Source organism: Salvelinus fontinalis, chromosome 7, assembly GCF_029448725.1.
Source record: "Salvelinus fontinalis isolate EN_2023a chromosome 7, ASM2944872v1, whole genome shotgun sequence".
In the NCBI taxonomy this organism is placed as follows: domain Eukaryota; kingdom Metazoa; phylum Chordata; class Actinopteri; order Salmoniformes; family Salmonidae; genus Salvelinus; species Salvelinus fontinalis.
Genome location: NC_074671.1, coordinates 42439861 through 42584039, shown reverse-complemented (window position 1 = coordinate 42584039; position 144179 = coordinate 42439861). Strand labels below are relative to the sequence as shown.

At 42.9% G+C, this 144179-nt stretch overlaps 3 protein-coding genes across 5 annotated transcripts; all 3 read left to right on the top strand.

Moving 5' to 3' along the window:
- The first annotated feature begins 38561 nt into the window (after nucleotides 1–38561).
- LOC129859495 (ATP-binding cassette sub-family B member 6-like) lies at nucleotides 38562–72233 on the top strand. The gene is made up of 20 exons (XM_055929346.1): nucleotides 38562–38775; nucleotides 40639–41166; nucleotides 42988–43131; nucleotides 45294–45483; nucleotides 45732–45824; nucleotides 47322–47514; nucleotides 48920–49041; nucleotides 52359–52468; nucleotides 52725–52790; nucleotides 56910–57035; nucleotides 57729–57805; nucleotides 58076–58139; nucleotides 58779–58864; nucleotides 66314–66371; nucleotides 66532–66636; nucleotides 66907–67081; nucleotides 67451–67563; nucleotides 68066–68160; nucleotides 68484–68552; nucleotides 68827–72233. Exons 2-20 carry the CDS (start codon nucleotides 40651–40653, stop codon nucleotides 68984–68986), a joined length of 2562 nt encoding a protein of 853 aa, XP_055785321.1. The 5' UTR covers nucleotides 38562–38775; nucleotides 40639–40650; the 3' UTR covers nucleotides 68987–72233.
- A 6983-nt stretch (nucleotides 72234–79216) lies between these two features.
- On the top strand, nucleotides 79217–129545 carry LOC129859493 (ATP-binding cassette sub-family B member 6-like). Of its 3 annotated transcripts, none has more exons than XM_055929341.1 (20): nucleotides 79217–79430; nucleotides 80444–80971; nucleotides 85275–85418; nucleotides 85580–85769; nucleotides 85988–86080; nucleotides 86247–86439; nucleotides 91176–91297; nucleotides 105914–106023; nucleotides 106876–106941; nucleotides 107784–107909; nucleotides 114095–114171; nucleotides 114411–114474; nucleotides 114911–114996; nucleotides 116612–116669; nucleotides 117375–117479; nucleotides 117646–117820; nucleotides 125981–126093; nucleotides 126587–126681; nucleotides 127005–127073; nucleotides 127343–129545. In XM_055929341.1, the coding sequence occupies exons 2-20, from the start codon at nucleotides 80456–80458 to the stop codon at nucleotides 127500–127502; spliced, it is 2562 nt and encodes an 853-aa protein (XP_055785316.1). In that variant the 5' UTR covers nucleotides 79217–79430; nucleotides 80444–80455; the 3' UTR covers nucleotides 127503–129545. The 3 variants fall into 3 exon arrangements, with proteins under 3 accessions (XP_055785316.1, XP_055785317.1, XP_055785318.1); XM_055929343.1 differs by lacking the exon at nucleotides 79217–79430 and adding an exon at nucleotides 83779–83852 and having other exon boundaries at nucleotides 80884–80971; XM_055929342.1 differs by lacking the exon at nucleotides 107784–107909.
- Nucleotides 129546–129619: 74 nt separating this feature from the next.
- On the top strand, nucleotides 129620–140805 carry LOC129859494 (protein CNPPD1-like). Its single transcript, XM_055929344.1, has 8 exons — nucleotides 129620–129830; nucleotides 130378–130480; nucleotides 130575–130656; nucleotides 130744–130864; nucleotides 131648–131776; nucleotides 136355–136416; nucleotides 137122–137239; nucleotides 138094–140805. The coding sequence occupies exons 1-8, from the start codon at nucleotides 129768–129770 to the stop codon at nucleotides 138748–138750; spliced, it is 1335 nt and encodes a 444-aa protein (XP_055785319.1). The 5' UTR covers nucleotides 129620–129767; the 3' UTR covers nucleotides 138751–140805.
- The last annotated feature ends 3374 nt before the right edge of the window (nucleotides 140806–144179 follow it).

The following is a 144179-nucleotide window of genomic DNA, read 5'->3' as shown; positions in this document are numbered from 1 at the left end:
TGGGGGAAGACGTTTTGTTTATGAGAGACCTTTACATTTTTATTTATTTATTTCACCTTTATTTAACCATGTAGGCTAGTTGAGAACAAGATCTCATTTACAACTGCGACCAGGCCAAGATGAAGCTAAGCAGTGCAACACAAACAACAACACGGAGTTACACATGGAATAAACAAGCATGCAGTCAATAATACAATAGAAAAAGTATATATAGTGTGTGCAAATGAGGTAGGATAAGGGAGGTAAGGCAATAAATAGGCCATAGTGGCGAAATAATTACAATATAGATATTAAACACTGGAGTGATAGATGTGCAGAAGATGAGTGTGCAAGTAGAGATACTGGGGTGCAAAGGAGCAAAATTTATAAAATAAATAACAGTATGGGGGATGAGGTAGTTGGATGGGCTATTTACAGATGGGTTATGTACAGGACAGGTGCAGTTATCTGTGAGCTGCTCTGATTGCTGGTGCTTAAAGTTAGTGAGGGAGATATGAGTCTCCAGCTTCAGTGATTTTTGCAGTTCGTTCCAGTCTTTGGCTGCAGAGAACTGAAAGAAAAGGCAGCCAAAGGAGACATTGGTTTTGGGGGTGAGATATACCTGCTGGAGCGCGTGCTATTGGTGTGTGCTGCTATGGTGACCAGTGAGCTGAGATAAGGCGGGGCTTTACCTAGCAAAGACTTATAGATGACCTGGATCCAGTGGGTTTGGCGACGAATATGAAGCGAGGGCCAGCCAACGAGAGCATACAGGCCGCAGTGGTGGGTAGTATATGGGGCTTTGGTGACAAAACGGATGGCACTGTGATAGACTGCATCCAATTTGCTGAGTAGAGTGTTGGAGGCTATTTTGTAAATGACGAAGTCAAGGGTTTAGAAAATATGCACATTTATTCATACAGTTTTGTTGAATAGAAAATAAAAAATATAAAAATATGATATATTTTATAGGATGTATCATATTTGCACTGTGTCGTTGAGCTTGTGTCCTCAAAGGTGATTACACCTCAGCAATGTATGACTATTTTTACCAGAAAGCTGAGATTTGAACCTCTATTGAAGTATGCAGCATTACTAGAAATTGTCAATACCCCTCATGATAAATAACTTTTTGGGATTACATAGACTTGAGATCACCTTTTGTCGCTACTTTCACTGTCTGTTTGTGACAGAAAATCGGTCCTCAGTTGTCTGCACAAAGTCACCAGCTTAATGTGCTCCTCTTCTCTCTTCTCAATGCAACATGTCAACTGCCACCACAGACAATATTTCACTCTGGCCCCATACACACTCATGTTGTACAACTGATGTACAAACCATTTGATACACTGGTTGTGATTAGGGTTGTTACAGTGACCATATTACCGTCACACCAGCGGTCACGAGTCATAACAGCAGTCAAATTCCACGTGACCATTTAGTCATGGTAATTAAGCTTCTCCAAGCTCTGATGCTGCTGATGGTAATTAGTAGCCTACCAAACTTGCTAACTGCCTGGTACTCGGCACTCTATTGTTCCTCTAATCTAATCAAACACTTTATGAGAGCCCATGATGTAACGGCTGTCGCTCTCCTCATCCTCGGACGAGGTGAGGAGAGAAGGATCTTCAGACCAAAACGCAGCTTGCGGGAAATAAGCCATCTTTTTTATTTATAACAACGATGAAGATGGCAACACGAAAACAAACACTTTAACAAACTTACAAAATAAGAAAACGACGTAGAACGAAACCTGAACATAAACTTACATAACTAAACATAAACTCACGTACAGGAAACAGACGACATCGAAACGAAACGAAACAAACAAACGCTACAGTCCCGTGTGGCACGAACATACATACTGACACGGAAGACAATCACCCACAACGAACACTGTGACAACGCCTACCTAAATATGACTCTTAATTAGAGGAACGCCAAACACCTGCCTCTAATTAAGAGCCATACCAGGTAACCCAAAACCAACACAGAAACAGAAAACATAGAATGCCCACCCAACGTCACGTCCTGACCAACTAACACACATAACAACTAACATAAATAGGTCAGGAACGTGACATTACCCCCCCCACAAGGTGCGAACTCCGGACGCACCAGCACAAAGTCTAGGGGAGGGTCTGGGTGGGCATCTAACCACGGTGGTGGCTCAGGCTCCGGGCGCGGTTCCCACCCCACCATAATCCATCCTAGCTTCCTCCCTCCAAGAATGTCCACCCTCTTTTTTCCCCCACAAAATCCTCTTAATAACATACCTAATAAGGACAACACCGGGACAGAGAGATAAATCAAGACAGAGGGATAGATAAGAATATAGAGGTAGATGAAGATAGAGAGGGAGATCAGGATAGAGGGGCAACTCCGGACTGAAAGGCAGCTCCAGACAGAGAGACAGTTCTGGGTATCTAGCCTTTTCAGGCTGAAGGGCAGCTCATGGCTGACTGACGAATCTCGACGCTCATGGCTGGCTGACGGCTCTCGACGCTCATGGCAGGCTGACGGCTCTCGACGCTCATGGCCGGCTGACGGCTCTCGACGCTCATGGCAGGCTGACGGCTCTCGACGCTCATGGCAGGCTGACGGCTCTCGACGCTCATGGCAGGCTGACGGCTCTCGACGCTCATGGCAGGCTGACGGCTCTCGACGCTCATGGCAGGCTGACGGCTCTCGACGCTCATGGCAGGCTGACGGCTCTCGACGCTCATGGCGCTCTGACGGCTCTGGCTGCTCATGGCGCTCTGACGGCTCTGGCTGCTCATGGCGCTCTGACGGCTCTGGCTGCTCATGGCGCTCTGACGGCTCTGGCTGCTCATGGCTCACTGACGGCTCTGGCTGCTCATGGATCTCTGACGGCTCTGGCTGCTCATGGCTCGCTGGCGGCTCTGGCAGATCCTGTCTGGTTGGCGGCTCTGGCAGATCCTGTCTGGTTGGCGGCTCTGGCAGATCCTGTCTGGTTGGCGGCTCTGGCAGATCCTGTCTGGTTGGCGGCTCTGGCCGATCCTGTCTGGTTGGCGGCTCTGGCAGATCCTGTCTGGCTGACGGCTCTAGCGGCTCCTGTCTGGCTGACGGCTCTAGCGGCTCCTGTCTGGCTTACGCATGGTTTCTCCGGTTCGCCTACATAGCCCGGTGCGGGTTATTCCACCTCCCCGCACTGGTCGGGCAACCGGGAGTATTCAACCAGGTAAGGTTGGGCAGGCTCAATGCTCAAGAGTGCCAGTACGCCTCCACGGTCCGGTATTTCCGGCACCACCTCCCCGCCCCAGCCTAGTACCTACAGTGTCTACACTACGCACTAGGCTACCAGTGCGTATCCTGAGCCCTGTTCCTCCTCCACGCACTCTCCCTGTAGTGCGTGTATCTAGCCCGGTGCCTCCAGTTCCGGCCCCACGCACTAAGCTACCAGTGCGTCTCCAGAGCCCTGTACAAACTGTATCTTCTCCCCCTACTAATCCTGATGTGCTTGTCCTCAGCCCGGTGTCACCAGTGCCGGTACCACGCATCAGTTATCGAGTGGGCTTTGAGAATACAGTGTGCCCTGTCCCTGCTCCCCGCACTAGTAGGAAGGTGCTTATCCTTAGCCCGGTGCCTCCAGTTCCGGCACCACGCACCAGGTCTACAGTGCACCGTATCCGGCCAGAGCCATCCGTCTCCCCAGCGCCATCTGAGCCATCCGTCTCCCCAGCGCCATCTGAGCCATCCGTCTCCCCAGCGCCATCTGAGCCATCCGTCTCCCCAGCGCCATCTGAGCCATCCGTCTCCCCAGCGCCGTCTGAGCCATCCGTCTGCCAGGAGCCTGCAAAGCCGCCCGTCTGCCATGAGCCTGCAAAGCCGCCCGTCTGCCATGAGCCTACAGAGCCATCCGCCAGACAGGAGCCGCTAGAGCCGTCAGCCAGACAGGAGCCGCTAGAGCCGTCAGCCAGACAGGATCTGCCAGAGCCGCCAACCAGACAGGATCTGCCAGAGCCGCCAACCAGACAGGATCTGCCAGAGCCGCCAACCAGACAGGATCTGCCAGAGCCGCCAACCAGACAGGATCTGCCAGAGCCGCCAGCTAGCCATGAGCAGCCAGCTCCGTCAGCTAGCCTTGAGCAGCCAGATCCGTCAGCTAGCCATGAGCAGCCAGATCCGTCAGCTAGCCATGAGCAGCCAGATCCGTCAGCTAGCCATGAGCAGCCAGATCCGTCAGCTAGCCATGAGCAGCCAGATCCGTCAGCTAGCCATGAGCAGCCAGATCCGTCAGCTAGCCATGAGCAGCCAGATCCGTCAGCTAGCCATGAGCAGCCAGATCCGTCAGCTAGCCATGAGCAGCCAGATCCGTCAGCTAGCCATGAGCAGCCAGATCCGTCAGCCAGCCATGAGCAGCCAGATCCGTCAGCCAGCCATGAGCAGCCAGATCCGTCAGCCAGCCATGAGCAGCCAGATCCGTCAGGGCGCCATGAGCGTCGAGAGCCGTCAGCCTGCCACGAGCGTCGAGAGCCGTCAGCCTGCCATGAGCGTCGAGAGCCGTCAGCCTGCCATGAGCGTCGAGAGCCGTCAGCCTGCCATGAGCGTCGAGAGCCGTCAGCCTGCCATGAGCGTCGAGAGCCGTCAGCCTGCCATGAGCGTCGAGAGCCGTCAGCCAGCCATGAGCGTCGAGAGTCGTCAGTCAGCCATGAGCTGCCCTTCAGCCTGAAACGGCTAGATACCCAGAACTGCCCATCAGTCCAGAGCTGTCTCTCTGTCCGGAGCTGCCTTTCAGTCCGGAGTTGCCCCTCTATCCTGATCTCCCTCTCTATCTTAATCTACCTCTATATTCTTATCTATCCCTCTGTCTTGATTTATCTCTCTGTCCCGGTGTTGTCCTTATTAGTGAGGTTATTAAGAGGATTTTGTGGGGATAAAAAGAGGGTGGACATTCTTAGAGGGAGGAAGCTAGGATGGATTATGGTGGGGTGGGGACCTCGCCCGGAGCCTGAGCCACCACCGTGGTTAGATGCCCACCCAGACCCTCCCCTAGACTTTGTGCTGGTGCGTCCGGAGTTCGCACCTTGTGGGGGGGGGTAATGTCACGTTCCTGACCTATTTATGTTAGTTGTTATGTGTGTTAGTTGGTCAGGACGTGAGGTTGGGTGGGCATTCTATGTTTTCTGTTTCTGTGTTGGTTTTGGGTCGCCTGGTATGGCTCTTAATTAGAGGCAGGTGTTTGGCGTTCCTCTAATTAAGAGTCATATTTAGGTAGGCGTTGTCACAGTGTTCGTTGTGGGTGATTGTCTTCCGTGTTTGTGTTATGTCTGCACCATACGGAACTGTATTCGGTTTGCTCGGTTTATGTAGTCTGTTTTCCATTCGTGCGTTCTTCGTGTTTATGTAAGTTCTCATGTTTAGGTCAGTCTACGTCGTTTGTTATTTTGTATCATTTCAAGTGTAGTTCGTGTTCGTTTTTCCGTCTTGTCATTAAATTCATTATGTGTTCAAACTTCGCTGCGCCTTGGTTCAATCCCTGCTCCTCTTCGGATGAAGAAGAGGAGGACAGCCGTTACACATGAGCTCATGTTGCACAACATTTCTATAGGCTGTGCAATTGCGTGAGAAAACAGAGTGATGGCCTCTATTAAAAAGAGGAGGATGCCATCAGCTTTCTATAGGCTAGGCCTACTATACTTACTTCTCAACTTTGCTAATATTAAGCACATTGCTTATCTTTACAACAGGAGTATAGCCTACCTGGCTGGCATGAAAATAAACCACAGGGAAAAGCGTTCTCCATTCGCAATTTAAGTGCACAGATGACATGTATTTTTTCTGCTGCCTGTTTCGAGACAGTTACATGATAATTGTCCATTCTTTAAAAAAAATATGTCTAGGCACACAGAGTGGACATTCTGAACCGTGTTTGAAGTCACCAGGTCACATGACTAAGGAGCTATTGAAATTCAAATGTAATTTCTTTTAATGTAAAACCATATGAGATGAACATTGACAAACTAAAAGGTGTGCAATATAGAAGGGTAGTCAGTGGACATACTGAACCTTGTTTGAAGTCATTAGGTTACATGACCAAGGAGCTATTGACATTTGAATGTAAAAAAAGTTTGTACTTTAATTTAACTAGGAATAGAAAATGCTGCTCACATTTCCACATGTTTATTAGCTTTGGAAAGCGAATTAATGTCCAAATCGTGAAATTAAGACTTGTGCAATGTTGTGCGCATTTTCTCCAACATCATGACACTTGTTTGGAGTCTGTGGCTCAAGTGGTTTGAAAGCTATTGAGGTTTGAAAGCACAAATATCCGTTGAATATCCAACTTGAAACTGTCTTTACCTCGGTCATTTACCGGGTGGGGAGAGAGAGAGAGTGGAGGAGGAAGCTTGACTTGAAGCGCTGGGCAACTTGTTGTTATGACATGGATTATCTTAAAACTTTTTAAGGCTAGGGGGCAGAATTCGGAAGTTTGGATGACTGAGGTGCACAAAATAAACTGTCTGTTACTCAGGCCCAGAAGCTAGGATATTCATATGTATGGTAGTATTGGATAGAAAACACTCAATTGTTTTTGAGGTCATTGGACTTTACAATGCTTTTCTATGGGAAAGTCTAATAATTATGACCCAGATTGCAGTTACTATGGCTTCCACTAGATGTCATCAGTCTTTAGAAATTGTTTCATGCTTGTTTTTTGAAAAATGAAGAAGTATTCTTTCGAATTATCCCTCAGAAGGACTCTGGTCTTTTGGCGCGCGTGAATGAGTACGCGCTCCTCGTTCCTTTTCTCCCGTATTTAACACAGTTTATTCCATCTTAAATTCTATTGAATATTTACATATTAGGGTACCTGAGGTTGGATTAGGAATGTTGTTTTAATTGTTTTTACGAAGTTTACAGGTAACTTTTTAGATTCCTTTGTAGGCATGTTGGGCGAGTTGGAACCGGCGTATTTCTGAATCAAACGCGGCAAATAAACTGACATTTTTGGGATATAAAGAAGGACTTTATCGAACAAAACAACCATTCATTGTGTAACTGGGACCCTCTGGATTGCAAAAAGATGAAGATCTTCAGAGGTAAGTGATTTATTTTATCGCTATTTCTGACTTTTGTTATGCCTCTGCTTGGTTGGAAAATGTTTGTGGCGCACTCCAGTGAGGGTGCGCACTTGGTTATTTATCTCCGGGAATGAACATACTATTTTCCGTCTACAATTGGTTTGTTTATTTACATATTAGGGTACCTGAGGATTGATTATGAACGTTGTTTGACTTGTTTGGACGAAGTATATTGATAATGTTTGGGATTCATTGTTTATGCATTTTGAACGAGGGGAAAGCAATGGATTATTGAATGAAGCGCACCAACTAAACTGAATATTTGGGGATATAAAGAAGGACTTTATTGAACAAAACAACCATTCATTGTGTAATTGGGACCCTTTGGATTGCAAAAAGATGAAGATCTTCAACGGTAAGTGATTTATTTTATCGCTATTTCTGAGTTTTGTGACACCTGTGCAGGTTATGAATTCATGTTAATGCAGGAAGTGGGTGAGGCGCTGTCCTCAGACGATCAAATGCTATGCTTTCGCCGTAAAGCCTATTGTAAATCGAACAAAGCAGTTCGATTACCAAGATTCTAAGCTAAAGAATGGTGTATAACACTTGTATTTTTATGAATGTTTAATATTACTACTTTTGTTTTTTGAATTTCGCGCTCTGCAATTTCACCGGATGTTGTCGAGGTGGGGCGCTAGCGTCCCAATGATCCGATTTGGCCCACAGAATCATACCTATGGAGGAGCGGCTTCTATGAAAGAATTTAGAGTTGACTTAATTTTGGACTACCAAGCTAGCTAACAAGCTTGTATGTGCAGAGTGGCACCAGAATTAAGATACATTTTTTCCAGTTTTCGGTTCTGTTCCTTGAACCGGTTCCAACCCCTGATTTGAATACTGATCTCAGAAAGTAACTTTTGAGAAACTATTGGATTCGCTGCATTCAACTAATGGCAGGGCTGTATCTGGAAGCGCATGTTGAAGATCGAAATAGATAGAATAGAGTACACACAATCTCCTATATTATTCCAATCTATCTGAAAGTCATATTTGGTCGACACAATACATTTCTATCGAAACATTCTGAATGTCCATTGTCCCAGGTGTACGTTATAAAGTCAAACCAATTATATTTTGTACAGATAAGTAGAATGTCACGGCCGTTGTAAGAAGCGGACCAAAGCGCAGCATGGTGAGCGTACATATTCCTTTTTATTAGGATGACGCCGACAAAAACAATAAACAATACAAAAACAACCGTGACGCTTAAGGCTATAGTGCCACAAACAAAGACAACTTCCCACACTGAAAGTAGGGAAAAGGGCTACCTAAGTATGGTTCCCAATCAGAGACAACGATAGACAGCTGTACCTGATTGAGAACCATACCCAGCCAAAACATAGAAATACAAAATCATAGAAAACAGAAACATAGAATGCCCACCCCAAATCACACCCTGACCAAACCAAATAGAGACATAAAAGGGCTCTCTAAGGTCAGGGCGTGACATAGAAATACGTTTTATGCTCAAATACTGTATGACTCTCAACATGCCACTGAAAAGGTTGAAAGCTGCAATAACTGTATTGTAGCTGAAATACTGCAGACTAATTCAAAGCCATTTGCAAACTTTGCAAATAGAAAGTTGAATGCTTAGCAAAATCAACTTTGAGCATCTTTTTCCATCTGAGGGTAAGTGTTCTTGTTTCAAACACACACTATACTATATTTAAATGGGATAATTTACCCAGAACACAAACTAACATGGTTTTCCACCTACCTTGGCTGTAGTTGATTCAAGAATGCAGTTTTTGGATATCGAGTTTTGTTTACACTTAATAGCCATATTTTGTTACTGTTAGTATTCTCAGTAACACTTAACATTAAACTGTTCTTGTGCCTGTGTAATAAAATTGCAATTACTTTTGGAGCATGTTTTATTAGCATATTGTTACATAATACTTTTCTAATTACATTTAATTGCATACGTAATGAGCTAAGAGTTGTTGTAACTACTGTACACAAGAGGAATGTTCTTTATTCCATTTATGTATTAACTCCATTAATAACATGCAAATATAAAGCAATTTCCAAAGTCCTATGTAACAACAATGTTGCTACTGTAATAATCGCAAAGTTACTACACATGTGTAAGAACTTGATGTCAAGTGTTACTGTATTACTTCATGTCTTACTCATTAAGAAAATATACTTGATAGTAATGTTGATGCTGCAAAAGTGGTTGAGGTGTGTTGCAGTGATTCCATGTCCTTCATGTATTTAATTCTAATATTATTAAGATTCATATCTAAGGGCCCTACAAACCATGTGCTTATGATAATATATTTAGACAAATTCAACTAACTGTTGTAGTTTTTGGTTCTTCATCAAACATTTGGCAGTCATCAAATAGTTTTTCATATATTCAAATACCTTCAAATATTTTTTGGTTTTCTGAGAGGTATTCAAAATACTTTCAAGTATTATTTGTTTTTCTGAGACCTGTATTTGAATATCGAATAAGATAGTTGCCTTTTAGTTGAAACTCTATTTAAACTACAGTATGTACAGTCGTGGCCAAAAGATTTGAGAATGACACAAATATGAATTTTCACAAAGTTTGCTGCTTCAGTGTCTTTAGATATTTTTGTCAGATGTTACTATGGAGTATATAATTACAAGCATTTCATAAGTGTCAAAGGCTTTTATTGACAATTACATGAAGTTGATGCAAAGAGTCAATATTTGCAGTGTTGTGTCACGACTTACGCCGAAGTCGGTCCCTCTCCTTGTTCAGGCGACGTTCGGCGGCACCGGCCTTCTAGCCATCGCCGATCCACTTTTCATTTTCCTTTTTTTTTTCTTTGTTTTACACACCTGGTTTCAATTCCCCAATTACTTGTTTATTATTAAACCCTCTGCTCTCCCATGTTTTTTTGTGAGTGATTGTTTGTATGTATACGGTCCGTTATTGTGGGCTAGTTTATTGTGTTGTATTTATTGATTCCTTGAGTAAATTACATTCCTTACTAATTTCTGCTGTCCTGCGCCTGGCTCCTCCACACCAGCTACACACTGGCCGATTACATGTTGACCCTTCTTTTTCAAGACCTCTGCGATCTGCTCTGGCATGCTGTCAATTAACTTCTGGTCCACATCCTGACTGATGGCAGCCCATTCTTGCATAATCAATGCTTGGAGTTTGTCAGAATTTGTGGGTTTTTGTTTGTCCAACCGCCTCTTGAGGATTGACCACAAGTTCTCAATAGGATTAAGGTCTGGGGAGTTTCCTGGCCATGGACCCAAAATATCGATGTTTTGTTCCTCGAGCCACTTATCACTTTTGCCTTATGGCAAGGTGCTCCATCATGCTGGAAAAAGCATTGTTCGTCACCAAACTGTCCTGGATGGTTGGGAGAAGTTGCTCTCAGAGGATGTGTTGGTACCATTCTTTATTCATGGCTGTGTTCTTAGGCAAAATTGTGAGTGAGCCCACTCCCTTGGCTGAGAAGCAACCCCACACATGAATGGTCTCGGGATGCTTTACTGTTGGCATGACACAGGACTGATGGTAGCGCTCACCTTGTCTTCTCCAGACAAGCTTTTTTACGAATGCCCCAAACAATCAGAAAGGGGATTCAATGACTTTACCCCAGTCCTCAGCAGTCCAATCCCTGTACCTTTTGCAGAATATCAGTCTGTCCCTGATGTTTTTCCTGGAGAGAAGTGGCTTTTTTGCTGCCCTCCTTGACACCAGGCCATCCTCCAAAAGTCTTTGCCTCACTGTGCGTGTAGATGCACTCACACCTGCCTGCTGCCATTCCTGAGCAAGCTCTGTACTGGGGGTGCCCTGATCCCACAGCTGAATCAACTTTAGGAGACGGTCCTGGCGCTTGCTGGACTTTCTTGGGCGCTCTGAAGCCTTCTTCACAACATTTGAACCGCTCTCCTTGAAGTTCTTGATGATCCGATAAATGGTTGATTTAGGTGCAATCTTACTGGCAGCAATATCTTTGCCTGTGAAGCCCTTTTTGTGCAAAGCAATGATGACGGCAGGTGTTTCCTTGCAGGTAACCATGTTTGATAGAGGAAGATCAATGATTCCAAGCACCACCCTCCTTTTGAAGCTTCCAGTCTGTTATTCGAACTCAATCAGTATGACAGAGTGATCTCCAGCCTTGTCCTCATCAACACTCACACCTGTGTTAACGAGAGAGTCACTGACATGATGTCAGCTGGTCCTTTTGTGGCAGGGCTGAAATGCAGTGGAAATGTTTTTTGGGGATTCAGTTCCTTTGCATGACAAAGAGGGACTTTACAATTAATTGCAATTCATCTGATCACTCTTCATAACATTCTGGCGTAAATGCAAATTGCCATCATACAAACTGAGGCAGTAGACTTTGTGAATTAATATTTGTGTCATTCTCAAAACTTTTGGCTACGACTGTATAGTACCAACTCATTCAAGGGTTTTTCTTTATTTATACTGTTTTCTACTTTGTAGAATAATAGTGAAGACATCAAAACTATGAAATAACACATATGGAATCATGTAGTAACCAAAAAAGTGTTAAACAAATCAAAATATATTTTATCTTTCCTAACTGACCTAAGACAGTGCATTTTTACTAGGATTAAATGTCAGGAATTGTGAAAAACTCAGTTCAAATGTATTTGGCTAAGGTGTATGTAAACTTCTGGGATACAACATGATGGCACAGCATTCCAGGGGGAAAATTATGTTTGAACTTGCTCTGAAACGCCGACATCCAGACACTAGTAAGAACTAGCTAGCTAAGTAGATTTTTTTTCTTCTTCTTTTTTAGCTTGCTAAGTAAATCTGAGATCAAAATTAATTAGCTAGCAAGCTATCTAACTAGCTAGCGAGCATAGACCAATGCTACCTGCTCTCATAAGAGAGATCTGCAATTGATACTAACTTCAATCTATTAGCCATATAATGAATTACATTCAGAAATTTCATCTGATGGTTTCTTTGAATCAGTACACCATACACACGATTTCTAGCCCGTAACAGCCACCTAGCTAAAACTGACGCGCCCCTACCAAAACGTCAAAACCTACCTAGCTAGCATTAGCTTGAAGCAATAGATTTGTGCTACATGCTCCCATAAGAGGCGATCAGCAGTTTATACTAGCTTCAATCTATTATACCTAGAATTAATATAATCCCTATAGTTGTATTGTGACATTTAATGAGTTATTTGAATCAGTAACGTTACACCACACACACGATCTCTAGCCAGCTGATGGTCAGTTGGACTTGCACACCATACTGAATTGTCAAAAGCCATGCACACTCGTTTCTCGGTTGAGCACACACACAGCATTGCTAGCTCATTAATAATATAGCTACTCACATGTTCAGGGTTTCTGGTTTTCTTGAAAGTTAAAATCCCAAATTGTAATCATCATCTTTGTTGGTGGCATATGTAATTAGTACAACAAGCTTTGACATGCCAAATGTGTGCTCAATGTGTCTGCTTCAGTGCCATCATTACACGAATGTGGGGAAAACAGTTTTGCCAAAATGACTTCAACCAATCCCTGTGGTCTAGATGATTGGCATCTATGCGGATCAAAGTTGCCATGTGAGGGTGTATTAGGACAGTACAACCACGTCAATACTAGGTTTTATTCCTGGCAATGTCCATCCATGCAATTTTTTTGTATTTGTAAATAAAGATGCAAATTTAAGAGCCTTTTTGGGAGCAGGTATGAAATTAATAGATGAACTGAGTTATGACAGTGAAAATGATTATGATAATGTTTGCACAAGATAAAATCAACGTTGATTATATCCTATATTATAGAAGAACTGAAAAGGACTATGATCATATGTTTGCACACCACATGTCAGTATCAATTATTATCATCCATGACAGAATAGAATCATTAGGATGAACGTCCCTGGTTATTTGCTCTATTTATTTCAGTTGAGTTTGAGGGCCACATTCCAACAAAGATTGATAACATATCCCCTTTATCTGAAGTCAGTGTCAACACTATTTGAAGAAATAGAGAACCAGTTGGTGGTGTCTGACTCCTTAGCCATCAGTCTATCAGATGAGAAATCAACTGCCAATGATGATGAAGATTGTCATCCACCTTCAGAGTTGGATGTTCCAGCACAAGTGGCAGCTAAGCCCGTGGACACAACTCCAGACAACCCATTAAACAAGAAATCCAAGATTCCACCAATGGGTAATCCATGTGGTCCCAAATGCAAGAGGCAATGTACTCAGAATATTTCAGAGGGTAGACAAAGGGAAATATGGGAAAAGTATTGGGAGATGAAGTATAAGGAGAAGAGGAGATGGATCTTCCACATGGTGGCACAGCAATCTAAGAAAAATATCACTGTTGGCGCTGACAGTCGACGCTGCAGGTCGTTTCTGTACCGTCTTCCAAACCAGAGCGGTTCTGCACAACAGGTGTGCGAAGTGTTTTTTCTGACAACATTGGGCTACCACCCCAAAAATGCAAGTCAATCACAAAGCTTCAGCGAGCAAATTGAACATGAATCCAATCCTGTGTCGTGTCTTTGGCTATGCCGGATTAAGTGATATGACATGCTATTCTATAAAATCCTTTTTCTGTAATTAATATTACCTGATTGAGCTAATCATGTAAATGTAATTAACTAGAAAGTCGGGGCACCAGAAAATAATATTTATAGAGCAGTTATCTTCCGAATAAACTCTTAAAGACCTAGTAATATTTTACATCAATAGCAGTCAATATTAATCGTCACCTTATTTCAGTCTCATCTGAAAGTTGAACCCTTGGCTAACAAGTTGAATCAGCAATACAAAATTGGGTTTAATTATGTATTTACTAAATACCTAACTAATCACACAGAATTACATATACACAGAATGAATCATACATTGATTACAAATTACGTCATAAAGGAAAACGTCCCTAGCGGACGGAACAGATATGACAGCTGGTTACCCAAAGAAAAGGGGGTTGGGTTTGAGTGAAAGAGCAGGAAGACTGAAGAACAAAGTGAGAAGCGATGTCTCTATCGGGCCGTAGGCAGCTACTCTATCATAAATACAGAATCTTATGCATTCTAAATTACCGCCCATTTGGAAAAGGAAAATGCAATAAATATTTACTCTGAGCTGCGCTTCAATAGGTTGGTAGTAGATGGAAGGCCATGTTGCCCAACAGAGTCCTTTGAAGACTCTGTCCGTCCTTTCCTAGCCCACGTTTACAGCGGCCGCTGCTAATTCAACGGCTAGGAGGTATCACTTCTGTAGCGAATAAGAGTTAAAAGTTCATACCATTCGCAAACAAAGCTCCCGCTGAGGTTGGCTTCGTTCTGTAGTTATTATCTGAATCCTTCTGACATCGGATCATCATCCTAATGTACCCGGAACAGAAGGTTACATTTTCATCAAGGGCTTATATAGTGGAGGAAGAAGGGTGTGTTTCAAAGTTTTATAACCCATGTCTCTTCACAGTGGCGGGCCACTGATTGAGCAGAGCCCTAACCTTATGAAAACCCAAATCTCTCATTTGGAAGCTAAAATTACATTTAATCTTTTCACCAATAATTTATATTTAAACGTTTTGAATTGCACAACATTTCCATGTGAATCTGATAATGTGTAGACTTTCCCAGATACAGTTTAGGTCATCCTGTCATCAGTCATAATGTCTCAGATGAAAACCTTACGGACATCATATTCATTAAGTACCAATGCATATTTTCAACTGGTTCTATTACAGAAATATGGTTCCTTTCCCTCCACTTGTTTGATGTTCCAAGACTCTCTGTTTAACAAAGGCTATTCAAGAGTCCCTCTGTAGAGTCAAGAGAGAGGGAAGGGAGAAAGATATTTATGGGGGGGGGGGTCATAAACCTTACCCACAGGCCAACATCATGACACATGCAACACATTGAGTCCTTCCATCCCCAAATCAGCCACAACAGACGAGAGCATGCCCCACATCGCCTCTACCTCCCGAGTGACGTCAATATTCGGTTCAAGCATAATGACTGCAAGGAGAAGAAGAAAGATGCCAACTGCGGTTACGAGACCTATCGCAAGGCGGTAAATGGAAGGAACATCAGCTTTGTGAAGCTTGGAGAGGAGGAGTGCGAGCTCTCCTCTGTTTGGTGCATGGTCATCATCATGGAGATGATGGGAGAATGAGGGGAGAATGAGAATGAGGGAGAACAGGGAGAATGAGGCCATGGAAACCAAAGCCTGCCAAGACAACAGCCATGCAGCACCTGAATTCACCATCCCCAACCCCGACCCCAACCCCGACTGCAAGCAATGTAGGAAATATGAGGAACATAAGAAGTCTGCAAGGCAGAGCAGAAGCCATTACCAGGCTGATGCACAGAAAGATTGGCCTGAGGACTGATCTGTGAGTGTTGATATGCAAAAGGTAATCATGCGCCCTCGCATGCCAGGTGTGAAAACAGCATTGTTCACAAGAAGAATTGTTGCCTATCACGAGACATTTGCCACCATTGGAAAGAAGTCTCAAAAGAAGAAGAAAACAATCTGAAGATTGAAGATGAAGGGGGAGAGAGATGTCAAGCATGCAGTGTATTGGGTGTATAACTGCACTTCTCAAAACAAAAACTGGTGCCTCCTAACATCACTGGTGAGTGTTGTCAATGCTGACCTTGGAGGACATCACCCTCAAGGTCTTCAAGCCGGGACACACCTTCATGAGTGCAGTCAGTTTCCACCATGGCGTTGGAACAGGAAATGAAAGCTCGACCTGGAGGTGTGGTGTACGACTTCAGGGACCTCCTCCATGTGGTCGCCACTTCCAACGCAGGCAAGGTGGAGGTGGTCGAAATGAAAAAGGAAAACATCATGGCATGGAAAGCTGGCCATTCCATCGTCAAGCTGAAGAAGGCAGCAGCACCAAAGCTGGCAGAGATGACTGAGATCCAGTTGAGGCGTGGATCCAGGAGCCTCTTCTACAAAGTCTGCCATGAAGAAAAGGGCTTCACAGAGCTTGACTTTATCAGAAGAAAGTCACTCTAGAGACACCCTCGGCACTACGTACACAGGATAGAGGGATAGAAGAGTCCAAGAAGATGGACATAATCACCAAGCGGTGTCCTCTGATGCCTGTGAATCGAAGGCAGTTCTGGAATGCCTTGGCTGTGAACAGCATTGCTGAGGATGAGGAGTGATATGGAAGAGCACTGAAGAAGTGTTACTTAAAAATGAAATGTTACTGAAAAATGAAATGTAACTATTCAGCATTTTATCAATTGTAGCTAAATGTCATTTGTGTCCTCTTATGAATATGAACATGTAAATATGTTTAAAATGTATTCTTAAAGCTGTTATTTATTTATTCATTCAAAAGTGCCCTTTGAAAAATACAAATACAATGTTTTTATTAGCAATCTCATGGTAATTTAAAAAAAATAGTATTACCCTACGTCATACTTCTATCATCTTCCATCATTATATATTACAAGACAGGTACTTGTTTCATGTAATTCAAACAATTGCATTGCTGCTTTTCATATTTATTCTTATAACAAGACATGGGCTACTTGTCAAACACAGTATGTAATGTGACTGACGCAGAACCTACATTTCTGTGTAAATGCAACTGGTATCTTAGTGGAAGACACACAAAGGATGCAGCTTCAACTCTGTTACGCTGTCAGTAATTACACTGCTCTTGTATTAATAGCATAAATGAGAAGTATAGTAAACTAACAAATGAAAATGGCAGATATTGCTCTTTCCTTTGATATTACCCTGCAATTTATAACATGTCATGCCAAGGAAGAAGGCAGTAACTGCCGTTTAAGGGTCAAAGTTCATGTTAGAGGTCAGGGTCAACATTAATAAAGCATTCACTCATAGTAAGGCAACAGATCATTACATCTCCAATGATCTCCCTAGAATTAATTTGGCTGGACAATTAAAAAACTTTGAAGCCATTTTTCTCAGTTCCACGCTATGAGCAGTTACTGCTTTTTTGCTTCCATATGTGTTATTTCATAGTTTTAATCAAATCAAATCCACGTTTATTTATCACGTGCACCGAATACAACAGGTGTAGTAGACCTTACAGTGAAATGCTTACTTACAGGCTCTAACCAATAGTGCAAAAAAGGTATTAGGTGAACAATAGGTAGGTAAAGAAATAAAACAACAATAAAAAGACAGGCTATATACAGTAGCGAGGCTACATACAGACACCGGATAGTCAGGCTGATTGAGGTAGTATGTACATGTAGATATGGTTTAAGTGACTATGAATATATGATGAACAGAGAGTAGCAGTAGCGTAAAAGAGGGGTTGGCAGGTGGTGGGTGGGTTTTGATGTCTTCACTATTATTCTACAATGTAGAAAATAGTACAAATAGAGGAAAACCCTTGAATAAGTCGGTGTGTCTAAACTTTTGACTGGTACTGTATATTTGACTACTTTGAGTATTTGAAAAGTTCTTTTTTTTTTTTTTTTTAACAACAAAATATAAATATTTTCTGTCCAGGTCTGGTTGCCATATAATTACCCAATTATTTAAAAGGGAGTGAGTCAATATGAATCTGGGTGAAAAACAAAGTGACATACTCTATTTCATATTGAAAACCAGCAATCAAGTATGTAAAATCGAAAATCCTTTACTTTCAATAGAAATGAGTCAGCCCTAACAACGGAATGCTCTGAACACAACTTGAGGCCCATCATTCAGCCAATTGTTCTCCAGATCTATCTTTTGTTTTTATTATGTGGCAGGCAGATTTTTGTCTTTTGTTTTGTGAATAATAATTCAAAATGGCCTTCTCATAATTTCCCTCAAATGACTTCTCTTTCATTACAGACTCCATTGAAGCGATAATCAAATTCAATAGCACTTCAATATGTTTCAGAATAATTGACAATGTTGTTACAAAAAAAAAACTTTGAGCCTATAAAGTTTGCCCATAAATAATCTCCATCTGAATTCACTCTTCTTCAACAAATGATTCAACAATCTTCAATATTTAGCCAATCTAGTCATATTCCAACTGTTTAATCATTTTTAGAGTGAGAAGCTTGGGTGACTAGGTTTCTGCAGTATGAAGGGGCTGGTATGGGTACGTTTACTTTATGCACTCTTTTAATGTTGACTGATGGTTTATTCTGTTCATTTTCGCTCACTGAGTGAGCAGGGGTTTTGTTGACGGACATTCCCATGCCTTGTAGGAGATACGTTCACAGACCTTGACAGTGTGTGTCTGCGTGCCTGCATGCGTGCGAGCACATAAACACACACACTTTTGTCCACGTGGGCAAGTGCCCGCGTGTGTGTTTGCCAGTGTGTGAGTGTACTTTATGTAATGACTGTGATGATACCCCTCTCGGCTCTTTCCCCTTTCCCTCTGACTGATAGTTCTGTGCTGCTCTAAGTAACAGCACCCATGGGAGAGAGGATTTACAACCCGTCATCTGTTCAAATACTAAGCTTAGCATCATTCAAACCACTGCCTCCGACGTGCACACACGTGCACTGAAACACACTCAGGTACGCACACACACACATGAAAGCATGCACACACACGTGCACTCACGCAGGTAAGCAGACGCACACATACGTGCACCCAAATCAGAACCTCTTTCAATCACTTATGAATGATGATATGGAAGTGTTCTTTAGGAATTTATGGAAGACATATGGAATGTAGAATTTATCTTTGCAAATCCTAGGAATGTTGCTGCATGGTATTGTTTTAGCTAGAAGATGATAATGCCCAGTACAGGAGATAGGAATCTCTAGGCACAGTGTGGTAAGACTCCGCACACACACACACACACACAAATACGTAGAAGGGCACACACACTGAGAGAGGAGGGGGTTGAAGATAGCTAGAAGACGGTGCAAGGATGAAAGAAATAGCTGGGGATGAAAGTAACGGAGAGCGAAGACAGAGGAAAGGTCCTAAAGTCTTGTTTAATTTTTGTTATACCGTAAAATATAATTGATGGGAAATAGGGCCCAACGCTGTTATCAGTCTCTCTCAAGATTTTATTTTGCAGGGCCTCTGAGACAAAGTTTTTATCCCAAATGTCACCCTATTCAATATTGGCACTGGTAAAAAAAAATAATAATAGAACCTGAACGTGTTCTTCGGCTGTCACCATAGGAGAGCCCTTTGAAGAACCCTTTTCTGTTCCAGGTAGAACCCTATTAGGTTCAATGTAGAAGCATTTCCACAGAGGGTTCTACATGGAACCAAAAAAGGGTTTTCCTATGGGTACAGCCAAAGAACCCTTTTGGAACCCTTTTTTTCTAAGAGTGTAGGGAATAGGGTGCCATTTGGGACAAAGACAAAACAGCACTGGGACAGTGGGACACTAGCTGTAAACAGTTCTCTGTAGGATAAGCAAGCCTCACAAAAGGCCTTCCTCTCATGAATAGACCGCACACAAAGAGGCAGCACTGCACCTTCCATAAATACACTACACAAAACAACAAACACCCCAGAGTCGCCGTGCAAGATATATCTCCCCAAATACCACGTAATGCCTCAATATCCGGTCTTTATTTTTGAAACTGTTTAAAAAGGCGTCACCCTAGGCTTATTTGTGTGAATGCCCAGTGAAGGGACCCTTGGACTCGCCACCAACTGCCTGACCTGTCCTGCAAACAAATTTGGGGAGGAAACACAGACTTCACACGTGTGTGTTTGAGTGGGGGTTGTATGTGGGGGGACCTGTATGTGTGTGCACGTGTATATGCGCACACACATGTGTGTACATTCGTGTATATTCAGTGATATCCTGAGCTCTGTATTGTGAGTGGGAGCCGTCCTACCTGTACTTGTAGAAACAACAATGGCTGTTATAATGAATGCAGTTGTACAGAAGGCAAAAAAAGGGACGCAACGTGATTTCCTATGAGCAAAATAACATAAGAACAGAGGTCAGTGGTGAGTCAAGCTTAACCATCACTATCACATTTAAAGAATAAATATGTGCCCAGAAATGGCCCATCTGGCATGCAACATTAGCACACCAAAAAATATTTATTTTTTCCAGATGTTCCTACTCTTTGAATACACAAATTGTAACTGCTGAGTTAAATATGTGCATATTTGTGTAAAACATCAATGGCCCTTTGAGCTATTCAAGGTGATTTTCACATAGTAGTGGAAACAACAGATCATTCCCCAACAGACTAGGAAAGAAACTCAGCTTCCCTCTACTCCAGACACTGGCTCCCTGCTGGGCTTAGTCCGGGCGAGGGTGTCGAAAACTCTGAGACGTACCATAGAAAATGTATCCCTACGAATACGACTCATGAAATCTGCTGCATTCACTGTTTGCAAGAAAGAGTACGGGCAGATAAGATCAGTGTGTGTGCATTCTTGTCCGTGTGACATCATCTATGTACTGCGTGATTGTGTGTATGTGTACATGTACTTGGGTGATTCCATGTATGTTTGTGTGGTACCGTAACATGAAACATACTGGCAGGGGAGCATGCCAGCCGGACACACCGTTATTCATCAAAAAGTAGATGTTTCCCAGATTCCCACGCCCCCAACCAAATAAATAATCGGCCCTGTTTGACAGAGTGAGAGCCCCTTGTCTCCAGATGCTCTGACCTGGCGTGTCACACACACACACACACACACACACACACACACACACACACACACACACACACACACACACACACACACACACACACACACACACATTGACACACACCTAACCCCCTGACACTCACACACATATCCCTGCCTGTGTGTCTTGTATCCATCTGCGCTACCCAAGGCCTCCCCATCCCCACCAACCCCACAGACAGACACCCAGAGGGGGATCGCATTGCCTGCAAATGATCACACACCAACATGATGGATGGCTATCCCCTCTCTGTAATGCATGAATGTAATATCTGTCACGGTCTGTCCCGAGGCAGAGGTAGTAGCTCTTTTTAAAATTGACGCTTACGTGGCCTGGGGTGGCCTAGCGGACTGCCAGCATGGGTTTAAATCCAGCGCACTGCACTTTCAGCAATCTCTCTATCTCTCTTTCACCTCTGTCTTTATCCAAAAACATACAGAGACAAACAATATATGTGACTAAATGTTTTACGCTTACTCTCAGGCATTTTCTCCAGCCACCTGCCAGACCGGGAGTAGGACCCACTCTTGCGGAAAGAACATACCCCTCCTCCGAGTGCTCCCCGGGTGCCAGATCACAACCCTTATACTTAATTGAACACTTCCTACAGTTCTTATAGTTCATTATTCATAGTTGCTATGATTGGAACTATATATGCTCACTTTGGGGACCCTGAACTGTGTGGCTCTGTTGGTAAAGCATGACTCTTCAATGTCATGATTGTGTGTTAAAATCCCTCAAATGAAAATGTATGCACGAGCCATTGTAAATTGCTTTGGATAAAAGCATCCGCAAAATGGCATATATTATTATATTCTGAACTATTACTAGATGAAGGCTGTATCTGTAAAATCGCATAATGATAGAAATTAGAGTAATGTTCAAAGGCAACCCAGTACATCAAGGCAAAGTCAGACTGTAGCGATGTGCTATGCTAGCTCACATGTTAGCCTTCTGAGGGGTAGGAGAGGCCACCAATGTAATCATCAAGATGCTATAGCCTATACATCTACACTGAAGAAAAATATAAACGCAACAAGCAACAATTTCAAAGATTTTACAGTTACAGCTCACTGAGCCAAGACCTCAGAAATACATTTGTAGACCTCCACAAGTCTGGTTCATCCTTGGGAGCAATTTCCAAACGCCTGAAGGTACCACGTTCATCTGTACAAACAATAGTATGCAAGTATAAACACCATGGGACCACGCAGCCGTCATACCGCTCAGGAAGGAGACGCGTTCTGTCTCCTGGAGATGAACGTACGATGGTGCGAAAAGTGCAAATCAATCTCAGAACAACAGCAAAGGACCTTGTGAAGATGCTGGAGGAAACAGGTACAAAAGTATCTATATCCACAGTAAAACGAGTCCTATATCGACATAACCTGAAAGGCCGCCAGCAAGGAAGAAGCCACTGCTCTAAAGTCGCCATAAAAAAGCAAGAATACGGTTTGCAACTGCACATGGGGACAAAGATCGTACTTTTTGGGAGAAATGTCCTCTGGTCTGATGAAACAAAAATAGAACTGTTTGGCCATAATGACCATCATTATGTTAGGAGGAAAAATGGGGAGGCTTGCAAGCCGAAGAACACCATCCCAACCGTGAAGCACGGGGGTGGCAGCATCATGTTGTGGGGGTGCTTTGCTGCAGGAGGGACTGGTGCACTTCACAAAATAGATGGCATCATGAGGGGGGGAAATGATGTGGATATATTGAAGCAACATCTCAAGACATCAGTCAGGAAGTTAAAGCTTGTTCGCAAATGGGTCTTTCCAAATGGACAATGACCCCAAGCATACTTCCAAAGTTGTGGCAAAATGACTTAAGGACAACAAGGTATTGGAGTGGCCATCACAAAGCCCTGACCTCAATCCTATAGAAAATGTGTGGGCAGAACTGAAAAAAATGTGTGCGAGCAAGGAGGCCTGACTCAGTTACACCAGCTCTGTCAGGAGGAATGGGCCAAAATTCACCCAACCTATTGTGGGAAGCTTGTGGAAGGCTACCCAAAACGTTTTACCCAAGTAAGGCTATATAAAGGCAATGCTACCAAATACTAATTGAGTGTATGTAAACTTCTGACCCAATGGGAATGTGATGAAAGAAATAAAAACTGAAATAAATCCTATTCTCTACTATTATTCTGACATTTCATATTCTTAAAATAAAGTGGTGATCCTAACTGACCTAAAACAGGGAATTTTTTCTAGAATTAAATGTCAGGAATTGTGAAAAACTGAGTTTGAATGTATTTGGCTAAGGTGTATGTAAACTTCCGACTTCAACTGAAGGTTTTCAAGCAGATGTAAGCCAAAGCTGTAACTCAGCCACTCAGGAACATTCACTGACTTCTTGGTAAGCATCTCCAGTGGAGATTTAGCCTTGTATTTTAGGTTATTGTCCTGCTGAAAGGTGAATTCATCTCCCACTGTCTGGTGGAAAGCAAACTGAACCAGGTTTTCCTCTAGGATTTTGCCTGTGTTTAGCTCCATTCAGTTTCTTTTTTTATCCTGAAAAACTCCCCAGTCCTTAACGATTACAAGCATACCCATAACATGATATAGCCACCAGTATGCTTGAAAATATGGATATTGGTACTTCCTAATGTGTTGTACTGGATTTGCCCCAAACATAACAATTTGTATTCAGGGAAAAAAGTGAATTGCTGTGCCACATTTCTTGCAGTATTACTTTAGTGCTTTGTTGCCAACATGATGCATCTTGTAGAATATTTTTTATTCGGTATAGGCTTCCTTCTTTTCATTCTGTCAGTTAGGTTATTATTATGGAGTAACTAGAAAGTTGTTTATCCATCCTCAGTTCTCCCATCCCAGCCATTACATTTTGTGACTGTTTTACTTAAAGTCACGATTGGCCTCATGGTGAGCGGTTTCTTTCCTTTCCAGCAATTTGTCCAGCCAGTGACAAATCTCAATTTAATCAGTTTTTAATTCAGGCTGTAACACAACAAAATGTGGACAAATGTAAGGGGTTCAGAATACTTTCTGAAGACACTGTATTCTGTTGGCAGAAAATCTGTGATACTCCTACACTGTAACTAATGGAACATAAATGTTTTGAATACAATGTCGTATGACAACACCCAAGATGACAGTCAACAAAACAGTATAGTTACCACTGCTGCTTGTCATAAGAGTGATTGTTTTTCAATATTTCACCAAAACTATAGGCCCATAGCAGGTCAATGGCAGTCAGACAGAAAGGTTGTCATTCTGACAGAGGAGTCCTGCAAATTTATTCTTTCCCTTGCCAGCTGCCAGTGCTTTCAGACCTTTGGTTACAGAAAGCCTCGGAGTCACTCTAGCTATGATACGAGACTGCCCCTGGTGACCAAAACGCACTGTTGCATGGTAGACATGGTACTCAAATGAGTGAAGATGTACGAAAGCTGCTGCTTGTCAAGAAGAAGTCCATGGCATACTACCTTACTGTGCTACCCACCCACTCATATACAGTGGAGTTAATGCATCGCTCGTTCAAGCTACCTCTATTTCTTGTCTCTCTCACAGCCACGCTCACTGACGTGTTCATTAAGCTTCTCTTAACTGTGGCACTATCTCTCACTCTTCCCTTCTTCTCTCTCTTCATATCTCCCTTTCTGGCTCTTTGTCTATGTGAGTCTCTCTCTCCAACTCCCCCTTCTATCTCTCTCTTCCTCTCCCCCTCTCTTACTCTCTCTTGAGAATGTACTAAACCTTTATTTAACTAAGCAAGTCAGCTATGAACAAATTCTTATTTACAAGAAGTGTGGTAAAGGTTTAGTGTTTGCAGAAAGTGTCTGTGTTTGTCAGCGACAGCCTGACTGACTGAGAGAGATCTTCTCCCACTTCCCTCTTCTCCTTTCCCTTCCTCTTCTCCACTCTTCACCCCATCCTTTCCTCTTCTCCTCCCCTCCCATCTCCTCTTTTCACCCCTCCTCTTTCTTCCTCTCCTCTCTCCTCCTTTCCCTACCTCTCACACTCCTCATTAAGAGGACAGTGCTTACAGGGACCAACGACGTGTCCTTCTGAACCATTTCACCTGGGTGTAAAGTGTATTGAATACCTAAAGGATGTGGTATAGTGGTAAGTGCCATACCTACACCACTCATGTACCAGTGTCTACGATTCACGTTACGACCCACTTCCTATGAAACACTCTATTCCTATTATTCCCTTTCTCTCCTGTCCAATAAAAATATTAACAAAAACTTTAAGAATTTTAGACAGGATATTGTGTTTAAAACAAGATAGTAGATTACCCTCACAGTGGAAACCCGACATTATCAAAGTTGGTTTGTCAAGGCAGTGATGTTTATTATGATCTTACAGAGAGTTGATACTGGCAGACTGGCTTGTCTCTTCGGATGAGTTCTAGTGAATATTAAGAAAGACATTTGGAGTGCTCTCCTACTGTATTTATTCAAAGATAGAAGTAGAAAATGATTTTTCCATATTTTCTGGGTAGATTTATAAAAGCCTGTGGCATTGGTGGTGCTAAACATGATGTCCTGCTCTTTCTGAGATTCTGAAATTTGACGTCGCCATTTTTGGGACGGAACATCTACGCAAACTGTGTACAATGAGAACAACCAAAGGGGTTAATATCACAATCTCAACTGATTCAACTGAGGACATGATCTGAAAACAAAACAACCCTCCCATCCAAAGAAAGATATACCACAAAGTTGAATGGGTTTATAAACTGGTATCACTTTGGTCTCTGTTGAGATCTGAATGTAACATTTCTCCATGCTCCAAAGTGCAAGAATACAGGCCTACCATTTTACCGCTGTGCCAAAGCTTTCGATTGATACACCCCCTATCCTTCTCTCACTCTGCCCATCAAACTGTCAGTCAGTCAACCCACTTCAGTTCAGACGGAAAGCAACAACATGGAGAGGGGAAAAGAAAAGGGAGAAGAATGAAATAAATAAAATATGGACCTAAAAGAAGCCTTACGGTCCTGCTGTGCTGCACAGTGAGGTTGAGCCAGGCCCCACAATGAACAGGAGATACGAGCACTATGAGTGTTTGTCCCAAATAGCACCTTTTTCTCTATGTAGTGCACTACTTTTGACCAGAGCCCATAGGTTGACATTTGGGACGCACATTGTGACAGACAGCCCATGGCAGCCATCGAATTCATTGGGGACAAAGGAGACATGTGAGAGGCAGCTGATTGACAGAGGGCCCATTTCCACTCGCACAAAAGACTGGAGAGATGAAGCAGATAAGCCACTCTCTAGACCTTTTGTGAGCGGGCCAAATGATAAGATTTCCCTTTTCGATTCCTACTTATGTGCGTATGCTGCACGGCGATGGACATAAGTTTTTTTAAAGGTTCTTTTATTCCCCTTCTTTTTAAGCAGCTCAGATGTGACAGCTGCCTTTTCATTTCATCTCTGGTCTCCTTTGTCCCTTAGCTGAATTGAAAGCAGGATACTGGTGATAGGCTATAGGGCTTAAAGTGTGGCCCTCATCATGAAAAAGTCGATATACTCCGATATCCTCTCCAGGATTAGGTGCATTCTGCTGCATTCTGTAGAATATAAAGCATACTTACACATCAGAAATATCTAATTGCAGGTATCTTCTTAAAAAGCATAAAACTGCCAATAAATGTAATATCATGTGTTGTTCTTGTGCCACATTGAATTTACTTATTTTCCAATCCTCAACACCACTAACAGTAAATTGTTGACACCTTATGGACCTGACCCACTGCTCTGCAAAAGTACCCATTGATTCTTGGAGAATATAACTACTACTAAATGCCTCATGAGTTTATTACATCTGTCTTATCCTATCATAACCCAAAATATAAGGTTATTTTTCTCTATTGTAAATGATTACAATTATTCTATAAAATTGTATAACTTCACTCCTGGGCTACTGGGTGTGCAGGCTTTAGGTCCAGACCTACAGTAACACACCTGGTTTTGTTTTATGGTCCAGAGAAGACTTTGCTCAGTACAATACCTGAATCAGGTGTGTTAGTGATGGGCAAGAACCTAAGCCTGCACACCCACTTATAGTAAATTGGTCTGGATGAGAGCATCTGCTAAATAATGCTCTTAGGTAATGTGAATGCACAGAAACACATATTGGTACAATGATGTCTCTGTGACAGGGATGGAGGGGATAAAGAAGCACCTAGTCAGGTTAGAAGTAAGAAAGAGCATTTTCACATTAGAACATCAAAAAATGTATGTGGAAACCTTCTGTTGCCAAGAAGCAAGAAACAGGCCCATGATGCAATCATGGTTCACATCAGTATTTTCAATCTGTTATGTTTTAATCAGTGACCTTTACCACTGCACTCTGCTCTCTCATCACAAGCACTCAGCATTTCGGAGAAATGATTTAAATTTAAATAACAAAAGGAACACAAAACGTACTCTGTTCGAGAAACGGCCCAAAAGCAGATATGAAAAGTGCTACTGGCTGTTTAAGATATGTAAATGAAACGTGCTACTGGAGCAGGAAAGTTCACATCAGCATTTTCAATCTCTGATCTTTGAACCTATCCGTGGCCTTTCCACTGCACTCTGTACTCTCCTCTCATACGATAACTGAGCAAAAGCAGACATAAAGCTAGTGGTTTGTCACAGCACATCAGCAGAGGCAGAATGTGTACAATGGCTTCTGTCACAAAGCTGAACATTCGACTGGCTGTTCTGATGGGAAACGTCCATGATGTCTAAGAAACCTATTAGATTAAAGCAGAAGGAGAAAATGATGCTTCTTACAACAATCTTGCTTTTTACAACTGTTTGATCTTTAAATCCGAAGCTGAATAGAGCCTGCTTTTGTGGAACTCTTCTAACGCTTCACCTGAAAATTCTACACCGAATGCCGAATTAAGGGATCGACTGAAATTGATTCATAACATTTCAACTGTCCTGATCCAGAACATCGCTGTCAGACACTGGACTATATAGGGCGGAGTGCTTGACAGCTGGCAAGGTGAAACTCCAGAAAAGCATCAACCTCAGTGTCTGCAGTACTGAAGCTGTATAATCAGTTTATACGTATGTATGCTCATTTGGGAGTGAAATTGGACCTGCAGTGTGGGGATTCTTGGAGGGATGGTAACTTTACAGTCAGATGGTTCCGCAAGCACATTTGGGACATGAACAAATCCGCAAAGCCCTTCATGGAGGAAGTAAGGGGCCGGGTGCTGCTGCCTGACAACGGATCCTCTCTCCATATGACCAACTTCACATTTAATGCCTGGTAGTGGAGAGACAGCGTTGTGTTTACAGTCAGACCATCTTCACGATCTACTGTATAAGGCAGTGTTAAGTCACCATTATGTTGGAAAGAAGGCTGTGCTTCCCCGTTTCAGCCCTGACCCCAATGGGACAAAGACATGGTGGGGGAGAATCCTCAGTCATCAAGGGAAGCAGACATCGTACGTCGTGAATGAAAGATTGTAAGGAGATTACTCCCTAGTCATCCCATCACCTATGCTCAACATCTCGGGGTTTTATGATTGCCAGAAGAAGCCGCCATCAAGAGTCATCGTATCATATTGTCTAATGGTGTACCCTAAGTCTGAGCCCCTCAAAGAGTTCTTCTCAGAGGGAGGGGAGGTTGCCCTCACATGCAGCTGATGTCCCACAGTATGACCGGGTGGAGTGGTAGAGGAAGACTACAAAGGTGGGCAATGTTATTCTGGACACAAGATGTATGGATAAGTATAAACAATTCCCTGAAGTTTTGGAGGGCAGAATGAATGTATTTCGCCCTTAGGTCTCTCTGGTCCTCTCTAACTTCTCACCAGAGGACAGTCGGATACTGGTGTGCTCTCATCTCTGACCAGAAGAACATGGTCTGTTTATCAATAACTACAACCTTCTTCATTGAAGGTTAGAGAGACCCGTTTGGCATCGACTCCACATTCTATGCTGTGGACTCTTTACTGCTGGGCTGTGCTATGGGGATGGACTTTGCTGTGATCACTGTGAACCTTAAGACCAGGAGAAGAGACCAGGCTTCCATGGGCACCAGGAGAAGTTACCAGGCTTCCCCTGAAGATCACGAAGTCTGCAGCCAAGACGCTGAGCAGCAGAACAGCAGAGTGGAAGAGGAGAGTGAATAAAGGGAAGAGAGAGAGGATGGTGAAGAGAAAAGAAAGTGAAGAATAAAGAGAGGACTTTAACATTGTATCTGTTTTTTCACTTGCTCTATTGATCCAGATAGGTTTAAAGTGCACATTCTGCTTCTTTTTTAAAATTGTTACTTTTAGTAGCTTCTGGCCAGTATTTTTGTGCATGTAACAAAACTAATGTAATTGTGTAGGGCAGCTATACCTTAGCGCAAAAAAAATATATAATAATCCTTTTAAGTATTTCCTAAATAACCTGTACAGTGACTTTGTCTTAGGAGTTTGCACATATGAATGTACACCGTTAGTTTTTTTTTAGACATTAAGCATTGAGTTTTGATAGGTCCACTCATTCAAAATAGCTCCACAAAAATGTTGCTTTACCTTAATAATGTGTTACTTCTTTGTAAAATTGCGTTCAAGGATTTTGTTAATAGTTCTATGTTAAGTTTAATTTAAGGAATTTTGCTACAGCCACAATCTAGAAGATGTCCTGCACTTCATTTGATTCGTCATTTCAATGAATGATATATACCCAGCTAATTGAATATAATGCCTCATAAGCTTAATACAACTTTCTTACCCTATCATCATAACCCAAACTATAAGGTTATTAAAGACAAACAAACTACCTAATTCACAGTAATGGGATTTGTACCGCACACAAATGGTTTCTTCACACACCACACTAAGACATTCTATATTTGTACAAGGCAAGACCCAAATGCAGACACAGGAGGCAGAAGGTTGGTGTCTTGCAATATTTATTAATCCAATAGGGTAAGGCAAGAGAATGGTCGTGGACAGGCAAAAGGGTCAAAACCAGTTCAGAGTCCAAAAGGTACCGAAGGGCAGGCAGAATCAATGTCAGGGCAGGCAGGATGATCAGGCGGGCGGGAAAGTAGTCCAGAGTCAGGCAGGGGTCAAAACCGGAAACCGGACTATCAAAAAGAGAATAGCAAAAGGAGTACGGAGAAACATACCAGACGAACTGGCACAGAGAGACAGGAAACACATGGATAAATACACTGGGGAAAATAAGCGACACCTGGAGAGGGTGGAGACAATCACCGGAACAGGTGAAACAGATCAGCGCATGACAGGTATTGGAAACCCCTGCCCCGTGGTCAAACCTTCAGGAGGCGTCTCACTGTATACGCTGGCTGGCCACCGACGACCCGGGGGGAGGGATGGGCCTGGAGACAGAAGACAAAGGACAGTAAGACACAGGCTTAATCCTAGACACATGGAAGGTAGGGTGAATACGGAGGGTAGGGGTAACACAAGACGGACAGCAGTGGAACTCAGGACTCTGGAGATGGGAAAAAGACCAATGAACCGGGGAGACAGCTTGCGGGACTCTACCCGAAGGGGCAGATCCCGAGTGGAAAGCCATACCCTCTGCCCAATGCGGTAGCGGGGAGCTGGGATTCGGCGACGGTCCGCTTGTCGACGATACCTGGAGTTGGTCTTGAGAATAGAGGGTGGAGACAATCACAGGAACAGGTGAAACAGATCAAGGCGTGACACATTATCCCATTGCACTACCTTTTCAAGATTATTTTTTATACATGGAAGTAGTCCATCAGGTTTGTTTAAATGAGCTTCATTCACATTCTCAGTTGGAGTGCTGATGTAGTTTGGCTTTTTAGATCCTAGTCAAGAACGCTACGTTATGTTACGAAAGAGCGACGTCATCAGAGCGCGCAACAGGACACTGTACTGTCTACACTCGGTTTGTTGTTTACATTCAAACTTTTCATTAAATCGATTTTAATCTGAACTAATGTTTTGTTATTCCACAACGCGGTTAGCCTTTATGGCTGGGACTGCAAGTTTGTGTTCCTTTTTTTTGCGTGGATTCCGCGAGTGCTAGCTGGCTGTACTACAGACACCTGTCGTCGTGGGAAAGACTCATTATTATTTTTTCGCAAAACAACTGGTTGCAGTAAAGAGCCAATCTGGATACCAAGCCGATCCTGAGGGAAATCGACGAGTACCAACAGCTTTACGCTATGGAGGAACAACATACTCCTTCTTGGAAAGATCTGACCACCTCACAAAATAACTTTAACCCGACAAAAAAAAAAAAAACAGATTCATCTACAGACACGGACGATTTACTTACCATTGAGGTAGAGGCTAGTGCTCTGGCTGGAATCCATGCAACACTGGAAAAGTTGTGTGAGGAGGTAGCAGGGCTGGGGGGGAGTTTGGAGTTCAGCCAGAGTTAAATTCTCAAGCTCCAAAGAGAAAACAAGACACTCACAGCCAAGGTAAAAATACACGATTCCAACATGGATTGTCTACTCAGGGAAAACAGGGTGATGAAGGAGACGCTACTAGACATACAAAGTCGTAGCATGCGTGAAAATCTATTTTTTTCAGATATTTCTGATATTCCAATAATCTAGAGGGCGCGATCAGAGAATTCATGAAATCCGCATTGAAACTTCCTATAGAGACTGTAAACAAGGTGTCTTTCCACCGAGTACACAGACTTGGAGCGACAAGACCAAGGGTCCCCGAACCGATCATCGCAAAATTTGAACACTACCAACAAAAGGAGCTGATCAAAAGCAGAGGAAGGGAGCTTAAAGGGACCAAATTCGGTCTCAATGACCAATTTCCAAAGGAGATAAACGAACGTCTTAAGAAACTGTATCCGGTACACAGACAACAAAGGATGGATGGTAGGCGTGCCTTTCTCATTGTGGACAAACTCTTTATAGATGGACAGCTATTCCGAGACAGCTCCATAACACTGTGGCTGTACTAAATTCTACAGGGACTTCAGGTTACGAAAAAAAAGAAGCTATGGGAACTGTTTCAAATATCTGAACATTATGAAGTGGATATGAACACACACGTACTCAACTACATGCTTGCTTACACATACAGACTTATACATACACACACACACCTGATCTCGCTCTATTCTCTCACTCTCTCTTTCTCTCTTTTCTCTTCTCTTCTCTCCCTCTCTCTCTATTGTTGACAACTGTTCTATAAATAAATGTGTTTATTGTTTGTCTATCTTTTTTTATGTATTTGTCTACAAGTTTATATATGTTTACAACAAGCAAGGGGAAGACATCAGAATAGGGGCATTGGGGAATAATAACATATTGTACGGAATACATTTGTACTGTAGTGAAGCCGTCTCTAGAGTAATGCAAGGTCTCTTTCATGATCATGTGAAACGTCAATTGCTATGGAAATGCTGGGATGTATTTTTCAATTATGTTAAAGGTAATTATGATGCACTTATGATGGTGATACGATATGGATTACAATTGTGAATATTAAGGCTACACGCACTACATGTTACACACATAGACACTCAAACATGCAAATTGGCAGAGTTATTTATTTGGACATCACACATTATAGTCTTACTCTTATACAGACATCATACACACTCTCATCATATCATATCCAATATCATACACATCAATCTACTCAGATTTGTTACACATAATTTGTCTACATTTTCTAACATCTGTGGCATTGGCTCACAGGCAAACAGGCAAGGGAATAAAACAAATATTGCTAGAACCTATTTTTTAAATTCTAAATATCAGACATTTGAAAGCTCTAGTTTTGAACTTCATAATACCTCTGATGGCAGTAACTTTACAAGCACTAATTATGGTCAATTTAGCCTGAGAATAGTGTCTAGTTATGGTAAGGGGTGAAATAAGTATAGCTAGTTATAATTGTAACGGTTTGGCAGATTATAAAAAAAGAACATCAGTCTTTACTTGGCTAAAAGTAAAGGAATATAACATATATACTGTTTACAGGAAACACACTACATCCTTAGATGAAGTTAGGTGGAAAAAGGAATGGGGTGGTGAAGTAATTTTCTGTCATGGACAAAGGAACTCAAAGGGTGTGATGATATTAATTAACAAAAATGTTGATCTGAAAGTGCAAATAATCAGGAATGATTCGCAAGGAAGGTGGATCCTTTTGAATATGAAAGTGGACGAAAAAGAGATTTGGCTCATTAATCTATATGGTCCAAATCAGGATGATCCACACTTCTTCGAAAACATTTCTACCAATTTATTGAATTTACAGGCAACAAATGATTTATCATTATGGTAAGAGACTATAACACAGTGTTAAGTACCTCAATGGACCGTAAAGGTAATTACTCTACAAACTATCATCATCGTGACCTTAAGAAAATCACAAATATTATGGACACATTAGAAATAGTGGATATTTGGAGACTAAAAAACCCCGACCTAGTGAGATATACATGGAGGAGACTTAATCAAGCAAGTCGTCTTGACTACTTTCTTGTCTCTTTCTCTCTTGCATCAAAGGTTAAAAATGTTTTAATAGGAGACAGAATGCGATCCGATCATCATCTAATTGGCATTCACATAACTCTTATAGATATTCCACGTGGACGGGGAGATTGGAAATTTAATCTAAGTTTACTGGAGGACAACTTATTTTTAACTAAGACAAAATAATTTAGAACTGAATTTTTTCAGTATAATATAGGTTCAGCAAATCCCCTTATTGTTTGGGATACCTTTAAATGTACCTTCAGGGGTCATTCAATTCAATATTCATCAATAATAAAAAAGCCGTTTCTGGCTAAAGAAACAAGACGAACAAGGGAAATCCATGAACTAATAGTACAGGTAGATAGCAAAAAAAACGATACTACAGAGATACAAAATAAGTTAGAGGAAAAACAAAAAGAACTCGAGGAACTTATTCAAGGACGATCTAATGTAATCTATTACAAAAATAAAGCAAACTGGATGGAATATGGAGAAAAATGCACAAAATTCTTCCTGGATCTCCAATACAGGAACGCTAACAAAAAGAATTTGCGGAAATTAATTAGTGAAAACAGAGTCGTCTATGATTCTCCGAATGATATTTTAAAAGAGGACGCTAATTATTTTAGGCAGATACTCCTATACAAATGGTAGTCTGTCAGGTACTCAGCAGGAAGGTCTGATTTCTCTATTATTAAAACAAGACCCAGATGGCAAATATAAAGACCCGGTCTATCTAAAAAACTGGAGGCCCCTTACACTTCAATGTTGTGATGCAGAAATACTAGCAAAATGCATAGCACTCAGAATTAAAAGGGTTTTACCAGGTACTGTTCATCCTGATCAGACAGGTTTTTTACATGGACAATACATTGGAGATAATATACGACAACTACTAGAAAAAATAGAACATCATGAAATATATAAGAAGCCAGGAATGGTATTTATAGCTGATTTTGAAAAGGCATTTGATAAAGTAAGACTGGATTTTATTTATAAATGCCTGGATTTTTTAAATTTCTCTTATAAAATGTGTAAAAATAATGTATAGCAACCCCATGTGTAAAATAGTAAATAACAGCTACTTCTCAGAGAGTTTTGAATTGTCAAGAGGAGTTAAACAAGGGTGTCCGCTGTCACCATATCTATTCATTATGGCCATCGAAATGATAGCTATTAAAATCAGATCCAATAACAACATTAGAGGATTAGAAATCCAAGGCTTAAAAACAAAGGTGTCCATGTATGCCGATGACTCAAGTTTTATGTTAAGTCCGCAAGCTAGATCCCTGCAATGTCTCATTAAAGATCTCGATAACTTTTCTGTACTCTCTGGACTAAAACCTAATTATGATAAGTGTACAATATTACGTATTGGATCCTTACAAAATACAACTTTTACATTACCTTGCAGCTTACCTATAAAATGGGCTGATGGTGAAGTAGACATACTCGGTATTCCTGTCATAAAATATATAAATAAGCTCTCCACAATGAATTTCAATAGAAAACTTGTAAAAATAGACAAGATCCTGCAATGGACAGGTAATATCCCAGTTTACTCACTTAATTATTATGGCGCTGCCTACTCCTGATGATTCGTTTTTCAAATCATATGAGCAAAAAATATTTCACTTTATCTGGGATGCTAAACCAGACAAAATAAAATGAACCTATCTATATAATGAATATGAATTGGGTGGGTTGAGATTATTAAATATAAACACACTAAACCTCTCTCTAAAAGCTTCACTCATTCCAAAGTTTTATTTGAACCCTAAATGGTTCTCAAGTAGATTATGAAGAAAAGCTCATCCATTGTTTAAAAATTTACTTTTTGCTTTTATGCAGATTGCCATGTCTCATTTTCGATTAATCGAAAATGATACTTTTTTCAAAGTATCTGTCTTTTTTAAACAAGCATTGCAGAGCTGGCTACAATTTCAATTTCATCCCCCTGAAAAGATAGAACAAACATTACAACAAATATTATGGCTGAACTCAAATGTGCTGGTTAATAAAATTGTAATGGTAGAGTTATGTCCTTCATGGAGTTATCAGAACTGTACGGGAAGGTCTGCTCAATCCAAGAGTACAACCAATTGATTACAGCATTACCCCAAAAATGGAGGAGGCGGGTGGCAGCGGGAGGAGGTAGGGAATTGGTCTGCCGGCCCAACATAAAGGATCAAATCTGGCGGAGGAATAAAAATAGCATAAATAGGAAAGTATACCAGTTTCATTTGAGGACCAGGATGTTGACAACTGTGCCATACAGATTGCAAAATAGTTAGGAAGAGATTTTTGATGTACCGATTCCATGGTACGAGTATGAGTATGAGTATGAGTTGATATATAAAACAACGCAAGATTCAAGACTTTGTGCTTTTCAGCTAAAATGTTGAATGTTTGGGGCATAAAATCATCGAAGCTCTGCAGATTTTGTTGTGAGGATACAGAATCAATAGACCATTTATTTTGGTATTGCCCTCAGGTAGCCTGTTTCTGGTCTCAGGTTCAGGACGGGTTGAAAATGCATAGCATTGATCTAAAATTGACCCTAGAAATAGCACTGTTAGGAGATCTGGAGAGACAGGGTCAGTCAATTACTAATATACTAATACTCTTAGTAAAAGTATTTATATTCAACACGCAATCTGTAGATTCTATTCGATTAGATAGATTGAAATTGTACGTTAAACATCATAGCATAGTTCAAAGATATGTGTTGCGTAGAAACACGAAGTGGGTGGCCAGCAGAGATAGATGGGATGGGCTGAGGGAAGCTGAGGGTTGGTATGTGGAATTGGAGACAAGTTGTAATGGAGTTGTTGTGTGAGAAGGAGAATGATGGTCAAAAGATAAAGGGAAAAAAAGTCAAAATAAAACAATAAAAGTCTTTAGTTCATTCTCTTGGTTGTTGGTGCATTGGGGGGTTCTTGGGGGTGGGGAATGGAATAATTCCATTTTTTATTTTTTTTATTCCGGGAGGGACTGTGGGAGGGGTCTCGAATGGTTGAGGGACAGCTATTGGGGAACTGTGGGGGGATCTTGGAGGGTTCAGGTTTCACAAGATTGTGATCATGACAAAGGAAACTATGACATATATTTTATATCACTATCATGCACACGCACCTTCACACATAAGGATGGCTCTGTTGCGGAAAGACTGATACATGTTTGATAGTGTCTTGATGCTGTATTGTTTGTCCTTCATGTTCTAATACTTTAATGTCACCCCTTCCTTGTGTTTTTTGTAATAAATAATTATTTAAAAAAAAATAAAAAAATAAAAAGACGATGATCCAAACACACAATCAAGTCTATATGGAAATAGCTAAAAAGTAACACATTTGAAGTTTTGGAACGGCCTAGTCAAAGTCCAGACATAATCCCAATTGAGATGTTGTGGCAGGACTTGAAACGAGCAGTTCATGCTTAAAAACCCCAAAATGTCGATGAGTTAAAGTATTTCTGCATGAAAGAGTGGGCTAAAATTCCTCCACTGAAATGTGAGCGACTGATCAACAACTACAGGAAGTGTTTGTTTTGAGTCCTTGCAGCTAAAGGTGGCACAACCAATTACTGAGTGTAAAGGGCCAATTACTTTTTTCACACAAGGGCATCGGGTGTTGCATAACTTTGTTTATGAAATATGTATGTAATTGCTGTGTTATTTGTTCACTCAGGTTCCCTTTATCTAATACTAGGTTTTGGTTGAAGATCTGACAACATTCAATATCAAAAATATGTGAAGGTAGAAAAAATTTGAAAGTGGGCAAATACTTTTCACAGCACCGTAACTAGTACTCACATCTGTATTCATAAAAAGGCTTTGAAAGGCTGGTCAGGGCTCACATCAACACCACCATCCTAGATACTATGGACCCCACTCCAATTCGCATACCGCCCAAACAGATCCACACATGATGCTATCTCTATTACACTCCACACTGCCCTCTCTCACCTGCACAAGAGGAACACCTATGTGAGAATTCTGTTCATTCACAGCTCAGCGGTCAATACCACAGTGCCATCCAAGCTCTTCACTAAGGTAAGGACCCTGGGACTGAACACAGCCTTCTGCAACTAGATCCTGGACTTCCTGATGGGCTGCCCCCAGGTGGTGAGGGTAGGCAACAACACATCCACTATGCAGAACCTCAACACTGGTGCCCCTTAGGGTTGTGGTTTAGTCTCTTCCTGTACTCCCCGTTCACCCACGTCTGCGTGGCTGCGCATGACTCCAACACCATCATTAAGAGTGCTGATGACACGACAGCGGCAGGCCTGATGACCGCTTATAAGGAGGAAGTCAGAAACCTGGCAGTGTGGTGCCAGGACAACAACCTCCTCAACATCAGCAAGACAAAGGAGCTGATCGTGGACTACAGGACACGGAGGGCCGATGACGCCCCATTCACATCGAAGGGGCTGTAGTGGAGTGGGTCGAGAGCTTAAAGTTCCTCGGTGTCCACATCACTAAGGATCTATTATGGTCCATACACACCAACACAGTCGTGAAGAAGGCACGACGACGCCTCTTCCCCCTCGGGAGGCTGAAAATATTTGGCATGGGCCTTCAGATCCTCAAAAAGTTCTACAGCTGCACCATTGAGAGCATCTTGAATGGCTGCATCACCGCTGTGATGGCAACCGCAAGGCGCTACAGAGGGTAGTGAATACGGCCCATCCATGTCCTCTGTACCAGGCTGTGTCAGAGGAAGGCCCTGAAAATTTCGTAAGCGGTACTGATGTGCCAAGTCTAGAACCAACAAGACCCTGGACCCTACCCCCAAGCCATAAGACTGCTAAAGAGTTAGTCAAATAGTTAACCAAATAGCCATGCGGACGATCAGCATGGACCCTTTTTGCACTAACTTTTTTGTCTCATCACATATGCTGCTGCTATTGTTTATTGTCCATCCTGTTGACTTAGAAATCACTTTATTTCTAGTTATATATGTATATCTCAAATAACTCGTACACCTGCACATCAACTTGGTACTAGTACCCTGTGCATATAGCCAAATTATCACCACTCATTGTCTATTTATTATTACTTGTTATTACTTTTCTATTATTTCTCTATTTATTTCTCAATTAATTGTTGGCAGGGGCCGTAATGAAATATTTCACTGTTTGTCTGCACCTGTTGTTTACAAAGCATATGACAAATACAATTTGATTTGATTTGTAATGCATTTAAATTGCTACTCCTCATTTTGATAGGAACGAACAAATGTATTTTCTTATCCACTTTAATCTTCTGTAGCTAAGATATTGATATACTGTCAGCCTATTCTTCTCTGTAAGCTATGATGTGACCCAGCGTTCAGATGGCATTTTGATGTGAGTTATGATGTCTTTGTATGTACTGTCATCTACTGGCCATATATGAGATTGCGTAACATTATATTTGAACATGCTTGTTGTGCAGTGGGCGCTAAGACCCGGTTCAGACAGTAGTGTTTTGTAAGAAAGTGTCGATTGCCGAGTCATGGAATACTTTGCTCCATGCATGCTGCAAGAAGAATAAGGACAATTTACAAGTGGATACAACAAGATTACAATTATTGTTGTTTTTGACTTTTAATATCTCTTCCCGTAAAACGGGTTATTTGTTTGGAGCTTCAATTCACTAAATCGCTTTCCAGCACCAGCTTGTCTTGAGAAGGTGAGTGTTGTTATAACAGCAACAGATCTAAGCTAGCTAATGTAGCTAGCTAGCTTGATAGGTCAAACAGATAACGCCACAAATGTATTTATTTTATTTTTTATTTAACTAGGCCAGTCTCACAAATGATAGCTAGAGAAAAACTCTACTGCTAAGGTTATTCTGAAGCTCTGTCGTTGTTGTCACATTGTCTAAATATGCTCTGTCTGTCAAAGAGCGGGCCACCAAGAAAAACAATGGCACTGGGACAAATGCATCATGATTCCCATTTACATTTAAGTCATTTAGCAGACGCTCTTATCCAGAGCGACTTACAAGTTGGAAAGTTCATACATATTCATCCTGGTCCCCCCGTGGGAATTGAACCCTGGTCCCCCCGTGGGAATTGAACCCTGGTCCCCCCGTGGGAATTGAACCCACAACCCTGGCGTTGCAATCGCCATGATCTACCAACTGAGCCACACGGGACGGTGTGGATAATATGATAATATCTGTAGTGCTCGAGAAATGATTACATGAGAGCAACAACACCTGAAGCATTTGTTTAGAAAGTTCCATATCATATGACAACAAAAACATAAACAATGGAGTAATAGGGGTTAATAGTTTTTTTTGGGGGGGGGGGGGGGTTATGATAGTAAGGTACAGTTATTCTTTCATTAAGAACATTTATGTACATCCAAATTAATCATTTTATTAGTTGAAATTACAATGTGCACTCTGACCTCTCTGAACTAGAGTTTGTGAGGGCTTCGTTCCTACATACCAAGCTACTCCATGGTACATTAGTCGTATGTCGGCACACCACTGTAACCTAATTCTATGATATTTTGAATGAATATCAGTTGATGAAATGTGATGTGTTTCAGGTGTCTTAAGTGCCTTGACTGAATCAGAATTGGTCCACTGCCCACCCCAGATGACTGGCTGGGGTGCTTTTAGGAGCCATGACTGAAGCACTAACCATATCTTAAAGTTCACAGCCCAATATAGCAGGGTTGGCCTGGATCTCTTAGGCCTATTACGTCTGTTGAATGATTATAGACTAGGAAGAGATGCTTGCTGTGTTTTGCTTCATAGTACCTCTGCTTCATCCACCTCTGGCCTGCTCGCCTCCCTACCACTGAGGAAGTACAGTTCCCGCTCAGCCCAGTCAAAACTGTTCGCTGCTCTGGCACCCCAATGGTGGAACAAACTCCCTCACGACGCCAGGACAGCGGAGTCAATCACCACCTTCCGGAGACACCTGAAACCCCACCTCTTCAAGGAATACCTAGGATAGGATAAAGCAATCCTTCTGCCCCCCCCCCCCCCCCCCCCCCCCCCCCCTTAAAAGATCTAGATGCACTATTGTAAAGTGGCTGACCCACTGGATGTCATAAGGTGAATGCACCAATTTGTAAGTCGCTCTGGATAAGAGCGTCTGCTAAATGACTTAAATGTAAATGTAAATAGTACACACACACCTCAAGGAGATTCAGTCTGCTCTTGACCCTGACACATTAAGTAGGGTATAGCATGATTGTCCTGCAAAATAATGAACAGGTGTTCATTGTGTTGACTAACTTCACATTTGATTGCTGCTGGGGGAGTTATGAATGGAAGACTAGTTGAATTTCATCATGAATAGCAGTTTAGAATAGGATACAAATAGGTTCCGGTGAAAATACTGCAGAGAATGTATTTTTGAAAACTAATTTCATGCAATCAACTGTATGATTTCCTTTGCCTGTCCTGCCTTTTTAAAATCTCTTAACATACATGCGGACCAGGTTTATGATATTGAGCCCTATGTGTAGGCTTAATGTGGTAATAATATGTATGTTATAGTGAATACTCTCTTTCCCCTCCCTGTCTCCCCAGCTCCCAGCCACCATGGTGCTAGTGCAAAGCTACTGTGAGGCCAGCGCTTCCATTTCCGAAGCCTGGCTGGAGGGCGGCATCTCGCCCTGCTTCTACTTCACCCTGGTGCCCACGGTCCTGCTTACCCTCTCCTTCTTCTTTGGCGCCTTCCACTGCGTCTGCTACCGCCGCTACGGCACCGAGATGGAGCCCAAGTTCGTGCCACGCTCACGCCTCTATGGCCTCCAACTGGGAGTCTCCCTGCTCCTCCTGCTACAGTTCCTAGGGGGGCTGGTGTGGAGGGCTGCCGGGGGAGGGGAGCTCCCCGGCTATGTGGTGCTGTATGGCTGCCTGTCAATGCTGGGCTGGGCCTGGGCCGTGGCCCTGCTAAAACTGGAGAGGAGGTGGGTGCTGGTGAGGGACCGGACAAGGGGCCACAGCACGGTGCTGCTGCTCTTCTGGGCTGTGGCATTCTCAGCAGAGAACCTGGCCTTCGTCTCCTGGGCCAGCCCCTACTGGTGGTGGGGCCTGGAGAACACACAGCAGCAGGTGAGAGAGGACCAGCGGTATTGTTGAGGGTTTAACATTATAGAATGTCCCCAATAGAGCTGACGTGACTCCTCACTCTATATATCACTCAAAGAGACACGTCTATTCTGTATAATGTATTTATATCTGAATGTTTCACAACCTTGCCTACTGAACGTGGCACTGGGGTCTGTTCAGGAGTGTGTAGCGTTAGAGGACCTTCAGATAGAAATGTATTTGTGTAGAATAAACATGTTTAACTGTCAGGTTAAGTTGGAAATGGTGTTAGATCTGTTCCTTGCATTTCTGTCTGCATCGTTTGAAACGTTCCACCTCTTTGAATGAACCCCACAGCTCATTCCACAGTGAGGATGAACTGCCATCCCACTCCCTAGTTTCATTGATGTTGTTAAAACATTGTCATATAATGTTACTGGCTATTAGTATTAAACTTAACATTGAGTTTTTACATTCCATCCCACAAGTCTAGTAATTGGCTTCCTAAAAAGTAGGTTAGTCTACTTATAGGGTGTGATAGGTTTTATGTTTCTTAAATCCCATTTCATAATGACTGTTGTGATTGTAAAAAAATATTACAAAGCAGTTTCTCGCAAGAAGACTGCTAATATAGAAACTGACATTCCAACCATGGCACAGCAGTGAAAGGGGGCGGAACCATTATCATTAGTCAGCTATGAGTAACTCCAGAAGTGCTGAGTCATTGCCCTATCTTGTCATTCTACATCCCTCTCCATTGGCCACGCCCCCAAATATACATTTTGTAACCAATCAGATCACGCCTTTTCTTAGTCCCACCCTGTTGCTGTCATTGGTCATCCCACTCAGCATGACTTTAGGTTGTACAAGTCATGTCTGGAAGTATGGCTGTTTAATATGTCTCCGAGTTGTGTTCAACTGATGCATTCTGAATGCATCTTCATTAGCTTTTTACCAAGCTTTCACCATCTTCGTTCTTCCAATGGGTTGTTATACCACAAAGAATATGACACGGTCCACTGTTTACTTTGTGACATATGTACAGTATTTTACTTTGTACAGTCAGTCTGACTGTAACCACTGACTCACCTCTCCTCCGATCCTGAATGATCCAACAACTCCTGAGTATATTACTTTTGAATGATAACCTTGGCCTCACAGAGCAGACTTGATGACAAATCTGCTGATGTGCCCTTGAGCAATGCACTTAACCATAATTGCTCCTGTAAATCGATCTGGATAAGAGTGTCTGCTAAATGATTTAAATGTAAATTGTATGTGTTGAATGGAGTATTGAATATGTTTTTTTCTGTGTTTTATGCAGTTATGCTTGTCAGTCAGCACTTATTTAAAGGAATACTACACTCCCTTTTGTTTAAATTTTGACTGCTGAGGTGCACCATTTGCAATTGTGATGGGATTGTATTAACAGTCCCATTGGGATTGAATTATCAGTGGACAACATACTAAAATATAGTATATGAGTGCAAGATTCCTTTAAAGAGTCAATCTGTAATTACTACATCCATTTTTGGACTAATGATCTATACCCATTGATTCTTGAAGATTATAACTTATGGAATGCCTCATCAGAACCCAAAATATGAGTTTGTTTTACTTTAATGTTTCTAACATTGTAAATGTAAACAAACAGTGTATAACCTCTAAAGATGGTTAAAACTATAATGTTAATACCATGGATGGTCAGTCCTTGCATCCATAGCTCTGTCTATGTATTTGAGTGGTTCCATTTCTCCAGGCCATTCCCTCAGCTTTTTACCAAAACTGCAGATTGCCCCTTCAAAGGTTCAGTCATGACTAAGCATTTTTCATTCATTACCTCAGGTGGAATTTTCTCTGTGGTTGATGCGCTACATCGGCACAGGAACACTTTTCTTCCTGGGCCTGAAGGCTCCGGGGTTACCACGGAGACCGTACATGCTCCTGATCAACGAGGACGAACGTGACGTGGAGGGCGGCACTGGCCAGGTAACCTAGTAATGAAATCAAATGTTATTTGTCACATGCACCGAATACAACAGGTATAGACTTTACCGTGAAATGCTTACTTACAAGCCCTTAACCAACAATGCAGTTTTAAGAAAATATTTACTAAATTAACTATTAAAAAAAATACAATAAAATAACAATACAGGGGGTACCAGCACCGAGTCAATGTGCGGGGGTACAGGTTAGTCAAGGTAATTGAGGTAATATGTACAGGTAGTTAAGGGTAAAGTGACTGCATAGATAATAAACAGCGAGTAGCCGCAGTGTAAAAAAAGGTATAGAGGTCCTGGATGGCAGGATGCTTGGCCCAAGTGATGTACTGGGCCGTACGCACTACCCTCTGTAGCGCCTTACGGTCGGATGCCGAGCAGTTGCCATACCAGGCCTCGACGTAACCGGTCAGGATGCTCTCAATGTTGTAGCTGTAGAACTTTTTGAGGATCTGGGAACCCACCAATCTTATCAGCCTCCTGAGGAGGTATAGGCATTGTCGTGCATTCTTTGCGACTGTCTTGGTGTGTTTGGACCATGATAGTTTCTTGGTGATGTGGACACCAAGAAACTTGAAGCTCTCGACCCGCTCCACCACAGCCCCGTCGATGTGAATGGGGGCGTGTTCAGCACCTTTGTCTTTCTCACGTTGAGGGAGGTTGTTGTCCTGGCACCAGGTCTCTGACCTCCTCCCAAAAGCCTGTCTCGTCATTGATCAGGCCTTCCACCGTTGTGTCGTCATCAAACTTGATGGTGTTGGAGTCGTGCTTGGCCAGGCAGTCATGGGTGAACAAGGAGTCCAGAAAGGGACTAAGCACGCACCCTTGAGGGGCCCTCATGTTGAGGATCAGCGTGGCAGATGTGCTGTTGCATACCCTTACCACCTGGGGGGGCGGCCCATCAGGATCCAGTTGCAGAGGGAAGTGTTTAGTCTCAGGGTCCTTAGCTTAGTGATGAGCTTTGTGGGCACTATGGTGTTGACTACAGCTCAGCATTCAATGAACAGCATTCTCATATAGGTGTTCCTTTTGTCCAGGTGGGAAAGGGCAGTGTGGAGTGCAATTGAGATTGTGTCATCTGTGGATCTGTTTGGACTGTATGCAAATTGGAATGGATCTAGGGTTTCCAGGATGATGGTGTTGATGTGAGCCATGACCAGCCTTTCAAAACACTTCATGGCTACCAATTTGAGTGCTACTGGGCGGTAGTCATTTTGGCAGGTTACCTTGGCGTTCTTGGGCACAGGCACTATGGTGGTCTGCTTGAAACATGTAGGTATTACAGACTCGGTCAGGGAGAGGTTGAAAATGTCAGTGAAGACACTTGCCAGTTAGTTCACACATCCTCTGAGTACACTTCCTAATAATCTGTCTGGCGCCATGGCCTTGTGAATGTTGATCTGTTTAAAGGTCTTGCTCACATCGGCTACGGAACAGCTGGTGCTCTCATGCATGCTTCAGTGTTGCTTGCCTCGAAGTGAGCATAAAAGGCATTTAGCCTGTCTGGTAGGCTCGCGTCATTGGGCAGTTCGCGGCTGGGTTTCCCTTTGTGGTCCGTAATAGTATGCAAGCCCTGCCACATCCGATGAGCGTTAGAGCCGGTGTAGTAGGATTCTATCTTAATCCTGTATTGACGCTTTGCCTGTTTGATGGTTCGTCTGACGGCATATCAGGATTTCTTATAAGCGTCTGGATTAGTGTCCCGCTCCTTGAAAACGGCAGCTCCATGGCTTCTGGTTGGGATAAGTAAGTACGGTCACCGTGGGGACGACATCAACGATGTACTTATGGATGAAGCCGATGACTGAGGTGATATATTCCTCAATGCCATTGGATGAATCGCGGAACATATTCCAGTCTGCTAGAAAAACAGTCCTGTAGCTTAGCATCTGCTTCATCTGACCACTTCAGTATTGAGCGAGTCACTGGTACATCGTGCTTTAGTTTTTGCTTGTAAGCCGGAATCAGGATGATCTAAGTTTTTTATTTTTTATTCTGGTTGTACAGGTGACATGTTGGAAGAAATTAGGTCAAACCTATTTAAGTTTGCCTGCATTAAAGTCCCTGGCCACAACCTTTTTTGTTGTTTATTGTCTATGTCTGTATTTATTAAGTTCACAATAACCCCTAATATCTCTATCTGTATGCCAGCCCCTGTTGGATGGGACAGAGGAATCCCAGTCTACCTGGCAGGACTTTGGGCAGAAGGTGCGTCTGCTGGTGCCCTACATGTGGCCCAAAGGAAGCATGCTGTTACAGGGCCTGGTGGTGCTCTGCCTGTGCCTGCTGGGTCTGGAGAGGGTCATCAATGTCTTCGTGCCCATCTACTACAAGAACATTGGTGAGAGAGCATCCCTCGTTTCACAACATCTGCCCTAGATCCAGCTTTTATCTGGATTCCTACTTGTTGCTGTCACAGCCTTATTGGTTGTGTTGCAGGTTGTCTTTATTGGTGCTGCGCTGCATATTCTCAGAAGTATTTTGTGATATCATTGCGGCTGACATATGATAATCTGCCCAGCAAAACTGCAGAAAAGATGACCTGGGACTGTCAACCCTTTTCAAAACCTCTTTCTCTCACTCTCACAGTGAATGAGCTGACTGATGGAAGCAGCTGGAAGACCTTGGCCACCACTGTGTGTATCTATGTCTTGCTCAAGTTCCTGCAAGGTGGAGGGGCAGGTGAGTGCAAGGCTCTAAAGTGCAACTAATTTGGTAAATAATATTTTGCTGTGCAACTACGTTTTATTTTGTGCTTTATTTATAGATAGATAATAATTGTAATGATAAGACTTAGCCGTACCGTTGTTTCAGAGTGCCCTAGAGAAACAAGCGAGTGCAGATTCGTTAGCGTCCTTGTTGCACCATTACTACAGCGAAAGCGGCTTGTTTCTAGCCAAACCAGGTCAAAGGATCTGACCCGTATTACCGCCGCAACATTTTCATCTTCCTATAGCGGATAGCTGGGACCACATTTTACATTCATATACCATGTTGTGGGCCGTTCTAAAACTACTCGCGAACCATTTGTTGACACTTTGTTCTGTCATGTTACTGCATTGGCTAGCTAGCTAACAACCTGGTAACTTGACCAGTATATCCAGACATTTGGGGGCACAGAAAGAAAGGAAAAGGGATAGCTTCTTCATTCAGGAGATCAATGAATATAGCAATGAATGAATGAGAGATATCTTGCATAACATCATAACAAACCTGACTTTTTAAAGAGACAGTGTGAAATGTTTTATCTAATGCATCTCAAACAATATGGTGTATTTGCAGACTGCAATTCGGTGCATTTCCTGATGTTGTCATTCCTTGATATCAGGAAACGTCCATTGGTGCCTGCCATTGGTCAATTCTGGTGTTATGCGACGGATGGTTTCTCGACACATATGATTTGTTTACATAGCAGGTTAGGATAATTAACGTGGCAGGTTAGGATAATTAACGTGGCAGGTTAGGTGAATTAGCGTGGCAGGTTGGGAGAAGACTAAAGTTAGGAAAAGGGTTAGGCTTAGCTACAATGCTACAGTTGTCAACAACTGTTGTCCCCGACGTGAAAGAAACGGCCAAGGACCAATGGCGAGCAACAATGGGTGTAACTTGATATCAAGAAACGTCTATATTAAAAAAACGCCCCTAATTGCGGTCTGCAATTACACCCTTCTCTCTCAATAGGAAAATAGTGCTTTTACACAATGTACAAACCTAATATTCCACAAATTACATTGTAATTTCAATGACAGGTATTTGTATCAACGTTTTAGCTTTTATAATAAACTCATGTATTTACAGTGTTACATATTAGTTTCCAGGGCACAACATGTGCTTCAAAAGCAGCTATAATTCATAAAAGCCTAATATAAGCTATATATCAATCAATGAAAAAATATATATATTCTGGTGCTCCTAAATTTTATTTGGCGCTCCTAACTTTTTAAAATTGGGAACACCAGTGAGACCAATAAAACATTTTAAATAATTTAGAGCCCTGGGTGAGGGGGATTTCACCTCCCATATTGTCTTTCTCTGCTACACCCATTCCTTGGACTCCTTGAGTACTGTTATTTTAATTGTCTCTCTTGCTCTATATATCTCCTCTCCCCAAACCCACTCTTACCCCTCCCCCCGCCCTCTCTCTCTTCTTCTCTTTCCTGAACCTCACTCTCTCCCTAGGTGCGTCTGGCTTTGTCAGTAACCTGCGCTCCTTCCTGTGGATCCGCGTGCAGCAGTACACCAACCGGGTGGTGCAGGTGCGTCTGTTCGGCCACTTACACTCACTGTCACTGCGCTGGCACCTGGGCCGGCGCACCGGGGACGTCTTGCGCAGCATCGACCGCGGCACCTCCTCCATCAACAGCCTGCTCAGGTGAGTCTCCTAATAATAAATAGTGTGTGTTGTTTTCTGAGCCACGCCCCTACCTTTTATTTTTAAAGGTATGCATATCTGTATTCCCAGTCTTGAGAAATCCATAGATTAGGGCCTAATGAATTCATTTCAAGTGACTGATTTTCCTTATGACCTGTAACTCAGTAAAATCTTTTAAATTGTTGCGTTTTATATTTTTGTTCAGTGTACATACTGTACAGTGCCTTCAGAAAGTATTCACAACCCTTGACTTAAAAAAAGCTGAAATGTCTTGAGTCTTTAAGTATTCAACCACTTTGTTATGGAAAACTTAAATAATATATGCACACTCATGTTTTCAGTTTTTTTTTGGTCTTATATCTTGTTTGTTTCACAATAAAAAAATATTTTGCATCTTCAAAGTGGTAGGCAGGTTGCATAAATCAAATGATACAACCGCCCCAAAAATCTATTTTAATTCCAGATTGTAAAGCAACAAAATAGGGAAAATGCCAAAGGGGTTTGAATATTTTCGCAAGCCACTGTACGAGATCTTCAGTTTCTTGGCAGTTTCTCGCATGGCATGGCCTTCATTTCTCAGAACAAGAATAAGCTGCCGAGTTTCAGAAGAAATTTCTTTGTTTCTGGCCATTTTGAGCCTGTAATCGAACCCACAAGTGCTGATGCTCCAGATACTCAACTAGTCTAAAGGAGGCCAGTTGTATTGCTTCTTTAATCAGAACAACAGTTTTCAGCTGTGCTAAAATAATTGCAAAAGGTTTTCTATGATCAATTAGGCTTTTAAAATGATAAACTTGGATTAGCTAACACAACGTGCCGTTGGAACACAGGAGTGATGGTTGCTGATAATGGGCCTCTGTACGCCTACTATATGTAGATATTCCATTAAGAGTCAGCCGTTTCCAGCTACACTAGTAATTTACAACATTAACAATGTCTACACTGTTTCTGATCAATTTGATGTTATTTTAATGGACATAAAAGTAGCTTTTCTTTCAAAATCAAGGACATTTCTAAGTGACCCCAAACTTTTGAACGGTAGGGTATATATATTTTTACCTCATATTTTTTGGAGTGGCGGTAACAATTTTAGTAGTGGCAGCTCACCACTTCTAAATGGATATAGGGATAACACTGGACATACGTGTTTGATCTTGGTATGATTTACCTTATCCTCAAAGTTTAGAGACTGCTTCCTTGGGGGTTTACTCAATTGTCATAAAGAGAGATTAAACTGTTCTCCTTTCCAGCTTAAGATTGAGTCTACATTCCATTTCTTCTATCCCTACCAACCAGTGTGATGTGACCCAACTATGATCCCCCTGTAGTGTTTCTTAGTGTCATCCTAACCTCTCTTTGTGTTAATTCAGAGGTAAACCTGGCCTCCCTCTCTTTCTCTCCACAGCTACATTGTATTCAGCATCTTCCCCACCATCGCAGATATCGTCATCTCCATCATCTACTTCATCACCTACTTCAATGCCTGGTTCGGACTCATCATATTCGTCTGTATGTTCCTCTATCTCAGTGAGTACAAGGCCTCCTTTCCAGAACCAATTCAGTTATACTTATAAGGTAATAATAATCTGATCTGAGTCAATTATGTGAAATACTTTCAAATGACTTGACCTGCACCAATGGAATAGTCCCAAAAGTGTATGTATTGGTCACATGCGCCAAATACAACAGTGAAATGCTTACTTACGAGCATCTAACCAACAATGCAGTTAAAAATTTAAAATACGGACAAAAAATAAAAGTAACAAGTAATTAAAGGGCAGCAGTTAAATAACAATAGCGAGACTATATACAGAGGGGTACCGGTACAGAGTCAATGTGCGGGGCCACGGGTTAGTTGAGGTAATATGAACATGTGGGTGGAGTTATTAAAGTGACTATGGATAGATGATAAACAGAGAGTAGCAGCGGTGTAAAAGAGACAATGCAAATAGTCTGGGTAGCCATTTGATTAGGTGTTCAGGAGTCTTATGGCTTGGGGGTAGAAGCTGCTTAGAATCCTCTTGGACCTAGACTTGGCGCTCCGGTACCGCTTGCCTTGCGGTAGCAAAGAGAACAGTCTATGACTTGGGTGGCTGGAGTCTTTGACAATTTTTAGGGCCTTCCTCTGACGCCGCCTGGTATAGAGGTCCTGGATGGCAGGAAGCTCGGCCCCAGTCATGTACTGGGCCGTACGCACTACCCTCTGTAGTGCCTTGCGGTCGGAGGCTGAGCAGTTGCCATACCAGGCAGTGATGCAACCAGTCAGGATGTTCTCGATGGTACAGCTGTAGAACCTTTTGAGGATCTGAGGACCCATGCCAAATCTTTTCAGTCTCCTGAGGGGGAATAGGTTTTATTGTGGCCTTTTCACGACTGTCTTGGTGTGCTTGGACCATGATAGTTTGTTGGTGATGTGGACACCAAGGAACTTGAAGCTCTCAACCTGCTCCACTGCAGCCCCGTCGATGAGAATGGGGGCGTGCTCAGTCCTCCTTTTCCTCAATTCCACAATCATCTCCTTTGTCTTGATCACGTTGAGGGAGAGGTTGTTGTCCTGGCACCACACTGCCAGGTATCTGACCTCCCTATAGGCTGTCCCGTCATTGTCAGTGATCAGGCCTACCACTGTTGTGTCATCGGCAAACTTAATAATAGTGTTGGAGTCGTGCCTGGCCGTGCAGTCATGAGTGAACAGGTAGTACAGGAGGGGACTGAGCACGCACCCCTGAGGAGCCCCTGTGTTGAAGATCAGCATGGCGGATGTGTTGTTACTTACCCTTACCACTTGGGGGTGGCCCGTCAGGAAGTCCAGGATCCAGTTGCAGTGGGAGGTGTTTAATCCCAGGGTCCTTAGCTTATTGATGAAGCGGCAGGGTAGCCTAGTGGTTAGAGCTGACAAGGTACAAATCTGTCGTTCTTCCCCTGAACAAGGCAGTTAACCCACTGTTGCCTAGTTAAATAAAGGTAAAATAAAATTGATGAGCTTTGAGGGCACTATGGTTTTGAATGCTGAGCTGTAGTCAATGAATAGCATTCTCACATAGGTGTTCCTTTTGTCCAGGTGGGAAAGGGCAGTGTGGAGTGCAATAGAGATGATGCATGATCTGTTGGGGCGGTATGCAAATTGGAGGGGGTCTAGGGTTTCTGGGATAATGGTGTTGTGAGCCATGACCAGCCTTTCAAAGCACTTCATGGCTACAGATGTGAGTGCTACAGGTCGGTAGTCATTTAGGCAGGTTACCGCATGATCACAGTCTTCCCGGAACAGCTGGTGTTCTCATGCATGTTTCAGTGCCATTTGCCTCGAAGTGAGCATAGAAATAGTATAGCTCGTTTTGGTAGGCTCGTGTCACTGGGCAGCTCTCGGCTGTGCTTCCCTTTGTAGTCTGTAATGGTTTGCAAGCCGTGCCACATCCGACGAGCATCAGAGCCGGTGTAATACGGTTCAATCTTAGTCCTGTATTGACACTTTGCCTGTTTGATGGTTCTTTGGAGGGCATAGTGGGATTTCTTATAAGCTTCCGGGTTAGAGTTCCGCTCCTTGAAAGTGGCAGCTCTAGCCTTTAGCTCAGTGCGGATGTTGCCTGTAATCCATGGCTTCTGGTTGGGGTATGTACGTACGGACACTGTGGGGACGACGTCATTGATACACTTATTGATGAAGCCAATGACTGATGTGGTGTACTCCTCAATGCCAAAACAGTCCTGTAGCTTAGCATCTGCTTCATCTGACCACTTTTTTATTGATCTCGTCACTGGTGCTTCCTGCATTAATTTCTGCTTGAAAGCAGGAATCAGGAGGATATAATTGTGGTCAGATTTACCAAATGGAGGGCGAGGGAGAGCTTTGTATGCCTCTTTGTGTGTGGAGTAAAGGTGGTCTAGAGTTGTTTTTTTCCCTCTGGTTGCACATTTAACATGCTGATAGAAATTTGGTAAAACTGATTTAAGTTTCTCTGCATTAAAGTCCCCGGCCACTAGGAGCGCTGCCTCTGGGTGAGTGTTTTCTTGCTTGCTTATGTCGGAATACAGCTCATTCAATGCTGCCTTAGTCCCAGCCTCTGACTGTGGTGGTATGTAAACATCTATGAAAAATACAGATGAAAACTCTCTAGGTAGATAGTGTGGTTTACAGCTTATCATGAGATACTCTACCTCAGGCAAGCAATAGCTCAAGACTTCCTTAGATATCGTGCACCAGCTGTTATTTACAGAAATACATAGTCCGCCACCCCTTGTCTTACCAGACGCCGCTGTTCTATCCTGCCGGTACAGAGTATAACCAGCCAGCTGTATGTTGATAGTGTCATCGTTCAGCCACGACTTTGTGAAGCATAGTTTAATCTTGCGCGTAGGTCATCTTTTGTATTCTCCAAAGATTGCACGTTTGCTAGCAGAATGGAAGGAAGTGGGGGTTATTTGATCGCCTATGAATTCTCAAAAGGCAGCCCGCCCTTTGGCCCCTTTTTCTCCACCTCCTCTTCACGCATATCACGGGGATCTGGGCCTGTGTATAGTTCGCTTCGGGCTCGTCAGACTCGTTAAAGGGAAAAAAGGATTCTGTCAGCCCGTGGTGAGTAATCGCAATCCTGATGTCCAGAAGTTATTTTTGGTCATAAGAGACGGTAGTGGCAACATTATGTACAAAATAAGTTACAAAAAACACAAATAAACAAACAAAAAACACAATTGGTTGGGGACACGTAAAACGTCTGCCTTCTTCTCCGGTGCCATTTTAAATCAAGTCCAAGCTAAATCAATCACACCTATTTGAAAGTATTTTGCATATGCATTCGACCGAGGTCTGTAATATTTCATAATGGTCCATCAATACATCTCTTCAGCCCTTACCATCATCATCACGGAATGGAGGACCAAGTACAGGCGAGACATGAACACCCAGGACAACAACACAAAGTCCAAGGCGGTGGACTCCCTGCTCAACTTTGAGACGGTACCGAAATGGTCCCATTGACCTTTAACCTCTACTTGGATTGTGTTCTTTAGGGCACACAACAGAAAATGTTTTAAAACATTATTCAATGTAAAAATTCCAGGTAGTCTCTCCCAGTTTGTATGTTTGATGCCTAATGAACACGACCCAGAATCCCTACCTGCCATGGTGGCACATGAAGATGCCCGCAAACATATTGTATTTCTGAAACTTCAGAGTTGCTTCATGGCTACAATTGTAACGTTTTTTCCAACAGGTGAAGTACTACAACGCAGAGAATTACGAGGTGAACCGTTTTGAGGATGCCATTCTGAAGTATCAGGTAATCCAGGCTATAGATGTCAAACTCTGAAGAGTTGAGAATATAGATCTGAGTTAATTTACATCAGAGTGCTTGCTTTGGTTTTTCACATGCACAGTCCCAAGACCCCAGCAAAAATCAGCTTTTCATATATATGACTTTCATTTATCTGTCCAGCCTTTTATATTCAGCCTCACTATTTTTTTTTTGTTATCAGGACAACCAGGGCTACAAGCAGGACACAAAACAATTTGACGTAAACAGTTGCATTCATGAGTTGTATTGACAAATGTCAATAATAAAAATTTGGTCAGCCAAAGCAAAAACCTGATACAGCATTCATATAAATTCATGTTTAAGTACAGAAGTTGTTTGCTCATTGGGAAATTAATGTCCAACTAGTCAGTGACAACTGTGGAGTTTGACAGCAACTATGTAAGCGTATTACAGTATTATATTACAGACACTTTGTCCTGGGATTTCCTATGATCTTCTATGTAGGAGACCTTACCTTCTAACGATTCTTGTGTAGCTTGTGAGTGTTCGTGGGAGTCATCTTTTCACTTACTGTATAGCTTTTAATAGTTTGTCGCTCAAACCATTCGGACTCTACAGATATTTTTGTTTACAAAACCCTGCCCTGGTCCCCTTCGAGATCCACCCTTGTCTCACAAATACCGCTCTAGCTCAACCCCCGTTAATCACACAGACTATGGATGCAGAAGAAATAGACAAATCCAATGTTACAATCCAGAAGTCTGTAGCGCAAACACACAATCTATAAAATTAGAAGTTAGAAGTCCTAAATCACACCTTCATTACAGTGGGGCTCATTATGTACACTTGCAAGCCCTACCCAGCAGTGCAGTATTCAATATAATATCAAAAAAAGTAATAACTAATAAGAAAATGTTTTGTAATAACACAAGAAATAAGAGAGGAAGCTATATACAGGGTACATGTACAATGTGCAGGGATACTGGAGTTAGGTATGTACATGTAGGCAGGGATTAGGAGAAAGTGACTGGTAGCAGGATAAATAATAATTGTAAATAGGATGGCAGAAGCGTGTGTGTGTGTGTGACAGGCGGATGAATACACAGTGCCTTCAGAAAGAATTCATACTGAATTCAAAATAGATTAAATATAATTTTGTCTCACCCATCTACACACAATACCCCATAATGAGAAAGTGAAAAGGTGTTTTTAGACATTTTTGCAAATGTATTTAAAATGAAATACAGATATCAAATTTACGTAACTATTCACACTCAGGAGTCAATACTTTGTGGGAGCACTTTTCGCAGTGATTACAGCTGTGAGTCTTTCTGGGTAGATCTCTAAGAACTTTCCACACCTGGATTGTGTAACATTTGCCCATTTTTATTCTTTATAAATTCTTCAAGCTCTGTCAAATTGGTTGGTGATCATTGCTAGACAACCATTTTCAGATCTTGCCTGAGATTTTAAAGTAGATTTAAGTCAAAACTGTAACTCAACCACTCAGGAACATTTACTGTCTTCTTGGTAAGCAACTCCAGTGTAGATTGTGGCGCTGTGTTTTAGGTTAATGTCCTGCTGAAAGGGGCATTAATCTCCCAGTGTCTGGTGGAAAGCAGACTCAACCAGGTTTTCCTCTAGGATTTTGCCTGTGCTTAGTTCCATTCCGTAAAAAAAAAAGTTACGGTACTCAGTTAATTGCTTTGACACATTTCTTGCAGCAGGTAGCCTAGTGATTAGAGTGTTGGGCCAGTAACAGGAACGGTTTCTGGATCGAATCCCCGAGCTGACAAGGTAAAAATCTGTCGTTCTGCCCCTGAGCAAGGCAGTTAACCCACTGTTCCCCGGACGGCGAAAATGCGGATGTCGATTAAGGTAGCACCCCGCACCTTATATTCAGAGGGGTTGGGTTAAATGCAGAAGACACTTTTCAGTTGAATGCATTCAGTTGGACAACTGACTAGGTATCCCCCCTTTCCCTATTACTTTAGTGCCTTGTGGAAACAGGATGCATGTTTTAGAATATTTTTATTCTGTACAGGCTTCCTTCTTTTCACTCTGTCAATTAGTTTAGTATTGTGGAGTAACTACAATGTTGTCGATCCATCCTCAGCTTTCTTCTATCACAGCCATGTATCTGTTTTAAAGTCACCATTGGCCTCATTGTGAAATCCCTGAGCGGTTTCCTTCCTCTCCGGCAACTGGGTTAGGAAGGATGCCTGTATTTTTGTAGTGACTTGGTGTATTGATACACCATCCAAAGTTTAATAACTTCACCATGTTCAAAGATATTCAATGTTAGCTTTTTTTCTACCAATAGGTGCCCTTCTTTGCGAGGCATTAGAAAATCTCCCTGGTCATTATGGTTGAATCTGTGTTTGAAATTCACTGCTCGACTGAGGGACCTTACAGATAATTGTATGTGTGGGGTACAGAGATGAGGTAGTCATTCAAAAATCATGTTCAACACTTATTGCACACAGAGTGAGTCCATGCAACTAATGTGACTTTAAGCACATTTTTACTCCTAACTTATTTTCGACTTGCCGTAACAAAGGGGTTAAATACTTATTGGCGCAAGACACTTCAGCTTTTCATTTTTTATTAATTTGTAAAGATGTCTAAAATTATAATTCCACATGATGGGTTATTGTGTGTGTGTGTGTGTGTGTGTGTGTGTGTGTGTGTGTGTGTGTGTGTGTGTGTGTGTGTGTGTGTGTGTGTGTGTGTGTGTGTGTGTAGGCCAGTGACAAAAAATCGCAATTGAATCCATTCAGACTGTAACACAACTAAATGTGGAAAAAGTCGTGAATACTTTCTGAAGGCATTTTACAAGTGACTGGTAGCATATATTTAAATACTATTGTAATATACTAATGATAATATATATAGTTGAAGTCAGAAGTTTACATACACCTTAGCCAAATACATTCAAACTCAGTTTTTCACAATTCCTGACATTTAATCGATTGTCATTATGGCCAAACAGTTTTATTTAATCAGACCAGAGGACATTTCTCCAAAAAGTACGATCTTTGTCCCCATGTGCAGTTGCAAACCGTAGTCTGGCTTTTTTATGGCAGTTTTGGAGCAGTGGCTTCTTCCTTGCTGAGCGGCCTTTCAGGTCATGTCGATATAGGACTCTTTTACTGTGGATATAGATACTTTTGTACCTGTTTCCTCCAGCATCTTCACAAGGTCCTTTGCTGCTGTTCTGGGATTGATTTGCACTTTTCGCACCAAAGTACGTTCATCTCTAGGAGACAGAACGTGTCTCCTTCCTGAGCGGTGAAGGATGGCTGCGTGGTCCCATGGTGTTTATACTTGCGTACTATTGTTTGTACAGATAAACGTGGTACCTTCAGGCGTTTGGAAATTTCTCCCAAGGATGAACCAGACTTGTAGAGGTCTACAATTGCTTTTCTGGGGTCTTGGCTGATTTATTTTGCTTTTCCCATGATGTCAATCAAAGAGGCACCAAGTTTGAATGTAGGCCTTGAAATACATCCACAGGTACACCTTCAATTGACTCAAACGACGTCAATTAGCCTATCAGAAGCTTCTAAAGCCATGACATAATTTTCTGGAATTTTCCAAGCTGTTTAAAGCCACAGTCAACTTAATGTATGTAAACTTCTGACCCACTGGAATTGTGTTAGTGGATTATAAACTAAATAATCTGTCTGTAAACAATTGTTGGAAAAATTACTTGTCATGCACAAAGCAGATGTCCTACCCGACTTGCCAAAACTATAGTTTGTTAACAAGAAATGTGTGGAGTGGTTGAAAAACTAGTTTTTAATGACATCCACCTAAGTGGATGTAAACTTCCGACTTCAACTGTACATGTAAACAGGAGTAATAGTGACCAGTAGCAGAATGAATAGATAAATACTAAATGTGTTTGACCACCTCAGAAGCAAAGTTAAATAGAGCTTGCCATCATTAATGATGTTCTAGGATTTTCGAACTGCAACCAGCAGACATGTCTTTAGCTTTTGTATCTCTATCCTGGTTCTAGGTCTGTTCAGCATTGCAAACAGACAGCACAAACAGATCTGGGACCAGACTATAATTATTTTGATTGTACTGTTGCGTTTGTGGCCTGTTTGTTTGTTTGTCTGTCCCCTTCCGTCTTAGACCTCAGAATGGAAGACACAAGCCTCTCTGGCCTTCCTGAACCAGACACAGAACCTGATCATCGGTTCAGGTCTACTAGCCGGGTCACTGCTCTGTGCCTACTTTGTCCAGGAGGGCAAGTTTAAGGTACTGAGCTCGGAGCCCTTACTAGCTTAAAGGGAAAGTGTTTGACAAAGGAGGATAGATATACCATTTAACATGAAGTTGTGAAATACTGAAGTTCCCGTTAAAGGTCTAGATACCCGTTCTACTACTCTTTTCACACTATTGAGCCGACCGAAACACATTGTCCTTATCAGCACTGTTCCAGCAACAATGGTAAATGTCTTGATGTGTAACCTGACCAGTGCAGCTTGGTTTGCCTCAGTAGTGTGAAAATCCCTATTGACCCACCTCAAGCTCTCTTCACTCATCCACTTTTCTCTCCTCTATGCTAGGGCTATGTTGTTTTTTGGCTCTATGTCCTACATTAGATTAGGAAACGTTATTGTACTCTATTAAGGAAATGATTTGCAACTTTCCTTGCCGACAAAAGCAATCAATACAAATGCAAAACAGACATTGCGTCACTACTAGGCCATGCAGCCTTGCTACTGTATGTATGTTTTCATGCATGTTTGAACATTTGCTAAAAAACGTACCTTTGACACAGTGTTGTGGTACTACATGTTTTTCTCAGTAATACATGTGGTGTATGAAGTAAACATTCAAGTCAGCTGCTGTGAACTCTAGCCTGGTTAAACAAAACTGAACGAAGTGAAACAATAGTGAGCCAAATTTTCAGTCCGGTTTAACCAGGCTAATGCACTCTATTTCCAGGTTGGAGACTTTGTCCTCTTCGGCACCTACATCATCCAGCTCTACACCCCTCTCAACTGGTTTGGAACCTACTACAGGTGAGAGGTGTTATGGGCTGGGTTTCAGTTCTACTTCCTGTCATCCTTCCCTAGTCTCTTTTATGTCTGTCACTTATAGCTAAATGGACTGTATTGGTTTCCACCATATTGCTTCCACATGTCTGATTAGATCAGGAAAGACACAAGCAAATTAAGATAGACTATTGGCACTATGATCTATGGAAGGCATTGTTTATAGCATCATGTACTACAGTACCCATAATGCACAACAGGTGCTCTTTATAATACATATGTCCTTAACCTCAACAGAATGATCCAGAACTCCTTTATCGACATGGAGAGCATGTTTAAGCTCTTTACAGAGGAAGAGGAGGTAATTTTGAAATTGGTTGTCAATGACCAGCTTTTAGGTGTGTATGGGAGATACTCAATTGGAAAAGTCTGTCCTCTCCCCCACTCCTCCACCCTCCGTGACCCGGAAAAACGAGAAGTGATCGAGAAGTGCCAATTCGCAAGTAGGTCGTCTTCTCCCATCCTCGATTACCTACTTCGACCGAGGATGCACAATTAGTATCCTCGTGGCAGGTAGCATGGAAGTGTTTTAAAATCCCTTCGAATCAGCTTTTGTTTTCTCGGAGGAGAAAAGCATGTACACATTTAAAAACAACACACTACTTATCCTTTTTATCTATAAAATGTCTTGCACAACTAGCTAATTTAGTTTTTTATCACTACACATTTATTTTGCTGTAAGCATCATTTGCCTGATGATGCGTGAGTGGAGAAAGAGTCTCATTTCATGAAAAGCTTATTTGTTTCCACGTTCCTTCTCCTCGCCACCTCTCCTTGATTACCTTCACCCTTTTTCAAACGAGGCGAGGATGTAAGAGAGGAGGGAGGAGGCAAGCAAAACCAATCGAGATTCTCCCTGTGTCAGAATATAATCTTTGCATTTCATTATGGGAAATCAATTGTTTGTAATTTGATGTGCTTTATCTTGACTTCTCTTCAGGTAAAGGATGTGGTGAATGCAGGGAACCTTCTCTATAAACTGGGAAAAGTGGAGTTTGAGAATGTGTACTTTAACTACACTGACGGGTAAGTCCTAAGATTTTTATTTATATTCAGGTCTTGTTTGGACTGATGAAATGTGTGTAGGCTATACACAGAGACTGATTCAGAAACAGTTTGGTGAATAATCATAGTTGTGGTAGTTCCAGTGTTCTCCTTTGATCGGCAACGTAGGTTTGGGTGCCTTGTAAGGATCTGACGGCGAGTGGGTAATCTCCCTTTTACCATCGGTCCTATTAGCCAACGTACAATAATTGGATAATAAAGTAGACAAACTACGAGCACCTGTATCCTGTATAAGACCATAAGCAAACAGGAAAATGCTCATCCAGAGGTGGCTCTCCTAGTGGCCGGGGACTTTAATGCAGGGAAACTTAAATCTGTTTTACCTCATTTTTACCCGCATGTTACATGTGCAACCAGAGGGGGGGGGGGACTAGACCACCTTTACTCCACACACAGATGCGTACAAAGCTCTCCCTCGCCCTCCATTTGGCAAATCTGACCATAATTCTATCCTGATTCCTGCTTACAAGCAAAAACTAAAGCAGTAAGCACCAGTGACTCGGTCAATAAAAAAGTGGTCAGATGACGCAGATGCTAAGCTACAGGACTGTTTTGCTAGCAAAGACTGGAATATGTTCCGGGATTCTTCCGATGGCATTGCGGAGTACACCACATCAGTCACTGGCTTCATCAATAAGTGCATCAATGACGTCGTCCCCACAGTGACTGTACGTACATACCCCAACCAGAAGCCATGGATTACAGGCAACATCCGCACTGAGCTAAAGGGTAGAGCTGCCGTTTTCAAGGAGCGGGACTCTAACCCGGAAGCTTATAAGAAATCACGCTACACCCTCCGACGAACCATCAAACAGGCAAAGCATCAATACAGGACTAAGATTGAATCGTACTACACTGGCTACGACGCTCGTCGGATATAGCAGGGCTTGCAAACTATTACAGACTACAAAGGGAAGCCGCGAGCTGCCCAGTGACACGCACCTACCAGACGAGCTAAATTACTTCTATGCTCGCTTCGAGACAAGTAAACCTGAAACATGCATGAGAGCATCAGCTGTTCCGGACGACTGTGTGATCACACTCTCCATAGCCGATGTGAGTAAGACCTTTAAACAGGTCAACATTCACAAGGCCACAGGGCCAAACGGATTACCAGGACGTGTACTCTGAGCATGCGCTGACCAACAGGCAAGTGTCTTCACTGACATTTTCAGTGAAGTCTGTAATACCAACACGTTTCAAGCAGACCACCATAGTCCCTGTGCCCAAGAACACTAAGGTAACCTGCCTAAATGACTACTGACCCGTTGCACTCACTTCGGTAACCATGAAGTGATTTGAAAGGCTGGTCATGGCTCACATCAACATCATTATCCCAGAAACCCTAGACCCACTCCAACTAGCATACTGACCCAACAGATCCACAGATAATGCAATCTCTATTTATTTTTTTAATATATTTTTTTCACCTTTATTTAACCAGGTAGGCAAATTGAGAACACGTTCTCATTTACAATTGCGACCTGGCCAAGATAAAGCAAAGCAGTTCGACACATACAACAACACATAGTTACACATGGAGTAAAACAAACATACAGTCAATAATACAGTGAGAAATAAGTCTATATACAATGTGAGCAAGTGAGGTGAGATAAGGGAGGCGAAGGCAAATAAAATATATATATAAATAAAAATATAAAAAAAGGCCATGGTGGCGAAGTAAATACAATATAGCAAGTAAAAAAAACACTGGAATGGTTGGTTTGCAGTGGAAGTAGGTGCAAAGTAGAGATAGAAATAATGGGGTGCAAAGGAGCAAAATAAATAAATACAGTAGGTAAAGAGGTAGTTGTTTGGGCTAAATTATAGATGGGCTATGTACAGGTGCAGTAATCTATGAGCTGCTCTGACAGCTGGTGCTTAAAGCTAGTGAGGGAGATAAGTGTTTCCAGTTTCAGAGATTTTTGTAGTTCGTTCCAGTCATTGGCAGCAGAGAACTGGAAGGAGAGGCGGCCAAAGGAAGAATTGGTTTTGGGGGTGACCAGAGAGATATACCTGCTGGAGCGCGTGCTACAGGTAGGTGCTGCTATGGTGACCAGCGAGCTGAGATAAGGGGGGACTTTACCTAGCAGGGTTTTGTAGATGACCTGGAGCCAGTGGGTTTGACGACGGATATGTAGTGAGGGCCAGCCAACGAGAGCATACAGGTTGCAGTGGTGGGTAGTATATGGGGCTTTGGTGACAAAACGGATGGCACTGTGATAGACTGCATCTAGTTTGCTGAGTAGTGTTGGGGGCTATTTTGTAAATGACATTTCCAAAGTCAAGGATCGGTAGGATAGTCAGTTTTACGAGGGTATGTTTGGCAGCATGAGTGCTTTGTTGCGAAATAGGAAGCCAATTCTAGATTTAACTTTGGATTGGAGATGTTTGATGTGAGTCTGGAAGGAGAGTTTACAGTCTAACCAGACACCTAGGTATTTGTAGTTGTCCACATATTCTAAGTCAGAGCCGTCCAGAGTAGTGATGTTGGACAGGCGGGCAGGTGCAGGCAGCGATCGGTTGAAGAGCATGCATTTAGTTTTACTTATATTTAAGAGCAATTGGAGGCCACGGAAGGAGAGTTGTATGGCATTGAAGCTCGCCTGGAGGGTTGTTAACACAGTGTCAAAAGAAGGGCCAGAAGTATACAGAATAGTGTCGTCTGCGTAGAGGTGGATCAGAGACTCACCAGCAGCAAGAGCGACATCATTGATGTATACAGAGAAGAGAGTCGGTCCAAGAATTGAACCCTGTGGCGCCCCCATAGAGACTGCCAGAGGTCCGGACAACAGACCCTCCGATTTGACACACTGAACTCGATCAGAGAAGTAGTTGGTGAACCAGGCGAGGCAATCATTAGAGAAACCAAGGCTGTCGAGTCTGCCGATGAGGATGTGGTGATTGACAGAGTCAAAAGCCTTGGCCAGGTCAATGAATATGGCTGCACAGTACTGTTTCCTATCGATAGCGGTTAAGATATCGTTTATGAGCTTGAGCGTGGCTGAGGTGCACCCATGACCAGCTCTGAAACCAGATTGCATAGCGGAGAAGGTATGGTGGGATTCGAAATGGTCGGTAATCTGTTTGTTGACTTGGCTTTCGAAGACCTTAGAAAGGCAGGGTAGGATAGATATAGGTCTGTAGCTGTTTGGGTCAAGAGTGTCCCCCCCCTTTGAAGAGGGGGATAACCGCAGCTGCTTTCCAATCTTTGGGAATCTCAGATGACACGAAAGAGAGGTTGAAAAGGCTGGTAATAGGGGTGGCAACAATTTCAGCAGATAGTTTTAGAAAGAAAGGGTCCACATTATCTAGCCCGGCTGATTTGTAAGGGTCCAGATTTTGCAGCTCTTTCAGAACATCAGCTGACTATTTGGGAGAAAGAGAAATGGGGAAGGCGTGGGCGAGTAGCAGAGGGGAGGGCAGTGCTGTTGACCGGGGTAGGGGTAGCCAGGTGGAAAGCATGGCCAGCCGTAGAAAAATGCTTATTGAAATTCTCAATTATAGTGGATTTGTCGGTGGTGACAGTGTTTCCTATCTTCAGTGCAGTTGGAAGCTGGGTGGAGGTGTTCTTATTCTCCATGGACTTTACAGTGTCCCAGAACTTTTTGAGTTTGTGTTGCAGGAAGCAAATTTCTGCTTGAAAAAGCTAGCCTTGGCTTTTCTAACTGCCTGTGTATATTGGTTTCTAGCTTCCCTGAAAAGTTGCATATCACGGGGGCTGTTCGATGCTAATGCAGAATGCCATAGGATGTTTTTCTGTTGGTTAAGGGCAGTCAGGTATGGAGAGAACCAAGGGCTATATCTGTTCCTGGTTCTAAATTTCTTGAATGGGGCATGCTTATTCAAGATGGTGAGGAAGGCATTTAAAAAAACATATCCAGGCATCCTCTACTGACGGGATGAGATCAATATCCTTCCAGGATACCTCGGCCAGGTCGATTAGAAAGGCCTGCTCGCTGAAGTGTTTCAGGGAGCGTTTGACAGTTATGAGTGGAGGTCGTTTGACCGCTGACCCATTACGGATGCAGGCAATGAGGCAGTGATCGCTGAGATCTTGGTTGAAAACAGCAGAGGTGTATTTGGAGGGCAAGTTGGTTAGGATGATATCTATGAGGGTACCCGTGTTTACGGAATTGGGGTGGTACCTGGTAGGTTCATTGATAATTTGTGTGAGATTGAGGGCATCAAGCTTAGATTGTAGGATGGCTGGGGTGTTAAGCATGTTCCAATTTAGGTCGCCTAGCAGCACGAGCTCTGAAGATAGATGGGGGGCAATCAGTTTACATATGGTGTCCAGAGCACAGCTGGGGGCAGAGGGTGGTCTATAGCAGGCGGCAACAGTGAGAGACTTGTTTTTAGAGAGGTGGATTTTTAAAAGTAGAAGTTCAAATTGTTTGGAAACAGACCTGGATAGTATAACAGAACTCTGCAGGCAATCTTTGCAGTAGATTGCAACACCGCCCCCTTTGGCCGTTCTATCTTGTCTGAAAATCTTGTAGTTAGGGATGAAAATGTCAGAATTTTTGGTGGTCTTCCTAAGCCAGGATTCAGCCACGGCTAAAACATCTGGGTTGGCAGAGTGTGCTAAAGCAGTGAACAAAACAAACTTAGGGAGGAGGCTTCTAATGTTAACATGCATGAAACCAAGGCTATTACGATTACAGAAGTCATCAAAAGAGAGCGCCTGGGGAATAGGAGTGGAGCTAGGTACTGCAGGGCCTGGATTCACCTCTACATCACCAGAGGAACAGAGGAGGAGTAGGATAAGGGTACGGCTAAAAGCTATGAGAATTGGTCGTCTAGAACGTCTAGAACAGAGAGTAAAAGGAAGTTTCTGGGGGCGATAAAATAGCTTCAAGGAATAATGTACAGACAAAGGTATGGTAGGATGTGAATACAGTGGAGGTAAACCTAGGTAATGGGTGATGATGAGAGAGATATTGTCTCTAGAAACATCATTGAAAACAGGTGATGTCATCGCATATGTGGGTGGTGGAACTGAGAGGTTGGATATATAGTGAGCAGGGCTAGAGGCTCTACAGTGAAATAAGCCAATAAACACTAACCAGAACAGCAATGGACAAGGCATATTTACATTAAGGAGAGGCATGCTTAATCGAGTGATCATAAGGGTCCAGTGAGAAGAGGTTGGTTGGGGTCACGGCAATCCAGACAGCTGGCCGGGTAGCTGGCTATCGGTAGCAAGATAACATAGGATGGAGGTCTATTTTTTTCCGTCGGTAGATTAGTGGGGTTCCGTGTGGTAGAGGGGATCGATCCAATTGGCAAAATAGATATAGTGACCCAAGAAAAATTGTCTGGTATACTTATTCAGATAGCAGCCGATAAGACAGCTAATGATTAGCAGATGGGTATTTGGAAACGTCGCAATGGAAAGCCTGTTGAAACCACCTCGGACAATTACGTCGGCAGACCAGTCGTTATGGATCGGCGGGGCTCCGTGTCGGCAATAAAGGGTCCAGTCCAATTGGCAAAAGAGGTATTGTAGCCCAAGAATTCGCTGGTAGACCTCTTCGGCTAGCCAGCAGATGGGCCTAGCTCGAGGCTAGCTCAAGGCTAACTGGTGCTTGTTTCGGGACAGAGGTGTTAGCCAGTAGTAGCCACTCGGTTGCAGCTAGCTAGCTGCGATGATCCGGTGTAATTGTCCAGAGCTTGCGTCAGGAATCCGGTGATGTGGTAGAGAAAAAGCAGTCCTATATGCTCTGGGTTGATATCGCGCCTGCAGACTGGCAGGTATTGGCCCGAGCTGAAGCTGGCTGGTGTCCGAGTTAAGGGTGAAGACCGCAGCAGTGGCTAACTGACTACTAGCTAGTAGCTAGTTATCTGGCTAGCTTCTGATTGGGGTTACGGTTCTAAAGTATAAAAAATAGCAGATCCGTACCACATTGGGTGAGGCGGGTTGCAGGAATGTATATTCAGTTCCTAGATGGAAAGTGAAATTAAAATGTATACGAAAAATACGAGGACTATTTACGCGGGACAAGACGGGACACGACAAACACACGTCCGACTGCTACGCCATCTTGGATTTTCACTATTGCACTCCACACTGCCCTTTCCCACCTGGACAAAATGAACACCAATGTGAGAATACTGTTCATTGACTACAGCTCAGTGTTCAACACCATAGTGCCCTCAAAGCTCATCACTTTGCTCAGGGCCCTGGGACTAAACACCTCCCTCTGCAACTGGATCCTGGACTTCCTGACGGGCCTCCCCCAGGTGGTAAGGGTAAGTAACAACACATCCGCCACGCTGATCCTCAAAACGGGGGCCCCTCAGGGGTGCGTGCTCAGTCCCCTCCTGTACTCCCTGTTCACTCATGACTGCACGGCCAGGCATGACTCCAACACCGTCATTACGTTTGCTGAAAGCACAACAGTGGTAGGCCTGATCACCGACAATGATGAGACAGCCTATAGGCAGGAGGTCAGAGGCCTGGCCATGTGGTGCCAGGACAACAACCTCTCCCTCAATGTGATCAAGACAAAGGAGATGATTGTGGACTAAAGGTAAAGGAGGACCGACTACAACCCCATTCTCATCGACGAGGCTGTAGTGGAGGAGGTTGAGAGCTTCAAGTTCCTTGGTTTCCACATCACCAACAAACTATCATGGTCCAAGCACACCAAGACAGTTGTGAAAAGGCCACAATAAAACCTATTCCCCCTCAGGAGACTGAAAAGATTTGGCATGGGTCCTCGGATCTTCAAACGTTTCTACAGCTGCACCATCGAGAGCATCTTGACTGGTTGCATCACTGCCTGGTATGGCAACTGCTCTGCCTCCAACCGCAATGCACTACAGAGGGTAGTGCGTATGGCCCAGTACATGACTGGGGCCAAGCTTCCTGCCATCCAGGACCTCTATACTAGGCAGTGTCAGAGGAAGGCCCTAAAAATTGTCAAAGACTCCGGCCACCCTAGTCATAGACTGTTCTCTCTGCTATCGCACGGCAAGCGGTACCGGAGCGCCGAGTCTATGTCCAAAATGCTTCTTAACAGCTTATCAAATGGCTACCCAGACTAGTTGCATTGCCCCCCTCCCCCTCTTTTACGCTGCTGCTACTCTCTGTTTATTATCTATGCATAGTCACTTTAACTCTACCTACATGTATATATTACCTCAACTAAATGGTGCCCCCGCACATTGACTCTGTACCGGAATCCCCTGTATATAGCCTCGCTATTGTTATTTTACTGCTGCTGTTTAGTTTTTTTTTCTTTTCGTTTTTTACTTATCTGTTTTTTACTTAACACTTATTTTCTTAAAATTGGGCTTGTAAGTAAGCATTTCACAGTAAGGTCTACACCTGTATTATTCGGCGCATGTGACGAATAACATTTTTTTGATTAAATATATTTTTTGTGTTTCTGTTTTTTTAAGGAAGGAGATTCTTAAGGACGTATCATTCACTGTGCAGCCAGGCCATACTGTTGCATTGGTAAGATTGGATTCGAAGCTTCCGAGCATTACCCAGAGCTTACGCACACTTGAGCAGTGTTTGATTTCTCTGTCAGTCATGTGATGGTTTGTGTCTCGACCATGTGTAGTACAGATGTTTCTTGCTTCTCAACAGTTTGTGTGTTTGTTGACATCCCTAGGTTGGCCAGTCAGGGTGCGGTAAGAGCACCCTCCTTCGCCTGCTCTTCCGTTTTTATGACGTCCAGGGAGGATGCATCCGCATCGATGGCCAGGACATCTCTAAGGTGAGTAATTTGCCCAGTTGCACAAAAATAGTTCCCAGACAAACTGCTTTGTTAGCAGGTGCTGTATATAACATTAGGTTTGTTATATGTTGGTGGTCTACTGGTTCAGTTATACAGTATAGTTAATATGATACACCTGGGTCGTGTTCATTAGGCACCAAATTAAGAAAAAACGATTATCAGGACGTTTGAAAACGTTTTTCCGTTGCGTGTCCTAATGAGCTTGACCTTGTATTAATATAGTGTATTCCTCTTGGTATCTGGGCGCAGGTGAAGCAGGTGTCTCTGCGTGCCCACATTGGCGTGGTGCCCCAGGACACGGTCCTCTTCAATGACAACATCCGCGACAACATACGCTACGGACGCATCTCCGCCAGCGACCACGAAGTGGAGGAGGCGGCCATCGCCGCAGACATTCACGAGAAGATCCAGACGTTCCCAGAAGGTACGGAAATACCACGGTCTCTTTTGCTGGTTTCCCGGACACCGATTAAGCCTTGTCCTAGACTGAAAAACTATTTCAGTGGAGATTCTCTATTGAGTCCAGGACTAGGCTTAATCTGTGCCTGGAAACCAGAACTGTATGTTGCCATTATATTTCTGTCTGTAGTTAACCTGAAGATGGCTTATGGGTGTCAATAATGTTGTTTTAAGGGTTTGTATTTACTAACCACATTTGCAGAATAATTTTGACATCTAAATCTCCTCAAACAAGTGGGGAGATTTGCGGCGTTCCCACAGTAGCTGCCAGGTGCGTTGTTATTGTATGAGGTGAGTGACGTTTGTGTCTGTTTTCTGTCTGTCCCCCTCCCAGGATACGACACCCAGGTGGGCGAGAGGGGTCTGAAGCTGAGCGGGGGGGAGAAGCAGAGGGTGGCTATCGCCCGGACCATCCTCAAGGCCCCTCAGATCATCCTGCTGGATGAGGTAAACTTTCAGGAAGGGCCACCAGGAGGGTCAATGACCGTGTTCAAATAGGTGCCCCGAGACAATGATCTTGGGTCATTTGCATTTTTTAAATTCTTTTTTGGCTAAGTTTAGGATTGGGGAGGGAAAGCTGGTCCTAGATCTTTACCTAGGGGAAACGTCACCCCAGTACGTTCAAATACTTTAAAAACACACACTTCCTCCCTCCTCTCCTTGAAGTTATCGCTGAGCTTACTTGGTACAACGGTCACAAATTGATAGGTGAACACAATGGCTCTATCTCTTAGCTTTCACCAGTCCAGTCCAGTCCAGCCATGTCAGATTTTTCTTCAAGGATGAGAGGAAGCAAGGATGCATTCTTATCGTATTTGATGAGGGCTAATTTTTGCCCCCACACCACTGATCCTCCTGTCATATTGTGTTACAGTGGATTAATACAAGTTCACTGAACTTGAATATTTTAGTCATGTTACTTATCTCATAAAGCTTTCCCTCTGCACAGGCCACATCTGCTCTAGACACACAGACGGAGCGCAACATTCAGGCGTCGCTCACCAAAGTGTGCTCCAATCGGACCACCATCGTCGTGGCTCACAGGTAAGGGATGGGTCTCAGGTGGACAAAAATGCATGTATAGAGGGAACCCATACATTAGGATCAGTGGAGGCTGCTGAAGGGAGGATGGCTCATAATAATGGCTGGAACGCAGCGAATGGAATGCCGTCAAACACATGGAAACCATGTGTTTTGATGTATTGGATACTATTCCACTCCAGCCATTAACACAAACCCGTCCTCCCCAATTAAGGTGCAACCAACCTCCTGTGATTAGGACACACACATTTCTCCCCTCTAATGCTGAGTTTGTATGGTTTGGATCAGTCTGGTCTGTCGTCTGATTATGAATTGTCTGTCTTCAGGTTGTCGACCATCATCGGTGCCGACCAGATTCTTGTTCTAAGTGACGGTCAGATAGCAGAACGAGGACGGTGAGGGAATGGTTGAAAGAGTGATTGTTCTATTGCTGCACACTCCACAAGCCTATTCCAATCAAAATATTGTTTTATGCTCTTCAAGAAACAAACACCTAAAGAATGTATGTAAATGCCTAGAATGGGACAGGCCAATGTTTATGATGCTTCTCACACTATAGTCCTATTCTCAAAATCCTATAGTGCCCATGTGGGAACATCTTGGCGATGATGTTAATAGTGATTGTGTGTCCCCATTGTAACTACATATTCTCCACTTTCTCCCTCCCAGGCATGATGAGCTGCTGGCTAAGGGAGGGTTGTACTGTGACATGTGGATGAAGCAGCAACATGCCCAGGACTCGGACTCAGCCTCTGACACAGAAGCCAAAGACAGGAAGTCTGAGAAACTACAGCCCCCATCAGTCACTGCAGGCCACAGGAGCCACTGAGGATAGAGTGAGAGGTCAAGGATAAGTAGACATTGTGAGGAGACGGAGGAGGAGGAGGGACACAGGGAGAGGATTAGATACCTCAAACGGCTGTTTTGTCTGCACTTTTTTAGGGTATCTGTCCATCAAGGTTCATTCTGTTATGAGTGAAGTTAAGCACATTTATTGGGTATTTAATGTTTGATCATTCAATCAAAATGTTTGTGCCATGGATGCCTCAGGCCAGTTGTTTTTAAGTGTATTCAGGATCGTGTTCATTAGGTTAATTAACAGAAAATGTAAAATTAGTGTTTCTTATAGGACAAGCCCAGGAAGTCCCTCCTTATTGCAGTCTGTTTTGATCTGTTTTGTGCGTAATTCATCTCATTTTCCCCACCCCAATATTTTTTAATTGCTTGTCAAATGCTCGTTAACGTGTCGGAAAAGATACTAGAACGAGTAGCAGAAGCAGGGCGGTAGCTCCCTCCCACACACACTCTTTCTGCATGTTACGGGCAAGTCAAGGGGCCAAATGTCCCCTCCCCTTCAAAAATGTGAAAGATGCGAACACCTGCAAAATCCCGATTTCTCCAAATGAACAGTGGCAAAACATCTGTACACCAGAAACAAATTTCCTTGCTGTTGTCACATCCCACAGTCTGTTGACATACACTACGATACCAGTTCTGTTACGTGCGTCTGTCCACGAGAGATTAGTCCGTAATGAACACGACCAGGACTCAATATAATTTGTCCTCTTGCTGTCTGAAGTCGGTTGACTGCAGCCGTCCAGAGAAGTGGCAGCAAATCCAAAGTAGACTAATCCCTACCCTTAAGCGCAGGAATAGGCAGTTTGGCACAGTGTCTCACAACACTTTGAATTGTTGACTAATGTTTAGTGGTTGACAAATGTTTTATTTACAGCATCTAGAGATTTTTACTATACCCACTTTAAGCTTATTTTGTTAGCTATTATACAAGCAATAGACTTACATAATACTTTATAGACTAATGAAAAGATTCAGACTGATTTAAATGTTTAACAAAGAAATCAGTTGTACTCTAATTGTTTTTTTTTAAAGTACAAAGGTATGTGATCGAGAACTTCAACTTTAACATTTTAATTTGGTTATTAGTAAAACAGATATTTAGTCTGTGTTTGGTCTGTTTCACATCCAAGCTGCATTAATTTTACCCCAATCTGACTCAGGTATTATCATGTACAGTCTAGGTGTTGACTGATGCATGCCAAATTATCCTGGTTGTAACTTTTATTTGTCACCAATGGTGAACAATAAGAAGTACTGGCAGAAAATTTAAGAAAACAGAATCGATAGAATTGATTACATTTCCAGCGGAAAAGCAAACCTTTCTCTATGAATGAACTCTCAAGGCTGTCTGTGCTGCTACCTATTTTGATTAAAGAACTACTGTCAGTGTATCTTTATTTTAATGGAAGAAATTAGTCTGTATTTGAATTTGTTAATATCTATGCCTTGCATTCCCAAGGCAGTGTGGAGTTTGTCAATATCTGTTGATAATAATCACACTCCAGTACGTATTGTCAAATTCTGTTTCATTTATTTTTTACAAAGGGCCATAAGGGAAGGTCTAGCCATTTAGCTGAACTTTAGTTATTTGAGAGAATGGGGACTTTACAATACCGTTCAAAAGTTTGGGGTCACTTAGAAATGTCCTTGTTTTTTAAAGAAAAGCTTATTTTTTATGTCCATTAAAATAACATCAAATTGATCAGAAATCAAATTGATCAGAAATACAGTTAATGTTGGAAATGACTATTGTCGCTGGAAACGGCAGATTTTTTTTTAAATGGAATATCTACATAGGCGTACAGAGGCCCATTATCAGTAACCACCACTCATGTGTTCCAATGGCATGTTATGTTAGCTAATCCAAGTTTATCATTTTATAAGGCTAATTGGTCATTAGAAAACCATTTTGCAATCATGTTAGCACAGCTGAAAACTGTTGTCCTGATTTAAAGAAGCAATACAACTGGCCTTCTTTAGACTAGTTGGGTATCTGGAGCATCAGCATTTGTGGGTTTGATTACAGGCTCAAAATGGCCAGAAACAATTAACTTTCTTCTGAAACTCGTCAGTCTATTCTTGTTCTAAGAAATGAAGGCTATTCCATGCGAGAAATTGCCAAGAAACTGAAGATCTCGTACAACGCTGTGTACTACTCCCTTCAGAACAGCGCAAACTGGCTCTAACCAAAATTAAAAAGAGTGGGAGGCCCCGGTGCACAACTGAGCAAGAGGACAAGTACATTAGAGTGTCTAGTTCGAGAAACAGACAGCTCACAAGTCCTCAACTGGCAGCTTCATGTAATAGTACCCGCAAAACCCCAGTCTCAACGTCAACAGTGAAGAGGCGACTCCGGAATGCTGGCCTTCTTGGCAACGTGTCATTGGAACACAGGAGTGATGGTTGCTGATAATGGGCCTCTGTACGACTATGTAGATATTCAACAAAAAATCTACCATTTCCAGCGACAATAGTCATTTACAACATTAACAATGTCTACACTGTGTTTCTGATCAAGTTGATGTAATTTTAATGGACAAAAAAATGGTTTTTCTTTCAAAAACAAGGACATTTCTAAGTGACCCCAAACTTTTGAACGGTAGTGTATATCTACGTAAAGTCCTTAGGGTTACGGGTTTGGGGTTGAATCGGAATTGGAAACTGTCTGCATTAATCAAGTGAAAACTGACATACTTAACAGCCATATAGTGCACGGCGGACTTTACATCATGAAACGTTGTCAGACTGTGAAATACTTAGATGAATCCCAATGCATTTGAGCATTTGTGACTGCAGAAGTAATAACAAAGAGCTAGAGTGGTTCTGCTAGCAAATCATTGCTCTACCACTACTGTCAATAATTTGTAGGTGTACAATGTGCACAAATTATTGCAGTCAAATGACTTACATTAATGCACCATGAGTTTGAAATGTTCTGTACCAATGAGTGACATTGACACCACAGGAGGTTGGTGGCACCCTAACTGGGGAGAACGGGCTTGTAATGGCTGGAGCGGAATCAGTGGAATGGTATCAAATACATCAAACTATTGGTTTCCGTGTGTTTGATGCCACTGCATTTGTGCCGTTCCAGCCATTCTTTTTGCGCAGGCCTCCCCTCAGCAGCCTCCACTGATTGACACAGAGAAAAATGTGTTTGTTTTTTCTTTCTATTTATATGTTAATAAAGGGTATAATTAAAGGTGTATAATGACGAAGTGGGCTCTGTTTTTACTAATTTACCATATTGCTAGCTTTATATTATTAGACAACATTTTGAAGCCATACAGTAACTTGCATAACTGTTCCCTCCCTCCCTTCATCTCAGCTGTTGATTGGTTTCTAAGCAAGCTTGTCAGCCATTACAACAGAGGTTACTCTGTTCTCTTTCTAGCATTTGGCTAATGTTGGATAGACAGCATGGATTTCAGCTAATTGTTTAGTGAACGAACATTTCAATTTTCTGACTTGGAGACCTGAAAGTAGCTGTGCAGCGACACTCCCCATCCAACCTGACAGTGCTTGAGAGGATCTGCAGAGAAGAATGGGATAAACTCCCCAAATACAGGTGTGCCAAGCTTGTAAGCGTCATACCCAAGAAGACTCAAGGCTGTAATCGCTGCCAAAGGTTCTTCAACAAAGTACTGTGTAAAGGGTCTGAAGACTTATGTAAATGTGATATTTCAGGGTTTTTTCTCGAAAAAACTGTTTTTGCTTTGTCATTATGTGGTATTGTGTGTAGATTGGGTAAAAAAATGATTTAATCAATTTTAGAATAAGGCTGTAACATAAGAAAATGTGGAAAAAGTCAAGGGGTCTGAATACTTTCTGCATAAACTGTATATGAAAAGTGCTACTGGCTATTCCAGATATGTAAATTAAATGTGCTACTGAATCAAGAAACAGGCCCATGATGCAATCATTGTTCACATCAGCATTTTCAATCTGTGATCTTTTAATTAACCTATCAGTGACCTTTCCACAGATCTGCTCTCTCCGCTCTGACATGTCAGGCCCTCAGCATTTCAGAGAAAACATTTTTTATTTATTTTACTTTATTTAACCTTTATTTAACTAGGCAAGTCAGTTAAGAACAAATTCTTATTTACAATGATGGCCTACCCTATCCAAACCCTAATCCGGACGAAGCTGAGCCAATTGTACGCAGCCCTATGGGACTCCCAATCACGGCCGGTGGGAAACATCCTGGAATATAACTAGGGTCTGTAGTGACACCTCTAGCACTGAGATACAGTGCCCGAGTAGATATTGTGCTCAACATCACAGGGTTCCCAGTATTGCAATATCGAGACATAATTGTGATGAAGCTGAGGAGATAATATGAGAACATATGAAACGGTGTACATGTTATCAAAAGGTCCACTCAAGGTCAGAGCAACTTCACTGTGTTATTTGATTGATGCCCAATTAGCTGAGGTCATCTTGCAGGCCTTAAAGAGGGGTTTATTATTAAAGGAATGAACAAACTTTGACTTTTATTTATTTGAAGAAGCACAAGCATTCAGCAGAAAACAACATGAGACCCTTCATACCACGAAAAACAAACCACCTAGAAAACACTCAACCTTTTCTAGCAAGTGACCATTGGGCTTAAAAAATGTCAGATTGACCAAGTTTGTAGGTGCAAACGTTTTTGTTACATTTATAATGTATCGCTCTCACGTGTGTACTTCTGTCCATTAACAACCAATGATGTGCTACCTTTTTGTAGCATTTCTGACAATGCTAACATCTTTTCAACCGAATCACAAATTCTCAAATCAGACCAAAGCACTTCGGTTGGTAGATAGATGCTGGCGCAGAAACAGCATCTAGCTAGCTAACACCAGTGTTTGGTTTTCACAAGACATAATGGGTCACAGCTCATCCAAAAAGTTGACTCAAGTTTGCCAAAAAGCACCTGGAAGCACCTGGATGATCATCAAGAGTCTTGGAAGAATGTTCTATGGACAGATGAGTCAAACGTATAACTTTTTGGACGACATGGGTCCCATTATGCCTGGCGAAAACCAAACACTGCATTCCACAGTAAGAACCTTATACCAACGGTCAAGAATGGGGGAGGTATTGTGATGGTTTGGGGATGCTTTGCTGCCTCAGGACCTGGACGACTTGCCTTAGAGGGAACCATTAATTCTGTTCTCTATCAGAATTCTACAGGAGAATGTCAGGCGATCCGTCTGTGAGCTGAAGTTGAGGCGCAGCTGGGTCATGCAGCAAGACAATGATCCAAAACTCATAAAGTTGATATGAAAATAGCTAAAAAGCAACAAATTTGAAGTTTTGGAACAGCCTAGTCAAAGTCCAGACCCAATCCCAATTGAGATGTTGTGGCAAGACTTGAAAATAAAAACTTAAAAACCCACAAATATCGCTAAGTTAAAGCATTTCTTCATGGAAGAGTGGGCCAAAATTCCTCCACAGCATTGTGAGAGACTGATCAACAACTACAGGAAGTGTTTGGTTGGAGTCATTGCAGCTAAAGGTGACACAACCAGTTAGTACAGTGGGGAGAACAAGTATTGGATACACTGCCGATTTTGCAGGTTTTCCTACTTACAAAGCATGTAGAGGTCTGTAATTTTTATCATAGGTACACTTCAACTGTGAGAGACTGAATCTAAAACAAAATCCAGAAAATCACATTGTATGATTTTTAAGTAATTGATTTGCATTTTATTGCATGACATAAGGTTTTGATACATCAGAAAAGCAGAACTTAATATTTGGTACAGAAACCTTTGTTTGCAATTACAGAGATCATACGTTTCCTGTAGTTCTTGACCAGGTTTGCAGCAGGGATTTTAGCCCACTCCTCCATACAGACCTTCTCCAGATCCTTCAGGTTTCGGGGCTGTCGCTGGGCAATACGGACTTTCAGCTCCCTCCAAAGATTTTCTATTGGGTTCAGGTCTGGAGACTGGCTAGGCCACTCCAGGACCTTGAGATGCTTCTTACGGAGCCACTCCTTAGTTTCCCTGGCTGTGTGTTTCAGGTCGTTGTCATGCTGGAAGACCCAGCCACGACCCATCTTCAATGCTCTTACTGAGGGAAGGAGGTTGTTGGCCAAGATCTCGCGATACATGGCCCCATCCATCCTCCCCTCAATACGGTGCAGTCGTCCTTCCTTGCAGAAAAGCATCCCCAGAGAATGATGTTTCCACCTCCATGCTTCACGGTTGGGATGGTGTTCTTGGGGTTGTACTCATCCTTCTTTTTCCTCCAAACACGGCGAGTGGAGTTTAGACCAAAAAGCTCTATTTTTGTCTCATCAGACCACATGACCTTCTCCCATTCCTCCTCTGGATCATCCAGATGGTCATTGGCAAACTTCAGACGGGCCTGGACATGCGCTGGCTTGAGCAGGGGGACCTTGCGTGCGCTGCAGGATTTCAATCCATGACGGCGTAGTGTGTTACTAATGTTTTTTTTTGAGACTGTGGTCCCAGCTCTCTTCAGGTCATTGACCAGGTCCTGCCGTGTAGTTCTGGGCTGATCCCTCACCTTCCTCATGATCATTGATGCACCACGAGGTGAGATCTTGCATGGAGCCCCAGACCGAGGGTGATTGACCGTCATCTTGAACTTCTTCAATTTTCTAATAATTGCGCCAACAGTTGTTGCCTTCTCACCAAGCTGCTTGCCTATTGTCCTATAGCCCATCCCAGCCTTGTGCAGGTCTAAAATTTTATCCCTGATGTCCTTACACAGCTCTCTGGACTTGGCCATTGTGGAGAGGTTGGAGTCGGTTTGATTGAGTGTGTGGACAGGTGTCTTTTATAAAGGTAACGAGTTCAAACAGGTGCAGTTAATACAGGTAATGAGTGGAGAACAGGAGGGCTTCTTTTTTTTCTTTTCTTTTTTTTAAAATAAATTTTATCCCCTTTTCTCCCCAATTTTCGTGGTATCCAATCGCTAGTAATTACTATCTTGTCTCATCGCTACAACTCCCGTACGGGCTCGGGAGAGACGAAGGTCGAAAGCTATGCGTCCTCTGAAGCACAACCCAACCAAGCCGCACTGCTTCTTTAACACAGCGCGCCTCCAACCCGGAAGCCAGCCGCACCAATGTGTCGGAGGAAACACCGTGCACCTGGCCCCCCTTGGTTAGCGCGCACTGCGCCCAGCCCGCCACAGGAGTCGCTGGAGCGCGATGAGACAAGGAAATCCCTACCGGCCAAACCCTCCCTAACCCGGACAACGCTGGCCCAATTGTGCGTCGCCCCACGGACCTCCCGGTCGCGGCCGGCTGCGACAGAGCCTGGTGGCGAACCCAGAGACTCTGGTGGCGCAGTTAGCACTGCGATGCAGTGCCCTAGACCACTGCGCCACCCGGGAGGCCTGGAACAGGAGGGCTTCTTAAAGAAAAACTAACAGGTCTGTGAGAGCTGGATTTCTTACTGGTTGGTAGGTGATCAAATACTTATGCCATGCAATAAAATGCAAATGAATTACTTAAAAATCATACAATGTGATTTTCTGCATTTTTGTTTTAGATTCCGTCTCTCACAGTTGAAGTGTACCTATGATAAAAATTACAGACCTCTACATGCTTTGTAAGTAGGAATCCAAAATTAAATCTAGAATTGGCTTCCTATTTCGTAACAAAGCCTCCTTCACTCATGCTGCCAAACATATCCTCGTAAAACTGACTATCCTACCGATCCTTGACTTTGGAAATGTCATTTACAAAATAGCCCCCAACACTACTCAGCAAACTAGATGCAGTCTATCACAGTGCCATCCGTTTTGTCACCAAAGCCCCATATACTACCCACCACTGCGACCTGTATGCTCTCGTTGGCTGGCCCTCACTACATATCCGTCGTCAAACCCACTGGCTCCAGGTCATCTATAAGTCTTTGCTAGGTTAAGCACCGCCTTATTTCAGCTCACTGATCACCATAGCAACACCCACCTGTAGCACGTGCTCCAGCAGGTATATTGCACTGGTCATCCCAAATGCCAACACTTCCTTTGGTCGTCTTTCCTTCCAGTTCTCTGCTGCCAATGACTGGAACAAATTGCAAAAATCTCTGAAGCTGGAGTCTTATACCTCCCTCTCTAACTATAGGCATAAACTGTCAGAGCAGCTTACCGATCACTGTACCTGTGCACAGCCAATGTGTAAATAGCACACACAACTACCTCATCCCCATATTGTTATTTGTTTTGCTCTTTTGCACCCCAGTATCTCTACTTGCACATCATCATCTGCACATCACATCACTCCAGTGTTAATGATAAATTGTAATTATTTCGCCACTATGGCTTATTTATTGCCTTTACCTCCCTAATCTTACTACATTTGCACACACTGTATATAGATTGTTCTATTGTGTTATTGACTGTACTTTTGTTTATCCCTTGTGTAGCTCTGTGTTGTTTTTGTCGCACTGCTTTGCTTTATCTTGTAAATGAGAACTTGTTCTCAACTGGCCTACCTGGTTAAATAAAGGTGAAATAATTATTTTGAATAAATACCTCCCCGGCAGATCTACAAATCTCTATTGCACTCCACACTGCCCTCTCCCACCTGGACAAAAGGAACACCTATGTGAGACTAATGTTCATTGACTACAGCTCAGCGTTCAATACCACAGTGCCCTCCAAGCTCATCACTAAGGTAAGCACCCTGGGACTGAACACCTCCTTCTGCAACTAGATCCTGGACATCCTGACGGGCCTCCCCCAGGTGGTGAGTGTAGGCAACAACACATCTGCCATGCTGAACCTCAACACTGGTGCCCCTCAGGGGTGCGGCTTAGTTCCTTAATGTACGTCTTGTTCCCCCACGACTGCGTGGCCAAGTACAACTCCGACACCATCATTAAGAGTGCTGATGACACTACGGTGGTAGGCCTGATCACTGATGACAATGAGACCGCTGAAAGGGAGGAGGTCAGAGACCTGGCAGTGTAGTGCCAGGACAACAACTTCTCCCTCAACATCAGCAAGACAAAGGAGCTGATCGTGGACTACAGGACACGGAGGGCCGAGGATGCCCCATTCACATCGAACGGGCTGTAGTGGAGCAGGTCGAGAGCTTCAAGTTCCTCAGTGTCCACATCACTATCATGGTCCATACACACCAAATCAGTCTTGAACAGGGCACGACAACGCCTCTTCCCCCACAGGAGGCTGAAAAGATTTGGCATGGGCCCTCAGATCCTCAAGAGGATATTATACAGTTGCACCATTGAGAGCATCTTGAATGGCTGCATCACCGCTTGGTATGGCAACTGCTTGGCATCCGACCATAAGGTGCTACAGAGGGTAATGCGCACGGCCCAGGACATCACTGGGGCTGAGCTCCCTTCCATCCAGGTCCTCTATACCAGGCGGTGTCAGAGGAAGGCCCAAAAAATATGCTAATTCTCCAGACACCCAAGTCCAAGACTGTTCTCTCTGTTACCGCACAGTAAGCAGTACCGATGCACCAAGTCTAGAACCAACAAGACCCTGAACAGCTTCTACTCCCAAGCCATAAGGCTGCTACATAGTTAGTTAAATAGTTAACCAAATAGCCACCCGGATTATCTGCATTGACCCTTTTCTGCATTGACCCCATTTACCCTATTTGTCTCATTACATATGCTGCTGCTACTGTTTATTATCAGTCCTGTTGACTAATCACTCATTCCTAGTTATACATACAGATCTATTTTAATTAACTCGTACCCCTGCACATCAACTCTGTACTGGTACCCTGTGTATATAGCCAAGTTATCGCTACACATTGTTGATTTATTATTAGTTTTATTATTACGTTTTATTACTTTTCTATTATTTCTCTATTTTCTTTCTCTCTGCATTGTTGGGAGGGGCCGTAAGTAAACATTTCACTGTTTTTCTGCACCTGTTGTTTACAAGGCATATGACAAATACAATTTGATTTGTAATGCATTGAAATTTCTACTCCTCATTTTGGACTTGCAGGAATGAACAAATGTATTTTCTTATCCATCGTAATCTTCTGTAGCTAAGATGTTGGTATACTGACTGACTGTATACTGTAGGCCTATTCCTCTCTGTAGACTATGATGATACCCAGCGTTCAGCTGGCATTTTGATGTGAGGTATGATGTCTTTGTATATACCGTCATCTACTGGTCATATATGAGATTCGTAACATTCGTTTTGAACATGCTTGTGAAGCAGGGGGCTCTAGGACCCGGTTCAGGCATTGTTTTGTAGGAAAGTGTCGATTGTCGAGTCATGGATTACTTCGCTCCTGAATGCCGCAAGAAGAATAAGGACAATTTACAAGTGGATACAACAAAATGACCATTATTGTTTTTTTTTACTTTTAATATCTCTTCGCGTAAAACGGGTAATTTGTTGGGAGCTTCAACTCACTAAATCGCTTTCCAGCACCAGCTTGTCTTGAGAAGGTGAGTGTTGTAATAACAGCAACAGATCTAAACTAGCTAATTTAGCTAACGTTAGCTATCTTGATAGGTCAGACTGAAAAACGCACAAACGGTAGCTAGAGAAAAATTACTACTGTAAATCTGACGTTCTGTCGTCACAGTCACATTGTTTAAATACTCCCTGTCTGTCAAAGAGCTGGACACCAAGAAAAACAGGCTAAACAATGCCACAGGGGAATATGCATCTTGATTCTTATGATGATATCTGTAGTGCTCAAGAAATGATTCCATAAGAGCAACATAACTGTTTTGTAAAACATAATCTGAAGCGTTTGTTTAAAGTTCCATATCACATGACAACAAAAACAATGGACTAATAGGGGTTAATAGTTTTTTGGGGGGTTGATAATAAAGTGCAGTTGTTCTTTCATTAAAAGATAAGTCATGTACATCCAAATTAATAATTGTATTAGTTGAAATTACAATGTGCACAGTGACCTCTCTCTGAACTGGAGCTTGTGAGGGCTTGTTCCAACATGCCAAGCTACTCCATGGTACATGTGTCGGCACACCACTGTAACCTAATTCTAGTGTGATATTTTGAATGAATATCAGTTGATGAAATGTGATGTGTTTTGGTGTCTTAAGTGCCTTGACTGAATCAGAATTGGTCCACTGCCCACCCCAGATGACACTATGTGGTGTGGATTCGCCTGTTCATTGTGTGGACTAACTTCACTTTTGATCGTTGCTGGGGGAGTTATGAATGGAAGAAGTTAAACTAGTTGAATGTCATCATGAATAGCAGTTTAGGATAGGATATAAATAAGGTCCAGTGCAAATTCAAAAATACTATTTGGAAAGCTGATTTCATGCAGTCTGCTGTATGATTTCCTTTGCCTAACCTGCCTTTTTTAAATATCTTAACATACATGCGGACCAGGTTTATGATCTTGAGCCCTATGTGTAGGCTTAATGTGGTAGTAATATCTATGTTCTAGTGAATACTCTCTTTCCCCTCCCTGTCTCTCCAGCTCCCAGCCACCATGGTGCTAGTGCAAAGCTACTGTGAGGCCAGCGCTTCCATTTCCGAAGCCTGGCTGGAGGGCGGCATCTCGCCCTGCTTCTACTTCACCCTGGTGCCCACGGTCCTGCTTACCCTCTCCTTCTTCTTCGGAACCTTCCACTGTGTCTGCTACCGCCGCTACGGCACCGAGATGGAGCCCAAATTCGTGCCGCACTCACGCCTCTATGGCCTCCAACTGGGAGTCTCCCTGCTCCTCCTGCTACAGTTCCTAGGGGGGCTGGTGTGGAGGGCCGCCGGTGGAGGGGAGCTCCCCGGCTATGTGGTGCTGTATGGCTGCCTGTCAATGCTGGGCTGGGCCTGGGCCGTGGCCCTGCTAAAACTGGAGAGGAGGTGGGTGCTGGTGAGGGACCGGACAAGGGGCCACAGCACGGTGCTGCTGCTCTTCTGGGCTGTGGCATTCTCAGCAGAGAACCTGGCCTTCGTCTCCTGGGCCAGCCCCTACTGGTGGTGGGGCCTGGAGAACACACAGCAGCAGGTGAGAGAGGACCAGCGGTTTTGTTGAGGGTTTAACATTATAGAATGTCCTCAATCAACAAATGACTCAGAGGCATGTCTGTTAAACATAATGTATTTATATCTGAATGTTGCACAACCTTTGCCTACTGGACGTGGCACTGGAGTCTGTTTAGGAGGGTGTAGCGTTACAGGACTTTCAGAAATAAATATATTGTTGTAGAACAAACATGTTTAAATGTCAGGTTACGGTCTTTTCATTGCCTTTCTATCTGCAACGTTACAAACATTTCACCTTTTTGAATGAACCCCACAGCTCAACCCTCAGTGAGGATAAACTGCCATCCCACTCCATAGTTTCATTGAGGTTGTTCAAATGTTGACATATAATGTTGCTTGATATAAGTATTAAACTTAGTTTCAACACTCCATTGCACAAGTGTAGTAGTGGGCTTTCTAAAAAATGGAGTTAGTCTGCTCATAGGGTGTGATATCCATGTAAATGGGAGACATAGGCTAGATGTAATATGGTAAGTACCTACTTAATAAGCTCTAAATCCCTTATTCATCATGAGTGTTGTGATTGTATATATTTTTTTTTAAACAATCTATTTCAAAGCAGTTTCTCACAAGTAGACGCTAAAATAGGAACTGATTTTCCATCCATGACACAACAGTGGGAGGGGAGACATGATTATTATTCAGCTATGAGTAACTCTAGAAGTGCTGAGTCACTGCCCCATCTTGCCCTTCCACATCCTTCTCCCTCTGGACACTCCCCCAAATAAATATACAGTTGAAGTCGGAAGTTTACATACACCTTAGCCAAATACATTTAAACTCAGTTTTTCACAATTCCTGACATTTAATCCTAGTAAAGATTCCCTGTCTTTGGTCAGTTCGGATCATCACTTTATTTTAAGAATGGGAAATGTCAGAATAATAGTAGAGAGAATGATTAATTTCAGCTTTTATTTATTTCATCATATTCCCAGTGGGTCAGAAGTTTACATACACTCAATTAGTATTTGGTAGCATTGCCTTTAAATTGTTTAACTTGGGTCAAACGTTTCGGGTAGCATTCCAGAAGCTTCCCACATTAAGTTGGGTGAATTTTGGCCCATTCCTCCTGACAGCTGGTGTAACTGAGTCAGGTGGGTAGGCCTCCTTGCTCGCACACTCTTTCAGTTCTGCCCACAAATGTTCTATAGGATTGAGGTCAGGGTTTTGTGATTCCAATACCTTGACTTTGTTGTCCTTAAGCCATTTTGCCACAACTTTGGAAGTATGCTTGGGGACATTGTCCATTTGGAAAGACCCATTTGCGACTAAGCTTTAACTTCCTGACTGATGTCTTGAGATGTTGCTTCAATATATCCACATAATTTGCCTCCCTCATGATGCCATCTATTTTGTGAAGTGCACCAGTCCCTCCTGCAGCAAAGCACCCCCACAACATGATGCTGCCACCCCCGTGCTTCACGGTTGGGATGGTGTTCTCCAGCTTGCAAGCCTCCCCCATTTTCCTCCAAACATAACGATGGTCATTATGGCCAAACAGTTCTATTTTTGTTTCATCAGACCAGAGGACATTTCTCCAAAAACAACGATCTTTGTCCCCATGTGCAGTTGCAAACCGTAGTCTGGCTTTTTTATGGCGGTTTTGGAGCAGTGGCTTCTTCCTTGCTGGGCGGCCTTTCAGGTTATGTCTATATAGGACTCGTTTTACTGTGGATATAGATACTTTTGTACCTGTTTCCTCCAACATCTTCACAAGGTCCTTCGCTGCTGTTCTGGGATTGATTTGCACTTTTCGCACAACTACGTTCATCTCTAGGAGACAGAACACGTCTCTTTCCTGAGCGGTATGACAGCTGCGTGGTCCCATGGTGTTTATACTTGCATACTATTGTTTGTACAGATGAACGTGGTACCTTCAGGCATTTGAAAGTCGCTCCCAAGGATGAACCAGACTTGTAGGGGTCCACAAATTATTTTCTGAGGTCTTGGCTGATTTCTTTTGATTTTCCCATGATGTCAAGCAAAGAGGCACTGAGTTTGAAGGTAGGCCTTGAAATACATCCACAGTTAAACCTCAAATTGACTCAAATTATGTCAATTAGCCTATCAGAAGCTTCTAAAGCCATGACATTTTCTTGAATTCTCCAAGCTGTTTAAAGGAACAGTCAACTTAGTGTATGTGAACATCTGACCCACTGGAATTGTGATACAGTGAATTATAAGTTAAATAATCTATCTGTAAATAATTGTTGGAAAAATTACTGTCATGCAAAATAGATGTCCTAACCGATTTGCCAAAACTATAATATGTTAACACGACATTTGTGGAGTGGTTGAAAAACAAGTTTCAATGACCCCAACCTAAGTGTATGTAAACTTCCGACTTCAACTGTATATATATGTGTATACTGTATATAGATGTAGTGTGTATACTGTAAATAGATGGCCTAGCCTACCTCTTTCGGGTAATATATTCAATGCAGTCTTAGCATTGTATTTAGCTAATTAATGATGGGTTATGCATAATAAGCTTCTAACTTATAGCCTCTCTTGCGCAACACGCACGCACCTGTGCTCCGCTGGCCTCTCGCCTTAAAAAACTCTCCTTAGCTTTTGGAGTCCCATGCAGGACAAGCTAGACTAGAATAGCTTGGCGGACATTATAGAACTCGCAGGTCATTTTAAAGAAGAGCGAACGTGCGATGGCGGTAGGCTATAGCAGTTATTTATTCAGACTCATAGCCATTCAATCTTCGTGAAGAGAAGTGAAAGCCTTCTGCATCTAATTCTAGTCCTATATTATTTAAGGATGTCATTAGAATGATGAAGATAAGGACAACTGTTGAATGCGAGGAAGGAATGACGCAACAAGAGAAGATAAGGTAGGCCAATAACATTAGGGGAAGTATTATGAAAGGTATATATGCGTCAGCCTACTAATTATACAAATAGGCCCTAATTTATATTTCAAAGTTCAAATCAAATTCACTAGCCTACAGGCTACTTGTAACTTTGAGGCTGCATGTGCTGCACCAGAATTGCATGTTATCTCCCTGCTTTATCATGGCTTGAACGATGTGCGTATTTTCAGTCCATATATTACAGTACAGTAATACAGTTAACACTCAAAGATTAGCATGCTGGAGCTTGTTTCATTTATTTACTGGAGAGAGCATATAGCTAGCTACAACTATGGGCTTTTATGTGTTTCTGTCGTGCGTAATGTGCAGTAACCTATATCATATACTGTATGTATTGGATAACGGCACAATCATTTGGGATTTTTTTCTGGGCTTGGGAACATTAACCTCTACGGGATCGGTGTCAGTTTCTCAAACTAGACACTCTAATGTACTTGTCCTCTTGCTCAGTTGTGCACCAGGGCCTCCCCCTCCTCTTTCTATTCTGGTTAGAGCCAGTTTGCGCTATTCTGTGAAGGGAGTAGTACACAGCGTTGTACAAGATCTTCAGTTTATTGGCAATTTCTCGCATGGAATAGCCTTAATTTCTCAGAACAAGAATAGACTGACGAGTTTCAGAAGAAAGGTTTCTGGCCATTTTGAGCCTGTAATCGAACACACAAATGCTGATGCTCCAGATACTCAACTAGTCTAAAGAAGTCCAGTTTTATTGCTTCTTTAATCAGAACAACAGTTTTCAGCTGTGCTAACATAATTGGAAAAATGGTTTTCTAAGGATCAATTAGCCTTTTAAAATGATAAACTTAGATTAGCAAATACAACGTGCTGTTGGAACACAGGAGTGATGGTTGCTGATAATGGGCCTCTGTACGACTATGTAGATATTCCATAAAAAATCTGCTGTTTCCAGCTACAATAGTCATTTACAACATTAACAATGTCTACACTGTATTTCTGATCAATTTGATGTTATTTTAATGGACAAAAATGTGCTTTTCTTTCAAAAACAAGGACATTTCTAAGTGACCCTAAACTTTTGAACGGTGGTGTAGTTTATAAATTCCTCATGAGCTTAGTTCAACTTTCACACCACATCAGAACCCAAAATATAAGCTTGTTTTACTCCAATGTTTGTAAACATTGTAAATGTTATCAAACACTGTATAGCCTCAAAGCATGATTCAAATTATAATGTTGATATTATGGATGGTCAGTCCTTGCATACATAGCTTGGTCTATGAATTTGAGTGGTTTCATTTCTCCAGACCGATCCCTCAGCTTTTTTCCAAAACAGGCGGGGTCCCCACTTTGTTATTGTTTCAAATGCGGATTTCCCCTTTAAAGGTTCAGTTATGACTAAGCATTTTTCATTCATTACCTCAGGTGGAATTTTCTCTGTGGTTGATGCGCTACCTCGGCACAGGAACACTCTTCTTCCTGGGCCTAAAGGCTCCGGGGTTACCACGGAGACCATACATGCTCCTGATCAACGAGGACGAACGTGACGTGGATGGCGGCACTGGCCAGGTAACCTAGTAATCACATCCCTTATGTGTGTATAATATCCAATGACTGTATAAATATGAATATATCCTGATTCAGTTTGTGCGTGTGTGTAAGTTTGTAATGAGTGTCTGTTTGTCTGTCTGTGCCACCATGTTCCATAATAACCCCTATCTCTACCTCAGCCCCTGTTGGGTGGGGCGGAGGAGTCCCAGTCTACCTGGCAGGACTTTGGGCAGAAGGTGCGTCTGCTGGTGCCCTACATGTGGCCCCGGGGCAATATTCTACTACAGGGCCTGGTGCTGCTCTGCCTGTGCCTGCTTGGTTTGGAGAGGGTCATCAATGTCTTTGTCCCCATCTACTACAAGAACATCGGTGAGAGATCCTCCCTCGTTTCTGAACGTCTACCCTGAATACCTTTTAAGATCTTAGTTGTTGTCACAGCCTTATTGTTTGCGTTGCAGGTCATCTTCATTTTTTTTCAGAAGGCAATGATATCATTGAGGCTGACATCTGAATATCTACCTAGCACAACTGCAGAAAAGATGACCTGACACTGTCATTCCTTTTCAAAACCTCTCTTTCTGTCACAGTGAATGAGCTGACTGATGGAAGCAGCTGGAAGACCTTGGTCACCACTGTGTGTGTCTATGTCCTGCTCAAGGTCCTGCAAGGTGGAGGGGCAGGTGAGTGGGACTTTCACCCCATATTTTCTTTCTCTACCGCTTTACCCATTCCTTGAGTGCTGTTATTTTAATTCTCTCTTGTTTCCTCGCTCTCTCACTCCTCTCCCCTTTCCCCCTCTCTCTCTCTCCCCAACCCCCTCCCCTTTCTTTCCCCTCTCTTTCCTAGGTGCGTCTGGCTTCATCAGTAACATGCGCTCCTTCCTGTGGATCCGCGTGCAGCAGCACACCAACCGGGTGGTGCAGGTGCGTTTGTTTGGCCACCTGCACGCACTGTCACTGCGCTGGCACCTGGGCCGACGCACCGGGGACGTCCTGCGTAGCATCGACCGCGGCACCTCCTCCATCAACACCCTGCTCAGGTGAGTCTCATAATAATAAATTGTGTGTGTGTCAATGAGTACATTTACATGCACACTAATAATTAGTGATGCGCCGATATTACATTTTTGGCCGATACCGATATCTGATATTTTCCTTGTAAAAAAATAAAAACGATACCGATAACCAATATTTACAATTTTATCAGCCTTTTAAGCATTTTAGTACAGTTAAATAGTTAACACACACACATGGACGCAGTGGTCTAAGGCACTGCATCTCAGTGCAAGAGGCATCACTACAGTCCCTGGTTCGAATCCAGGTTGTATCACATCCGGCTGTGATTGGGAGTCCCATAGGGCGGCGCACAATTGGTCCAGTGTCGTCAGGGTTTGGCCGGGGTAGGCCGTCATTGTAAATAAGATTTTGTTCTTAACTGACTTGCCTAGTTAAATAAAGGTTACACACACACACACCACACTGACCAAAAAGTTATTTTGTTGGCATTTACGTATGTCCCCATTACCAGTTAAACATAATCAAAACCTATTTCTTTCACTTACTTGCTATGCCACTTACTTGCTGTGCCGTTGTTCATTTGTTCAGTCGTTTCATTCTCAACCAGGATTTCTATGGTATGCCGTTTGGGTTTTTGCGTATCAAATAATAGAATATTTAACACTATTTCACGTGTCAAATAAGCTTGTTGACCAATCAGGACCTGAATATGCCTGCACGTCACATAATAATTTAACGCCTTCATCAATTTTTTACGTAGTTATTACACATTGATTACACTGTCACTCGTATTTCATGTCACAACGATTCATCGATACGTGTGCTATGAAGCTGGTAAAGTTGTCTCGCGCACCTACATTGCTGGTCATAAAAAAAATCTAGCTTGCTCATGGACGCAAACAATGTTCTTCCTAAAAAACATATCAAAATGACATTATCTGTTTCAGTAGCTATAGTTAGCTAGCTTAGCTAACTATATAGCTAAGTGTCATCATCTAAATAACCCTAATTTATAGGACAGTTCTTATTTGATTAATGGTCGGGCCCATCTATGTGAAGCTAGCCACAAAATGATTAGCTACAATAGTGGACTTTGCGGTTAGCCTTTAAAATAAAAGTATGGCATAATTCTACTATTTGTATTAATTTGCATCACTGTCAATGACATACTTTTATTTTGAAGGCACACCGCAAATTCCACTATTGTGCCTAATCCTTATTGTGGCTAGCTTCACAACACATAACCCGGTCCGGTCGAGCGTCACTAGCCAGATGAAGCTAGCTGGCTGCTTATAATGTTAGTTCTGGGCAACAGGGTTAAGTAGCTGGCTAGCAATTTATTTTCATGAATTGAAGTTCAATTTCAATAGGCGAACAACAAAACTTACTTACAAGGATTCCTAAATCATTACTAAGAATAATGAAAATGATTGCAGTTTCTACTGGTCATTATTTTCAGGCTGGGTTTATTGGTGCTAGCTAGGTACCAAGCTAAAGCTAGCTACCTGAGAAGTTGTGGTCGAAGAAATTATTCTTTATTACCACCACGGTATTTAAAACACATCGTTTGTGGCCGGTGTTTACTTGTTTGCAGACTTTTTTGTACAGTTTGACAGTGCTACTGACACGCAAAGACCGAAACGGCGTTCCATATTATGTATGTCGGGAAGCTAATAGCAGTGACGCTATTACTGTGTAACTCCGGTAGGACAACGTCTGAAAAATAGCGCACTTGGTAGTGTGTACCGGTGCTCAACCAGTCGGCGAAAGCCAACATCACCCATGACAGAGAACGGTTGATTGTCAAGGGCAATTATCTTGGCTTTATAGGATTTTGTGTATGAGTGTCTCGCTGAGATGTTCTTTCAAATGAAGACTCAACTTGTTGACTGCTCGATCCACACTGCAGACATTGTGACCTAGTTTAGGAATGCTGTGTTGCACATGTTGCGCAAAATTTTACGCGCCGTCATTACGTCATGTACCTACGTTATATAGGTATGCACATCAGCTTTGACATCGGTTTTGCACATCGGCGTTAAACTAGACATCGGCCGATACCGATGTTGGCATTTTTAGTTAATATCGTCCGATTCCGATATGTTCACTGATATATTGTGCATCCCTACTAATAATTAAATATTAAACTGATTATAGCAGTAGGCCGAGTATGAAAATAGTAATGTAAAAACAACTTACTCTGCTTTTATTAATTGGTGTCAAAATCAAAGTAAGCATACGCTGATTAAAACACCTGGTTTTCTGAGAAATCTATTGAATTATTAGGACATGTGTTTGATCTGCACATGTGCCAGCGTTGGTGGCGCAAGCCTCCCTCTTATTCGCTAGTGAAGCGAGTTCGGAAAAACTGAAAGTAGGCATCTTAGAAATAGCTTTAACATACAAACATTGGCTGTAGTTGATTCAAGAAGGTAGTTCTTGGATATTTAGTTTCCTGTCGACATTAAAAGCCATATTTTCTTAGTTATCTTTCTCAGTAACACAACATTAAACTGTTCTTATGCCTGTGTAATAAAACTAATTACGTTTGGAGCAACATTTTATTAGCATGTTACATAATACTTTGGTAATATTGTATTTTAATTGCATAGAAATTAGCTGAGTTTTTGTAACTACTGTTACTACAAGAGGAATAGTGAATGTTCCTTATCAGTGGGATAAGGCCTACAAACCTGACTCAGTTACTCCAGCTCTGTCAGGAGGAATGGGCCAAAATTCACCCAACTTATTGTGGGAAGCTTGTGGAAGGCTACCCGAAACGTTTGACCCAAGTTAAACAATTTAAAGGCAATGCCACCAAATACTAATTGAGTGTATGTAAACTTCTGACCCACTGATAAGGTGATGAAAGAAATAAAAGCTGAAATAAATAATTCTCTAGGCTATTATTCTGACATTTCACATTCTTAAAATAAAGCGGTGATCCTAACTGACCTAAGACAGGGTTTTTTACTAGGGTTAAATGTAAGGAATTGTGAAAAACTGAGTTTAAATGTATTTGGCTAAGGTGTATGTAAACTTCCAACTTCAACTGTACATAGCATTTTTCAAAGCGTTTTACGTTATAAGGGGGAAACTCATCTGCCTTAGATTACTAATGATATCTTTCAGACACAGGTCGTATATGTCAAACACTGTCTAAGGCAATATTTCCTCTAAAATTGGTGCGCATCTCCCCCGGGACTGCTGCGCAGAAGAAATATCAGCCTGTGCAGAGAAGCACGAGATTGAACTTCACTTAATTTTCTACAGTTTTCCATGTCAGATAACACTACCAACGTTTTCCTTTTACTGTTGTAATTGCGATCGAATCATCGCAATATTAGCCACTTTCAATGCAACATACCGAAACAAAACTAACTATGCAAGACTTAGTATGCAAAACTTACTATCCAAGAGATTTTATTGTAGGGAGAATGCATCGGATTGACAAGGCCTGTACTCTATACACAGCCCGGTGCACCATAACCAATCAGAACTGCAGTAGGCCTATATGCAAATAGACCATTGTCATAGATGGAACCTGTGCCGTTCACTTTGAACTGGATAGTGTTTACAGCATGAGCGGTCGTTAGTAGATGCGCTTGTCTTGAGATCAAAGTGAGAGCTACATGTAGCCACCTGTGCACATTTGTTCAAATCCTTTGCTAATGAGTGAGTCATTAGCCCAGTTAGTGATAATTTGTAGTCAGCAATGGGGGGGGGGGATTGCTTCCTACAAGAGAACAAAACGTGTGCGTTTATAGCTATCTTTGAAAAGTGAGTCAGTTTTTTTTGTCTTAGTGGCAGTGTTGTATTTTGAGACAGGCTTGAATAAGCTAAGTAGCCAATAGGCAGAGGGTAGCATAATTTGTCTGATTCTCTGTAATAATGGTATGGGAATAATTATTTGATTTTGTCAAGTGGTTTCTTGCATCAAAGAGCACAACAACATTTTCAGACCGCCTTGTCTGAAGGACAAGTGGATAAACAGGTTCATGTCAAGCCATGCATGTTTTGTTTTCAAAAGTGTCATGGAATGTAGGACTACATTGAACACCACACATTGGCTGCTACTGTAGGCTGGATGATAGAACACTTATTTCCATGTTAAAATGTTTTGAGATACATTTTCTACATTGTTTTTGATGGTAGGCCACTGGTAGGCCTTCATTATGATCAAATAGCCACAATAGCCTACTTGACCACTTAACTGTAACTTAAAGTAGGTACAGCCTCAGTGTTCACATTTAACGCCCGCCGGAAGTTGCACAGAATTTTCACAATGTTCAAGTTTGCGCTCAGCAGACCTGAAATTTGCTCAGTGCTGAAGAAATTGAGGGAACATTGGTCTGAGGTATGCTTGATTGAGCTTGGCCTTAGCTTTGCACTATTTCAACTATTCAGTTGGCAACATAGAACCAGACTAACTGTATCAATTGTTTGGAAGTATTTGACATACATATTTGATCTGATTTACTTTATCCTCAAAGCTTAGATACTGCTTCCTCGGGTGTTTGCTCTATCCTCAAAAAGAGCAATTATGCCAAAACTGTACTCTTTTCCACCCTAAAATTGATTCCACCTTCCATTTCTACTTGCCAGGCCGTGTAACTATGATCCATCCCCCTGTAGTATGTCTTAGTTTCTTAGTGTTATCCTGACCTCTGGACAGTCTGTAGTTTCCTGTGTCTGAATGTCTGACTTTCTGTGTCTGAACCCAGAGGTAAACCTGGACTCCCTCTCTTTCTCTCCACAGCTACATTGTATTCAGCATCTTCCCCACCATCGCAGATATCGTCATCTCCATCATCTACTTCATCACCTACTTCAACGCCTGGTTCGGACTCATCGTATTCGTCTGTATGTTCCTCTATCTCAGTGAGTACAAGGCCTTCTTTTTAGAACCAATTCAGTTATATTTATAAGGTAATAATAATCTGATCTGAGTCAAATATGTGATTTTATTTATTTATTTATTTCACCTTTATTTAACCAGGTAGGCAAATTGAGAACACGTTCTCATTTACAATTGCGACCTGGCCAAGATAAAGCAAAGCAGTTCGACACATACAACAACACATAGTTACACATGGAGTAAAACAAACATACAGTCAATAATACAGTGAAAATAAGTCTATATACAATATGAGCAAGTGAGGTGAGATAAGGGAGGTGAAGGCAAACAAAATAAATATATAAATAAATAAAAAAATATATAAAAAGGCCATGGTGGCGAAGTAAATACAATATAGCAAGTAAAAAAAATAACACTGGAATGGTTGGTTTGCAGTGGAAGAAGGTGCAAAGTAGAGATAGAAATAATGGGGTGCAAAGGAGCAAAATAAATAAATACAGTAGGTAAAGAGGTAGTTGTTTGGGCTAAATTATAGATGGGCTATGTACAGGTGCAGTAATCTATGAGCTGCTCTGACAGCTGGTGCTTAAAGCTAGTGAGGGAGATAAGTGTTTCCAGTTTCAGAGATTTTTGTAGTTTGTTCCAGTCATTGGCAGCAGAGAACTGGAAGGAGAGGCGGCCAAAGGAAGAATTGGTTTTGGGGGTGACCAGAGAGATATACCTGCTGGAGCGCGTGCTACGGGTGGGCGTTGCTATGGTGTCCAGCGAGCTGAGATAAGGGGGGACTTTACCTAGCAGGGTCTTGTAGATGACCTGGAGCCAGTGGGTTTGGCGACGAGTGTGAAGCGAGGGCCAGCCAACGAGAGCGTACAGGTCGCAGTGGTGGGTAGTATATGGGGCTTTGGTGACAAAACGGATGGCACTGTGATAGACTGCATCCAATTTATTGAGTAGGGTTTTGGAGGCTATTTTGTAAATGACATCACCGAAGTCGAGGATTGGTAGGATGGTCAGTTTTACAAGGGTATGTTTGGCAGCATGAGTGAAGGATGCTTTGTTGCGGAATAGGAAGCCGATTCTAGATTTAACTTTGGATTGGAGATGCTTGATGTGAGTCTGGAAGGAGAGTTTACAGTCTAACCAGACACCTAGGTATTTGTAGTTGTCCACATATTCTAAGTCAGAGCCGTCCAGAGTAGTGATGCTGGACAGGCGGGCAGGTGCAGGCAGCGATCGGTTGAAGAGCATGCATTTAGTTTTACTTGTATTTAAGAGCAATTGGAGGCCACGGAAGGAGAGTTGTATGGCATTGAAGCTCGCCTGGAGGGTTGTTAACACAGTGTCAAGAGAAGGGCCAGAAGTATACAGAATAGTGTCGTCTGCGTAGAGGTGGATCAGAGACTCACCAGCAGCAAGAGCGACATCATTGATGTATACAGAGAAGAGAGTCGGTCCAAGAATTGAACCCTGTGGCACCCCCATAGAGACTGCCAGAGGTCCGGACAACAGACCCTCCGATTTGACACACTGAACTCGATCAGAGAAGTAGTTGGTGAACCAGGCGAGGCAATCATTAGAGAAACCAAGGCTGTCGAGTCTGCCGATGAGGATGTGGTGATTGACAGAGTCAAAAGCCTTGGCCAGGTCAATGAATATGGCTGCACAGTACTGTTTCCTATCGATAGCGGTTAAGATATCGTTTATGACCTTGAGCGTGGCTGAGGTGCACCCATGACCAGCTCTGAAACCAGATTGCATAGCGGAGAAGGTATGGTGGGATTCGAGATGGTCGGTAATCTGTATGTTGACTTGGCTTTCGAAGACCTTAGAAAGGCAGGGTAGGATAGATATAGGTCTGTAGCAGTTTGGGTCTAGAGTGTCTCCCCCTTTAAAGAGGGGGATAACCGCAGCTGCTTTCCAATCTTTGGGAATCTCAGACGACACGAAAGAGAGGTTGAAAAGGCTGGTAATAGGGGTGGCAACAATTTCAGCAGATAGTTTTAGAAAGAAAGGGTCCAGATTATCTAGCCCGGCTGATTTGTAAGGGTCCAGATTTTGCAGCTCTTTCAGAACATCAGCTGACTGTATTTGGGAGAAAGAGAAATGGGGAAGGCTTGGGCGAGTAGCAGAGGGGAGGGCAGTGCTGTTGACCGGGGTAGGGGTAGCCAGGTGGAAAGCATGGCCAGCCGTAGAAAAATGCTTATTGAAATTCTCAATTATAATGGATTTGTCGGTGGTGACAGTATTTCCTATCTTCAGTGCAGTTGGAAGCTGGGAGGAGGTGTTCTTATTCTCCATGGACTTTACAGTGTCCCAGAACTTTTTTGAGTTTGTGTTGCAGGAAGCAAATTTCTGCTTGAAAAAGCTAGCCTTGGCTTTTCTAACTGCCTGTGTATACTGGTTTCTAGCTTCCCTGAAAAGTTGCATATCACGGGGGCTGTTCGATGCTAATGCAGAACGCCATAGGATGTTTTTCTGTTGGTTAAGGGCAGTCAGGTCAGGAGAGAACCAAGGGCTATATCTGTTCCTGGTTCTAAATTTCTTGAATGGGGCATGCTTATTCAAGATGGTGAGGAAGGCATTTTTAAAAAATATCCAGGCATCCTCTACTGACGGGATGAGATCAATATCCTTCCAGGATACCTCGGCCAGGTCGATTAGAAAGGCCTGCTCGCTGAAGTGTTTCAGGGAGCGTTTGACAGTGATGAGTGGAGGTCGTTTGATCGCTGACCCATTACGGATACAGGCAATGAGGCAGTGATCGCTGAGATCTTGGTTGAAAACAGCAGAGGTGTATTTGGAGGGCAAGTTGGTTAGGATGATGTCTATGAGGGTACCCGTGTTTACGGAATTGGGGTGATACCTGGTAGGTTCATTGATAATTTGTGTGAGATTGAGGGCATCAAGCTTAGATTGTAGGATGGCTGGGGTGTTAAGCATGTTCCAATTTAGGTCGCCTAGCAGCACAAGCTCTGAAGATAGATGGGGGGCAATCAGTTCACATATGGTGTCCAGAGCACAGCTGGGGGCAGAGGGTGGTCTATAGCAGGCGGCAACAGTGAGAGACTTGTTTTTAGAGAGGTGGATTTTTAAAAGTAGGAGTTCAAATTGTTTCGGAACAGACCTGGATAGTAAAACAGAACTCTGCAGGCAATCCTTGCAGTAGATTGCAACACCGCCCCCTTTGGCCGTTCTATCTTGTCTGAAAATCTTGTAGTAAGGGATGAAAATGTCAGAATTTTTGGTGGTCTTCCTAAGCCAGGATTCAGACACGGCTAAAACATCTGGGTTGGCAGAGTGTGCTAAAGCAGTGAACAAAACAAACTTAGGGAGGAGGCTTCTAATGTTAACATGCATGAAACCAAGGCTATTACGGTTACAGAAGTCATCAAAAGAGAGCGCCTGGGGAATAGGAGTGGAGCTAGGTACTGCAGGGCCTGGATTCACCTCTACATCACCAGAGGAACAGAGGAGGAGTAGGATAAGGGTACGGCTAAAAGCTATGAGAATTGGTCGTTTGGAACGTCTAGAACAGAGAGTAAAAGGAAGTTTCTTGGGGCGATAAAATAGCTTCAAGGAATAATGTACAGACAAACGTATGGTAGGATGTGAATACAGTGGAGGTAAACCTAGGTAATGGGTGATGATGAGAGAGATATAGTCTCTAGAAACATCATTGAAACCAGGTGATGTCATCGCATATGTGGGTGGTGGAACTGAGAGGTTGGATATATAGTGAGCAGGGCTAGAGGCTCTACAGTGAAATAAGCCAATAAACACTAACCAGAACAGCAATGGACAAGGCATATTTACATTAAGGAGAGGCATGCTTAATCGAGTGATCATAAGGGTCCAGTGAGTAGAGGTTGGTTGGGGGCACGGCGATCCAGACAGCTGGCCGGGTAGCTGGCTATCGGTAGCAAGATAACATAGGATGGAGGTCTGTTTTTATTTTATTTTTTTTTATTTTTTTGTCACCTCGTTCGTTTCCGTCGGTAGATTAGTGGGGTTCCGTGTGGTAGAGGGGATCGATCCAATTGGCAAAATAGATATAGTGACCCAGGAAAAAGAAAAAAATTGTCCGGTATATTTATTTAGATAGCAGCCGATAAGACAGCTAATAATTAGCAGATGGGTATTCAGAAACGTCGCAATGGAAAAGCCTGTTGAAACCACCTCGGACAATTACGTCGGCAGACCAGTCGTGATGGATCGGCGGGGCTCCGTGTCGGCAATAAAGGGTCCAGTCCAATTGGCAAAAGAGGTATTGTAGCCCAATAATTCGCTGGTAGGCCTCTTCGGCTAGCCGGCAGATGGGCCTAGCTCGAGGCTAGCTCAAGGCTAACTGGTGCTTGTTTCGGGACAGAGGTATTAGCCAGTAGTAGCCACCTGGTCGCAGCTAGCTAGCGACGATGATCCGGTGTAATTGTCCAGAGCTTGCATCAGGAATCCGGTGATGTGGTAGAGAAAAAGCAGTCCTATATTCTCTGGGTTGATATCGCGCCTGCAGACTGGCAGGTATTTGCCCGAGCTGAAGCTGGCTGGTGTCCGAGTTAAGGGCGAAGACCGCAGCAGTGGCTAACTGACTACTAGCTAGTTATCTGGCTAGCTTCTGATTGGGGTTACGGTTCTAAAGTATAAAAAATAGCAGATCCGTACCACATTGGGTGAGGCGGGTTGCGGGAATGTATATTCAGTTCCAAGATGGAAAGTGAAATTAAAATATATACGAAATGTATACAAAAAATACGAGGACTATTTACGCGGGACAAGACGGGACAAGACAAGACAAACACACGTCCGACTGCTACGCCTTCTTGGAGCTTATGATATGTCCTCTTGCTCAGTTGTTGCTCAGCTCTCTTTCTATTCTGGTTAGAGCCAGTTTGCGCTATTCTGTGAAGGGAGTAGTACACAGCGTTGTACGAGATCTTCAGTTTCTTTGCAATTTCTTGCATGGAATAGCCTTAATTTCTCAGGACAAGAATAGACTGACGAGTTTCAGAAGAAAGTTCTTTGTTTCTGGCCATTTTGAGCCTGTAATTGCACCCACAAATGCTGATGCTCCAGATAATCAACTAGTCTAAAGAAGGCCAGTTTTATTTTTGCTTCAATCAGCACAACAGTTTTTTCTAATGATCAATTAGCCTTTTAAAATGATAAACTTAGATTAGCGAACACATAGTGCCATTGAAACACAGGAGTGATGGTTGCTGATAATGGGCCTCTGTACACCTATGTAGATATTCCATAAAAAATCATCCGTTTCCAGCTACAATAGTCATTTACAACATTAACAATGTCTACATTGTATTTCTGATTAATTTGATGTTATTTTAATAGACAAAAATGTGCTTTTATTTCAAAAACAAGGACATTTCTAAGTGACCCCAAACTTTTGAACGATAGTGTATCTTCAGAATGAGGTTTTTCTTCTCAAACAGCCCCTTTACCCCACTTGGACTTTTCATCCAATTTTTGGGGGGAATTTCTAAAAATAATTTTTACAATTTTATTTTAGTGTTCAATGTATTTTCAGTGTTATGTCTAACTCTGGCCTTTTCATTATGGGAGCAATGATAATTAATACTATAAATGTATTTGTTTATTACTTTTTTTTAAACTGTTGCGGTGATGTGAATTTTGTAAAATTGTAGTAAAATGCATAATATCTGATAAAAAAATGTATAAAAATATTAATAATTGTGAAATAGATAAGTACAGATCCTAATCTTAGTGATCCAAGAGGACATTTCATGAAAAATGAAACATTTTGGAGTCAAATTTCAGCTATTAGTTTACATTTTTGATTGATCAGATTTACATTACATGCGTGAGATGCGACTGACATTTCACCGGTGGGGAGAGAGCGCGAGAGAGGGGTGGACATGGAGGGTGCTTTGCTTGAAGCGCTGAACATCATGACATGACGTGAACTAGAATGTGCTTGAGCTATAGAACCCCACTGTGGAGGTGTCATAATTCCCATCAAACCTAGCGGTCAAACAGGGAAATGGTTCCAATTGTTCACATGCGCCGAATATAACCTTACTGTGAAATGCTTACTTAAGAAAATATTTACTAAATAAACTAAAGTAGAAAGAAGAAAAAACACTACAAATAACAATAATGAGGCTATATTCTGTACAGGGGTACCGATACCGAGTCAATGTGCAGAGGTACAGGTTAGTCAAGGTGATTGAGGTAATATGTACATGTAGGTATGGGTAAAGTGACTATGCATAGATAATAAACATTGAGTAACAGCAATGTATTTTTTTTTATACAAAATACATATCTTCAGCTCTATTTACTCTCAGAATCAAAAATGCTAATTATCATCAAAGTAGACATCATGCAAGACTACAAATCCCTGCAGCTCCTGCAAGTCATCTTTCGCTGACACCTTTGGTAACAGGTATTGTGTATATTTTAAAACTTACACAAGACATTCCAAAGAATTGTCAATTTTAAAGAAATGTTGGCAATTTATTCATTGTTCAATTTAGCTAACATTAGGCAGTTAATTCAGAGATTCTTTCCTTTGCCTCTATTCGGCAGTCTAGTCCAGATCATTAAATGTGTAGTTCTTTATGATCACCACATTAGCAGCTAATTAGCATTTCATTTTTGGGTGATAAATACAGGCAAATATATTGATAAAATTCACCTTGTCTTCGAGAGATTTACACGGTAATCAAAACGTCACACCAGGGTAAACCTACACGAATCACCACCCTTATTTTTTGTGTTTCTAAAATCCCCTATAGGAAAAATAAATGGTGAAATGCTTACTGACGAGCCCCTAACCAACAATGCAGTTTTAAAAAATACGGATAAGAATAAGAAGTAGCAGCGGTGTAAAATAGGGAGGGGGGAGGCAATGCAAATAGTCTGGGTAGCCATTTGATTAGATATTCAGGAGTCTTATGGCTTGGGGGTAGAAGCTGTTTAGAAGCCTCTTGGAAATAAAGGAGAGCCGCACACTCTAGGAGCTCAGATGCAAAAATATTTAATTACCAACGTTTCGACAGGCAAGCTGTCTTCATCAGGGTACAATCACAGACACTGCGGGATGACTCGTTTATATATAGTGTCAAGACACACAGGTGTCTGTAATCATGGCCAACAGTGGCCTAATATCATTGGTTAATTACTCATATTAAAACGGCATAGAATGAGCAACAAACAATTAATACAAATGGATAGCATACGATCATAGACACACTAAAGACCACACAAGCCTACAAACAGGCCACTCGATTTCATCTTTGCGTTATATTGGCATCGAACATGTCACCCTCCCTAGGAGAGGGGGTGACCTTGATAATTTATTGTTAAGACGAGAGGCTGCTTGGATATTTAATTTAAAGACCCTTGCTCCCTTCGGTCTTAATGTGGACTTTGATCTGAAGCCATTCTTGTGATTGTTGTGATTGTTGTGACTTTGCCATTGTGGTTGTTTGTAGGCTTGTGTGGTCTGTAGTGTGTCTATGATCGTATGCTATCCATTTGTATTAATTGTATGTTGCTCATTCTATGCCGTTTTAATATGAGTAATTAACCAATGATATTAGGCCACTGTTGGCCATGATTACAGACACCTGTGTGTCTTGACACTATATATAAACGAGTCATCCCGCAGTGTCTGTGATTGTACCCTGATGAAGACAGCTTGCCTGTCGAAACGTTGGTAATTAAATATTTTTGCATCTGAGCTCCTAGAGTGTGCGGCTCTCCTTTATTTTCTAGTTTTCTACTCCGCTAGCCAGCACCTCGCCTACATAGGTGTGCGTTTCTTTTTTCTTCTAGAAGCCTCTTGGACCTAGACTTGGCGCTCCAGTACCACTTACCGTGCGGTAGCAGAGAGAAAAGTCTATGACTAGGGTGGCTGGAGTCTTTGACAATTTTTAGGGCCTTCCTCTGACACCGCCTGGTATGGAGGTCCTGGATGGCAGGAAGCTTGGCCCCAATGATGTACTGTGCCTTTTGCACTACCCTCTGTAGTGCCTTGCGGTCGGAGGCCGAGCAGTTGCCATACCAGGCAGTGATGCAACCAGTCAGGATGCTCTCGATGGTGCAGCTGTAGAACCTTTTGAGGATCTGAGGACCCATGCCAAATCTTTTCCATCTCCTGAAGGGGAATAGGTTTTGTCGTGCCCTCTTCACGACTGTCTTGGTGTGTTTGGACCATATTAGTTTGTTGGTGATGTGGAAGCCAAGGAACTTGAAGCTCTCAACCTGCTCCACTACAGCCCAGTGGATGAGAATGGGGGCGTGCTCGGTCCTCTTTTTCCTGTAGTCCACAATCATCTCCTTTGTCTTGATCACGTTGAGGGAGAGTTTGTTATCCTGACATCACACTGCTAGGTCTCTGACCTCCCTATAGGCTGTCTCGTCGTTGTCTGTGTTCAGGCCTACCACTGTTGTGTCATCGGCAAACTTAATGATAGTGTTGGAGTTGTGCCTGGCCGTGCAGTCATGAGTGAACAGGGAGTACAGGAGGGGACTGAGCACGCACCCCTGAGGGGGCCCTGTGTTGAGGATCAGCGTGGCGGATGTGGTGTTACCTACCCTTACCACCTGGGTGCGGCCCGTCAGGAAGTCCATGATCCAGTTGCAGAGGGAGGTGTTTAGTCCCAGGGTCCTTAGCTTATTGATGAGCTTTGAGGACACTATGGTGTTGAATGCAGAGCTGTAGTCAATGAATAGCATTCTCACATAGATTCCTTTTGTCCAGGTGGGAAAGGGCAGTGTGGAGTGCAATAGAGATTGCATCATCTGTAGATCTGTTGGGGCAGTATGAAAATTAGAGTGGGTCTAGGGTTTCTGCGATAATGGAGTAGATATGAGCCATGACCAGCCTTTCAAAGCACTTCATGGCTACAGACGTGAGTGCTACGGGTCGGTTGTCATTTTTGCAGGTTACCTTAGTATTCTTGAGAGCAGGCACTATGGTGGTCTCCTTAAAACATGTTGGTATTACAGATTCTGACAGGGAGAGGTTGAAAATGTCAGGGAAGACACTTGCCAGTTGGTCAGCACATGCTCGGAGTACACGTCCTGGTAATCTGTCTGTGAATGTTGACCTGTTTTAAAGGTCTTACTCACATCGGCTGCGGAGAGCGTGATCTCACAGTCTTCCGGAACAGCTGGTGCTCGCATGCATTTTTCAGTGTTATTTGCCTCAAAGTGAGCATAGAAGTAGTTTAGCTCGTCTGGTAGGCTCTTGTCACTGGGCAGCTTTCGGCTGTGCTTCCTTTTGTAGTCTGTAATGGTTTGCAAGCCCTGCCACATCTGACGAGCTTCAGAGCTGGTGTAGTACGATTCGATCTTAGTCCTGTATTGATGCTTTGCTTGTTTGATGGTTCGTCGGAGGGCATAGAGGGATTTCTTATAAGCTCCCGGGTTAGAGTCCCGCTCCTTGAAAACGGCAGCACTACCATTTAGCTCCGTGCAAATGTTGCCTGAAATCCATAGCTTCTGGTTGGTGTATGTACATACAGTCACTGTGGGGACGACATCATCGATGCACTTATTGATGAAGCCAATGACTGATGTGGTGTACTCCTCAATGCCATCGGAGGAATCCCAGAACATATTTCAGTCTGTGCTAGCAAAACAGTCCTGTAGCTTAGCATCTGCTTCATCTGACCACTTTTTTTATTCATCAAGTCACTGGTACTTCCTGCTTGAATTTTTGCTTGTCAGCGGGAATCAGATTTATGGTAATATTTGCATAATGGAGGGCGAGGGAGAGCTTTGAATACATCTCTGTGTGTGGAGTAAAGGTGGTCCAGAGTTTATTTTCCCTCTGGTTGCACATTTAACATACTGATAGAAATTTGGTAAAATGGATTTAAGTTTCTCTGCATTAAAGTCCACGGCTACTAGGAGCATCACCTCGGGGTGAGCGTTTTCTTGTTTGCTTATGGCGGAATACAGCTCATTCAATGCTGTCTTAGTGCCAGCCTCTGACATTACATTACATTACATTTAAGTCATTTAGCAGACGCTCTTATCCAGAGCGACTTACAAATTGGTGCATTCAGCTTATGATATCCAGTGGAACAACCACTTTACAATAGTGCATCTAACTCTTTTAAGGGGGGGGGGGGGGTTAGAAGGATTACTTTATCCTATCCTAGGTATTCCTTAAAGAGGTGGGGTTTCAGGTGTCCCCGGAAGGTGGTGATTGACTCCGCTGACCTGGCGTCGTGAGGGAGTTTGTTCCACCATTGGGGTGCCAGAGCAGCGAACAGTTTTGACTGGGCTGAGTGGGAACTGTACTTCCTCAGAGGTAGGGAGGCGAGCAGGCCAGAGGTGGATGAACGCAGTGCCCTTGTTTGGGTGTAGGGCCTGATCAGAGCCTGAAGGTACGGAGGTGCCGTTCCCCTCACAGCTCCGTAGGCAAGCACCATGGTCTTGTAGCGGATGCGAGCTTCAACTGGAAGCCAGTGGAGAGAGCGGAGCAGCGGGGTGACGTGAGAGAACTTGGGAAAGTTGAACACCAGACGGGCTGCGGCGTTCTGGATGAGTTGTAGGGGTTTAATGGCAAAGGCAGGGAGCCCAGCCAACAGCGAGTTGCAGTAATCCAGACGGGAGATGACAAGTGCCTGGATTAGGACCTGCGCCGCTTCCTGCGTGAGGCAGGGTCGTACTCTGCGAATGTTGTAGAGCATGAACCTACAGGAACGGGTCACCGCCTTGATGTTAGTTGAGAACGACAGGGTGTTGTCCAGGATCACGCCAAGGTTCTTAGCACTCTGGGAGGAGGACACAATGGAGTTGTCAACCGTGATGGCGAGATCATGGAACGGGCAGTCCTTCCCCGGGAGGAAGAGCAGCTCGGTCTTGCCGAGGTTCAGCTTGAGGTGGTGATCCGTCATCCACACTGATATGTCTGCCAGACATGCAGAGATGCGATTCACCACCTGGTTATCAGAGGGGGGAAAGGAGAAGATTAATTGTGTGTCGTCTGCATAGCAATGATAGGAGAGACCATGTGAGGATATGACAGAGCCAAGTGACTTGGTGTATAGCGAGAATAGGAGAGGGCCTAGAACAGAGCCCTGGGGGACACCAGTGGTGAGAGCACGTGGTGCGGAGACAGATTCTCGCCACGCCACCTGGTAGGAGCGACCTGTCAGGTAGGACGCAATCCAAGCGTGGGCCGCGCCGGAGATGCCCAGCTCGGAGAGGGTGGAGAGGAGGATCTGATGGTTCACAGTATCAAAGGCAGCCGATAGGTCTAGAAGGATGAGAGCAGAGGAGAGAGAGTTAGCTTTAGCAGTGCGGAGCGCCTCCGTGACACAGAGAAGAGCAGTCTCAGTTGAATGACTAGTCTTGAAACCTGACTGATTTGGATCAAGAAGGTCATTCTGAGAGAGATAGCAGAAGAGTTGGCCAAGGACGGCACGTTCAAGAGTTTTGGAGAGAAAAGAAAGAAGGGATACTGGTCTGTAGTTGTTGACATCGGAGGGATCGAGTGTAGGTTTTTTCAGAAGGGGTGCAACTCTCGCTCTCTTGAAGATGGAAGGGACGTAGCCAGCGGTCAAGGATGAGTTGATGAGCGAGGTGAGGTAAGGGAGAAGGTCTCCGGAAATGGTCTGGAGAAGAGAGGAGGGGATAGGGTCAAGCGGGCAGGTTGTTGGGCGGCCGGCCGTCACAAGACGCGAGATTTCATCTGGAGAGAGAGGGGAGAAAGAGGTCAAAGCACAGGGTAGGGCAGTGTGAGCAGAACCAGCAGTGTCGTTTGACTTAGCAAACGAGGATCGGATGTCGTCGACCTTCTTTTCAAAATGGTTGACGAAGTCATCAGCAGAGAGGGAGGAGGGGGAGGAGGATTCAGGAGGGAGGAGAAGGTGGCAAAGAGCTTCCTAGGGTTAGATGCAGATGCTTGGAATTTAGAGTGGTAGAAATTGGCTTTAGCAGCAGAGACAGAAGAGGAGAATGTAGAGAGGAGGGAGTGAAAGGATGCCAGGTCCGCAGGGAGGCGAGTTTTCCTCCATTTCCGCTCGGCTGCCCGGAGCCCTGTTCTGTGAGCTCGCAATGAGTCATCGAGCCACGGAGCAGGAGGGGAGGACCGAGCCGGCCTGGAGGATAGGGGACATAGAGAGTCAAAGGATGCAGAAAGGGAGGAGAGGAGGGTTGAGGAGGCAGAATCAGGAGATAGGTTGGAGAAGGTTTGAGCAGAGGGAAGAGATGATAGGATGGAAGAGGAGAGAGTAGCGGGGGAGAGAGAGCGAAGGTTGGGACGGCGCGATACCATCCGAGTAGGGACAGTGTGGGAAGTGTTGGATGAGAGCGAGAGGGAAAAGGATACAAGGTAGTGGTCGGAGACTTAGAGGGGAGTTGCAATGAGATTAGTGGAAGAACAGCATCTAGTAAAGATGAGGTCAAGCGTATTGCCTGCCTTGTGAGTAGGGGGGGAAGGTGAGAGGGTGAGGTCAAAAGAGGAGAGGAGTGGAAAGAAGGAGGCAGAGAGGAATGAGTCAAAGGTAGACGTGGGGAGGTTAAAGTCACCCAGAACTGTGAGAGGTGAGCCATCCTCAGGAAAGGAACTTATCAGGGCGTCAAGCTCATTGATGAACTCTCCAAGGGAACCTGGAGGGCGATAAATGATAAGGATGTTAAGCTTGAAAGGGCTGGTAACTGTGACAGCATGGAATTCAAAGGAGGCGATAGACAGATGGGTCAGGGGAGAAAGAGAGAATGTCCACTTGGGAGAGATGAGGATCCCAGTGCCACCACCCCGCTGACCAGAAGCTCTCGGGGTGTGCGAGAACACGTGGGCAGACGAGGAGAGAGCAGTAGGAGTAGCAGTGTTATCAGTGGTAATCCATGTTTCCGTCAGTGCCAAGAAGTCGAGGGACTGGAGGGAAGCATAGGCTGAGATGAACTCTGCCTTGTTGGCCCCAGATCGGCAGTTCCAGAGGCTGCCTGAGACCTGGAACTCCACGTGGGTCGTGCGCGCTGGGACCACCAGAGTAGCAGCGGCCACGCGGTTTGAAGCGTTTGTATGGTCTGTGCAGAGAGGAGAGTACAGGGATAGACAGACACATAGTTGACAGGCTACAGAAGAGGCTACGCTAATGCAAAGGAGATTGGAATGACAAGTGGACTACACGTCTCGAATGTTCAGAAAGTTAAGCTTACGTTGCAAAAAATCTTATTGACTAAAATGATATAGTACTGCTGGCTGGTGAAATAGGCTAGCTAGCAGTGGCTGCGTTGTTGACTTTGTTTGAAAGTTTAGCTGGCTAGGTAACCTCTAACTGGCTAGGTAACCTCGACAATTACTCTAGACTACACAATTATCTTGGATACAAAGACGGCTATGTAGCCAGCTAAGATCAAACAAATCAAACTGTTGTACTGTAATGAAATGAAATGTAATACTACCTGTGGAGCAAAGCGGAATGCAACTACTCGCTCCAACCCGGAAGTGCGTATCGTAGAGGGAGAGGCAATAGAAGTGTTGTTTCTTGTATTATTGTCTTTTGTGTCTTTAGAGGACTGCTTCACCTTAATTTCCCCTTTCCCCCCTTTCCCTTTTTTTCTGTCCTTATTTTGTCCCACTTTGTCCCTTCTTTGTCCCTGTGTCTGACTGTGGTGGTATCTAAACAGCTATGAAAAATACAGATAAACTCTCTAGGTAGATAGTGTGGTCTACAGCTTATCATGAGATACTTTACCTCAGGCGAGCAATAGCTCGAGACTTCCTTAGATATCGTGCACCAGCTGTTATTTACAAAAATACATAGACCGCCGCCCCTTGTCTTACCAGACGCCGATATTCTATTCTGCCGGTACAGCGTATAACCAGCCAGCTGTATGTTGATAGTGTCGTCATCCAGCCACGATTCCGTGACGCATAAGATATTACATTTTTGAATGTCCTGTTGGTAGTTTAATCTTGCATGTAAGTAATCTATTTTATTCTCCAAAGATTGCACGTTTGCTGGCAGAATGGAAGGAAGTGGGGGTTATTCGATCGCCTACGAATTCTCAAAAGGCAGCCCTCCTCTGGCCCCTTTTTCTCCACCTCTTTTTCACGGGGATCTGGGCCTGTTCCCGAGAAAGCAGTATCTCGTTGACGTTGGGCTTGTTTAACTTGTTAAAGGAAAAAAAGGATTCTGCCAGTCTGTGGTGAGTAATCGCAGTCCTGGTGTCCAGAAATTATTTTTGGTCATAAGAGACGGTAACATTATGTACAAAATAAGTTTAAAAAATAAGTTACAAATAAGATCAAATAAACAAACAAAAAAACACAATCGGTTGGAGACACGTCAGCCCTCTTCTCCGGCGCTATTTTTTTGGAACCATTTCCTTGTTTGACCGCTAGATTTGATTGTTATTATGGCTCATACTGTGGTACTCAATAACTAGCATTATAACTTTACAGAATTATATAAACATAATAGATCGGGAGGAATATTTTTGGAACCAAAAATAACATTCATTATTAACCAGTTCTCAAGATTTTAAAAGAATGGTTATATTCCGGAACACAAGAGATCAGTTTCCTTCTTCATTTTTTTCTTCTTTCGGTTTTTGGTTCTGTTCCCTGAACATTTTCCTACCCCTGGTAATAACAATGTAATATTTCATAATGGTCCATCAATATATTGCTCCAGCCCTTACCATCATCATCACGGAATGGAGGACTAAGTACAGGCGAGACATGAACACCCAGGACAACAACGCCAAGTCCAAGGCAGTGGACTCCCTGCTCAACTTTGAGACGGTACGGAGATGCTCCCATTGACTTATAACCTCAATACTTGGGTCGTGTTCATTAGGACTATGGTGGAGAAATTACAAGATTAATTTATAATACTGTTATTGCATCAAATTGTTGTTTTATGCAATAGAATAGGGTTCTATTAGGACTCGGTTATCTGTGTCTGTGTGAACTGAGAGGAGGAGCCATTGATTTATGAATGGTTTGGTGATTAATACCTACAGCATGCATTTCATAGAAGGAGTTGGTGTTTGTTTAGTGTTAGGTACCAGGGAGAGATGGCTCGGGTATGAGAGGAACCTTGTCTTAGGGGCCAAACTCTGGTTTCTGTATAATAAGAACAGTCTACACGACATACTATTTGGCTGGGGGATACTCCTTTCTCTTATATCAAGTCTCACCTTGTGACCCATTCCACATATCTGTTGTTTGTCATGTAGACTAAGTGGGTGTATCTTTGCAATTAAAGTCAAGAGTGTTGGGTTGACCAGCCTTGTTATTGCAGAGCACTTGTGTGTGTGGTGTGACCTGCTTTCCTTATTAATAAGTTCATAAATATTTTGTTTAAGTACAACTCTGATTTGTGTGATACGTTTGTCTCTCCTCATTTGATAATAAAGAAATAACCACCACAGGACGGACACACATTGGAAAATGTTTAAAAAAAACATATAAAAAAATGTGCAACTGAAAATGAAAAATAAGTCCAGGTAGTCTCTCTCTGTTTAAGTCTGTTGGGTGCCTAATGAACACGATCCAGAATCCCCACCTGGCACATGAAGCTGTCCACAAACACATTACATTTTGCAGCTTCAAAGTTGCTTCACGACTGCGATTGTTGTGTTTTTCCAACAGGTGAAGTACTACAACGCAGAAAATTATGAAGTGGACCGTTTTGAGGACGCCATCCTGAAGTATCAGGTAATCTAGGTCTATAGATGTCAAACGCTGAAGAGTTGAGAATGTAGATCTGTGTAAAGTTACACCAGAGTGCTTGCTTTGGTTATTCAGGTAGATGTGTTTGACCACCTTAGATGCATGCATAGTTCGAGTTTCTGCAGACCTTTCCTCTCTACATCTCTACACCCCCCCCCCCCCCCCCCCCCCCCCCGACCTGATGTCTCAACCTTTGAATGCTCGGCTATGAAAAGCCAGCATTTACTCCTGAGATGCTGAACTGTTGCACCCTCTATAACCTCTATAATTATTTGACACTGCTGGTCATAGATGAACATTTGAATGTCTTGAAGAACGATCTGGCCTTAATGGCCATGTACTCTTATAATGCACAGCCATAAGGGGACTGGCCACCCCTCAGAGCCTGGTTCCTTCTTTTCTATGGAGTTTTTCCAAGCCAATGTGCTTGTACATCTGCATTGTTTGCTCTATGGGCTTTTAGGCTGGGTATCTGTATAAGCACTTTGTGACAACTGCTGGTGTAAAAAAATGCCTTTCTAAAATACATTTGATTGAAATGTTGATTGATTGAGCGTGCCATTATTGATGATGTGCTATGATTTTAGAACGGCCACCAGTAGACATTTCTCTTTACCTTTTGTAAATCTGTTGTTTCCAGGTCTTTTCGACAGCACAAGCAGATCTGGGACGAGGCAATAACTCTATTTATTATAATGTTGTATTTATGGTCTGCATAACAATGACCATAGGAGTTGGCAAGACGGCACAAACAGATCTGGGACCAGGCTATAAGTATATTGATTGTAATGTTGCATTTGCGTTCTGTCTGTCCCTTCCCATCCAAGATTTCAGAATGGAAGACCCAAGCCTCTCTGGCCTTCCTGAACCAGACCCAGAACCTGATTGTTGGCTCAGGCCTACTGGCAGGCTCACTGCTCTGTGCCTACTTTTTCCAGGAGGGCAAGTTTAAGGTACTGAGCTCAGAGTGCTTGCTAGCTTAAGGGTCATTCCACCCCGAAAAGCAGAAGAAAGAGGATTTTGACACCCCCTATCTCAGATTGTGCTGAAAACTTTCTTTAGTTAGAAACAGATAAGATTAGCATTCCTGAAACATTGTTTTGTTGAAATGTATAATTTGATCTAGGATAAATTAAGCTAATTGATTGCACCCAAATTGGCTATTTTAATTTATAGGATTTATATAATCTTCAATAAATAAATAATAATAAACTCAGCAAAAAAAGAAACGTCCTCACTGTCAACTGCGTTTATTTTCAGCAAACTTAACATGTGTAAATATTTGTATGAACATAACAAGATTCAACAACTGAGACATAAACTGAACAAGTTCCACAGACATGTGACTAACAGAAATGGAATAATGTGTCCCTGAACAAAGGTGGGGTAAAAATCAAAAGTAACAGTCAGTATCTGGTGTGGCCACCAGCTGCATTAAGTACTGCAGTGCATCTCCTCCTCATGGACTGCACCAGATTTGCCAGTTCTTTCTGTGAGATGTTACCCCACTCTTCCACCAAGGCACCTGCAAGTTCCCGGACATATCTGGGGGGAATGGCCCAAGCCCTCACCCTCTGATCCAACAGGTCCCAGACATGCTCAATGGGATTGAGATCCGGGCTCTTCACTGGCCATGGCAGAACACTGACATTCCTGTCTTGCAGGAAATCACGCACAGAAAGAGCAGTATGGCTGGAGGCATTGTCATGCTGGAGGGTCATGTCAGGATGAGCCTGCAGGAATGGTACCACATGAGGGAGGAGGATGTCTTCCCTGTAACGCACAGCGTTGAGATTGCCTGCAATGACAACAAGCTCAGTCCGATGATGCTGTGACACACCTCCCCAGACCATGACGGACCACTTCCAAATCGATCCTGCTCAAGAGTATAGGCCTCGGTGTAATGCTCATTCCTTCGTCAATAAACGCGAATCCGACCATCATCTCTGGTGAGACAAAACCGCGACTCGTCAGTGAAGAGCACTTTTTGCCAGTCCTGTCTGGTCCAGAGACGGTGGGTTTGTGCCCATAGGCGACGTTGTTGCCTGTGATGTCTGGTGAGGACCTGCCTTACAACAGGCCTACAAGCCCACAGTCCAGCCTCTCTCAGCCTATTGCGGACAGTCTGAGCACTGATGGAGGGATTGTGCTTTCCTGGTGTAACTCGGGCAGTTGTTGTTGTATTCCTGTACATGTCGCGCAGGTGTGATGTTCGGATATACCGATCCTGTGCAGGTGTTGTTACACGTGGTCTGCCACTGCGAGGACAATCAGCTGTCTGCCCTGTCTCCCTGTAGCGCTGTCTTAGGCGTCTCACAGTACGGCTTTTGCAATTTATTGCCCTGGCCACATCTGCAGTCCTCATGCCTCCTTGCAGCATGCCTAAGGCACGTTCATGCAGATGAGCAGGGACCCTGCGCATCTTTCTTTTGGTGTTTTTCAGAGTCAGTAGAAAGGCCTCTTTAGTGTCCTAAGTTTTCATAACTGTGACCTTAATTGCCTACCGTCTGTAAGCTGTTAGTGTCTTAACGACCGTTCCACAGGTGCATGTTCATTAATTGTTTATGGTTCATTGAACAAGCATGGGAAACAGTGTTTAAACCCTTCACAATGAAGATCTGTGAAGTTATTTGGATTTTTTCGAATTATCTTTGAAAGACAGGGTCCTGAAAATGGGATGTTTTTTTTTTTGCTGAGTTTATAATACTTAACATCCTATTTGGACCATGATTCTTCCTAACAATGAGTAAGACATGAGGAATCCAATGAAATGATCAAAAGCCACACACGGACCCCCCACACCACACGGCAACAACCAGTATCAGTTCTCAATGTCTGACAAATAGTATGGAGCTGTGGCTTGGAGTATTGCTTCTTCATTCTATGTAATGTATTCCCTGATTACATTTTTTTTCTTCTGTTCAGAGAGATTTGTTTTTTTAGTTGATTGCATTATTTACAATAAATTAGTGTGAGAGTACCAGGCTTTGCAGCTGTTCCTGCTACTGCCACAACCTTTTATCCATTTTGCTGTAAATGTAAATAAATTGTGTGGTCATCCTCACAATTTAAGCCAGTCCTCCATGAAAGCAATTTAGTGTGTCCTTCTCTTAAGCTTAATATGTGTCCAGGAAACATATATTCTGTGTGTGGTTTATTTCCTTCAAAAAAGGTTAGTTGGACCATTCCAGGTGAACAAGCAAACCATTAGGCTACATCCATTGTAATGGTTTCAATGTTATGACCTTTAATGCTTAAAGTCCCAAATATAGTGTTTGCAATGGTATTGGGTTGGGCTGGGATTAATGGTCATTGTCACTAAACACACTACCTATAGAGATGTTTTCTAATAATTATATTGAAAAACATATGACTGCCATGCAAGGGTTTATAATTGTATTATTTTGTTAGGGTCGACTGCCATGCAAGGGTTTATAATTGTATTATTTTGTTAGGGTTGTCACATTTTAGTCTGCCCATTTCTCCGTTATGGGCTTGACGGAAAAGTCTTCATATGAGAATTGTGCCATACATTTTTTGTACTATTCAAGTAGAGTTGGGTTAAAGCATTAGGTTACCAAGAGAAGGACAAACTGAATTGCTTTCATGGAGGACTGTTTTGGCCACACAATTGTGACTAGTTTCAGGAAACTAGGTGTATGTCGCACATCACTACTTCACAGGAGCGCCATTTGTTTGTTTTTAAATCAAAAGGCATTTTTTGGCAGAAATGCCTTCTGGAACATGTGAACTTCCATGTGTCTTAATAACAAACTTGTATGCCATCAGTAAATACAAATAAAATTGTTAAATTACGAGCCTAGTTGGTTTAGCCATGGAAAAAGTCAACAACCTTCCTGCTAGCCATGATTGGCTGAGATAATGAGCTGGCTGGAAATGCTGAGAGGATTGGTCTGTCATGTAGCGCTATAATTTGAGCTGGTCAGTATGTGTAGGTAATCCTTTCTCATGCTGCTTTTTAAAAAAGATATCATGGCGTAGACCTGCATAATTGTTGCTCTCCGCTTTCTGGAGGACCGAGAGTATGATAGCTAAGGAGATAATTCTGGCGTTTGATTGCAAATATGCAGACGGGGACGAAAAGAGAACACAGAAGGCTTTTTTTCTTTGCTACTTTAGGTAGAAAATACATTTTCCATCATGAGCGAAAATACTTTATTTTCTACCTAAAGTGGCAAAGAAAATGTTCTGATCAATTTATTAAACACGAGACAAGCTAAATGTATAAATGGTGTGGCAGTAGCAGGAACAGCGGCATCTAGTGGGCAAAAACATGGTACTTTTACAGATTTGTGGTAAATAACGCAAGCAACTTCAATGCCAAATTTCACTTTATACTGGTTGGGGTGGGATTGGCGTGGGGTCTGTGGGTGGCTTTTGACAATTTTATTGGATTCCTCAGGTCTGAGGAAAGAAGTTTGGTCCAAATCGAATGTTGGGTAGGGGAGAGTGGGGTAAGTTGTGCCTAAGGCAGTGGTTCCCAAATTAGGGGTCGCCTGATATTAAATTGGGGTCGCGGGATATCCTGAAAAAAAAGCAAATATATACAAAACTATATATGCCTTCGGAAAGTATTCAGACCCCTTGACTTTTTCCTAATTTTGTTAGGTTACAGCCTTATTTTAAAATGGATTTAAAAATATATATATATCCTCAGCAATCTACACAGAATAACCCATAAGAGAATAGAGAAAACAGGTGACCACACCATTTATTTTCATCAAAAGGGATTTATTTTCTACCTAAAGTTGCAAAGAAAAAGCTTATTTACATAAGTATTCAGACCCTTTGCTATGACACTCAATTGAGCTCAGGTGCATCCTGTTTCCATTGATCATCCTTGATATTTCTACAACTTGATTGGAGTCCACCTGTGGTAAATTAAATTTACTGGACATGATTTGGAAAGCCACACACCTGTCAATTTTTTTTAGGCAAGTCAGTTAAGAACAAATTCTTATTTACAATGACGGCATACCCCAGCCAAACCCTAACCCAGATGACGTTGGGCCAATTGTGCGCAGCCCTATGGGACTCCCAAACATGGCCGGTTGTGATACAGCCTGGAATCGAACCAGGGTCTGTAGTGATGCTGCGCCACTTGGGAGCCCCCAATATATGTGTGTGTGTGTGTATATAAGGTCCCACAGTTGACAGTGCATGTCAGAGCAAAAAACAAGCCATCAGGTCAAAGGAATTGTCCGTAGAGCTCCGAGATTGTGTCGAGGCACAGATCTGGGGAAGGGTACCTCCATTATTCTTAAATGGAAGAAGTTTGGAACCACCAAGACTCTTCCTGGAGCTGGCCGCCCGACCAAACTGAGCAATCGAGGGAGAAGGGTCTTGGTCAGGGAGGTGACCAAGAACCTGATGGTCACTCTGACAGAGTTCCTCTTTGGAGATGGGAGAACCTTCGAGAAGGACAACCATCTCTGCAGCACTCCACCAATCAGGCCTTTATGGTAGAGTGGCCAGACGGAAGCCACTCCTCAGTAAAAGCCACATGACAGCCCGCTTGGAGTTTGCCAAAAGGCACCTGAAGACTCTCAGACTATGAGATGAAAACAAGATTGAACTCTTTGGCCTGAATGCCAAGCGTCACGTCTGGAGGAGACCTGGCACCATCCCTATCGTGACGCGTTGTGGCAGCATCATGCTGTGGGGATGTTTTTCAGGGGCAGGAACTTGGACACTAGTCAGGATCGAGGGAAAGTTGAACGGAGCAAAGTACAGAGAGATCCTTGATGAAAAACAGCTCAGGACCTCAGACTGGGTTGAAGCTTCACCTTCCAACAGGACAACTACCCTAAGCACACAGCCAAGACAACACAGGAGTGGCTTCGGGACAAGTCTCTGAATGTCCTTGAGTGGCCCAGCCAGAGCCCGAACTTGAACCTGCTCGAACATCTCTGGAGAGACCTGAAAATAGCTGTGCAGCGACGCTCCCCATCCAAAATCACAGCTTGAGAGGCTCTGCAGAGTAGAATGGGAGAAACTTCCCAAATACAGGTGGGCCAAGCTTGTAGCATCATACCCAAGAAGACTTGATTCTGTAATCTCTGCCAAAGGTGCTTCAACAAAGTACTGAGTAAAGGGTCTGAATACTTATGTAAATTTGATATTTCATTAGCAAACATAAAAATAAAATAAAATGTTTTGCTTTGTCATTAAATAATATATTTTCCACATCTGTTACGTTATAGCCTTATTCTAAAATGTATTACATTGATGAGGGGGGAAAACAATCTACACACAATAACCCATAATAACAAAGCAAAAACAGTTTTTTTTAGGAAATGTATATAAAAAATTAAATTATATTACATTTACATAAGTATTCAGACCCTTTACTCAGTACTTTGTTTCCCAGAAGAGTGGCGGCTGTTATAGCAGCAAAGGGGGGACCAACTCCAAAATAATTCCCGTGATTTTGGAACAAGATGTTCGACGAGATGGTGTCCGCCTACTTTTGGTCATGTAGTGTGTGTACTGTAGAAATCTTTGTTAGAAATAATGGTATATTTCCCTTGACGTAGCGATGCTGAATGTAAAAAAATGTCACAACCTACCCCACTGCTATATTTGTTGAATATTATGTGATTCCTAAAAATTACTATTGAGCCATTCTAAAACAAACTGCTGGCTTTTTTCACATTGTGCTTTTCAGCATGGTTCCAGCAACTACGGTGAATGTCTGGAGGCATAACCAGGCCACTGCAGCCTGGTTTGGCTCAGTATGGCGAAAAGCTCTATTGTCTCACCTCAATCTCAGGCCGCTTTTCTCTTTCTCTATGCTAGGGCTACGCTGTTTTTCGGCTCTATGTCCTACATTAGATTCTAAAACTTCATTGTACTCTAATAAGGAAATTATTCTTGCAGCTTGCCTTGCAGACAAACAAAATCAATACAAATGAAAAACACAGACGTATTGCATCACTACAAGGCCAAGCAGCCTTGCTATGCTTTCATGCGTGAAAAATACATGTTTGAAAAAGGTTTTGCGAAAAGAAAAAGAAATCCTATAACACTGAGTGATGTCACATGTTTTTCTTAATAATTAATGTGGTGTGTGAAGTGTTATGATACATTTAACCAGGTTAGTGCCCTCTATCCCCAGCTTGGAGACTTTATTCTCTTCGGCACCTACATCATCCAGCTCTACACCCCTCTCAACTGGTTTGGAACCTACTACAGGTGAGAGGTGTTATGGGCTGAGTTTCAATTCTACTTCCTTACATCCTTCCCTAGTCTGCTTTATGTCTATCACTTATAGCTAAAAGCATATTGCTTCACCTGTCATGTGTTACTAGATCAGGAAAGACACAAGCAAATGAAGTTAGACTATTAGAGACACATCATGTATTACAGTACCCATACAGTACCCATAATCAAAAACGGGCTCTGTATAATACATTGGTCTTCATCCTCCACAGAATTATCCAGAAGTCCTTCATCGACATGGAGAGCATGTTTAAGCTCTTCACCGAGGAAGAGGAGGTAATTTTGAAATTGGTTGTCGAGGACTAATGTTGATGATGACCAGTCTCTCATGGGAAGATTATGCGTGTTAACCGAGAGATTGGGATGCGTAGGATAACGAGCAGTAGTAGTTCCAGTGTTTGGGTTTTCGACACTGGTTATTTGGACAAATCACGATTTCGCAGGTCTTAGCATCTTTCGAATTTCAGAAGTGGGATAGACTTTCTGCCCGTAACTTGCGAACAGAGAGAGTGGAGCTCCTTGTTCCGGTTGCACTCCTTGTTCTAGCAATTTATTTCTTCTCTTAACATGTGTGGACCCAGAACTTAATCGAGCAGCTGACCAATTATGCGAGAGTCAATGACCAGCATTTTGGTGTCTGTCAGGATTTCTTTGCACTGCGTTATGGGAAATAGTTTTTTTGTCAAATAGATTTACTTTGATTTCCCTTCAGGTGAAGGACGTGGTGAATGCAGGGAACCTTCTCTATAAACTGGGAAAAGTGGAGTTTGAGAATGTGTACTTTAGCTACATTGATGGGTAAGTCCTCACTTAGATCACTTAGATGTATTTTTAGGTCTTCTTTGGACTAATGATCCAGCACCTCTCAATTTTGGGGCGGTTTCGTTCCGGTGTTGTGCCGAAAAGCTCCCCCCTGCCAGAACCCCCCAAGTTTATTAGTCTATAAATATATCTATCTAATATATATATATCTAATATATCTAAATTCCCAATCTGGCCCTCAAACCATCATGGTCACCTAATAATCCCCAGTTTACAATTGGCTCATTCATCCCCCTCCTCTCCCCTGTAACTATTCCCCAGGTCGTTGCTGCAAATGAGAACGTGTTCTCAGTCAACTTACCTGGTAAAATAACGGTAAAATAAAAAAAATAAAAAATAAAAATCTCTTTGCCAAAATTCGTCATCTCTCCCTTAATCAACTAGTAGTTGTTCTGAAATGTTTATTGCTTGCCTACATTTTACTCCCTCCTCTGTTTAATATAACACACATACATGAATTATTCATTTTGGTTGCATAGCCTGACAATTTGTAAGTCGCTCTGGATAAGAGCGTCTGCTAAATGACTTAAATGTAATGTAAATGTTCTATAGAAAGTATGTGACTCTGATGTGTGCCACAGAAAATATTTGAATCTAGCCACAAACATAAAGAAATTAGAAGGGGGGGGAGGAGCTGCGCATCATTTGGTGAGTCAGTGAAACTGGAAAGCTTTTTTTAGGACTATAATTTCCTCATATTTTACAATTTATGTCACTCCACACACCTTGGCCAACTGGCAGCCTGTGGGCTGAATAAGGTTTTATTTGCCCCCCCCCATGTTTTATGAGCAAAAAATACTACGTTTTGAGTGGATTTTCATTGTTGGACATAAAAGACCAAAAAACTCTGGGTAATCCACTCCAAGTGATTTTAATTTAAGACATTTGTTCCGAAGTATTCCCACGCATAAAAGAGACGTGATCGTATACAAACGCAAGCGAGATTTGAAATGATTTTGTTTTAGTCAAACATTATGTCTGTTTGGGCTTCTTGCGGTCAATTTGCAGTCTACAAATGATTTGTAATTATTTTCTGGCCCCCCGACCATCCACTTAAGAAAAAATTGGCATGTGGCTGAATCTAGTTGATGATCCCTGGTCTAGGCTATTGATGGATTCAATACAAGGTCGTTTTTATTGATCTCAGATTCTGTTTGTCAGTGTCATAGTAGAATGTCATTTCAATCATTTGTGACGTATTAAATAAGATTCTGCTAATGTCCCCAGTCATCTAAAATTATGTACAATAGCAAGAAATGTGTTTCTGAAAGGCAACAAAAAATCCTAGACCCTAAACTTAAAAATAAAAAAATCCCCATGTGTGCAACTTCAAGCGCCTCTTGAATGCATGCAATTCTTTATTATAAAGGTGATTTAATTTTTTCCCCATGTGTTCCGGTCCCTAAGAGCCCTCCCAGGTCACCCTCCCTCTCGGCTCACTTTTTGTTCCGGCACCTCCCAATTTCCAAATTAACCACTAGCCATACACAGTTAATGATTCAGAAACAGTTTGATGAATAATCATAGTTGTGGTTGTTCCAGTGTTCTCCTTTGATTACATATATTTTTTGTGTTTCTGTGTTTTTTTAAGGAAGGAGATTCTTAAGGACGTATCATTCACTGTGCAGCCAGGCCATACTGTTGCATTGGTAAGATTGGATTCCATGCATAACCCAGAGGTTAAAGAGCGATTGCCTTTAAAAAGCAACAAATCCTTTTGAAAACGGCCTATGTGGCATCGATATGAGTCAGAAAAGGTTATTCTAGTGTCAAAATTGACTATAAAGTGTGCGACGTTCATTTGCCCACTAACATGGGGTGAACAGCTGTGGTGATCGCTCTCTAGCCAATAGCATATAGAGTGAGATAGACCTGCCCAGCGGCTCTGACTTTGCTTACATAAGACAACACCTCACACATTTTTTTTAACTTGCGAAATACTGCACCAAACACCTTAGTTAGATGTAAAATTGCGCCACTAAAACATCCTTGGCAAAAAACAGCTAAATTAATTAAAGATTTGTTGCGTTATCTTAGATTCATTCTTGGTATTTTGAGGAAATCGTGAAATAGGCTTCTGCGTCTGCAGTGTCTCGTGGGGGACAAACATCATTAACCAAACGTGGAATCGGAAACAGGAAACACACTTTCGAGACTGAAATCTCGTTTTTCTGAGAGCAACAGAAAAACGCACGTTCCAATCAGCGTGTTCAGTGGCTCTTTTAGCAAATAATACTAGACTTCGGTCTTGAAGAGTGGTTATTTTCTCTCTTTTTCTCAACAGTCGTGCCTGTTTGGATCTGTCGATTGTTCTCGCTTCTCAACTGTCTGTGTTTGTGTGTGGACGCCCCTAGGTTGGCCAGTCAGGGTGCGGTAAGAGCACCCTCCTTCGCCTGCTCTTCCGTTTCTATGACGTCCAGGGAGGATGCATCCGCATCGATGGCCAGGACATCTCTAAGGTGACTAATTTGCCCAGTTGCAAGAAAATAGTTCCCAGGCTGTCTGTCTTGTGATGGATCACATGCTGTATATAACATTTTGTTTTCAATGCGTTTTGGTGGTTTTACAAGTCCAGGTAGTGCCTCCCCGTTTCACCCTTCTGAGACTCTTCAATTCTGGGTGCAGGTGAAGCAGGTGTCTCTGCGTGCCCACATCGGCGTGGTGCCCCAGGACACAGTCCTCTTCAACGACAACATCCGCGACAATATCCGCTACGGACGCATCTCTGCCAGCGACCACGAAGTGGAGGCGGCGGCCATCGCCGCAGACATTCACGAGAAGATCCAGACGTTCCCAGAAGGTACGGAAATACTAATTATGGGAAATAATAATCTCTTTTGACGGTTTCTTGAACACCGATTAAGCCAGCAGCATACCACCCTGCATCCCACTGCTAGCTTGCTTCTGAAGCTAAGCAGGGCCGATGCTGGTCGGTCCCTGGATGGGAGATCCAGTGGTGTTGGAGGGCCAGTAGGAGGCACTCTTTCCTCCGGTCTAAAAAAAGATCCCAATGCCACATGGCAGAGATTGGGGACATTGCCCTGTGTAAGGTACCGTCTTTCGGATTGGTTTTTAAACGGATTTCCTGACTCTCTGTGGTCACTAAAGATCCCCTGGCACTTATCGTATGAGTTAAGGCTGTGTGATATTGCCAAAAAATCATATCTAGATTTTTTTTTCAAACTTATGGGTGATTCACAATAAATACGCTACATGGCCAAAAGTATGTAGACATCCCTTCAAATTAGTGGATTCGGGTATTTCAGCCACACCCGTTGCTGACAGGTATAAAATCGAGCACACAGCCATGCAATCTCCATAGACAAACATTGGCAGCAGAATGGCCCGTACTGAAGAGCTCAGTGACTTTCAATGTGGCATCATCATAGGATGCCCCCAGTGGTGGAAAAAGTACCCAATTTTCATACTTAGATACCTTAGTAGAAAGTTACTCAAGTAAAAGTGAAAGTCAGCCAGTAAAATACTACTTGAGTAAAATTCAAAAAGTATTTGGTTTTAAATATACTTAAGTATCAAAAGTAAATGTAATTGCTAAAATATACTTAAGTATCAAAAGTACAAGTATAAATCATTTCAATTTCCTTATATTAAAACCTCTAACGAGTCACAAACCCAGATCTGGGATCCCCCCCATCAAAAAGCTGACTAGCATAGCCTAGTCTAAAGCCACATGGATATCATATAATAAAATGTTCATGAAATCACAAGTCCAAGACACCAAATGAAAGATACACATATTGTGAATCCAGCCATCATTTCTGATTTTTCAAATGTTTTACAGGGAAGACACAATATGTATTTCTATTAGCTAACCACCATAGCAAAAGACACAACTTTTTTTTCCCACCATTTTTTTCCTGCATAGGTAGCTATCACAAATTCAACCAAATAAAGATATAAATAGTCACTAACCAAGAAACAACTTCATCAGATGACAGTCTGATAACATATTTAGTGTATAGCATATGTTTTGTTTGAAAAATGTGCATATTTCAGGTATAAATCATAGTTTTACATTGCAGCCACCATCACAACTCTCACCAAAGCAACTAGAATAACTACAGAGAGCAACGTGAATTACCGAAATACTCATCATAAAACATTTATGAAAAATACACAGCGTACAGCAAATGAAAGACAAAGATCTTCTGAATCCAGCCAATATTTCAGATTCTTTAAGTGTTTTACAGCGAAAACACAATTTAGCATTATATTAGCTTACTACAATAGCCAACCACACAGCAGCATTGATTCATGCACGTTAGCGATAGCGAATAAACCAGCAAAAGTTATTACATTTTTCACTAACCTTCTCAAAACTTCATCAGATGACAGTCCTATAACATCTTATTACACAATACATATATTGTTTGTTCGAAAATGTGCATATTTAGCGGCACAAATCGTGGTTATACAATGAGAATAGTAGCCAAGCTGCCAACAAAATGTCGGGAGAAATCTTGGGAGAGGCACCTAATCTAATCAATAACTAATCATAAACTTGACTAAAAAATACAGGTTGGACAGCAAATGAAAGATACATTAGTTCTTAATGCAATCGCTGTGTTAGATTTTAAAAATTAACGTTACTACGACATACAGCGTGCGTTAAAGCGAGACCGCACCGAAATTAATGGCAGAATAGTAGTTTTACATTTTTCAACAGAACAACGACTTAACATCATAAATAGTTCTTACTTTTTGATGAGCTTCCATCAGAATCTTGTGCAAGTTGTCCTTTGTCCAGAATCATCGTTGCTCGGTTGTAGATTGTTGTCTTCAACTTAGGAATTAGCAGCAAACATTAGCTATGTGGCCCAGACGTGTCCCACTCTTCATAACGCAGCACAAAGAAAGCACAAAGAAAATTCCAAAAATCGCAATATACTGATGTAAACTGATATAACTCGGTTTAAAATAACTACATTATGATGTTTTTAACACCTATATCGAATAAAATCAGAGCTGGATATATCTAAGGCCTATAACGAGAGCTTTTCAGAATGCCATCCTGAGGTCTGTCTTGCGACATGACGAATGTTGAAAAGAGTGCACCCCTGGTTCCAAAAGCCTTTATATGGCCTCAGATCTGCCTAGCAACACCATTCCAATTCTCACTGCTTACGGATATCCAGGGGAAATCGTATGCAGAGCATGTCGACTCATAGATTACATGCAAATTAATAAACTGACCCTGGAACAGAGTGCCCGATTTCAAATTTCTCACTTCCTGACAGGAAGTTAGCTGCAACTTGAGTTCTGTTTTACTCACAGATATAATTCAAACGGTTTTAGAAACTAGAGAGTGTTTTCTATCCAATAGTAATAATAATATGCATATTGTACGAGCAAGAATTGAGTACGAGGCAGTTTAATTTGGGAACTAATTTTTACAAAGTCGAAATGGCGCCCCCCTATTGACAAGAAGTTTTTAAGCAAAGCAGACGGCACCAGTTTCTGTATGGATAGCCAGAGGCACACTCCAACACTCAGACCTTATTTACAAAAGATGCATTTATGTTTAGTGAGTCCGCCAGGCCAGAGGCATGACCACGTGTTCTCTTGATAGGGATGACCACGTGTTCTCTTGATAAGTGCGTGAATTTGACAATTTTCCTGTCCTGCTAAGCATTCAAAATGTAACGAGTACTTTTGGTTGTCAGGGAAAATGTATGGAGTAAAAAGTACAATATTTTCTTTTGGCATGTGTCATGAAGTAAAAGTTATCAAAAATATAAATAGTAAAGTAAAGTACAGATACTCCAAAAAACTACTTAAGTAGTACTTTAAAGTATTTTTACTTAAGTACTTTCTACCACTGGATACCACCTTTCCAACAAGTCAGCTGGTCACATTTCTGCCTTGCAAGAGCTGCACCGGTCAACTGTAAGTGATGTTATTGTGAAGTGGAAACGTCTAGGAGCAACAATGGCTCACTGGCGAAATGGTTGGACCACACAAGCTCACAGAACGGGACCGCCGAAAGATGAAAGCACGTAGCGCGTAAAAATTGTCTGTCCTCGGTTGCATCACTCACTACTGAGTTCCAAACAGCCTCTGGAAGCAACGTCAGTACAATAACTGTTCGTTGAGAGCTTCATGAATGGTATCCATGGCTGAACAGCAGCACACAAAGCCTAAGATCACCATGCGCAATGCCAAGCGTCAGCTGGAGTGGTGTAAAGCCCACCGCCATTGGCCTCTAGAGCAGTGGAAACACGTTCTCTGGAATGATGAATCACGCTTCCCCATCTGGCAGTCCGACGGACAATTGGTGGAGGAGGAATAATGGTCTGGGGCTGTTTTTCATGGTTCGGGTTAGGCCCTAAGTTCCAGTGACGGGAAATCTTAACATTACAATGACATTGTAGACAATTCTGTTCTTCCAACTTTGTGGCAACAGTTTGGGGAAGGCCCTTTCCTGGTTCAGCATGGCAATGCCCCCTTGCACAGACTGAGGTCCATACAGAAATGCTTTGTCAAGATCAGTGTGGAAGAACTTGACTGGCCTGCACAGAGCCTTGACCTCAACCCCATCAAACACCTTTGGGATGATTTGGAAAGCCAACTGCGAGCCGGGCTTCATCGCCCAACATCAGTGCCGACCTCACAAATGAGCAGGTGTCCACATACCATTGACCATGTAGTGTATCTCCTTAAAAAAATATATGTTTTTTTCTAAATAGGCATTGTTGCACAGTTAAAGCTCAATACACTGCATTTCAAACAGTCAGGAATAATGTAATGAATTATACCTAGGCTAAATATAAGCCTTCCACAAACATAAGACCCACTAATAATTATATATATTTAATCAAATTAGTTTAACCTCCTTTTTATGTTGTTGCAATAATCACTGATCTGGCTTTCAAGTTTGTCATAAAAATGCCCTTTTGTAACCAGAACCATGCAAAATGCACATCCACTAATAATGACCAACTTCTTGAAGCAGGCATTATGGGAAATTAGCACAGATCTCATAAACAATCTCTCAAGCACAAGCCTATGTGCTAGTGAGTAGCCAGATAAACTATATTTAAAGTCTAGCCAACTTGTATCAATTTGCTTTCTAACAACGTAGAACAGTTGAACTGTTATGAATACACCCTCCTGCCTCCAACTGCTTGATAAACATAGCCTGTTCACTTTGTTTAGATATTGAAATCAAGTGGCCTAACTTGATGAGAAGATGCTTATTTCTCAGAATGAGAACGAGTTGCCAATTCATTATATAAATGCATATTTCTTATTCTCATTGCACATTTCTAAAACACAGAATAGACCGCTAGCACATAAGTCTGTGGCTAAAATGCTGCTAGCGGTACAAACTGAGCATTCATTTACCATACTCTCATTTTAGTAGGGTCTGCTCTGTTCTACATTTTGGGAGTTGAGACATAAAAAGGGTGTCGTTAAAAAGGTTAAGTTCTTGTGTATTATCTTGTGTATTTATCGCCCTCCAGGTTCCCTTGGAGAGTTCATCAATGAGCTTGACGCCCTGATAAGTTCCTTTCCTGAGGATGGCTCACCTCTCACAGTTCTGGGTGACTTTAACCTCCCCACGTCTACCTTTGACTCATTCCTCTCTGCCTCCTTCTTTCCACTCCTCTCCTCTTTTGACCTCACCCTCTCACCTTCCCCCCCTACTCACAAGGCAGGCAATACGCTTGACCTCATCTTTACTAGATGCTGTTCTTCCACTAATCTCATTGCAACTCCCCTCTAAGTCTCCGACCACTACCTTGTATCCTTTTCCCTCTCGCTCTCATCCAACACTTCCCACACTGCCCCTACTCGGATGGTATCGCGCCGTCCCAACCTTCGCTCTCTCTCCCCCGCTACTCTCTCCTCTTCCATCCTATCATCTCTTCCCTCTGCTCAAACCTTCTCCAACCTATCTCCTGATTCTGCCTCCTCAACCCTTCTCTCCTCCCTTTCTGCATCCTTTGACTCTCTATGTCCCCTATCCTCCAGGCCGGCTCGGTCCTCCCCTCCTGCTCCGTGGCTCGACGACTCATTGCGAGCTCACAGAACAGGGCTCCGGGCAGCCGAGCGGAAATGGAGGAGAACTCGCCTCCCTGCGGACCTGGCATCCTTTCACTCCCTCCTCTCTACATTCTCCTCTTCTGTCTCTGCTGCTAAAGCCAATTTCTACCACTCTAAATTCCAAGCATCTGCCTCTAACCCTAGGAAGCTCTTTGCCACCTTCTCCTCCCTCCTGAATCCTCCTCCCCCTTCTCCCCCCTCCTCCCTCTCTGCTGATGACTTCGTCAACCATTTTGAAAAGAAGGTCGACGACATCCGATCCTCGTTTGCTAAGTCAAACGACACCGCTGGTTCTGCTCACACTGCCCTACCCTGTGCTTTGACCTCTTTCTCCCCTCTCTCTCCAGATGAAATCTCGCGTCTTGTGACGGCCGGCCGCCCAACAACCTGCCCGCTTGACCCTATCCCCTCCACTCTTCTCCAGACCATTTCCGGAGACCTTCTCCCTTACCTCACCTCGCTCATCAACTCATCCTTGACCGCTGGCTACGTCCCTTCCGTCTTCAAGAGAGCGAGAGTTGCACCCCTTCTGAAAAAACCTACACTCGATCCCTCCGATGTCAACAACTACAGACCAGTATCCCTTCTTTCTTTTCTCTCCAAAACTCTTGAACGTGCCGTCCTTGGCCAGCTCTCCTGCTATCTCTCTCAGAATGACCTTCTTGATCCAAATCAGTCAGGTTTCAAGACTAGTCATTCAACTGAGACTGCTCTTCTCTGTGTCACGGAGGCGCTCCGCACTGCTAAAGCTAACTCTCTCTCCTCTGCTCTCATCCTTCTAGACCTATCGGCTGCCTTTGATACTGTGAACCATCAGATCCTCCTCTCCACCCTCTCCGAGCTGGGCATCTCCGGCGCGGCCCACGCTTGGATTGCGTCCTACCTGACAGGTCGCTCCTACCAGGTGGCGTGGCGAGAATCTGTCTCCGCACCACGTGCTCTCACCACTGGTGTCCCCCAGGGCTCTGTTCTAGGCCCTCTCCTATTCTCGCTATACACCAAGTCACTTGGCTCTGTCATATCCTCACACGGTCTCTCCTATCATTGCTATGCAGACGACACACAATTAATCTTCTCCTTTCCCCCCTCTGATAACCAGGTGGTGAATCGCATCTCTGCATGTCTGGCAGACATATCAGTGTGGATGACGGATCACCACCTCAAGCTGAACCTCGGCAAGACGGAGCTGCTCTTCCTCCCGGGGAAGGACTGCCCGTTCCATGATCTCGCCATCACGGTTGACAACTCCATTGTGTCCTCCTCCCAGAGTGCTAAGAACCTTGGCGTGATCCTGGACAACACCCTGTCGTTCTCAACTAACATCAAGGCGGTGACCCGTTCCTGTAGGTTCATGCTCTACAACATTCGCAGAGTACGACCCTGCCTCACGCAGGAAGCGGCGCAGGTCCTAATCCAGGCACTTGTCATCTCCCGTCTGGATTACTGCAACTCGCTGTTGGCTGGGCTCCCTGCCTGTGCCATTAAACCCCTACAACTCATCCAGAACGCCGCAGCCCGTCTGGTGTTCAACTTTCCCAAGTTCTCTCACGTCACCCCGCTCCTCCGCTCTCTCCACTGGCTTCCAGTTGAAGCTCGCATCCGCTACAAGACCATGGTGCTTGCCTACGGAGCTGTGAGGGGAACGGCACCTCCGTACCTTCAGGCTCTGATCAGGCCCTACACCCAAACAAGGGCACTGCGTTCATCCACCTCTGGCCTGCTCGCCTCCCTACCTCTGAGGAAGTACAGTTCCCGCTCAGCCCAGTCAAAACTGTTCGCTGCTCTGGCACCCCAATGGTGGAACAAACTCCCTCACGACGCCAGGTCAGCGGAGTCAATCACCACCTTCCGGAGACACCTGAAACCCCACCTCTTTAAGGAATACCTAGGATAGGATAAAGTAATCCTTCTAACCCCCCCCCCCCCCCTTAAAAGAGTTAGATGCACTATTGTAAAGTGGTTGTTCCACTGGATATCATAAGGTGAATGCACCAATTTGTAAGTCGCTCTGGATAAGAGCGTCTGCTAAATGACTTAAATGTAAATGTATTACAATAAAATGTCTTAGGTTTTTCTGTGTCCATATTACCGCTTCTGTTGGATCAAACTTCAAATGCAAATAGCAAGTTTATCTTTTGTATTTTGTTGTTGTGAGTGGAAGGGGGAGGGACTTGCTGTCTGTGGAAAGGTGCACACAACACAGAAGGAGTGAAGGAGACTAGACCAAAAAGACAGAAGAACACTCATAAAAAATAAAAATAAAAACCTTGATTCTTACGAGACAGGCATTTTGGAACATCGTGCTAAAACATACATTTGAATTAATTTGATATATCACCCAGCCCTAGTAAGAGTTTGGGTGTTAACCCCGGTGTTCTGGCTAAATTCCCAATTTGGCCCTCATCTCATCATGGCAATTTAATCATCCCCAGCTTCCAATTGGCCCATTCTTGCCCCCCTCCTCTCCCTTGTAACTATTCCCGAGATTGTTGCTGTAAATGAGAATGAATGTGTTCTCAGTCAATTTACCGGGTAAGGGTTAAATAAGCCTTGTCCTGGACCCCAAAAAATGTTTCAATAGAGATTCTACATTAAGTCCAGGACTAGGTTTAATCTGTGTCTGGGAAACCAGCGCTTTAAGCTGCCATTATAGTTCTGGCTGTACTTAACCTGAAGTTGGCTTATGGGTGTCAATGTTGTTGTTTTAAGGGTTTGCATAGGTGTTTTGTATTTACCAACCACATTTGCTGAAGCATTTTGACATGCACATCTACATTTCCTGAAACAAGTGGGGAGATTTTGCAGAGGTCACACAGTAGCTCCCAGGTGCATTGTTACTGTATGAGGTGAGTGACATTTGTGTCTGTGTTTTCTCTGTCTGTCCCCCTCCCAGGATACGACACCCAGGTGGGCGAGAGGGGTCTGAAGCTGAGTGGGGGGGAGAAGCAGAGGGTGGCTATCGCCCGGACCATCCTCAAGGCCCCTCAGATTATCCTGCTGGATGAGGTAAACTTTCAGGATGGGCCACCAGGAGGGTCAATGACCGTGTTCAAATAGGTGCCCCGAGACAATGATCTTGGGTCATTTGCATTTTTTAAATTATTTTTTGGCTAAGTTTAGGATTGGGGAGGGGAAGCTGGTCCTAGATCTTTACCTAGGGGAAACTTCACTCCGGAGCATTCAAATACTTTAAAAACACACACTTCCTCCCTCCTCTGCTTGAAGTTATCGCTGAGCTTACACAAAATGATTGGTGAAATCAACGGCTCTATCACTTAGGTTTCACCAGTCCAGTCCAGTCCAGCCATGTCAGAACAGATATTTCTTCAAGGACGAGAGGAAGCAAGGATGCATTCTTAACGTATTTGATGAGGGCCAATTTTTGCCCCCACACCACTGATCCTCCTGTCATATTGTGTTACAGTGGATTAATACAAGTTCACTGAACTTGAATATTTTAGTCATGTAATTTATCTCATAAAGCTTTCCCTCTGCACAGGCCACATCTGCTCTAGACACACAGACGGAGCGCAACATTCAGGCGTCGCTCACCAAAGTGTGCTCCAATCGGACCACCATCGTCGTGGCTCACAGGTAAGGGATGGGTCTCAGGTGGACAAAAATGCATGTATAGAGGGAACCCATACATTAGGATCAGTGGAGGCTGCTGAGGGGAGGATGGCTCATAATAATGGCTGGAACGCAGCAAATGGAATGCCGTCAAACACATAGAAACCATGTGTTTTGATGTATTGGATACTATTCCACTCCAGCCATTAACACAAACCCGTCCTCACCAATTAAGGTGCAACCAACCTCCTGTGATTAGGACACACACATTTCTCCCCTCTAATGCTGAGTTTGTATGGTTTGGATCAGTCTGGTCTGTCGTCTGATGATGAATTGTCTGTCTTCAGGTTGTCGACCATCATCGGTGCCGACCAGATTCTTGTTCTAAGTGACGGTCAGATAGCAGAGCGAGGACGGTGAGGGAATGGTTGAAAGAGTGATTGTTCAATTGGTGCACACTCCACAAGTCTATTCCAATCAAAATATTGTTTTATGCTCTTCAAGAAACAAACATCTAAAGAATGGGACAGACCAATGTTTATGATGCTATAGTCACACTATAGTCTTGTTCTCAAAACCATACAGTGGCCATGTGGGAACATCTTGGCACAGTACATGATGATGACTTTAATGGTGATTGTGTGTCCCCATTGTAACTACATATTCTCCACTTTCTCCCTCCCAGGCATGATGAGCTGCTGGCTAAGGGAGGGTTGTACTGTGACATGTGGACGAAGCAGCAACATGCCCAGGACTCAGACTCAGCCTCTGACACAGAAGCCAAAGACAGGAAGTCTGAGAAACTACAGCCCCCATCAGCCACTGCAGGCCACAGGAGCCACTGAGGATAGAGTGAGAGGTCAAGGATATGTAGACATTGTGAGGAGACGGACAAGGGACTCAGGGAGAGGATTAGATACCTCAAAAGGCTGTTTTGTCTGCACTTTTTTAAGTTATCTGTCCATTGAGGTTCATTCGGTTATGAGTAAAGTTAAGCCCCACCCCAACCCTCTCTGCATGTTACGGGCAAGTCAAGGGGCCAAATGTCCCCTCCCCTTCCAAAATCTGAAAGATGCGAACACCTGCAAAATCATGATTTCTCTAAATGATCAGTGGCAAAACTCTGTGCACCTCGCTGTTGTCACATCCCACAGTCTTTTGACATACACTACGATACCAGTTCTGTTACATGCGTCTGTCCACGAGAGATTAGTCCCTAATGAACACGACCCAGGACTCCGTATAATCCGTCCTCTTGCTGTCTGAAGTCGGTTGACTGCAGCCGTCCAGAGAAGTGGCAGCAAATCCAAAGTAGACTAATCCCCACCCTTAAGTGCAGGAATAGGCAGTTTGTCAGTGTCTCACAACACTTTGAATTGTTGACTAATGTTTAAGGGTAGAGAAATGTATTTGTTTTTATTTACAGCATCTAGAGATAGTCTTATTGAACAGGTTCATTGTAAATTATCTATTTTATTTTTTACTACACCCACTTTTTAGCTTATGAGACGGATCATTTTTGTTAGCTAATATACAAGCAATAGACTTACATTATACTTAATAGACTACTGAAGCGATTCAGACCGATGTGAATGTTTAACAAAAAAATCTGTTTCACTCTAATTGTTTTTTTATCTAAATACAAAGGTATGTGTACAAGAACTTCAAAATCTACATTTGGTTATTAGTAAAAACAGAAATTTTGTCTATTTAGTCTATTTAGCATCAAACTGCATCAGTTTTACTCCAATCAGACTTGGGCATTATCATGTACTGTACAGTCTAGGTGTTGACTGATACATGCAAAGTTTGCTGGCTGTAACTTTTATTTGTCACCAATGGTGATCAATAAGAACTACTGGCAGTATAATAAAGAGAACAGAATCGATGGAAAAGCAAACCTTGTTCTATGAATGAACTCTTCTCACGAATTCTCAAACCTTTCTATGCTGCTACCCGTTTTGCGTAAAGAACTACTGTTAGTGTATCTTTATTTTAATGGAAGAAATTAGTCTGTATTTAAATTTGTAAATATCTATGCCTTGCATTCCCACGGCAGTGTGGAGTTTGTCAATATCTGTTGATAATAATCACACTCCATTTACAGTACGTATTGTCAAATTCTGTTTCTTTTATTTAAAAAAGGGCCATAAGGGAAGATATATCCATTTAACTGAACTTGAGTTATTTGGGAGAGAATAGGGACTTTATATATACGTGAAGTCTCTAGAGTTACGAGTTTGAATTGGAAACTGTCTGCATTAATCAAGGGGACGTGAAAATGGACATACTTACCATCCATATATTGCACAGCAGACTTTACATCATGGAAAGTTATTTCAGACTGAAATAAATAGATAAATCCCAAATGCATTTGTGACTACAGAAGTAATACCAAAGAGCTAGAGTGGTTTTGCTAGCAAATCATTGCTCTACCACTACAGCAGTCAATCATTTGTAGGTGTACAATGTGCACAAACTGGTGCAGTCAAATAATTTACACTAATGCACCATGAGTTTGAAATGTTATGTGTGAATGAGTGACATTGACACCACAGGAGGTTGGTGGCACCTTAATTGGGGAGAACAGGTTTGTGATAATGGCTGGAGTGGAATGGTATCAAATACATCAAACTATTGGTTTCCATGTGTTTGATGCCATTACAGAAATGCAACATTTTTGTTCTGATATTAACTGCTTTGACACAATGTCAAACTTTTTTGTATGTGATTTGGGGCCATAGTTGTTTGTAGTGTGGTCTTCGCCTTTGTCACTCTTCCAATGTTTGTGTGGCATCGATGTCAAATACATTTATTTAAAAAAATATATTAAAAAAAGGGTGTGTATATGTTAATAAATTGTATTATTAAAGATGTATTGTTACGAAGTGGGCTCTGTTTTTACTAATTTATCATATTGCTAGCTTTATATTATTAGACAACATTTTGTAGCCATTTAGTACATTGCATAACTGTTCCCTCCCTCCTGGCTTGTCAGCCATCACGACCGGGGTTACTGCTGTGCTAGCTAGCCTGAGTAAAACCAGGCGCCGTTTTATAGCTATTCAGCTAGATTTTCTCTTCTATTTGGCTCATGCTGGTTAGACATCATGGATTTCAACGAATTGTTTAGTGAACGAACATTACAATTTTCTGACTTTCAGGAGTTTACGGTAAGTTGGCCTGTCGTGACGCTAGCTGAGTTGGCTAGTTTAGGTAGTTAAATATGACAGCAAACGGGTTGACGTGAGTTTTAGACATATTTGGTAATAATCGCATTTTAAATGTGTATACCAGGTTAAACAACACGTGTTGTATGCCTGTCTTAGGCATCAAAACACGCCTGTCTGAACATCAAAACACGGCAAGGTTAACGCTTAACGTTACATACTGTACAGTATTGTACTAGCTCACGCTGTAACGTAGCTAACCAGCCTGCTAACCTTAGCTATATGTGAATGTGGCTGTTCTGGATTTAGGTGACAAGTCGTGAAGTTGAAGCTAACGTTAACTGTTACCTCGTAAAACGGTAGCCAGCAAACACAATGGGATAACCGAATATAAGGGTTTGTAGGATAGCTAGTTAGCTAACTTATTCCAACCGTGTTGACATGACTTGCTTATGTAAAGTTAGCTAGCTAACGTTATTTCAGGTTCGTTTTTGTAATGTAACTTAATTAGGCCCTTCGCTCAATGATGAACTCTGATCTGCCTTCACAGTTTCTTCCTGGTCATCAGAAACTGTCTGAGAGAGTGCGGAAGCGATTGTACTATGGCCTGGACCAAGACGGCTCTATAGATAACCTTTCCTGTCCTGTTACAGGTTAGCTATTCTGTCTGTTAGGTTGTGTCCTGTCCATGTGTGACTGTGTTGATTTTTGAATGATTCATTCATATGTTCTGAATATGATTTCTAGATATTGCTGTGGAACTCCTTCAGAAATCTGCCCCTAGCCCAATTCGAAAACTGCACAAGAAATATGCTGCTCATGTCGCGAGGTATGTTGTCAGTGAATGTTGACACTTGTTATCCTTTCTGGGCATGTAATGGTCTTCATAACTTAATATAGTTGGTCTGTTTTTCAGGGAGGCGTGCATCTCTCCGTGTGCCATGATGCTGGCCCTGGTCTACATCGAAAGGCTACGACACAGGAACCCCGAATACCTGCAAAAGATCTCCTCCTCTGACCTCTTCCTTATCTCCATGGTATGTGGGCCAAAGGTTGGATGCGTCTCAAATGGCACCCTATTCCCTTTGTAGTGTACTGCTTATGATCAGACCCAAGATCTGCATTTCACTGTTAGTCTGCACCTGCTGTTTACGAAGTATGTGACAATATTTATTTGATTGAATGGAATAGGGTGCCATTTGGGACTCAAAGGTTGTCTCGTCAGAATTAGGCAACAGCTATTTTAGCCTATGTGATAAGCATTAGACCGTCTGACCAGAATTATGCAATGGCCATGTGGGTGACTGAAAAGCACAGGTCTTCTCGCCAGAATTAGGTCATAGCCATGTCTGTGAAACACTAGTCGTCTCTCCAGAATTAAGCCACGGCTATGCATGTGATGGGCACAGAACAACTTGTTATGAAAATGGGCTTCTATAATTGCTGGGCATGTAGAGCCCAAACCCATATACTACACCTAATTCTTGTTCAATTTAGAATTTCCCGCAGCCACCCGCAATGTGCTTTTTAGACCAGGAGTAGGCTTAAGTGTGTGTCTGGGAAATGTTTTCAAATCAAATCACATTTTATTCGTCACAAACTGTTTACAGCAGGTATAAAAGATGCAGCAAAATGCTGACGTGATAGCTTCTTCAACAATGCAGTATATCAGTCAACAACAATAGTCAAGTCAAAAATAACAAGTAATAAGATGGAATCTCCTGTGTAGTATGTGTGAGGAGAAAGATGCAAACACATCTAGCTTTCTATGACATATGGACTGATCTTAACTTCCTAATCCTGTGTCGCCTTTCCTCCAGATGGTTGCCAGCAAATATTTGTACGACGAAGGGGAGGACGAGGAGGTGTTCAATGACGAGTGGGGGGCTGCTGGGAAACTGGACGTCCAGACTGTCAACACCCTGGAGATGAATTTCCTCGATGCTATTGTAAGTTATGCGTAGTATTACATACTATACACACAGGCTCAGAAACGTGTGGTCCCACTCAGAGCCATATATTTAATAGTGGTGCGTGGGTCAACCGTTAGTTCACCCGTACTCGCCCGCAATGAAAATCTGAGGACCGACCCTAACCAGCTAATATAGAAAATGCGCTGTAGGCTACAGTCAGAGACAGCAGAACGATTTTTTGACAGAAGGTGCAGGATTTATTTTTTTGCCTGACTTCGGTATGTTTCTGCTTATAATTTCAGACATTTTGGTAGGCTTTTTTAGTCAACTTGTCTATAATTAGATACATGCAGCTTCTCTTCCATCATTATGTTTCCCTAGAAGACTAAATAAACCCTTGCTCACCAGAATATCATAAATCGATAGAATGAATGCTTCAATCTAGTTGACATTGGTCAAATTTTCTGTCATCTCTGCTTCTTTCACGGAGCAAAGACGTTCAGGAACCGGGAGAAAATGCAATAACAAAAAAAAAAGGAAATATTTTCTGTGTAAATTTCCAAATGGCATCAGTTGGACTGGTTGTAAGGAAATAGAAAGCTGTGTAAACAATATTGAAAATATTTCAGTTGGGCTTGGATGCATATTTTATGTGGTTGAAATACTATCAGCTTTTATGATGCTGATAAAGATACCACCTCAGACGGTATCTAACTGCGCATTCGCTTTCTCTCAAGATGCTGAAACAAAAATCGTATTTCTCCACTCCTATTTGAGTCAAAATGTTTCCTACATTTGGTGTATCATTTTACTGCAATAAATGCTAAGTTCCACAGGGGTTAATATTAAGGCTTTGTGAGAGGTTATAGACCTAAAGTCAGTCTCCAGATTTCAGTATCCATTTAACCCATCTGAACAGTGGGCTACAGTTCCCTTGAAGTGTCATATGCCTATTTAAAGTATAGCGCCTCACAATCATCACACATAACATAGCCGACACTGCTATTATCCTCTTTTACCACTTTACCAAATCTTTCCCAAACATTACTTTTCTTGCCCTGCCCTTTCTTTATTTTCAACTCTCCCTTTCGTAGCAGGCAAGAATCTTGAAAGTTTCTTCAAGTGCAGTTGCAAAAACCATCAAGAGCTATGATGAAATTGGCTCTCATGAGGACTGCCACTTGAAAGGAAGACCCAGAGTTGCCTCTGCTACAGAGGATAAGTTCATTAGAGTTACCAGCCTCAGAAATTGCTACCCAAATAAATGCTTCACAGAGTTCAAGTAACAGATATCTCAACATCTATGCAGACGACACCATTCTGTATACTTCCGGCCCTTCCTTGGACACTGTGCTATCTAACCTCCAAACGAGCTTCAATGCCATACAACACTCCTTCCGTGGCCTCCAACTGCTCTTAAACGCTAGTAAAACCAAATGCATGCTTTTCAACCGTTCGCTGCCTGCACCCGCACGCCCGACTAGCATCACCACCCTGGACGGTTCCGACCTAGAATATGTGGACATCTATAAGTACCTAGGTGTCTGGCTAGACTGCAAACTCTCCTTCCAGACTCATATCAAACATCTCCAATCCAAAATCAAATCTAGAGTCGGCTTTCTATTCCGCAACAAAGCCTCCTTCACTCACGCCGCCAAACTTACCCTAGTAAAACTGACTATCCTACCGATCCTCGACTTCGGCGATGTCATCTACAAAATAGCTTCCAATACTCTACTCAGCAAACTGGATGCAGTTTATCACAGTGCCATCCGTTTTGTTACTAAAGCACCTTATACGACCCACCACTGCGACCTGTATGCCCTAGTCGGCTGGCCCTCGCTACATGTTCGTCGTCAGACCCACTGGCTCTAGGTCATCTACAAGGCTATGCTAGGTAAAGTGCCGCCTTATCTCAGTTCACTGGTCACGATGGCTACACCCACCCGTAGCACGCGCTCCAGCAGGTGTATCTCACTGATCATCCCTAAAGCCAAAACCTCATTTGGATGCCTTTCCTTCCAGTTCTCTGCTGCCTGCGACTGGAACGAATTGCAAAAATCTCTGAAGTTGGAGACTTTTATCTCCCTCAACAACTTTAAAAATCTGCTATCCGAGCAGCTAACCGATCGCTGCAGCTGTACATAGTCTATCTGTAAACTACCCACCCAATTTACCTACCTCACCCCCCATACTGCTTTTATTTATTTACTTTTCTGCTCTTTTGCACACCAGTGTCTCTTCTTGCACATGATCATCTGATGATTTATCACTCCAGCGTTAATCTGCTAAATTGTAACTACTCGATTTATTGCCTACCTCATGCCTTTTGCACACATTGTATATAGATTCTCTTTTTTTTTTCTACCATGTTATTGACTTGTTTATTGTTTACTCCATGTGTAACTCTGTGTTGTTGTCTGTTCACACTGCTATGCTTTATCTTGGCCAGGTCGCAGTTGCAAATGAGAACTTGTTCTCAACTAGCCTACCTGGTTAAATAAAGGTGAAATAAATAAAAATAAATAAATCATCTATTCAGAAGAGACTACGTGAATCAGGCCTTCATGGTCGAATTGCTGCAAAGAAACCACTACTAAAGGACACCAATAAGAAGAGACTTGCTTAGGCCAAGAAACATGAGCAGTGAACATTAGACTGATGGAAATCTGTCCTTTGGCTGTCCAAATTTGAGATTTTTTGTTCCGACATCCGTGTCTTTGTGAGAAGTAGTGTAGGTGAATGGATTATCTCTGCATGTGTGATTCCCACCGAGACGCATGGAGGAGGTGCTATGGTCTGGGGGTGCTTTGCTGGTGACACTGTCAATGATTTATTTAGAATTCAAGGCACACTTAACCAGCATGGCTACTACAGCATTCTGCAGCGATACGCCATCCCATCTGGTTTGCGCTTAGTGGGACTTTTCACAGGACAATGACCCAAAACACACCTCCGGGCTATGTAAGGGCTATTTGACCAAGAAGGGGAGTGATGGAGTGCCTGCATCAGATGACCTGGCCTCCACAATCCCCCAACCTCAACCCAATTGAGACGGTTTGAGATGAGTTGGACCGCAGAGTGAAGGAAAAGCAGCCAACAAGTACTCAGCAAACAGTATGTGTGAACTCCTTCAAGACTGTTGTAAAAGCATTCCTTATGAAGCTGGTTGAGAGAATAAATAAAGAAAAAAAACTTTGAATGAGTAGGTGTGTACAAACTTTTGAATGGTACTGTATATCAATCAACTTTATTTTATATAGCCCTTCGTACATCAGCTAATATCTCGAAGTGCTGTACAGAAACCCAGCCTAAAACCCCAAACAGCAAGCAATGCAGGTGTAGAAGCACGGTGGCTAGGAAAAACTCCCTAGAAAGGCCAAAACCTAGGAAGAAACCTAGAGGGAAACCAGGCTATGAGGGGTGGCCAGTCCTCTTCTGGCTGTGCCGGGTGGAGATTATAACAGAACATGGCCAAGATGTTCAAAATGTTCATAAGTGACAAGCATGGTCAAATAATAATCAGGAATAAATGTCAGTTGGCTTTTCATAGCCGATCATTAAGAGTTGAAAACAGCAGGTCTGGGACAGGTAGGGGTTCCATAACCGCAGGCTATTCCATGATACTTTTTGGGAAAAAACATGCAGGGCTTGACATTAACCTGTTTATCCACTTGTCCAGACAAGGATGTGACTGAAAATATTGTTTGACGTAAGAAACCACTTTACAAAATATAATACGTCATTATTCCCATACCATTATTACAGAGAATCAGACAAATTATTCTACCCTCTGCTTATTGGCTACTTAGCTTATTCAAGCCGGTCTCAATATACAACACTGTCCCTTTTTAAGACAAAAAAAAATGCTCTTTACCCGACACTTGTTGTGCTCTTGTAGGAAGCAATCAGTCCCCAATTGCTGACTAGAAATGTTCTATAACTGGACTAGCAAAGGATATGAACGAATGTGCACACGTCACTGCATGTAGCTCTTGCTTTGATCTCAAAACAAGCGCATATACTCACAACCGCTCATGCTGTAAACACAGTCCAGTTCAAAGTCAATTGCACCAATCCATGACAATGGTCTATTTGCATATAGGCCTACTGTAGAGTACGGCCTGTCGTGCCTGTCAATGCATTAGTATCCTACTCTGATGCTTTCTGTCTACCACCAGATCTCATGCATAGATCGTTTTGCATATTAAGTGTTGCGTAGCTTGTTTTGTTTCTGTTTGTTGCATTGAAAGTGGCTAATATTGCGTTGATTTTGATCACAATTCCCACAGTAAAGTGAAACATTAATAGTGTTAACTAACGCTGAAAACTCTAGAAAGTTGATTTAAATTAATTCTCGTGCTTCTCTGCGCAGGCTGGTATTTATTCTACTTGACAGTCCCGGGGGAACTGCAGCTTAGAGGGAACATTGCTAGCACCCATCCGTCATCCACACAATATTTCATGATCCTAAACCCACCCGCCCGTGGTTATAACCATGGAGACTGCAGGTTGTGTCAACACGCGCATCACTAATATTTAAATCCCATTGTACTGTGTTTGTATGGCCATATAATATGCAATCTGACAGCTGCTCTCACTTCTGTGTTTTAGGAGTGGAGCCTCTTCACTGAGCCAGGGGACTACTTTGGCATACTGAATCAACTAGAAACCAGGTTTGTGATTTTTGTCATTCACGTAGATCGTTTTTCGTGCTAGTGCAGGTTTCCCCGTGGGTGATTCTTTTTCAATGTATTTTAAAGCTTTTTTTTTTCAATGTATTGTTGGACATTACTTTAATGTAAAAACACCAGCAAATCATTTCCAAGTGATTTTAATTCTGGAACTCTGTTCCAAAGTATTCCTATGCATAATAGAGAGAGATACAGTACCGTATATGTGATCGTATACAAATCTGTGCAATATAAACAAATCTTGTTTTCGTCAAATATATCTGTTTGGGCTTCTTGTAGTCAATTTGCAGTCTACAAAATATTTGTAATTATGTTCCGACCCCCTAACCATCAGCTCAAGAAAAAAATCAGCCTGTGTGTCGGGGTGGGCGGATGTGTCTGTGTGTGACTCCTAATGCATTAGAAACACAAGAAGCTATGAAGGGTTCGGCATGTCATAGAGACTTCTATTTTTGTAAGCCCCATGACTTTTTAGGGAATAACTAAATTAGTAGTGTCAAGTTCTTGTGGTAATTTGGCTGGTAGATCTGATACAGAGCTGCTAGTTCAAACAAAGGGTTGGTCGTGTGTGTCACATGAGCGTAGTAACATGAGCGTAGCCAGACTCTGTTCTAGGTCCATCTCTCTCTCTCTGTTTGCATTGAGTGTGTGTGTGTGTGTATTAACTCTGGCCTGTTGTGACTCCAGTATTGCAGAGAACCAGGGGATGAAGCGAGGCTGGTTCACCTACACTGACCTCTGTGTGCTGCTGGAGCAGGCGGCGTGGCGACAAGCACTGACTGCCATCTACCTGCACTTTGCCAAGGTGAGGAGGGGCCAGTGGTCAGAGGACAGAGCAGTGGGCTCCACAGTGCACTGAAGGACTGAGTTGTGGGTAATCCTCAGTATGGGCACACCGTAGCAGAACATTTTGAAATAGACAATAGCATTTCTTATTTGACATGTTCAGGTAGTATGTTTTCTCCTGTTTTGTGCCGAATGGACACAACGCTAGTCTCAGAAACACCCCTGAAATTAACATGTCAATGTCATGGAAATTCTTATACAGGGACACTCGAAGTCGATCTTAAATGAATCATTGTTTATTGTCAGCATGCTGGAGAGGTTTCAACAAACTCAATGCACCATAGTGAACGTCTGTCAGGAGCTCTGCTGTGGCACTCCTAGCAGTTGTCTTATATACGGCTATACACAGAAGTTATATTTGCATGATTTAGCATAATTAATCATTACCGTTTGGTTTAATTTATGTGACCGATCAATATTGGGTCATGCATGTGACAGACCAATACCTCACGAGGCTTCTTCTCTCTAAGCTGGGACCATGAAACTGAAATATCTTTCTTTCTCAAAACAAGGTCTGGGCGTACTCCCAAATTGTAGATATTGATAAGTGAGGATTTGTTAAATCAGTCACCTGCATGAACATAGAAATTGGTTATTAGAACAGCACATGAATAAAACACAGAAATTAGTTATAAGAAAAGCACAAGTATAACATTTCCATCACATCAATTTCTGAAAACTGCTCATTGCAGAAACCCAGATAAACTATGTGTTGATTGAAAGAAGCAACACTTTTGAAAGTAGTTCGTTTCGGAGGAAAGGAAAAACATACTGAAAGAAATACACTAAATCCACATCCTCACCTCTCTCTAGGTGACCTGCATGCTGGGGCTGGTGTATCTGACCAGTGTCGCGGGCCTTATCGCCACCAGCCTCCCCAGGAGCAGCCAGCCCCTGGCCCCAGTCAGCCAAGTCCACCTGCCTAGCTCCAGCCTCTCTCCACCACCACCACTAAGCCTGCTCCCAGTCCCAGAGACCCCAAGTCCAGCATCCGAGCTCCCTCGCTGCTGCGTCTTGGGCAACGACAGTCACAACCGCCGGCCTGGCACTCTCCACACCCACAACGACCACAACTACGGCTCGCCAACCACCTCCCAGACCTCTATACTGTGTCTATGGGGCTCTCTCCTCACTTCCCTAAGCCACACTGACCCACACCCCCAGCCTGACACTGAACCAGCCTTGTCCGCCTCCTCTCTGCACTACCCCGGCTGCCCAGTTACAGTGGGGAGCCTCCCTCCTGGCTCCATCCAGTGCGGCCCATCGAACACCTCTGCTCCACTACTTGAGCCTGGAACCCCTGGTCACCCCGCAGCACCGTGGCTGGCCCCTGCCCCCCTCCTCTACGGAGCTGTCCCGATGCTCCTGGACTCCTGTCTGACTGGCATGGCAACCCTCAGTGTCGGACCCTGCTGCCCACAGTTCATGCTGCCCATCGAGAAAGCACAATCTCTCCTCATGCCCAGCTAGACAGATGGACAAAACAAGCCACTATCGTTACCCTGCAATGACTATGACGCCGGACTCCAAATTAAACCAGCTGATTTTTCAGAATGCGTCCGTTGCAGTGAAAGGATTGATTTTGTTTTGTATGTGCTTTTTTGTTGTTGTATATACTGTCTAAATTTGCGATAAGGCCCCCTAAAGGTGAGTAGCACATTTTGTACAGTGGTTTGCCAGCTGAATTGGTGTAAATAAGTGAGATTAACTCATAACAGCGTGAGATCTGAGTTCTGTGCTCAGACCCTCATATCTTTTCTAACGTATATTTTTCAAAGGAGGTTGGATCACATCGCTTTACAATGGGTGTTTCCAAAGTCAAGGAAGTGTTTGAGGTCTAGAAGATGTGTACATGGCAAACTAATCTTTCTTGATTGGTTTTAAAAGACACAAATATATGTCTAAGCATGGCTACCATACATACCCACACAGCGTTTGTTACTACCTAGTCTTTGGCCTGGGTACCAGATTTGTTTGTGTCATCATTCCACTCACACTCCATGTTTGGCATGACAAAGTGGCATGATGGAAGAAACAGATTGGTACCCAGGCTACCTACTCTTTACCTATGTTTGAAAATGGGGGGCTTGTGGGAGTTGGGCTAAGTCAAGTTTTTAGTTGGAAGAGTTAAGTTTTGATGTGACATCATAGCTATTTGAGAATGTGTTGAGAAAGTAAGTTGTCTCCACAAAAGCAAGGCTGCTTTCTAAGTCAGTACTGTAGCGCTTTAAGAAGGGAGTCAATTTAGCCTGGTCCCAGATCTGTTTGTGCTCCTGCCAACTCTATTGCTGTCCTTGTCAAGCCTAACATTGCATGACAATGAGTGAGAAGGAGTTGGATTGATGGCACAAACAGACTTGCACTCAAGCTAGAGACAACTAGCTAGCCTACATTTGATTTGCCATGGAGTTTTTGGGTCATTATTCTCTCATTTACTGTAGTTGTTATTTTAAAAATGTCAACATATTTTTGCACAGATGGCTACTGGTCCCTGCACTGAACAATAGTAGAGATTTAATGCTTTTTTATTCCAGTGAAAAAACAGTAAACATTCAATTCATATCTCGGTTTGGCTGCCCCTAAAGTCGTGTTCATTAGGGCACATCATAGCGAAATGCTTTACACCACTTCGCAACAGTAAACTAAAATATAAGTTTCTTATTGGACAAGTTCAGAGAACATTTGTTTCATTTCATGCATACTGAACATGACCCTGAACTCAGATAGCACTCTGACTATTTATTTTACCATGATAGAATGCAGTGGCTATTTCTAATTTCATGTTTGTACAACAGAATGCCACGCAACTGAAATAGGTCATAACCAGTTTACTGTTTGATGTTTTCTAAATAAGAGTTTTGAAAATTATTGAAAATGTATCTAATGAATGCAATTTTCATCCAATTACCCTTTTCATGGAAACATAACATCCTCATATGGATGAGTTTTATTGTGCAAAGCATCACTTTTTTAAAGTAGAAATGTCTGTTTTTTAATTTATGCAATTAATTAATATCCCTCTTTAACATACCCATTTGGTTGGGGAGACCTGACAACGTTAAAAGCCACTCAATCACTCGCATACCATTTGTCTTCTCCACCTGCTCAAAATTGGAAAATGTCTACTTTCTCCATAGAATTACTTGAATGGGTATGTCCATTATTGAATGGGGATGTAAATTCTAGTAATACTATTTCTATGTTTCTCATCCCTGAAAAACAGTTGGCTCTTCTCATATTTTTCTACTCAAGATAGAAGGTTCTTGCTAGGGAATTTGATATTTGTACATTTGACTTGGTTTTACATTGACACGTTTCTTACAAAGCCAGGAGGCACTGTGGTCCCTAGGACATGAACTCATGAAGTTTGGCTTTTGTTGAATTGCTGAAAGCATCTAAATAAATAAAAATTCAAATCAGACTTAGATTTTGAAACACAATATCCTTAAATTTAGTAAACAATGTGTAGAAATCTGTATTAAAAAAAAAGATATATATATATAAAATGCTTGACCCTTAACCAAACTTTTTTCATTTGTCATTTATGCCTGTATTGCTGTTCACATGGTCCACTGACATACAGTATGTAATGTGAGTTGTCAACATTGAGCTATTAATCTCAGTCTGGGCACGCACACACATCCTAGAAAGCAATATGCCATTTTGAGCTGACATTTAAGAACTGCAGTCACACAGGCACTGATCTACATGTGTGATGTCAAGCAAGGCGACATTAACCTGGTCACATTTGTTTGGGCTGTCTTGCCAATTCACATGGACTTTGTCAAGATGACACAAACAGATCTGGGACCAGGCTAAGGCACTGTCACCTACGCCACCATCTTTGGAATCTCAATTGAATTTCTTAAATTCCTCATCTTTGTCTCCTCAAAATGCATTGAAGCAGAATATATGGGGTTCCTGCTCTGTGGGCTGTATTCACAAAGCGTAGGACTACTAATCAAGGATCAGGTTACCTCTAATTATCATCTAAAGCTAAGTGAAGGACCCTGGGACTAAACCTCCCTCTGCAACTGGATCCTGTACTTCCTGACGGGCCACCCTCAGGTGGTAAGGGTAGGTAACAACATCCTCCACGCTGATCCCCTAGGGTGCGTCCTCAGTCCCCTCCTGTACTCCCTGTTCACTCACAACTGCATGGCCAGGCACGACTTCAACACCATCAAGTTTGCCGATGACACAACAGTGGTAGGCCTGATCACCGACAATGATGAGACAGCCTATAGGGAGGAGGTCAGAGACATGGCCGTGTGGTGCCAGGATAACAACCTCTCCCTCAACATAATCAAGACAAAGGAGATGATTGTGGACTACAGGAAAAGGATGACCAAGCACGCACCATTCTCATCGACGGGGCTGCAGTGGAGCAGGTTGAGCGCTTCAAGTTCCTTGGTGTTCACATCACCAACAAACTAATATGGTCTAAGCACACCAAGACAGTCGTGAAGAAGGCACGACAAAGCCTATTCCCCCTTAGGAGACTGAAAAGATTTGACATGGGTCCTCAGATCCTCAAAAGATTCTACTGCTCCACCATCGAGAGCATCCTGACTGGTTGTATCACTGCCTGGTATGGCAACTGCTCGGCCTCCGACCGCAAGGCACTGCAGAGAGTAGTGCATACAGTCCAGTACATCACTGGGGCCAAGCTTCCTGCCATCCAGGACCTCTATACCAGGCGGTGTCGGAGGAAGGCCCTAAAAATTGTCACTGACTCCAGCCACCCTAGTCATAGACTGTTCTCTCTGCTACCACACGGCAAGCAGTACCAGAGTGCCAAGTCTAGGTCCAAAAGGCTTCTTAACAGCTCCTACCCCCACACCATAAGACTCCTGAACAGCTAATCAAAGGGCTACGTAGACCCCTCTTTTACGCTGCTGCTACTGTTTATCTATGCATAGTCACTTTAACTCTACCTACATGTACATAAACTCAGCAAAAAAAGAAACGGCCCTTTTTCAGGACCCTGTCTTTCAAAGATAATTCGTAAAAATCCAAATAACTTCACAGATCTTCATTGTAAAGGGTTTAAGTACTGTTTCCCATGCTTGTTCAATGAACAGTAAACAATTAATGAACATGCACCTGTGGAACGGCCGTTAAGACACTAACAGCTTACAGACGGTAGGCAATTAAGGTCACAGTTATGAAAACTTAGGACACTAAAAGAGGCCTTTCTACTGACTCTGAAAAACACCAAAAGAAAGATGCCCAGGGTCCCTGCTCATCTGTGTGAACGTGCCTCAGGCATGCTGCAAGGAGGCATGAAGACTGCAGATGTGGCCAGGGCAATAAATTGCCATGTCTGTACTGTGAGACACCTAAGACAGCGCTACAGGGAGACAGGACGGACAGCTGATCGTCCTCGCAGTGGCAGACCACATGTAACAACACCTGCACAGGATTGGTACATCTGAACATCACACCTGCGGGACCGGTACAGGACGGCAACAACAACTGCCCGAGTTACACCAGGAACGCACAATCCCCCCATCAGTGCTCAGACTGTCTGCAATAGGCTGAGAGAGGCTGTACTGAAGGCTTGTATGCCTGTTGTAAGGCAGGTCCTCACCAGATATCACCGGCAACAACGTCGCCTATGGACACAAACCCACCGTCGCTGGACCAGACAGGACGGGCAAAAAGTGCTCTTCACTGACGAGACGCGGTTTTGTCTCACCAGGGGTGATTGTCGGATTCGCGTTTATCGTCGAAGGAATGACCGTTACACCGAGGCCTATACTCTGGAGCGGGATCGATTTGGAGGTGGTGGGTTCGTCATGGTCTGGAGCGGTGTGTCACAGCATCATCAGACTTAGCTTGTTGTCATTGCAGGCAATCGCAACGCTGTGCGTTACAAGGAAGACATCCTCCTCCCTCGTGGTACCATTCCTGCAGGCTCATCCTGACATGACCCTCCAGTATGACAATGCCTCCAGCCATACTGATCGTTCTGTGTGTGATTTCCTCCAAGACAGGAATGTCAGTGTTCTGCCATGGCCAGCGAAGAGCCCGGATCTCAATCCCATTGAGCACGTCTGGGACCGGTTGGATCAGAGAGTGAGGGCTAGGGCCATTCTCCCCAGAAATGTCCGGGAACTTGCAGATGCCTTGATGGAAGAGTGGGGTAACATCTCACAGCAAGAACTGGCAAATCTGGTGCAGTCCATGAGGAGGAGATGCACTGCAGTACTTAATGCAGCTGGTGGCCACACCAGATACTGACTTACTTTTGACCCCCCCTTTGTTCAGGGACATTATTATTAAATTTCTGTTAGTCACATGTCTGTGGAACTTGTTCAGTTTATCTCAGTTGTTGAATCTTGTTATGTTCATACAAATATTTACACATGTTAAGTTTGCTGCAAATAAACGCAGTTGTGACAGTGAGAGGATGTTTATTTTTTGCTGAGTTTATCACCTCAATTACCTCGACTAACCGGTGCCCCCGCACATTGACTATGTAACGGTACATGTATATGGCCTCGCTATTGTTATTTTACTGCTGCTGTTTAATTATTTGTTACTTTATTTTCTATTTTTTACTTAACACTTATTTTTCTTAACCTCTTATAGCATTGTTGGTTAAGGGCTTGTAAGTAAGCATTTCACTGTAAGGGCTTCAACTGTTGTGTTCGGCGCATGTGACAAATACAATTTGATTTGATTTTAAAAGGCTCAACTTTATCCTAGATCAGCACTCCTACTCTGAGACTCTTTGTAAATATGAGCCCCGATCTTCTCCGATGTGTTTTGAGAAGGAGAGAGGATGTGAGGAATCAAGGAAACACAATTCAAATGCAATCTACCTAGCAACAACTCTGCACAACATAGTGTGCTTCACCTCATTTCCTGTTATTGCTGCCGTCCTCAAGCTC

Coding starts and splice junctions, on each gene's coding strand:
- LOC129859494 (XM_055929344.1), top strand. CDS start 129,768: ATGGATTTCAACGAATTGTTTAGTGAACGAACATTACAATTTTCTGAC. Junction 130,657..130,743: donor TATGCTGCTCATGTCGCGAG/GTATGTTGTCAG, acceptor TCTGTTTTTCAG/GGAGGCGTGCATCTCTCCGT. Junction 136,417..137,121: donor CTGAATCAACTAGAAACCAG/GTTTGTGATTTT, acceptor TTGTGACTCCAG/TATTGCAGAGAACCAGGGGA.
- LOC129859495 (XM_055929346.1), top strand. CDS start 40,651: ATGGTGCTAGTGCAAAGCTACTGTGAGGCCAGCGCTTCCATTTCCGAA. Junction 41,167..42,987: donor TGGAGAACACACAGCAGCAG/GTGAGAGAGGAC, acceptor TCATTACCTCAG/GTGGAATTTTCTCTGTGGTT. Junction 58,140..58,778: donor TCTTTACAGAGGAAGAGGAG/GTAATTTTGAAA, acceptor ACTTCTCTTCAG/GTAAAGGATGTGGTGAATGC.
- LOC129859493 (XM_055929341.1), top strand. CDS start 80,456: ATGGTGCTAGTGCAAAGCTACTGTGAGGCCAGCGCTTCCATTTCCGAA. Junction 116,670..117,374: donor CAGGCCATACTGTTGCATTG/GTAAGATTGGAT, acceptor GGACGCCCCTAG/GTTGGCCAGTCAGGGTGCGG. Junction 126,682..127,004: donor ACCATCGTCGTGGCTCACAG/GTAAGGGATGGG, acceptor GTCTGTCTTCAG/GTTGTCGACCATCATCGGTG.